The following is a 144,179-nucleotide window of genomic DNA, read 5'->3' as shown; positions in this document are numbered from 1 at the left end:
AATTCACAATTTTATGATTTAATGTCTAAACGTGTATGAAGTGCTTTTAAATTTGATCACTCGTTAGTTTTTTTATGTATATAATTTTTTTAAGATATTATATTTTAGTATTTTAAATGATGTTTGAATAATAAAAAAAGATTATTTGAATAAAACAAAATGGAAAAAATGACAAGCGAATGGGATGAAAATAAGGCAGTTGCAACTTATTTGATCTTAATTTATTAGGATTTTTTATTTGATATGGTTCCTTGGACCTTGCAGTTTCTTTCGATGCCAATTCGATCCAGTGGCGGGTGGGGAAATGACACAATTGGTATGCTATAACTTCCTAAAGTCAGAATCATTCTAATGGATAATTTACAGTGATTTTCATCGCTAGCTTTCAACTTTGGCTTAATAGAATCTGTATATAAATTAAAAGTATTGGCATGTACATCAGTTCCTCACTGGTACATTTCTGTATGTGAATACTAGAAGATAAGGCTACGTGTGTTTGCCATTCCACATGCTCGTCTCTCAAATATTAATACCTACTTATTGATCTGGTCGATTCTTTTTCAACTAAAAGTTTTTTGAAATTACCCAATGGATAGTTAATAAAATATCCTTAAGGTTTATAAAAAATCATTAGAAATCTATTTTGTTAAAGGTTATATTTCGATCATAATATGATTTTATATTTTCCAAAGATTTATATAATATATGTATATATATACTTTGAATATTTTTATGAAGGTATAATTACATCTACGCAAATAATTGAAGTTTTTATTATATTTTAAGCAAAATAAGATTGAGGTTAAGCTTCATTTTAAAATGGGTGGTGGGTTTAAATTCCAACCATGATTGAGCCACACCTTCAAAATTAATAACCATGATTGAGCCACACCTTCAAAATTAATGGGCGTGAAATTCAGCTCGTAGATTATCGATATATATATATATATATATAATCATGTTATAGTATTTTTTTTATTAAAATAAAATAAGATTGATGATTAAACTTTATTTTACTGAATGCTTAAGTAAATTTTGTATTATCTTATACGTACAAAACTTTTATAATATCCCATTAAGGTATTATATTCCCAAGACACCTTACTTCCAATTAAAATTAATATATTTTTAAAAATCTCTTTAGTATATTTATACTCTTGTAATTAAATTTGATAACGTAAATTGAGAATATTAAACTAAATTGAGTGCACATTTCTAAATTTTAACTCTATCAATCTAAAAATTTGCTACTCTAAATCTAAATTTGAAGGCGTAAATGTATTAAGGAGATTTTTAAGGAGTATATTAATTTTGGTTTGAAATATTTTAAAATTTTCTATGTCTATCAGTTAGGTATGATTGATGAATCTATATCATTTAAAAATTTAATATTTTTTTATAGGGAAATTATGAGAACTCATTAATAGTGTTGATTTGAGTATCATTGTCTTACCCCTTATAATATAAACTTATAATAAATTTTATTAAGTCTAAGTTTAAAAATTTATTATTTTTAATTTACACTATTCGAATCCGAATGTAAGATGTTTTCAGTATTGTATTGATTTTGATTCGAAGTGATCCGAATTTTTCGAGTCTATAGGTCAATTTTTGCCGGGTGGATCTTTTATAGAGAAAGAAGAGAAACATTTCAAAAATATGGTACATAATTTAAATATTATAAAAAATAGGGGTGGGATTTGGTTAATATCGAAATTTACTCACGTGGTGGTCGCGTAAAATGTCTTTAAAAAAAAAGTCTACCTACTTTTCCATATTTCTTGATTCCTCTCATCCAATTCTCCATAGCCGTAGACAAGACCTTACAGCTAATGTTCCTTTATATAAAGCCTAAAACTCCTGTTTTCTTCCACCCAAAAGGGCGTATAAATATCTTAGTCATGAGAAATGCCTTGATTGTCTGGAGACTCCTTTGCTGACCTTATCCACCAGGTCAATGGGGTACCAAATGTCCATTTCATTCATTGGCAGTTTGGCCCTGTTTCAATTAGAAAATCCACTGTGAAAATGACAAGTTTCATCCTGCCAGATTTTTTTCTAAGTTTGTGGTGGCCGTTAGAACCTCATGCGACCATTTCCTATTCATTTATTTAATTATTTAAATTCTTTCTAAGCTTAGATTCCATGATCAATAAGAATGAACATTTAGATAATTGCATCCAGAAGAATGGACATTAATTATAAAAGAAATAAATTATATCACATATTTTTTATGGATTAATTCAGTTGATATTTATTTTGAGGTCAATTTCAATTTTTAGTAAGTATAAAATATTTCAATGGATACCTGATCCCCACTATATAAAAGGTCCATGATTTATTTTTTTTTTCTAGAGAGTATGAGTCATCTTGAAAAAGTCGCTAAGGTAACGACTTCATATTTATTCTCCAATAAATTATGTGACACAAATATAAATATATATATATATATATATAGTCACCGTATGCACTTAGATATCTATGTTAGATGCCCAACATATCCAAAGTCTATATATATAGAATGGTGATATATTGGGCACCCAATATGGGTGACTGAGTGTATGCACAGTGTTCGGATATATATATATATATATATATATATATATATATATTAGAAGATATTTTGCATATCTTTAACCGAGTGACCATGGATGACATCTAACATGAGTGATCTAATGCAACTTTGTGACAAATCTTATCTTTTTTTTCTTTCATCTGTATGTAACCACTTTTCTTTTTTTCTTCTCAAATTAAAATAAAATTCTTTTTTCTCTCTCATTTGATTACATGTGAAAACCACTATAGTGTTGTTTAAAAAAAAATAGCACTACAAGCATGGCTGGTGTTTTCAAGTTGAGCCAAGGTGGTGCTATTTTAAAACAACACTTAGGTAGATCTCTTTTTATCAACAACATCTCTTGATGTTGATTTTTAAATACCAGCACTAAGGCAGTACTGTTTTTTGAAAAAAAAAATAATAACACTATAATGATAACTGATGTATTTAAGTTGTGATATTGATTTTTGGTTGTTGAATGCAATTTCTCCTTAAAACCAATAACGCCTTAATGTTGATATTTAAAACCAACACCATTTTGGTGTTGTTTTTTAAATACTAGCACCATAGCGATGACTAGTGAATTTAAGTTGTGGTATTAATTTTTAAAAATTAAAATCATAATGGTTTTTGTACGTAATCAAAGGAGAGAACAGAATTTTTTTTTATTTTATTACATGTAGTTGAGAGAGGAAAGAGATGAAATTTGTTACAACCTAGTGTCAGATTGTTCCACATCGGATGCATTCAGGTCGCTCATCTAAGAATGGACACATATATATATATGTATATATATATATATATAGAAAATTAACTTTTCCTCTTCTCGCAGAAGCCTCGCGATTCTCCTCGCCGCACCACAACAATCTCTCACCATGCCCTCCCTTGTTGCACCTTGCCCTCTCTCGCCGCACCCTCCCTCACCGTGACATCGACCCTCATCACGATGCTGCACCCTCCCTCAACTTTTCCTCTCGTTATTCTCCTTGCCTAAGCCCTTCCAGCCCTCTTTCGTCGTGCCCTTTGTCATTGCGTCCTCCCTTACTACGACGTCAGCTGTGGCCACGCCGAGCCTCCCCTCTCTCGTCGTGACGAAGTTAGTTTTTCTTGGCCACACCCTCACTTACTGCGACAAAGCTAGGTGTTCTTATCCTACACGTCTTTCACTTGCCGCAATAAAGTTAGGTTTTTCCTCGCTCATCGATCCATTGTTCCTACTGATAAATTGATTAGGAGAATAATTAAATTTCAAATATCTATTTTGATGGTAGGAAAAGATCCATAGATTAATAATTTTGTGTATATAATAAATAAATAAATAAATAAATAATAATACAGAACTAAAATAAACTTTGCATGTGAAGTATGGTGAGAATACTTTCTTAAAAAATAATTAATAAAATTTACATTAAAAAAACACACACAGAAAAATTCCTACTATAATTTCCTAATTTGTAAAGCCACTTTTCATTTCCAAACACGGTTATTTTTATTAAAGTATTTTGGGAAAATTAAATTAGTATGTAAATTTTCTTCCTTGAATTCTGTTTTTCCCCGATTGTTCCGACTAAATTCATTATTTTACCATTTTCCATATTCCTACCGAAATAAATATTTTACCATTCTTTATTCTCACACTAATTATTCTCCTGACCTGTATTATTATAGCATTAATAGAATTAAATAATTTATTGAATCTTCTAAAGATAAACATTCGGGGAGTTGATTAATTAGATGGCGGTGTTTAGATTAATAAGCTTCTCGGTTCTCGGTCCTCTTTCTCTTTCTCTCCGCTCTTTCTCTCTCCGGAGTGGAGCTTTGGGATCGGATCAGTGAAGGAGAGGGTTAGCGAGGGGCGGAGATGGTCGAGACGAGACGAAGCTCAGCCGCGGCTGCTGCCAAGCGATGCCCTTCACCATCGTCTTCCTCGTCGGCGGCGGCTCCCGCCAGCGCAAAGCGCCCGAAGGTGCAATCTCTTCCCCCTTTCGATGTCGATCTCCTTTCTGCACGGCCTTTTGCAAGGATTCTGATCTACCTCGGCTGGGGCTTTGTGGGAATATTTCAGGTGGAGGCGCTGCCGCCGAGGGAGAAGCAGCAGTTGAATCGCGAGGAGTTGTCGGCTCGTGGAGATGGGATAACCTTAGCGGATTCGCCTGGTGAGGCTCTAGCGGTGGACATGGAAGTGGATAACCATATTGAGTTACCCGTTCAAGGTATGATGTCGTATTTTTTTTTTTTTTTTTGCTCCTCCACCGTTTTTTATGGCTTGTTTTCTACAAAGATATAGATCCTTTATTTAGGGTTTGAGTTTGAACTGTTCAACTTTGATTGATTTTTCCTGCATGTAGAGCGTCCACCGCAGTTGGATCTGCTGACGAAAAATGCGGAAGGAGTAGCAGCAACAAGGGCCGTTGCATGGGGAAAGCTTGTATCTCAATTCTCTCAGGTGTGATGATTAATATGATTATTTTCTGATCGGTCTTGTTATAGTAGTCTATTTTGTGCTGTTCCTTAAGAGGGCTTCTATATAAGTTTTGGTCTGCCAAAAATGATGACTCTGCATGTTATGAGTTCTTATATTTTGCCTCATGATGCGGTATGTATTTCTCTTGCACTTAAAATAGTCCAGTTGTCAATTCATCATTTCTATTCATTGCACGAAAATATTGACATATTCATCTGGTTTGAGGGATGGCTATCCTTTTGATATACTTTTTAGTGAGCTTTGAGTACGCATTTATCTGTAATTTTTAGTGGAAATCTTAGGAGTTAGGACCAAGCCTTTGGATGAAAAGGTAACTTCCCTTCTTTACCATAACTTTCTAGATGCCAGTGAGATTAAAAGTTTTGAGCATTCATGATGGAGGTTAGTGGGTTCCTAAACAATGCAAAATACTTAATTCTAAGATATTTAAAACAATTGTAGCTAAATCTAATTCTGAAAGTAAAAAAAAAATCACTAAACATGATAATTGATATAATAAATGATAATTCCCTACCAGCCTTATGTAGGAGCACAGTTAGTAGCTAAAATCTCACCATTGTATATGATTCCGTGACTCTTTCGTGTTTATTGTTATTGTTGAAGTCCATTTGATGCCCATTGTATCTTAAATCAATTTTATATTATGTTCTAAGTTACTTTTTATTAGTGACTTGATAAATTCTTTGTTTTATGTTTGGGCCACAGTTTTCAAAATATTGAATTTGAAGTCTAAATGATGCACGATGCCAATATATAGATTAGTGGTTATAGATATTAACTTGTATTCACCGTAGACTATGGAAACAATGTACCAATACCGATATGCGTTGCTTGAGCTGGATTAGTATCAGCAAAGGCTGGTCTGATTATTCCCTAAAAAGTGGTTAGTCACCAAGATTGTCAGAGAAATAAAAAAAAGATTTGAAGAAATTACTATGAAATGAGTTAGATCTTATTAGAAATTAGATGAAAATGATTGAAATCTGCCAAATTGATAGCAAAAATGCACAATTTTGCTGATTTAGAAAACTCAAGGATTAACATACTTTTTGCCTATCCTAACTTTATTTCTAGTAAACATGCACATGAGAGGGTGAGAGGCTTTTTTTGCCTCTCTTGAATTCCAACTTAAATTTCTAAACTTGCCAATATTTGTGATTGTCATAAGATCTGTTATTTAACCTTGCTACTATCTGTAAACTACCACTAGCTGGATTGAGTGCCTCATCTCTCTCTAATAGCGTCAATTGAGTTAAATTTCTATTGATTAAGAGAAATCTTCTAATCCTTATTTAGATGTGATTTAGGTCCCAAATAAGCCTTGTAGTTTGCACTATTAATTAATGATTTAATTTTATCAAATGATGTTTGCAGATTTAATGTTATTTATGATTTCTACAGTAACATATATGATTTATACAATAACATATATGATTTCTAGCAGTTATATAACTCGATAATGAAAATAATATGCCATCGCTGATATTGTGTTAGTATAGTATGCACTGCTTATATAACTTCACTAGCTCTAATATCTTTACTTGTTTTATATATGATATTTGATGAAACATAAATGAGGTCCTTATTATGATTGAACACAATTTGTTAACATGCACCACCAACAACAATAACAACTAAGCCTTATCTAACTTGGTGGGGTCGGCTATATGTATCTTGTTATGCCATTGAGCTCTATCTTCTACTATATTATTAGGGATGTAAACGAGCCGAACCGAGCCGAACAGTATCAGGCTCGAGCTCGGCTCGTTTAAGTTATATTCGGGCTCGAGCTCGGCTCGAGCTCGAATCGAGCTTTTATCACAAGGCTCGAGCTCGGCTCGTTTTAGAATTATCAGGCTCGCGAACAGTTCGAGCTCGGCTCGTTATTAGCTCGATTATCAAAGTTAACGAGCCTAACTCGTTAAGCGAGCTCGGACTCGTTTTCGGGCTCGTTTAGAGCTCATTTTTGGCTCGTTTTAGAGCTCGTTTTTTGGCTCATTTTAAGGCTCGTTTTAGAGCTCGTTTTTTTGGCTCGTTTTAGAGCTCGTTTAAGGCTCGTTTTAAGGCTCGATTTAAGGCTCGTTTTTTTTTGGCTCGCGAGCCTATAAACGAACATGTTCGCGAACTCACGAGCCGAATATCCTTAAGCTCGAGCTCGGCTCGATAAAACTGTCGAGCTCGAAATCGAGCTCGAGCTCGGCTCGATAAGATAAACGAACGAACTCGAACGAGCTTTTTACCGAATTGAGCTCTGAATAGCTCGCGAACCGTTTGGCTCATTTACATCCCTATATATTATCATTTATACTTAAATAAATTTTATCATATTTTATTGTTGCTAATCAAACCTTTTTTGGTCTTTCTTCTCGTTTGATATGCGTGTGTCATAATTTTACATCACTTAACTTGAACATTTATTAGTTATCTAAGTACATGCCCGTACCATCTTAAACATGTCTCTTGGAGTTTTCTCTCAATAGATGCAACTTCGACTTTCTCTCAAATGCTTTCATTTCTTATTCTGTCTAATCTTGTATGCCTACACATTCATCTTAACATCCTCATTTCTGCAACTCTTATCTTCTGCCCATGTGCTCGAGTCATAGCCCAACATTCAACTTCATATAACATAACAAATTTTAAATTTAATTGCGATTTTATAGAATTTTTCTTCAAGTTTTAAGGGTACTTTATTGTCACATAAAACACTCGACGCTCTCCTCCATTTCAACCATCTTGCTTGTATTGTATGTAAGAAATCTTTCTTAATTCCTCTATCATTTTGTAAAGTTTCATTTAGCTATTCTATAAATGTCTCTTTCATCTTCTTTTATATATAATTTTTTATATAATCGTTCAAAAGTTTCATTTTTTGCTTCATTCACTCCTCTCTTAGCTTTTTTCTTGATTATTGTATATTTTTTTAAGTTTTTCTCATTCTTACAAATATATAATTCTTTATAAACTATTCGTTTTTTCTTTATTTTCTCTTGTACTTTCTCATTCCACCACCAAAATTCCTTAGTGGTGCTTGCCCCTTTGACTCACCGAATACACTCTTAGCTACTATTTTCAATTTTGATATCATCTTATCTCATGTCGTATTAGAATCACCGTATATTTCACCTAATGCTTGTACTCCTACCTTCTTATCTTTTAACTTCCACCACTTAATTCTAGGAGTCATATAATTTTCGTTCTATTGATACTATATTTGAGGCGTATATCCAACACTACTAACCAATGTTGGGTAGTTAAACTTTTTTCAGGGATGACCTTACAATCTTTACACATCTTTCTATCCTTCTTCCTAATCATAAGAAAGTTAATTTACGATTTATTATTCCCACTTTTGAACGTGACTAAGTGTTCTTTTTTTTTTTTAAAAAACGTATTAGTTAATATAAGGTCATATGCTATCGCAAAATCTAATATAGTTTTTCCTTCCTCATTTCTCGTTCCAAACTTATAACCCTCGTATACCCTCTCATATTTCTTATTTTTTACTCCGACATGCCCATTTAGATCACCTCCTATTAAAATCATTTCATTTGGCGGGATATTTTGTAATATTTCATCTAAATCATCCCAAAATCTTGATTTGGTAGCTTCATCTAATCTTACTTGTGGTGCATATATGCTAATTATATTCATAGTTTTTTTCGCCACTATTATCTTAAGGGCTATAATTTTATCTCCCTTTCTAACTAATCCAATAACTTCATTCTTTAACGAACTATCTACAACGATACTCACTTCATTTCTTACTTTATTCTTTCCTGTGTACCATAACTTAAAACTTGAGTTCTCTATCAGTTTTGCCTTTTCTCCTATCCATTTTGTCTCTTGTACACTCAAAAAATTAATTATTCTCCTAATTATCGTATCTATTACCTCCATTAATTTACCAATGAGGGTTTCATGTTCTAAATTTTAGATTGTTAGTTTTCCTATTATCTTTGTTCTTATCCAACTTATGGTGTGAAAATTCTTGCCATTTTAACACTATACCCAAGTTCTCATGGAGATGTAGTGGTCCTTGCAGATACGTTACAGTCGGACCCTGCAACGCGATTCTTGTATATTTAGCACTCTATCCGAGTTCTGGAGATGTAGCGGTCCTTGTCAAGTGTTACAGTCGATCCATGTAACGCGTTCCTTCTGGGAAACAGCCTAGCATTAGCACAATAGTTTAATGGATCCATTCATTGAATATTTGCCATAGTTTTAATGCTGATTGACAACTTAACGCAATCCTCCTTCTTTATCCAGACTTTGGACCGACCATGATTGGTTTGTCACGGCTTCTTACCTTCCAAGAATCCAATGGGTACCATGGTCTCTCATTGATCTCTTGCATAGAGAGTGTTGTAGTAGTTTGGCCAGCTTACAAACTTAAGCATGAATCCAATCCGAATTTTATGAATTGGAACTTTGTTGAAGCTGATTTGCTTTTGAAGTCTCATGGTTTACAGATTTTCTATGGCGTTTCATTATAAATTTTACTATGAAATGCTGAACCATAAATCAATTATTTAGCCTTTGAAAGATCAAGCTTTTTGGATAACATATCACCAATTATATCATAGCATCATAGTACATGTTGGGAGTTTAAATGACTTGTTCTGATGTTATCTGTAGTTATTTACATAGTTAATCATTCATTGTGATTCACTAGTCTGTTTATGCAAACTGAGCCTTTTTGGCGTTCACTCTTGCAGTTGGATCCATGATTCAAGTTTAGTCTCGTTTTTTTTTAACTGAAGGGGGTTTGTTAGCCTTAATCATAAGTTTGCTCTTCATAAGGGAGATGATTAATTCTTGATCTTATAAGATACATGTCTTAATGGGATCAACACCTGAATTTTTAGTTTATAGTTGGCTTAGGATATAGCTATGATAAGTTAAGAAAAACTATGTTTTGACTCTGTGCTTGATTTGGCTTTTTAATTGTGAACTTTATCATAAAAGTCTTGACTAGTGCTAACAGTATAGGTTTGATTCCAGATGCTTTATATATGATGTTACTTTAGGTTGTGAAGAATGCCAAGAGATGTGAAAATAATAGGACTAGTTCTCTCTGTCTTTCTTCTGCAAATGTACAAGAGAGATTCTATAAATACAATGTAAAGCAAGAGAAAAGTAAATGAAATACATATTTTCAACAAGACAATAAAGGAAGCTAGGGAAGCCCAAAGGACATCCTAGGGAAATGGAGAAGCATGCTTCATCTAGGAAATGGGGAAACATGCTTGCAATTAATATTTTATTTTTAACACTCCTCTCAAGTTAGGTTGTACATGCCCAACTTGCCACGTAGCTCTTCAAAGTTGTTGCGTGGGTGAGCCTTTGTGAGAATATCAGCTATTTGATGTCGAGATGAAATATATGAGAGTTCCATATTTCCGTTTGTCATATTCTCTTAAATGAAATGTCGGTCAATTTCAACGTGCCTTGTTTTATTGTGGTGAACTAGATTTTTGGTGATACTGATAGCTGCTTGATTATTGCATCGCAGTTTAACTGTCTTCATCGTGGAGATTCCGAGTTCATTCATAATTCTTCAAATCCATATTCCTTCACAGATTCTAAGAGCAAGAGCCCTATATTCAGCTTAGCACCGCTCCTAGCCACTACGGATTGCTTTTTGCTTCTCCAAGTCACCAAATTTCCCATTACATACATGCAATAGCTTGAGGTTGATCGTCTGTCATTAACGTTTCCGGCTAGTGTAAACGTGTATGCCTCTTCAGTTTTCCGGAATAGTAGTCCTTTACTCGGAGTACTTTTAAGATATTTGAGAATCCTATAAACAACTTTCATATGTTCTTATGTGGGATGATTTATTGACTTACCACATTTACAGAAAATTGATATCTGGTCCTTTTTAGAACCAATTTTATTTGATCCATCCATTGGGGTATCCACTGGTTTGCATCCAAGCATTCCAATTTCCTTTAGTAGATCCATAGTGTAGTTTCGTTGTGAAAGAAAAATACCTTGTTTTGATCTTGCCAGAATTTTGGATCTCCGAGATCTTTGGTTTCAAATTCTCTTGTAAGGAGCTCCTGCTATTTCTTTCTTGTTGCCCCTTGTGACAATGATGTTGTTGACATAAACAATAAGAATGGAGAGTTTGTTGTCAGTTAAGATTTTTACAAGTAGAGTGTAGTATGCTTAGCATTGTTTGTACCCATGTTTGGTTACAGACGTGGCAAATTTGTCAAACCACGCTCTAGGGGATTGTTTGAGGCCACACAAGGATTTGTGTAATCTGCATACTTTGTTAGGTTATGGTTTGATTCCCGATGGAACTTCCATATAGACTTCTTCATCCAAGTTTTTGTTTAGAAAGACATTTTTGATGTCTAATTAGTGGAGCTGTTAGTTCTTGTTAGCGACCAAGGAAAGGAGGATCCTAATTGTGTTAAGTTTAGTGTCTGGAGCGAAGGTCTCTTGTTAATCTATTCCATAAGATTTTGAGAAACCTTCTGTGACCAGTCGTGCCTTCAATCTTTAAACTGTTCCGTCCGCCTTGTGTTTGACTTTGAATATCCACTTGCACCCAATTGCCTTTTTTTTCCTTTTGGTAGTTCGCAGATGGATCAAGTGCTATGTTTTTGTTGCAGTGCTCTTATCTCCTCATCTATTGTCTGTTTCTATTCTGTCTGATTTAGAGCTTCATTAATGTTGGATGTGACTTGAATGTTGTCGAAGGAGGCTATACATGCTCGGGATTTTGAGAATAGCCTTTCATAAGAGATGAAATTGGAAATGGGGTGCATTGTGCATGATCTGACCCCTTAGAGCAATTGGTATCGCCAGATAAATTAGACTAATGATTTAAGATCATATCTATATGAGTGTAAGTAGGATCTGGATATGGTTCTAACTTTTGGACGGGTGGTGAGCGTGTTTTTCGTCTAGTATATACACAAACTTCTTCTATTAGTTTAGGTTCGGTAGGGGTGTGTTTATGTCATAAGTAGGCTCAAGCACAATGTTTGTGTTAGGAGTAGGCTTGCACAGTGTTTGTGTTAGGGATTATTTCAGGCTCTTTGGGATGATATTCTCTCAAGTTCTCCTTTGAATATCAGACTTGGGATAGTATGGTTGACTTTCAAATAATGTGACATCCATAGAGATGTAAACTCTTAGTGGTAGGTGAGTAGCATTTGTATCCCTTTTGAAGGGATGAATATCCATGAAAAATGCATTTGGTGGAGCGACGGTCAAGATTGCCTTGATGATGTTTGTGGATGTGGACAAAGGATGTGCACCCAAAGATTTTGGTGTGTGGGAGTGTTTGAAGAAGTTTGGTGTATGGTAAAGATTGGAGAAGATGTTGAACTGGGCTTTGGAAGTTGATCATGCGTGATGACATACAGTTAATGAGGTATGTGGTGGTAGAGACAATATCACCTAGAAGATTTTGGGTGCGTTGGAGAAAACATTAGAGAACAAGTTACTTTCAGGAGGTGTTTGTTTTTACGTTCGGCAACTTCGGCAACTCCATTTTGTTGTGGAGTATCGACGCAAAAACTGAGATGAATGATATCTTTGGAGTTAAGAAACGTTTCTAGGTTTGAGGTGAAGTACTTTTTTGCATTGTCAGTTTTGAGTACTTGGATGGATGTATGGAACTGTTTGGATCATGACAAAGAATTTTTCGAATATATGACCAACCTTTGATTTTTCTTTCATTAGACACAACTAGGTGAGTTGTGTATGATCATCAACAAAGGTTATGAATCAGCAATTTTTCGTGAGAGTTTTGATTTGGGATGGACTCCAAACATCGTTGTGAATGAGTGCAAAAGGTTTGGATGGTTTATAGTGAATTTTTGGGAAGGGGGCCGTGTATGTTTAGAAAGTTGGCAAGTCTCACGTTGAAGAGAACATATTTTCTCATTAAGGAATAGATTTGGAAACAACATGGCAAGATAAGAGAAATTTGGATGACCTAACCTTTGGTGTCATAACATGATTTCAACATGTTTAGTGAAAAGATGACAACTAGGTAGAGGTAGAATCTCGCGAATAATATAGAGTCCTGAACACATGTCAGCATCTCCGTATCCTGAACACAGTTCAACATCTCCGTATCCTGAAATTCACAATGATGAGGGAAGAATTTAGCATGACATTTTAAATCATGAGTCAATTTTCTGATGGATAATAAATTGCAATTTAGTGTGGGAGCATAAAGAATATTTTTTAAATATTTGTTTGGTGTTATTTTAGTTGAACTAACACCGATGATTTTAGCCATTGCTCTGTTAGCAACACGGATATTTGACTTGTCTTCTTGTGGCACAAAGTTATGGAGTAAAGATATATCACCCGTCATTTGCTCCGATGCTCCTGAATCGATAATCCTTGCCCAAACGTCCTAGTTTTATTTTCAAATATCGGGAAAATTCCTAAGTGGGCCAGAGGATTTAAGTGGGCAGAGGAATTAGTGGCCTCATCAAATTGGGCTTGAGGAGCACCATTTTGCCTTTGCTAGAAGTCACGACTCATTCTGTTGTTTGGTCCAGCGAAGGAGGCCCATTCTTCCCGTGGTGTAAGTTCTTCATCTCGGAGTTTTTCATAAGGGACTCAATCTGGTTTTGGAGGGTAGTGGTTGAGACAAGCGGTGTTCATGTATGTGGAGTAGCAGCGTGTGCATGGTGGGAACATTGCCCCTGGCTTCCAATCGACTGGCTTTCCATGAAGGACCTAACATTTCTCCCTCGTGTGACCCACCTTTCGACAGTGGTAGCACGACGGGCAAATTTGGCGAGGTTGTTGCTCGGTTTGATTTGCAGGACACTACTGGAATTGCTACGCGGAGAGAGCAGTGGACTCGATGGCTGTGGTTGGACCAAGCATTATCTTTTGCCGACTTTCCTCTCAGCGAATTTCATCAAACACCTTTTGCATGCTAGGCAGCAGCTTAAGGCTTAGAATTCATGCCTGCGAGTTGTCGAATGTGGCGTTTAATCCGAAGAGGAACTTTAAGGTTCTTTTTTCAGTGAGCTTTTGGTGAGTTTCAACATCATTTTTGTTTGTCCATTATGGTGATTCAAATGTGTCCACTTGGAGACAAGAAAGGTCTGCCTATTTGAGGTCGTGAATGCTTTGCTCGACTTCAAATAATTAAGAGGTATTTTTAACTTGGGAGTATGTTTCTTTTACCTCATCCTAGATGCCTTTTGCAGTTAGATGAAATAGGAAGTGTTCACCTACTTTGTTGGTCATGGAGTTCAATAGCTAAGACTTGAAATTTGGATCGTCGATTGGAGGTGGTTTGTAAGGAAATCTTCTTTCCCTTTTCTGCAAATGAAAATTCTAACGGAGTTGGACCATTGAAGGTAATTTTGGCTCTTAAATTTGAAACCAGAGATATATGAATTGTTGATGATGGGTACATTGGTTGATGACATGATGATATGAAGAAGAAAGGCAACCAATTACCCTTTGTTTGGGAGGAGGTGACTGAAAGGGAGGGAAGGGTAAACAAGGGAAGGAGAATTTTTACACTTTTTGGGAGGGAGTGAGTTATAGAGGGGAAGGGGAGAGAAGGGTAAAAGTTATCCCTGCATGCTGGGGAATCAGCGAAATTTCTTACACCTCAATTTGGGGTGTAAGGAAGGGGAAGGAAAAATTATTCCAATTTTACCCTTATTTTTTCCACATGCAAATTTGTTTTTCAAAAAAAGAATATTTTTGTAATTTTATATATTTAATCTTCATTCCCTTCTCTTTCCTCCTGAATGAACCTGTCCTGGCTCCCAAACAAGGGTAAGATAAATTCTTGCCTTACCCTCCCCCCTCCCCTTCCCCTTCCCCTTCCCCTTCCCCTTCCCCCTTCTATTAATGAACCTTCCGTCACCCCATCCAAACAGAGGGTTGGGGAGATTTCAACAAAGAGATAGTTCCTTGGTAGAGAATTGCTTTGATACATGAAGAATGCCAAGAGATGTGAAAATAATAGGTCTAGTTCTCTATTTCCTGCTTCTGCAAATGTACAAGAGAGATATAATACAATGTAAAGTGAGAGAAAGTAAATGAAATACATATTTCAAAGAAGACATTAAAGGAAGCTAGGGAAGCCCAAAGGACATCTGGGAAATGGGGAAGCATGCTTCATCTAGGAAATGGAGAAGGATGCTTGCAATTAATATTTTATTTTCAACAGGTTCTTTATAAAATTCGTTCTTCTCTTGAACCTCACTTCAAAGTTCATCCCAACCTGAAATTTGAAATTCTATTGAAAACTTATTAAATAAAACAATGGGAATATTATGAAGTGATTTTGAATTTTAAAAAGAACAGTGACCTATTACAGATATTAGAAGATCAGAAAAAGTTTTAGAATATCAATGTAAGAAGATAATAGATAGCAGAATGAGAATTAATGTTGCATTGACAATCAGTAGTATTGATGTTGAATTGGCTATTGGTAATTTGTTTTCAACCAGTGACGAAATGAAATGTTGAATATACATCACAACTTCTTACTTTGATTTTGTTTGGAATTTTAAATGTAAGTATAATCTTGTGATTTTTCTTCTCTTTTTGCCTGTAAATCATGGATATCATGGACGACTGTGTGAATATGCTTTGATGTAAACTGTTTTTGAAAATTTTGCTTCTGGAGTGAATATGACATAGCATTTTAATTAAAACAATTGCTGTAGTACAAGAAACATGTGGCATTTATGATTTCACATATGAGGGAAGTTGTAGCATCATTCATTTGGAAGTTTGGTTTCTTTTTGTTTCTTTGCCTTTGTAACATATGATTGCTGTATTTCATGTCCTCTTTTTTTTGGTTGTATGATGATAATACTGATTTATTATTTTCAGAATCCTTCGCATTCCATTTGCAGTAGTTTATTCACTGTTGGTAATAGCAAAAAATGTGATTTGCAATTGCTTGATCCTACTGTGGGAACTACTCTTTGTGTATTAAGGCAAATGAAGGTACCTTCTTGTTCATTTTCTCCACCATATAACTGATTAATTCTTCACTTGAGAAATCTATTGTTCCCTTTGTTAGCGCGGCGGTGCTTTTTTTACTCTACTTGAAACTGTCGGGGCAAAAGGTGTTGTACAAGTAAATGGGAAAACAGTGGAGCAAAAATCCATTATTCTTATTGGTGGAGACGAAGTTGTTTTTAGTAGACCAGAAAAACATATCTATGTATCCTTCCCTGCACATAGAGTTGTTTTTTGTATTTGTTTTAATTTTTTTTTTCTAAATGTTTATGCTTTCGTTTTGCTGTCAACTTTACTAGTGTCATATTGGTGAGTAAGATTTGAAATTTAGTCTGATGCAGAGGATATTTTATGAAAATGAGCCTACCTAAGCAGATTTAATTTCACCTGGTGGCTCCTTGATTTAATTTCACCTGGTGGCTCCAAAGAAGCAGGCTTGTTACCTTTTTCATAAAATTACAGGGACACTTGATTGAGATCTGCATTTCTTGCTGTTTCCTCTCCTTTTTGTTGAAAAAGAACCTTAACATAACAATAGATTTTTCAGCAACTATCCCAGGAGAAACCAAGTAAACCAAGCCTACATATTTTACGTAGTTCTTCAGAGACAAAGGATGCTTCCAAAAATGGTTTTAAGTTTCAAAACAGAACTGGAGATCATTCAACCGCTGCTGTTGTTTCAATGCTAGCATCATTGTCTACCCTAAAGAAAGATCTATCTGTTCTTCCTCCATCTGTGCCTATTAGTGAGTATTTTCATATTTTTATACCCAATTTTTGACGCACCTAATATGGAGAGATGGGCTATTTATCAGATGGTAATGCTTAAGATAGTTCTATGTATATCTGTGTGATACTTCTCTTTTTGATATAGTTCTCTATAATGTTTACTCCCTCAACTTGGTGTTATTTTAGGGGTAGTTGTCAAATTGTCAAACTTGGTGGATCCTAATATAGCTCAACCGAGTTATATCAAGATCGGCAAGAGTCAATTTGATTTAGGCCAAAATCTTGACATGCGTTCGAGGCTCATCAAAGAATAGAATGAGAATTGGATGAAATTAACCATATCTTTCTCAAAATTAATAATTAATTTAAATTGTTTTGGTAAGGCTAAATACTATTATATTAACTATTTTGTTGCATTAACAAACTCTGGTCATATTTGGTTAAATAATAGGCTAGTAAAATTTACTTATAACTAATAAGGCAATACATTAGGGTTATATTTGCATATCTAATTTACTATTATTAATTATAGTAGGTAATAAATAATGTGTATCAGCTACTATTAATGTTAATATTGTTTGTTTATTTAGGTTAATTTTCAATAAATAAATTAATGAGAATAATAGTAATAGCAACGGTGCTAATAAGCTCTATTATAATTACCATCATATTTTGGGACAGCTTTTGTTGTCTTATACAATAATCAAAATTTTTTTTTTTTATTTTTTTTTTTAATTTTTCATTTCTTTGATTACTGCCCTTTTTAAAAATTTTCATGTCAATTTCATTCCTATCCATCCAATATCATCAAGTAGCTAAGTTGTGAAATGTCTTGTATAATAGTGAGAATGATAATTTATCCTGTCTGAAAGCGGTAAAGATAGTTGGCTGGGGATGTGGTTCTACGATTGATCGTGTGAAGACTCCGCTCCGCTCTGCAAAACCAAGAATGCAATTGCCGGGCTAGGGAAGGGGTCTCCGACGTTGGCTCTTCGACGTTCAAGTCAGTTACCGGAATAGTAGAAAGACAACAAAGAACTGTAGCAGCAACAAGAGCGTGAATACAAATAACGCATATCTCCACCAGTGTATGAACCCCTTTTTATATAGTGCTCTAGTAGCGGACTGCACGCTTCTCAAGGTGCATGCATGTTTTCCCAACTGTCCTATGAAAAGACAAGTCAGAAAAGTGTCCTGACACCTTTCCTTAACAGGGCATGCAAATCCCCGACGTGATAGTTGGAAGCTTCCACTGTATGATTTGTTGGCTGACCATGACAACAATGACACTGCCTCTCAGAAGGATACGATGAGCTAGGGGTGTCAAAAATGAACCCGACCCGACGACCCAACCCGAGTCGACCCGAAAAAAATCAGGTTCGGGTTGGGCATTTTCGGGTTCGGGTCGGGTTCGGGTTGGAGGGTTGGAGAGTAACAAATATTCGGGTTGGGTCGGGTCGGGTTCGGGTTGACCCGGGTTGACTTAAATATAAGGTTTTGTGGGCTTTTTTGGGGTCAAATCAAATTTTATTTTAAAAATTTAGATGTTTTTATGTATATTAATATCATGTTTGTATGATAATGATGGAGTATTGAGATAAAAGTGAAGAATTATAGAGAAAATAATCCCAAAAAGTCGTTTTGAATCGGATTTTCGGGTTATATGGGGCGGGTTCGGGTTGGTCGGGTTCGGGTTGAGGTGTTTTGGGTTGAACACGGGTTCGGGTCGGGTTCGGGTTGGGTTAAAAAAAAAAAAAAAAACTTAACCCGACCCACCCGAATTGACACCCCTACGATGAGCTAAGCAAGGGGTCTCGCTGTTTGGCCGAGCGGGGGGAGTCACTCGATCGGATTCCCCGCCCGGTCGCCTGAGACTATTCTTCTCCATGGTCGCTCGGCTCAGTAGATTGTTCCTCGTTCGGCTGGACAGGAGGTCCGGTTGGACTGACTTTCAATTGGTCGTCATCATCACACATCTTTTCTCCTCTCTTTGGTCGTCCGGCTATTGGGGCGTTACCAACGCCCGGTCGGAAGCCTGATCTGGTCGGGCTGAGCGGGCCCTCCTTCTGCTCGACCAACTTTGATGACTCGACAATTCTATGCCTTTGACCGCCTTGGCCTTGACCTCCACATCGATCGCTTGACCTACCTTTGACTCGCCCTTGGTGGGCTCCGCATACTACTGCATCAACAACCATGGTTTTAAATTGTTTTAAGATAAGTTCCTAGGAGATTGAAGGTTAAATATGATTGGTGATCTCCCCTCTGCTCTTATGTTTGTATATTCATCTTATCTCAAATTTTTGTAGCCCTTGTTTGTATCCTTGTGTATGCAACATCTTAACAATGTCATTATGTAATTGTGAAGCTATACTTTCGCCATCCTTAATGCCTTGGATTTGTCTCCTTGTGTATACAACAGCTTAAACGATGCCATGATGTAATTGTGAAGCTTTACTCTCGCCATCCTTAATGACATAGATCTTCTCTTGTTGGCATGGGTACGCTCGACTGGGATTCACCGCCCGGTCGCTTGAGACTATTCTTCTATGTGGTCGCTCGGCTCAGTAGATCGTTCCTCGTCCGGTTGGGCAGGAGGTCCGGTCGGGCTGACTTTCAATTGGTCGTCATCATCGTACACATCTTTTCTCCTCTCTTTGGTCGTCCGGCTATCGGGGTGTTGCCAACGCCCGGTCGAAAGCCCGATCTGGTTGGGCCGAGCGGGCCCTCCTTCTGCTCGGCCAACTTTGGTGACCCGACAATTCTATGCCTTTGACCGCCTTGACCTTGACCTCCACATCGGTCGCTTGACCTACCTTTGACTAACCGTTGGTGGGCTCCGCATACTATCGCATCAACAACCATGATTTTAAATTGTTTTAAGATAAGTTCCTAGGAGATTGAAGGTCAAATATGATTGGTGATCTCCCCTTTGCTCTTATGTTTGTATATTCATCTTATCTCAAATTTTTGTAGCCCTTGTTTGTATCCTTGTGTATACAACAACTTAACGATGCCATTATGTAATTGTGAAGCTATACTTTCGCCATCCTTAATGCCTTGGATTTGTCTCCTTGTGTATACAACAGCGTAAACGATGCCATGATGTAATTGTGAAGCTTTACTCTCGCCATTCTTAATGACACAAATCTTCTCTTGTTGGCATGGGTACTTTGCCCTAGTCACCTCCCCTCACCTATCATCTCCTTGCAAATGCATCTTGGAATCACCTTTCTTCTCGACTTTAATTGTGGTAACCTTGCAAGCTACCTCCCATGAGGAGGAAGTTGAGAATAAATTTGTATTTTCCATATGATAAAGGAATTACAATTCTCATATGTATATACATCAATATCCATGTTCCTAACAATTAAGTAAACTAAAGACATGGTAATTTTAAACTATTTTTCCTAAATACTTGACAAAGCAAGGCCTATTATTTCTAATACTCCCCTCAAGCTGGAGCATAGATATCTATTATGCATAATTTGTTACATAAAGGCAAAAATCCAGTAGTAAAAGGATGTTTGGTAAATATGTCTATTGTTTCTTATTCAGAAGAAGGGTGTGGTTGCATCATGAAGAAGTGACAATCAACTTCGATGTCTTTCGGAAACTCATGGAATATTGCATTATTTGTGATGTAAATAACTACTTGATTGTCCCAATGCATATTCATTAGTCCAGTGATGCTTAAGCCAAATATTTTAAGAAATGATTTCTTCTACATCATATTAAAAGCTATAAGTGCTATTGCTTTGTACTTGCTTAGGCACTAGATCATTCTATCACATTTCTGCCTTTTACTTTTCCATGTTACAAGGTTGCAAACATATGTGCAGAATCATGAGGTTGATCTTCTAGCATATCCAGAATAACTGATATGTAACAAGGCATTAACCTTTAGGTGTTCACTCTTGCATAGTAAACCCTCTCATGGCAATCATTGGATATATCAAAGTATTCTTAAGGTATATTAAAGGATTCTTAAGATTGCCTCCTAATGATATTGATGCATGAACTGTCACCTCCTCCAATTACATAAATATGCCTAGTGTAGTTACTCTGGATAAATATGTTTACCTACTAGTCTTAGGGTTTTAAAGCCATTATATTTTGACCATAGATTGTGATTCCTGATGATTGAAGTTTGTGCTAGTGTACACAATGATGTTCCTTAAGTGGTATAAGTACTACAATCAAGTAGTGCTGTCCCAAATTTTTAATAACAAATTTTGTTTCAAGATATATAATTGTTCACTTTTATATATCTGCTACATTATGTATGTGTCTTCAACATAGAGTACCAAAAATTAGAACTCTATTGGTTTTTTGCTGAACAAAAATCGTATGGTCCACTCCCCTGAGCAAAATAATTTGCAGGTTGTTCCATACGTATATATTTATCTTTAGAAAGCTCTCCACATAGAAAGACTTTCTTGATATCCATCTTAAAGATTTGTCAACTCTGATGGTGTAGTGGGTTGAAACAAGCTACGTTTGAGAACATCACAAAGTAGTTTACTCCTTGTGTTTGTTTGCATCCCTTAGCAAATAGTCGTGCTTATAATGATCAATCTGACCATAAGGAAGATATTTGATTTTGAATATCCACCAACAAGATAAAGGGCGATTATAGAAGGGCGTACAATTTCCCATGCCCTTCATGACAAAAAAAAGAAAGAACATATCCTCATTCATCGTTGATTTCCAAAATGGACCTCACAGATACATTGATACTGCTTATTTAAAGGCGGAGTGATGTTGAATGGTTCTAATGTGAAGGTGGTGTAGAATTTAAGAAATATGTGGTACTTCTAAAAAAAATACATCAGTAGAAATATAAAAGTGATGGGATACTGCATCATAACATATAGCCCTTTTTGTACAAGAGTATTTAAGAAAGATTGAGTAACTTCGGGCTAAGTTTGTCGTGTCCATGTTCTAGAGATAAACGAAATATAAAGTTCCAATGGTAAAGATGCAACTTAGATTAAAGACATCTCATTGATGTTTTACTATTAAGTTCAAAAAGAATGTATTTATGAGATAACATGAGATGGATACTATATCTCCCTAATATTACTTGGACTCAAACATCATTGAATGTGCAATATTGAGTAGATAATAATTCTTACGTTTTGCAATTCTAGAAGTATAGTACAAGTGATTGATGAATTATGTCTTGTTAAGCACCGAAAAGTTTAAAGGACAATTGTGCATATTCAAAGGGATTAGTTTTATGGAAAATTTTGATGGAAGTAGAGAATTATGTTGTCATTTCATAATAATTTTTTTTTTAAATGTGTCAAGAGCCTTGGAATGAGTTTTAAGCAAGTGAACCCATGCTGTATTTTTGAAATTAGCAATAAAGGTTAAAAAATAATGTAATCCAGTAATGCTAATTTTAAGACTAACACCACATATGTTTGAATGAACAAGATTAAAGGGAGAAGAGGAACATTCATGAGTACTAAAAGGAAATGATGCACGGTGATGCTTACCCAACTCACATGCCACATTAGAACTAAGTTAAGGATGGTGGAATATTGATAAACGTTTTAAAATTTTGACATAGAGGGATGATCAAGTTGACGATGTCACTTATATGGGTTGATGCTTGTAATAGGAAGATCATTTATTTGTCCAAATAGTGAACTCTATAAATTCATGACCACCAATCATCTTGTCATAGATCTTGGAAAACAACCCCATGGGTTGGTGCAATTGGTTCATGCAAGGGTATTGTTGCCAATAGGCCCGGGGTCGATTCCTAGCATTTGCGGAATGCTCCACTAGTTGCCTAAACCTCTCCTTACATGCGCTGTTGTTGGGCGAAGGCTTCATGGTTTACCTCCCTTCCAGACAATGGGGGGCTACCGAGGTAACAATTTCACCTTTTGCCACCAATAGATCTTGGAAAACACAATAGGTAGGATAGAAAGCTACACAATAATTTTAGGATTGGGTAAAAGAACTAATGAAATGTAATTTCATGGGAGACTTAGAGATATAGAGAAACTTGGAAATATAAAGGACTTTATCTAATTCTAATGAAGAGATATTTAGGCAACCTTGTCATTTAAAGGGTACATGATACCTATCAACAGCAAAGATGTGTGGTAAATTAGAAAGTGTAGGGTAGAGAACAATTTGTGATTACCTGTTATATGTCATACCAGAATCAAGTAACGAGTTTTAGATTTCATCACTGAAGAGATCCAAAAGTTGAGGTAAATGTTGTAAAATTTAATGAATTGGAGGAGTTATGGAGGAAAGTTTGGAACTACTCATACTCAGTGTGGCTTTCCTAAATGATAAATAGAAAACTTTATTATCATATGTATATATTTTTAAAATTTTCTTCTCTCTCTTTAAAATTTCTCTTTTTTATAATCTTTTCAATCTCTCTCTCTCTCTCTCTCTCCTCTCCAATTTAATGTGGTTCTCTGATACCAAGAATAAATATAATTGTTTTTGTAGTTATAAAAAATAACCTTTTCTCCTTAAAAGACTAGGTAAAAAAGGACTTGATAATTTAAAGCTATTATTCCCAAATATTTAGCAGTTAAAGGGTATTGTTTCTTACATAGGTCCTCTTAAATAATTTGGGTCACCCCCTCCAGATTGCATCAGGTGCTACTCTTGCATTTCTGAAGATCTTTCCTTTGGTTGATACCTTGCAAACAATTCAGAATAAGAGATCTACTAATCCCCGTTAGCACATGTTGTCTTGCTCAGTCTGCAAATTTGTCCCTCAGTTGGGCTCCTTCCAATATCACTAGTTTGCAGGAGAGCAGAATGAGTGATGTTGCTTCTTCCTCTGCACCTTGTTGACCAGGTCCAACTAGGGCCCAAGTTCATAAAAAAGAAAATGACACTGTTTATCAAAAAAGAGCCCACCATTGGGAATCCACAATGATAAGAAATGGTTGCCAAGAAACTGGGTTTGAAACATCTTTTTTTTGATATGTGTGTGCGTGTGTGCACGCATTACATTATATAACTGGTGAGCAGGCCCATTGGCATTATCCTTGTCTAAACATATAAGGAACTGGTGTCAAACTTAAAAATGGAATATGCAACAAAGGAGGGACAAAATATAAAGAAGGAAACAAATTGTAACTAAATAATTAGGTTGCAATAAGCAGGAAAAAAGAGGGATTTGCATCTTCCTCTTCATCTCGATTCTTTTGTCCTCTTATAGCCACCAAGTTGATGTTCCTGTCAATTCCTTTTCTATTATTAATTCTCCTCTTCCATTCATCCTTTGAAATTTTGTGCATGATTTAAGAAGTAATTTGTAATTTTCTTTCGCTTTCAATGATCCTTCTTCTTTTAGATTTGATTTTAGACTTTTACTTTTTACTCTCATGATATCTTCTCATTTTGTGGGAGTAAGATGATTGAAAACTCAGTCCCATTTAGATCTCTCTCTTTATTTTTAATTCTGGGCTAATCATACTTTTGTGTGGAACACTCTTATCAGTGTCTTTCTGTCACTTGTAATCTCAAAAGGATACTTAGTCATTCTCCATCTTGGTCTCTCTGAAAATTTCTCCTTGTCTCAGGGTAATATAAACTTTGCTCAATCTTTGTCTGAGCATGAACTACTTGTCACATGAGTAGAAACCTAAATCCTAATCTATTTCAATTGATCTGCAACTCTTCACAATTTATCACTCCATTCTTCATAAACTATAAACTCTTACATTATCTATAGTTTGAGAGTGAGTTGAAGTTTACATCAACTCTCTTGAAAGAGCAGATCAACTTAGTTAAAGTCTCATTTGTAGATAGTTGCCAGCTTAGTCTAGATTCTTTGAAAGTTCAAAGATTCTCAATCACTTATCCAATATTACAATTTCTTTATTTTTGTCAGGTATATTATTATTTTTTTTCCTATTTGTGACACTCCTTATGGTATAACAAGCTGGATATTGATTAATATCTATGCTCTAGTTTGAAGAGGAGCATTAGAGTAACTGTATATACGACTAAAAATTTAGTCCCACATGAGATATATACTCGGATATGTAATTAGTTTTCTTCTGATATAATAAAAACGATTTTCTTTCCCTCAATTTGATGAAATATTTTGGCGTTCACATTTTCATAGTCAGCATTACTTTACTTCTATATGCTCGCAGAATCTTTAACTGATTTGGCCGCAAGTTCAAATGCCTGCAAGCTCCTTGAGGATCAAAAGGACTTTGAGTTTCCAGTGAATTCATCATCAACTAGATCCCAGGCAGTGAAGGATGGTTTGAAACAAGCAATTATAGAACTTAACGACCTTGATGTTTTCTTTGATAATTTCCCCTACTACCTCAGGTACTATTAGATTGTGCTATTTTGTGAAATGAAATGCTGGTATATTCTACAATTATGTTGTTGCTTGTCTGCAGTTTTTATCTGCTATCAAACTAATGAAAAACTTCATAAGTATCTACAATCTATCTGTTTCTTACACATTTTTTTTGGTGATTACACTTCTTTTCTTTTCCCTTTTTTTTAATATCCGAGTTACATGATGATTGACATTCTCTTGTCAATCATTGTTCTCCTAAATGTTTTAAGTGCAATTACATGGCTTTGCTAGTTAAATCTCTGAATTTTCTCTTTTTTGAGTACTGTTGCTTCATAAAAAGGACTGCAACAATTGATTTAGCTTACATATCATATTAAAGCAGTTTTTATTGATAACTTATTATACACATACATTATTATCATATTGGAAGAATTACGTAACTAGCGTGATTTTACATTGGCTCTCTCATTCTTGCCTAAATATCTTAAAGTTCTGTGGAAGATCTGACCATTCTTTTAACCTATATTCATTTATCCTTTTTTGTTAGATTTGGTTTTGAAGTGTGTTATACCACTCTGTTGGGGCTTTATTCTATATCATCAGTTATTTCACAGGGATGAAAGATGCTTTTTGATTGTTCTGTTTTGTGATTCTTGTATTGGTGAAAATTGCTGAATGAATCATTTATTCTGTTACTCTTGAACAGTGAGAGTACAAAGCAGCCTCTTCTCGCTTGTGCATCTGTTCACTTGAAACATAAGTTCTTGAAGTATACAAATGAGATCTCTTCTTTGAGTCAGCGTGTTCTTTTGTCTGGTCCACCAGGTTTGCATTTTTTCTCTCTGTTTTTTAGTGTTTATATTACATGTTTTGGATGTCCAATTAACACAAGTGCAATTCTGCCAACCTGTGGATAGGATCTGAAATATATCAGGAAACTCTGGTAAAGGCTCTTGCTAAGGAGTTTGATGCTAGAATGCTCATTGTGGATTGCCTCACACTATTCGGTGTAAACATTTTCCCTTGATTTTCTCGTTGTGATTCAGTCATTTCCTTAGTATGTTGTGTACTCTCATTATTTATGTGAATTTTCACTTTTGCTCCTATCCAGTGCTTGTTTAGAGGCTAAGGTTTAAGAGTAGGATTTTGCTGGAGTTTCTAATGAAATACTTGATGTTTCTGGCAATTTGTTTCAGGGGTCATCTTCAAAAGATGCAGAGTCCTTTAAGGAAGTTATGAAGATTGATAAGCCAAGTCTCCTTGATAAGCAACATGCTGGATTGTCTGCTTGTCTGCAACACAATAAATCAATTTCCAGTGTTGAGGCTGATATTATGGATTCATCTGCCTTTGGTCATGGATCTTTACCAAAGCAAGATGGTCCTGCTTCCTCATTGAGATTCTACCCTTACAAGAAAGGCAATTTTCTTTATTTTTTTAAGCTTAAATTTATGGTCACAACCTTGCAAGCTTTGGATAGTTCAAATTCAGTTGCTTCTATTGCCCATAATAATGAGTGTTTATGAAATGATTGTCTAGGTGATAGAGTGAAGTTTGTAGGTCCATCGCAGCCACCAGAAGTCCCTCAGGGTCCAAGGTTTGCCTTTTCCATAATAGTTGATTTTTGGTTTTAATGCAACTTTCTCTGTTATGTCTGCTTAGGTTGTCTTTTTACCTTGTTTTATTGTTATATTTAATTTCCTTATAGGATCACTATGTTTCTTGCCTCCATGCCTTCTTCTGAATGGATGTTGCTTTATTTTCTTCTCACATGTTTATGTTCAATAAACAATTTAAAGAACATGAAATGCAGTGTTAATTCACACATTTCTTTTCTCAAAATGAAATGGGTAAGCTGCTGTCTCTAAATTGTTGTATTCAACAGAGTGCTGTGTAAAGCTTATTTGTTCGTGATGAACTTGGGCATGTATCAGCAACTCAATCAACCTAATTATAGAAACAATTACTATACAAATTATTATTAAAAGTTCTTAGTTTAGTTGGTGTGCATGTGGGCATGCTAATTAACTAATTGGTTGGCTTCATATTTGTATCTTGGCAATGATAATTTTAAAGCACTAAGCTCTTTTTATTTTTTTCCTTCATTTTTTTTAGATGTAGAGGTCCGAATTATGGTTATCGTGGAAAAGTATTACTTGTTTTTGAAGAAAATTCATCTGCCAAGATTGGAGTTAGATTTGATAAGCATATAGCTGAAGGTAACGATCTTGGGGGCCTTTGTGAAGAACATCATGGTTTCTTTTGTGCTGGTATAGCTCTCACATTTGGCTAAATTTAGTTATATAGTTCTATCTGGCGCATACACTTTACCAAAAAAAGATATTAATGAATTTCCTGGTATCATCTCCTTTTTCTCTGGTTCAGCGGACTCACTTCGCTTAGATATTTCTTCACGGGAGGATTCAGGAAGATCAGCTCTAAACGAATTATTTGAGGTAGCCCCTATTTTCTGTAGTTAAAGCGGTAGTTTCTAGCTTATTCCTTGTACTGATTACGTTTTTTGAAAACATAGGTTATATCTGAAGAATGTCAGCATGGTCCTTTAATAGTCTTCTTCAAAGACATTGAAAAATCTGTTGCTGGAGGTGTGGATTCATACCTAACAATGAAGGTTAAGATGGATTCTGGTTCATCAGGTGTTCTTTTTATTTGCTCCAATACCCAGGTGGATAGCCGTAAAGAGAAGGTGGACTTTTTCATACTTGTCATTCTTTATTGCCTGAATAAAAGACAATGTTAACTGTGTATACACTGCAGTCACATCCAGGTGGTCTTCTTTTTACAAAATTTGGAGGCAACCAAACGACACTATTTGATTTTGCTCTGCCGGTATGATTTTTGTTTAACAAAATTTCTTACCTGTTGTTATTAGGCATCATGTGGTACCTAGTTGACGGCATTTTTTAATATTGCCAAAGTCTCATGTGTCCATGATAATTCCATTTGTACAAAATATGAAAATCTGATAACCACCAAGATGGTGATAATATCATGTTTCCTCTGCTTGGGATTGTTAGTTGGTTTTAACAGAATTGTCTTTTCTTTCTATTATGTATTATATCTGTCAGACCACCCACATATACACATAATATACAAACTGTTCTAGTTTGGTTTCTGCATATTTTTCAGAACTTTCCCTCTGAGGTTTCCTCATTTTCTTATCTTTTAATATTTAACTTTGGTGGAATTGCCAGGATTGCTTCAGTAGGCTGCAAGAGAGAAGCAAAGAAAGCTCAAAAACAGTGAAGCAACTCACAAAACTTTTCCCTAATAGGATCATTATCCATCCACCTCTGGTATATTAATTTTAAAGATTTACCATTCTAATTCTAAATAAATTCTTCCACTTTGGGCAGAAAGACAATGGCATTTAATAATTTTCAGGATGAAGGCAAAGTTCTAGAATGGAAGAAGAAATTGGACAATGATGTTGAAACACTCAAGGCCAAATCCAATATTCAGAGCATCTGTTCTGTAAGTTTTTATTTGGGCAAGATTCAATAACTTCTTAACAAACAATTTATATGCCCTATTTGTCCATAAGTTTTGTTTCATCTGTTCCATAAGTAGATATGACTTTTCCGCATCATGATGGAATAATAAGATGTATAGCCATCCCCAAATACTTGTGATTATTAATTGCTATTATGATCTTTGTAATTCGTAAGATTTGCATCCAACATCTATGCAGATTGCAGAACAAATCATCTCTCTCTTTATAACCTTAAACCATAAGGTACTTCAGAATCTGCTGAAGACTTGTACCAAACCACCAACTCTTAATGGGTGATCTATCATTTGCTAGACCTTATGTAGGTCCTTTCTTTTCTGCTTGTTGTCACCCTTTGCATTTTTCCCTTCCTTGCTGTACTCCCATTTGGATAGGAGTATTTTCCTTCCTTATTCCTTCGAATTTTATGGGGTTGAACTAGCCTAACTGAGAAAATCCAGAATCAATTTGGTTTCTCATCCTGTGACCTTAATCAAAGTTCATTGTGGATGGAATTCTATTGTTCTAAGATGTCCAAATGTTTACATAAAAAGCTTTATGACAATTCCTTTACCCTATATGTGCGAGTATTTTAATTATCTATACTTATTGGTTTCATCAATTTTGCATCTCCTAGAATTTACGTTTCACACAAATTATTATTGTTTTTAAGTATGTCAACTGTTTTGAGCCATATTTGCAAATTGGCTAATTGCATTTCCTAGAATTTACAATTCTCAACAGTCATTAGTGTTTGAAGTATGTCAGCTGTGATGAGACGTTCTCAAATTGGCATTTGCAAATATCTTTCATGGCGGGATATTTCTAAACTAAATTTAAAAATGCAAACTGTTTGTGAAAAGTTAGCTTACATTTCTGTAAGTGGCCTAGGCTTATGGCCATGAAGTCAACAAAATAGCCACTGCCCATACAGGAGGGTTCAGGGTTACAAACTCTCACCCTACATTAGTCTTGGAAGGAGCCTTTAGCCTAGCCTAACACTTGAAGCTACTCCATTTCACAGGAGTCCTTATGCTTTTGTCAAACAACTGAAGCTGTTTTTCCATTTAGATACTAAGAATTATTATTTCAGTTAATTATTTTACTCTCACACACCTAGGACATCTTTAGCCCTTGTGCTGATTTCGTTGTATTTTGCACTTATGTCAGACCATTGTGATTAGAGCCTATTGATTTTTCCTGTATCATATTGTATATGATTTACATGAAGACTGAAGTTCAAAAGGTGGATTGGAACTCTAATCAAGGGTAGGAATAAGATTGAAGAGATGTGTGCATTGAGTATGATTTTTGCGTGATAAGTTGGATTATTGCCATGAATATCTGGGAAACGTCCTATGAAAAATACAAAGGATCAGGATGATTTTATCTGAGATGTTTATCTAGACATAGCTAAATGGATCCCTCTCCAAAAAGATAAAAAATAGAAAGTTCTTGGTATATATTGTTTGTTTTAAGGGCTTCATTAGTTGCATCTTATACATTACTTGGCTTTCATACAGTATTTTGTATCTTATACATTGCTTGGCTTCATACAGGATTCATGTTATTAGTATCTGTTGTTGACTTTATGTTACTTGTGTCATTTGTTGGATCTTCTACATTCCTTTGAGTCTTGACATTTTCTACAAATTTCTAGTTCTTGAATCGCATTGGATTTGAGTGCAATGACCTTGACCGGATCTGCATAAAGGATCAAACACTTTCAAGTGAAAGTGAGTGTTTTGGCTCATTCCATGTTCTTTTGTCAGTTTTTGGTTCCTTCAGATGATCTTCAGCTCATATCTTTTTCAGATGTTGATAGAATAATTGGTTTTGCTCTTGGCCACCACCTTGATAACAACACATTTGAAGCATCTCTAAAGAAAACTAAGCTCGTTCTTTCAAGTGAAAGGTTGTCTTTACTCTTTAATGTTTTGCATTTCATTGGGTTCGAAGAATTAGTTGTCTGACTGTTGTTGATGTTACGAAACTTCAGCATCGAATATGGTCTGTGTGTATTGCAAAACCTTCAGAGTGATTCCAAGGGTACAAAGAAGTCACTTAAGGTGAGATGATTAGCTCCTTTTATGCTCTATTCAAATATACTGTTTGGACGATCTCTTCCTGCCCGTGCAATTTAACAAGCTAAATAATTTTAATCCTCTACTATGTTGATACACACTGGAAAAGTCTCTGATAAGGAGTACTTTTTGTCAGCATTTAACACTCATGTCTGTCTCCTGTGTGATGGCCAATAATTTGACGTCTTTCCTGAGTTCTTCTATTTCAGGATGTGGTTACTGAAAATGAATTTGAGAAACGACTTCTTGCTGATGTCATTCCTCCAAATGATATCGGAGTCACATTTGATGATATTGGAGCTTTAGAAAATGTCAAGGACACATTGAAGGAGTTGGTGATGCTTCCGTTGCAAAGGCCAGAGTTGTTTTGCAGAGGGCAGTTGACAAAGGTGTTATTCTACTATTATTAAAATTGGCAAATTAAGAATTCTCATTACTCCACTTCACTTTTTGTTTTGTTCTATAATCTCTATTTGCTCTTTTTCATTTAAATCATGTGTCCTTTCCTCAATTGTTACTTGATGGAGCTTGATGATGAATTATATATAGCAATCATGATAAAAATATACTTAGATGAAAATTCTTATTCATTAAATATCAAAATTTTTTGTGAATTTTACCTTCGTGAAAGGGCACCCTAGGGCTAGGTGTAGTGGAAGGGCGCCAAGTTGTCACCCAGACACCCGTGGTTCGATCCCCCGCTATGTTGCATTTGTAGGGATTTTTCTTCCAAATGGGGCATGCAATTACGGGATGTTAGGCTTCTGGCCGCTCACAGGGAGTGCTTCCCGATTTACCCCGATCGGTGGGAAACTTCCGAGGGGCTGGGTTGGGCCGGTCATCCTAGGTTCGGTATTACCTAGTTCATCATTTTTTTTTTTATATTGCAATCATGGATTTCAATTAAGATGAAAAATTAATAATTTGATGGGTTGACACTTTGTCTCAGACTAAAAGTTTAATCTGTTATGCTATGAATGAGCTCAATTAAGTTCTTTATATTTTTAACATCCCCTTCAAATCTTGGAGAGTGACTAGCTATAATGGCCCATCTCAAACATGTCAACAAACTGAATTTAACTGGAAGTTTTTATCCGAGGCAAGCAAGATCCCAATTCTGGACTTCTTCATTTTCCATCGATTCAAGAAACTTAAACTACTGGTTCTATACTTTTATATTCTCAACAATGGTGGTATGCATTTAGATAATCAACCGAAAGCATGATTTTAAACAAACTATTTTTTTTAAATTATTTTTGCATCTAGTCATGCTTATATATATATATATATATATATATATATATGATCATTTTTCATGCCACTTTTGTAGTATTTGTTAGTTTTAACTTTATTGATGAATATTTGTCATAGCCATGTAAGGGAATACTACTCTTTGGTCCTCCTGGGACTGGGAAAACAATGCTTGCTAAAGCTGTTGCAACTGAAGCTGGTGCCAACTTTATAAATGTATCGATGTCAAGCATAAGCTCAAAGGTTAACTTTCAAACATCAAATTCTAAATTATATATTATATATATTTTTAAGTTTTAGTCATTTCTAAATCTCCCATTGAAACAGTGGTTTGGAGAAGGAGAGAAATATGTAAAAGCTGTCTTTTCCCTAGCAAGTAAAATTGCTCCTAGTGTTGTTTTTGTGGATGAGGTTAGCCAAGTTTACTTTTGTGAATATAAGAATTCTTGAGGTTGCTTCAGTTGTTATGCTAACCTTATCTGCTGAAATCAGCCCTTCCCTTTCTATCCTTCAACTACTATTTTCTTCAACTACTATGAAATTTTCTCAATCTGACTGCTTCTAGGTTGATAGCATGCTGGCGAGGCGGGAAAATCCTGGAGAACATGAAGCCATGCGGAAGATGAAAAATGAGTTTATGGTCAATTGGGATGGTTTACGCACAAAAGATAAGGAACGTGTTTTGGTGTTAGCTGCAACAAATAGGCCATTTGACCTTGATGAGGCTGTCATAAGGCGACTTCCACGAAGGTAAAATTCACAAATTTTTCTGATATTTAATGAATAAGAATTTTTATCTAAGTATATTTTTATTTGTTTTACAGATTAATGGTAAACCTTCCAGATGCATACAATAGAGAAAAGATACTAAAGGTAATATTGGCGAAAGAAGATTTAGCTCCAGAAATCAATATGGAAGTTCTGGCAACTATGACCGATGGCTATTCAGGAAGTGATCTGAAGGTCTGTTTTTCCTAGTGCCTACTGTGGTGTTTTCATTTTATGGATAGAAGTAAATAACTTTGTAGAACTTGTTCATCTCAGAATCTCTGTGTTGCTGCGGCACATCACCCAATCAGAGAAATCCTTGAAAAGGAAAGAAAGGTGAGTTAACACTTGCAAGTACTTTGGTATGGATATTTTGCTTTTCTTGCTTAGTTACCTACGTTGCAGCCAGTGCTTCTTGATCTTGGCATTTTTTTTATAGTATGCTTTTGGTAGAGTTGTCATACGGCCGGCCATGGTGGGGCGGACTGGCCCACCAAAAATTCATCATTTGACAGGACGGGTCAGTCCGTCAGCTTGGTGGGTTGGGAAATTCCCAACTCAACCCAAGGTGGGTTGCGGGTTAGGCGGATCAGTCCAATAGCCTACCAAAAAATGAGAAAAATAAAAAAACATAAAAAAGGTAGGAATTTTCAAGTTTGGGTTGCAGATTAGGCGGGTCCATTGAGTTTTCCACTTTAGTTTTAAGTTTGGATTTTTTTTCTTCTCAATCCACAGGACAACCTGAGCCCGCCATGAGCTGGTCCATTTGGACTTGCAAACTGCGTGGGATGGCCCGTTTAGGCCTGTTTTTAAATGGGTTGATAAAAATTCAACTCAACCCTCTTAAATTGTTTGAATCGACAGATCTAGCTTTTGGTCTTTGAATCTTAGTGGTTGATAGTCCAAATAGTCTCTGTTTCTTTTAAACTAATTGGTTTAGATTGCTTCATAAATTGAGCTTGTATTAAAATTTAAGCTTTCATTTGAAAGTGGTTTCCTATATATTGTCTTGCATACATTGGACGTTTCTGTGCAGCAATGAGATTCAACTTGCTTGCCACTCCCAAAATGCATAAATTAAGATGAAGATAAAAAAGTTTATCCTGACAAGATGTTTGATGCAGATTTTTTCTATAAATTCTCAAGCATTTGATTTGGTGGATAGTAATCCAGAAATATATTCCTTCAGTGACTTGGATTTCAGTTCAGTGCAAGATAATTATCTATCTCCAATCATACTCTTTGACAAGGAATTTTTTGGCCGTCGTCGACCACTTCACGCTTTTCTAGCTATATATTTGGTTATATGGCTGCTTTTTTTTTTTCTTTCTTTTTCATCTCAAAATTTTGATCTATGTTGTATTAATTCTTCTGAAAACCATATAAATCTCATTAGCATACATGACTGCAGGAAAGAGATGCTGCTTTAGCAGAGGGTAAACCGTTACCTGTCTTGCACGACAGTAACGATGTACGTGCTCTAAGTGTGGATGACTTTAAACATGCACATGAACAGGTAGACTTTATTTCTGTTTCTTACTAAACTTCTCAAATTATTTTATCACATTCATGCACAAGCACCTCCAGGCTACAAACTGCACCTTCCCCTTCATTTATATCTTAATTCCTCTTTGCTGTCTCCCCTTGCGTGTTGCGTCCCTCTACTTATCCACCAATTTCGCTTTATGATACATGGTGTGCAATATTTCTTTTTCTTGCATTTCTTAACCTATTACGTATATACTTACTGGATTGTTAGGACTATTATTTCTGTGAACTATCAATTCTGTTAAACCATAAGTGGTATGCTACCCTTTTTGTTTTTGTTAAGTAGGACATCTTTCATCATTCCTTTTATGATTTGTGGGTGGCAGAGATTGGCGTGTGAGTGCCAAACTAATGTATCCTTGTTCCTTCTTTTGAAGAATTTCTTCTGATAGTATGTTTGCGCGATGCAGGTTTGCGCTAGCGTTTCATCTGAATCTTCAAATATGAATGAGCTTCTACAGTGGAATGAATTGTACGGTGAAGGTGGTTCGAGGAAGAAAAAGGCACTCAGCTATTTCATGTAAGCAAATTTAGTGGATTGTACAGCTCTTCCTTCGGAAAGCTCTTCCTCAACTAAATATGAGGGTTGGTGATTATTATAGCAAAGCACTTCCGTTAAAGTTCTTATGTAACATATGCGTTGATAGCTGCATTTTTATATATTTATTTCAATATCTAATTTTGGCTAATTTTAGTAAGAACCTTGATGGAATGCATGTCCATGTGTATACAACACAGTTTAACCGTGTTTTATCATTTGACATTATTTTGCAACTTCTTTTAGCTCTCGTATTCTTTCCATTTTCCTTGTTTATTATTTGTTTGAGGTGCCGTGGGCATCCAGATTATCTTTTAGAGAAACTGAGTCCATTGTGCTTATTGTACTAACATTTTTCGTGGGATTTTTGTAAATTATCCTTCTTTAGTTTACATTCCCATATTTAGTAAAAGTATTTTATTGTTCCAGAGAAAATTACCTCTTGTCAAGGGATGATTACAGAATATTTTGGGGATGATGCATTGTGCATACTCGTTTTAATGTTGCTACTTGTTTATTTGTTATTTTCTGTGTATACATATTTGACATGAACACAAAATCATACTTATCTACAAATATTGAGTTTGTTTATTGTGCAAGAATTTAAATATGAGAGCATCAGCTATTCGCCATCCCTCTAATGGGACTATTTTCATATTTTACACCTTTATCTTCTTGACTAATTATTAATTAAGTGGCAAAATGCTTGTCCCTAGCACCCTTTCCAGCTCGTTCCAGGATTAACACGCAGGAGGTAAATTACGGTGATTGAGGAGGCATATAGGGATGTAAGGATTTACCTGAGATTTGATCGTAAAATGATAAATCTTCGTTAGCTATGTTCGAGAGGCTCTTGACTAATTAATCAACTTACATGCCTAGTTGATTAGAAAATTTTTTTAGTTGATCGCGACTTGTGTGGGTTTTCTTCATTGGCTAACCCACTATTATGAGCCTATCTAAAGAGACCGGAGTGTAACAATTTGATCCAAACACAATCTTGATCTAACCCTTCAGCTGTCAAGTTCATTGAGTTTCTCCCTGGTTTAGAGTTCACTAACTTGATTCAATTCAAGCTCTGAGTATCACGTCTATAATTCGATCTAGTCGTTGGGTATACAATGCTTTTACATTTGATGCATGTATTAAAATATAAAACAATGTTTAAAGCATGTTTTAGTTCGACTAACCTCAAGACAAAAAGGACAAGTCGGGCTTGGCCATACATAACTAAAATTTTGTCATGTCAATATTACCATCTGATATTTAGCCGTGTGGTTACACAAGTGACTCAATTCATTAGCCACTTTTTAATGAAAATAATGTTTAATTTTTTAAAATCAAGAATCAAAAGTTGAATATTTTAATGAATTATTATATTTGGATACAATGTCTACAATCTCAACTATTTAAAAATTATCCTCTTTTGATTTACGCATATTATTATTTTATCTAAATTAAGTCAACTATGGGTAGTTTTAACAATTATATATATATATATATATATATATATATATATATATATATATATATATATATATATATAGAGAGAGAGAGAGAGAGAGAGAGAGAGAGAGATTTGATATGTTAAGCGACACTTTATGCACGACTGTGAGTGAAATCCGACGTGGGTTATCTAACGCGGCCAAAATCTAATTTTTTTAATCTCTCTCATCTGCCTGCAACAATTTTTCTCTCTCATCTGCATGCAACAACTATAAAATTTTTTAATCTATCTCATCTGCATGCAACAACTTTTTTCTTTTTCTTTTTAAATTAAAATGATATTTTATTTTCTCTTTCCTATTATTACATGCAAAAAAATTATTATATTAGTGATGATACAATGTTGTGCCGTAGCTGCTACAACTTGTAGCAATTACTATGTAGTAGCTACTACAACTTGTAGCAGTTACTATGTAATAGCTACTACAACGGTGCAGTAGCTGCTACAATGATGCAGAAGCTGTTACAACTAGAGCCGTCAATTTGGGTTGGGCACGTCGGGTTGGCCCACCCCGCCAAACTAACTAAGCGGGTTGGGTTGGAATTTTATCAATCCAAGTCCGTCGTGGGCCGACCCGTCTAGGCCCACGGGCCTAGACGGGTCGGCCCACGACGGGCTTGGGTTGGCCCGCGGGTTGAGAAACTTATGTTCAAAAATCAATTGATTATATTTTTAATAGGTGGTGAAATATTGAGCTGAGAAAGGGATATGGGGTTTTACAGTTTTCAAACACAAATTAAAGAAGCTTGAAGGACAGCCTCTTTTAACAACTAGCCAGGTTTCACAACTTTTCCCTTTAACTAACAATACAGTTGATTTTTTTATTTTTTTTTTGCTTCTATTGGGGATTAACATCTAGGTGAGATTAATTACATAGTTTGACTTCTTATGGTAATTGCCTCCACTTTTAAGTTTGGTAAATTTCTTTTGTAACTTGTTGCATGTATATATCTTAATTGCAACCTTTTCTATCTTTTCTTTAGAATACCTATCAAACAATCAAAACAATATATCCTTGATGATATAGTTCTAGGAGTGGAGTAGATTATCATGATATTAAGTTATTATATATATGCTACTTGCACCAATTAATATTCCCAAGGTTTAAAATATTGTTTAATGATGCAGTTTCAGACCATCGCTTGAATGCATGCTTTCTATTAGGTTGTATCATGCCCGAATCATCCTTTTGTGCTTCTTTTTCTTTCCTTTTCTTATTTACTCATGTTGGTAGATGCAATTTAAAGATGATACATGGGAAGAAAATCTTCCTATTCAAGGAAATTAGAGAAGATGATTTTTTTTTTTAAAATTTATGGGCCCGCGGGTTGGCCCGCCAAACCCGCGACCCGCTTTCGATTGGGTTGTGTTGAAGATTTTCCAACCCGTCAAGTTGATGGGTCGGCCCGCCCCACCCCGCCAAATGGTTGGCCCGCTACGGGTCGACCCGCCCCGCCACGGATTGACCCGTTTGACAGCTCTAGTTACAACTGTGCAGTAGTTACTACAACTATGTAGAATCTGCTACAATTGTGCAGAATCTGCTATAATGGTGCAGAAGCTGCTACAACTGTGCAGTAGCTGCTACAACTATGCAGAAATTGCTACAATGGTGCAAAAGCTGCTACAACTGTGCAGAAGCTGCTAGAACTGTGCAGGAGCTGCTACAATTATGCAGAAGCTGTTACAACTGTGCAACTATGCAGAAGCTGCTACAACTGTGCAGAATTTATTACAACTGTGCAGAATCTGTTACAACAGTGCAGAAGTTGCAATAATGGTGCAGAAGCTGTTACAACTGTGCAGTAGTTGCTACAATGTGCAAAAGCTGTTACAATGGCGCAGTAGTTGCTACAACGGCGCAGTAGCTGCTACAATGGTCTTCTGCTACAATGATGCAGTAGCTGCTATAACAGTGCAATAGCTGCTACAACGATGCAGAAGTTGCTACAACGATGCAGAAGCTGCTACAACGGTGCAGTAGCTGTTACAACGGTGCAGAAGCTGCTATAACGGTACAAAAACTGTTACAACGGTGCAGTAGCTGTTATAACGATGCAGAAGCTGCTACAACGGTGCAGTAGCTACTACAACGGTGCAGAAGCTGCTACAACGTATAGCAGCTATTGTATAGTAGCTGCTACAACGTTGTAGTAACTACATCACCTTTAAAAATTAGTAGTACAGTGATTGTTGCATGCAATCAGATGAGAGAAATTAAAAAAATTTATAGTTGTTACATGCAGATGAGAGAGAAAAGTTGTTGTATGCAGATGAGAGAGAGATTAAAAAAATTAGGTTTTGGTCGTGTCAGATAGCACACATCGGATTTCGCTCACGGTCGCGCATAAAGTGTCGCTTAGCATATCAAATCTCTCTCTCTATATATATATATTAAACCTCAAGTTGTTTTAGTTTAAATTGTTAGTTTGTTTAAAAACATTATTTTATTAATTATTATAAACTATAGAATAATTATCAAAACAACTTGAGGTTTAATAATTTTTCTTAAATATCTCTGAGATTTCTTTAATATTAAAATATACTAAGATTTTATTTTCTACTATAAAAAATACTTTCCTTCGAAGTAAAATAAATTTAAAATAAAATTACACTTAAAATTATGAAATTATCAAAAATTGCACTTAACTTTACACTTGTTTTTTATTTTCCCCACATATACTTGTTTTTTTATTATCCCCTGTTAATCATTGTGGTGTAAAATTTTTTTACAAAAGGTAAAATTTATCACTTTGGTGGTCTCCCATATCATTAGGAGGAAGTAAAACCAGAAATCAAAATAAATCATCACATGAGAAATTATTTTTGTGACTTTATTCGGAATCGACTTTAGCTTAATTCTTTAAATTTATGACTTAGCTATACCGAAGGGTGTGCTGAATTTCAAAGAATAATATCATCATGATATTACATTTTAAAAATCAATATCACTTTGACACTACATAAATTCTAAAATCAACACTAGTGCTGTAATTTGAAAATTAACACCATAATGATGTTAATTTTTGCAATGTCGTAAGACTATAGTGATGTTTTTTGAACGTAGTATTGCTGTGATTGACGGAAATGATAAAATAAAAAACAAATATGTTATTTGAGAAATCTAAAAGTTAATACCCATTTTAAAAATTTCATATTGATAATTTTAAATTAATTAACTTAGAGGCCGTCTGAAAATTACCCTCTATTTATATATTTATTTATTAAAATGTAATGCTGATTTTTGAAATATAGTAATACCATATTGATGTTTTTTTTAATACAGTACTACAGTAGCGACGAGAAAAATAAAATCAGAAATAAATCTGTCATTTGGAAAATTGGATGTGCATTTTGAAAATTTGATAACTTTAAATGTACCCTTTGTCAATTACTGATAATTTAAATTCATTTAAATTAATTTGGCAGTTCAAAAATTGTCCTCTATTTATCTATTTATTTATTTAAATAAGTGCCGCCCCAACGGTCGAACACCATCCCACTCCAAACCAATGCCATGCCAACGGTCGAATCCGGCACATGTAGAGGGGGGAAGAATATTCCTTTCCCCAGCAACATTCAACATAGCCTTCCCATCCCTCTCGGTTCCTAGGGCAAAGATGCCTCTGAGACCCCTCGACAACGCTCTTCCCTCCGCTGAGCAGACCAAGAAGGTGGCCAAGGTCGCTGCCTCCCCTTCCCTCTCTGCCAAGAAGGCGGCAGCTGCCCTTGCCACAGCCTCCAGCATGAACGATGAGAACATGCCAAATCCGTCGCCCCCAGAGCAGTCTGTGGAGTATGTCCCTTCCGAGGACCTTGCGGCCCTAATGGATCCAGAATCGAAGATGTCGGTTCACCCTGTAGCTGATCGAAATCTCAATTTTGATTTTTTTTCTTTCTGTACGCTTTCTGGATCTGATGTGCTGGGATGAGCAGGTGTTGCTGGAGGAGTTGAGCTCGAAAGACTGGATCAGAGGGTGCGAAGCGTTGAATGATTTGTGCCGGATGGCTCTCCATCACTCTTCTCTTTTGCTCCTGATCTTGTGAGTTCAAAATTCAATCCTTTAATTTCTTCTTTTTATTGCTACGAAATCCATGAAAAGTGAAGGCTCCCGTGCTTAAATCTTTTGTCAATCTGTTCCAATCGGTAAAGGATTGAATGCGCAGTTGGAAGTGTGGAAAAGGTGTTTGTTTGAATGCCAAAATGAAAATATGGTAGACGATTGAAAATCACATGTATATATTAATATGTTAATCTGTCTAATAACTGATCGCTAGTTCATTGTAAGATTGCTATCTGTTCCTTAAGGGGAAATTTATATGGATCATGCAGTGATTTTACAGATTTTGTCTTGGAATAATAATCTCTGATACTGTGTAGGTGTTGCTTCAAACATAGAAGAAAAAAAAACATAAAACATTAATGGAAGAAGATTGATTGAACTTCTATATTGCTTGAAGTGCCACCGGTTTCTAGGTAGAAATGGAATACCCCATTCTAAGAAAATTAATAGAAGCAACATCAGAGGATTCATCACAGCCAGCAAGTATGGTTACTTCACCATACAGGCCACCAGAAGATGCAGCTATGGGGCCACCTGGCTACCCCCTGCAAGAGCCCAGAATGGACCACTAAGGTTCTAGCCCATATATGAGCAACAACCTCCAAAAGTTAAATTCAAAGGTGGGCTTAATAATGAGTTATGGACACTCCCATCAGCACAACAACAGGGAGGGGCCTTATTCGTTATTCCAGAACAAATAGACCTTTTTGATGATGCATTCACCCGATGGGAATCAATTGCCAAAAATCATATATCCAATCAGATATTCACCGACACTAAAGATAAAATTGAGTACATTGAAAACCTACTAGGTGAAATAGAGAAGATTACATGGATACAATGGAGGATGAGTTATCCAGTTGAATATGAAGCTCTTATCCAAACCAGCAAAGGAAGGGAAGGTACACAAAACATTCTATCCCAAATAAGAAGGGTTTTTTTCTACAGAAGATCCAGCACAAGGATCAACTGTTATACAAGACACTGCATATAAAGATTTAGAAAAGCTCTCTTGTGATAACGTAAAGAACATCATTCGGCCCAATGAGCACCCGACATCCCCGCTATTAATAAGAGAGGATTCCAACCCTTGCAGAGCATTCAAGCAGAACTTGAACCCTACTTGGGAAAGCTTGTAAGCAAGATCCTTGAAAGTAATAATATTTGTGAGTTACTCTTTCTCCTTATTATTATTATTGTGCCTGTATCCACCGCACCACCACCTTATTGGTATCAGAGCTTGTAAAAGAGATGATTGGCTAAAACCACCTCAGCCCAGGGTGAGGACCTTACAACCAGGTACTTTGATCTTTGATTCTTTGAATTAATGACTACTTGGATCTTGTAAAAGAACAGGTCCTAACTTGGCTATAGGCAAGAGGAGCCGCAGTAAGTCCAAGGGCACACCTATGTGAGCAAATCTAGGAAGGAACTGCCCTATTCATCAAACTAAGAATAAAGGACCCCGGTTGTAAGTAGTTACCCTGGACTTTCTAAAATCCCAATCCATTTCTGTTTTATGAGTAATTACATCATCATTAGAAATACCTACTCCTACCGAGATGCCATTGCAGCAACCGACCAAATTGAAGCAACCGAGATGCCAAGGCACCATAGCAGGAATTTCAACAATTATTAAGCAAAATAATACGCAAATCCAACTCCTCATTCAGATAGCTGAAACACTAAGGGAAATACAAGAGGATTTGAAAGCTTTTTCAGAAAAAGGAAAGTCTTCAACACCCTCTTTTCCTGAAGATTTAATTGAAAAGCTTAAAAATCTATCTCTTGGGCCAATAATAAGGCCAAAAGAAAAGCAGGGCAAGCTAAGGGCCTTCACTGATCCATCTAAAATCTTAAAGGAAGAACAAGAAATGCTTAAGAAAGATGGGCGCCAGAACAAGGACTGATCAACAAGTTGCCACGATGCCTCTATTTGAAGATCAAATTCGAGATTATCAAAGAAATCAACGATGACTTTACAACACAAGGCAGACAACCAAGCGGCTAGGAAGGCGCCTTATGGGAAGAACAAATCAAAGTGATACACTGGAGCAACAAATCGACCCACAGGCACAGTTACAATTATCCATGCAGGAAAGAGCTGCCATAGTACCAGCAGAGGTACTCTATCATTCCAGAAGAGATGATGCCCATTATCGTGTATATGTGCATAGATTCGAAGAAGCCCTTCTAGTAACTGATGGTAATCAAGTAGACAGAAGCTTCATCCAAGAAGAGAGCTTTAATCAACTACAGCAAAACAGGATGCAATACATACACTTGGGTGTTCTTCAGGTATGTGTACAAATACTACATAGGTAAAGAGAAGGCACTATGACATTAGTAGTATTTTGGGATAATAGTGTCGACGCTCGAAATTTCGTTCTGTGTAAAACCCCTGCACAAAAATTTGTACAGACACAGAACTTTTCCTAGCAACCTACATGCTCGATCAGACATGTGTTTGATCAATCAAGCAAGTCCTTGATTGACCAAAACACACCTTAATCGAAGCACAAGATTGCTTGCCTTTTGTGTTGGTGTTCAGGATCCATACAAAGAAAACATAACTAGTCACGCTGCGGAATAAATAACTAGTTGTACCTTTCTTCGTAGGCAAAAACCTCTTGATCTTTTGCTGTATTCCTCTCCTCTTCTTGGACGTCGTGTGAGCGACGATCTACCAAGACAAACCACCCGAACCTTCTTTTGTTTCCAAGCTGCCTACCACTAAAAGATGCAAAGAAAAGGGGCGCCTCCTCCTTCTTTTTCTCCTCTAAACCGCCTACCACCTAGGGTGGTTCTTCTCTTCTTCTTCTTCTCCTCCAAGCTCCGACCACCAAAGGAGATATGCGCTGGCCCTAGAGGGAGGAAAGGGAGGAAGAGATGAGAAGATAGGAGGTGGGTGCCGACTCTAGGGGAAAAGAAAAGAGAGAAACGAAGAGATGAGGTGCCAACCACAAGAAGGGAAAACAACTCGAGAGAGATTAAATTATGGTGGCATGACCTCCTCCCTTTTTATAACCTTTGACACCAGATAAAAGAGGAGAAATATTAACAGAATTTTTGTTTAGAAAAAATCTCTAGAAAAGAATTAACATAGAAAAATTTCTTAGGAAATAATTAATATAATTCTTTTTAGAAAATTTCTAAGAAAGAAGTAACATAATTCTTTTTAGAAAAATCTCTAATTCTGTTGAGAAAAAATCTCCCTTTTACAACTCCCTTTTTTTCTTCCTTTTCTTTTCTTTTCCTTTTCTTTTCTCTTGGTTTGGCCGACCCCTTGCTTGGGCACCAAGCAAGGCTTGGCCGACCTCTTTCTTGGGTAGGAAACAAAATCAAACGAGTGAATGCGAGACTATGTAGAGGCTACAACAGGGACTGAGAGGAGGAATTGGTTTTGGCCTGGATGAACTTGAGCTTCATGTGTTCAACCCGAACACCCAACTCAAGTTCATCAATAATAACTCATACCACTAAAGAGTTATTATTGAACTACCGCACCAATCCCATATTATAATATGGGCTCCTGCTTATCATGAGTGCGTTAATCTCCCTATGTTTAAGATATCGTATGCCCATCTTTAAGCTTTTACTAGATATACATGGACTTTCTTTTTGAAAAATAAGAATCAAACCTAGCCGATATTTTCACTAAACCCCTTCCGGAAAATGAATTTAGTCATTTAAGGAGAGAATTGGGAATGTGTGTGGCTCAATAGGCCATTAGGACTTCATCATGATCAATAAGGACAATTAAAATGACAAGAGAAATTGGGAAATTAATTTGAACAACTTGGGGACATCTCACACAAACTATAAGGTTTAACAAATTATTTTTGTTTGCTAGAAATGGGGTGAGATGCTAGGATCAGCCACATTATTCAAAATGTATCATGCATCCCTTGAATAATTAGGTTGAAGAGACATAAATCGAGTATGGGGAAGACCATTACATAATTCATGTGTATCTGGTTCCTAGATCTTACTCATATATTCCAACCAAGGAAACTTGGTTGGACCTTTACCTAGAAATTATCTAAATTTGGTTGATGTGTTGATTGATACCTTTGATCGATACCTTTCATAATTTTGATTGAAAATAGGACAAGTTGTTGAAGTAATGATAGCAATTTGGAGACCATTACATAATTCATGTGTATCTGGTTCCTAGATCTTACTCATATATTCTAACCAAGGAAACTTGGTTGGACCTTTACCTAGAAATTATCTAACTTTGGTTGATGTGTTGATTGATACCTTTGATCGATACCTTTCATAATTTTGATTGAAAATAGGACAAGTTGTTGAAGTAATGATAGTAATTTGGATATATTTTAACAAACTCGAAACTGATCATAGCAAGGATGTGTTTTGAACCAGGTAATAAATAGCCTGAGTCTTGATTAATACCTTGGTTCACTATAGATCATAGTTTCAGAAGTTTTCTGGTTTTGAAACCTTAAGGTTCAAAACGTCTAAACTCTATACGTTTGGAGTTGGTCTGAGTGTTTAAATGTTTGGAACTTTCCGGTTCTAAACAATTTACCAAAGAGCTCATCTTCGAAATATTTATGTTTGTAGATTCTTTTTTAAATCAGTTTTGTCGGTTAATAATTTTCGATAGAAATTGAATTTCAGTTTAAGGGTTCTTGTTGTAACTTGCAGGCTGCTGCTAGGGGAGAGGAAGGTATGACGTTCGTCGTCTGATCCAACTCTGTTTTACTGATCGGTCCAGGGACCGATCAGTACGCAAGGAGGCTTCCTGATCGGTCCACCGACCGATCAGGGTATTCCTTGACCGATCAGGAGGTTCCCTGATCGGTCAGGATCTCTCCTGATTGGACAGCCGTCCGATCATATCAACACCTGGATCGATCAACCATCCCTCTTATCTGTTCCCGATCCCTTCTCTTCCCATTGCACGCCGAAGCCTTAGCCGACACCCTCCTACGCATCAACTCTTCTCTCCGTTCTCCGAAAGATACATAAATGACACCAAGGTAACTCCATTCTTCCCGAGCTCTACTCATTTTGGCACTTCATTTTCATTTCTCACCGTATCTTTGTAATTTGGCTTGGTTCTCGGTTGTTGGTGGCTTCCGTGCTCACCTGTTTGCCCCGTCCGTGTCACATTTTTAACCTTTAGGAAGAAACAAGTTAGTGAGGGAACTTCTAAGTCGTCAACTGAGAAATCTAAATCTAAGGCTCCCTCCCGACCTCAACCATCCATTTCTGGAAGATTTCCAAACCATCACTTTGAACAACCCTTTTAACAAAGAACCTTCAAACTGCTTCCTTGTAGGTCTGTGGATCAAAAATTCATGGATGAATTTTGTCCATCTGTGTTGGAAATACTTGCCTATTACAAATTTGATTCTCTAGTCTATTTAGAACGGGACATCAGTTACGACTTAGTATCTGAATTTTATAATAATCTTCATCAAACTAATGATGTTAATTATAAAACTAGAGTTGCTAAGCAGACTATTGATTTCCATTTCTCGGCCTTCTTTGATTATCTAGCTTGCCGGAGGTGTCCAGGAAATGTCTTTTCCATATATCCTGATTTACCAGACCCCTTACATTCTCCCTTTGATGTTTCATCTGACTCCATTTATGAGTATTTCTTCGGACATCCTAGACCGGGTGGACAAGATGAGTTAGATGTTGATTTTCCTACCTTTGCAGCCCTGAGACTATCTGCCTCATATTACATTCTCTTTAAGATTGTCAAAAATTATCTTTTGCCAATCACATCTAAACACTTGTCAGAGATCCGACCATATCACTGCCTGATGCTTTATGGATTGCGTCGGCGTCTTGATTTTGACATTATGTCGAGCATTTATTCGTCTATCATCTCCTATAGTGAGCCTAACAGCTTCACCGTTTATATGCCTTATGAGCATATAATTACGGATTGGCTCGAGACCCTACAAATTGATGTCTCCAAGGGAAGGATAGTCAAGATGGTGAGGCATGACTGCAGACTTGGAAAACATGCATTTTCCAAGTCTGGCATCATAGGACAGTATGGGGCGGTTCGTTGGAAGGACGGGAGAGCACTGGGTGAGTTACCACGGGCACCTCCACGACAGGTTGATGCTGCTCCTGTTGCTGCTCCTCCTCCTGCAGCTGCTGAGTATGGAGAGGCAGATCCTGATCTGCGCTGGCAGATCACTGAGCTGGAGAGCCGCATCGATCAGCACGATGAGCTGCTGGCTGCTGAGCTCCATGGGCTGCGCGTTCGGATTGACCAGCATTACGATGATCTACACAGTCAGCATTTAGCGACGCAGCAGGTGCTTCTGGGATGGATGGCCAGCTACCCACCTCCGCAGTATTTCTCGTGCTATCCACCTTCGAGCAGCAGCATGCCGCCTCAGGGACTCATTCCTCCAGCTAATGATGATGATGCTCCTCATATCGAGGATGTTGATTGATACACCTTGTTTTATGTTGGTCATTTTGATTGTCTATGCTTCGGATACTGTTTGATAGATACATGTGTCTGACCTGGATATTAGCTGTTTTCATATATTTATGCTACTCGTTTTTCTATTACTTGCTTCTCTTTATGTTTCAGTTCTTATTGGCTATTTATATACTTTTCATATGCCATATCTTGATTATTTTTTTTTTACTGTCCGATAATACACTTAGAAAGAATTCTATGTGGATTAAGAAAGAGACAGTATTGGTTGAGGGGGAGTCCTTTAAGTCTTATTACCTATTTCGCACCTTTTCGGTGTTTGACAAAGGGGGAGAAGATAACTAAGTTTAGAGATGAATGAAGTTTTGATTTTAGGGGAGAGGATAACCTTGAGGATTATTGACTTCCTTACATAGTATTGTATCCGTCTTAGGGGGAGGATCTTGATTCCCTTGAAATTATGAAAATATGAGCATTTCTGATCTAAACTTAAATCGTGTTATCAAACAACCAAAAGGGGGAGATTGTTGATACAGTCTGACCTGGCTGTTGTTTTGATGTTGACACTGATTTAAGTTTGCATCAGATATTAATTAAACTCAGATTGAGTACTGATCAAGGTTGATCAGGTGAAAGGGAAAAGTCTAAGTATGGAAACTTGGCACACGAAGTCGGAGAGGGCTCGGTAGCTCGTTCTCCGGACTAGGTCAGAGAGGGCTCGGTAGCTCGTTCTCTGGACCGGACGAAGTCGGAGAGGGCTCGGTAGCTCGTTCTCCGGACTAGGTCGGAGAGGGCTCGGTAGCTCGTTCTCTGGACCGGACGAAGTCGGAGAGGGCTCGGTAGCTCGTTCTCCGGACTAGGTCAGAGAGGGCTCGGTAGCTCGTTCGCTAGACCAGGAAGGCTTTAGGGTTTAGGGCTGGGAAGCTCTAAACCTACATAGGCATTGGATCGATCAGGCTATGGCATGATCGGTCCAAAAAGGCTGTGGATCTGTTTGCTGACCGATCCACAATAATGTCTGTAGTTTCTGATGTTTCTCTGCAACTTCTGATTCATCTGATTTATCCATCTGCGGTGAGCTTTTTAATTTGCAGGTTGTAGGTATCATGTCAATGCTTAAATTCAAATTAAGCTCCACCAGAAGAATAAAATAAAGTGTTCTTTCTACTGTGTTTCGCTGATTTAACCATCTACTGTGTTTACTGGCTGCAATCTGGCTGCGATCTAGTTGCGATCAGTTGGCAATTAGCTTGACTTCTGCTTATTGGATCGAGCTCAGAGACACCCGTGAAGACCATGGGTTATATTGGTGTGAGTTCAGAGAACCAGATGAGGAGGAAGAGTGATTGGCGACACCTTAGCTTGCAACAACGATTCGGTGCAGGTTGACAGCGATTCGATACAGGCTGAACGTAGTGGAAAAGCAGAGGCATAAGAAGAAGGATGAAGAGATTTTCGGATAAGGAACTGTGAAAAAAAAAACGAGTGTGCTAAGCTTTGAGCTCTGTGCTGAGAAGCTGCGTCCTTCTTGCGCTCTGCTTTCACTGTCGTCTTCGCGTGGCTGTGAGCATATTTTTCATTCTCTTTAGCCACTGATCATTGTAAGTCTTGTGCTTTATTTACATATCTTCGAAGACTTTGTGGAGAGGTTACTCCACCGAGAAGGAGGAAAACTTTAGCCGGAATCTATCCGGGGTGTGATCTACCGAAAGATCAAGGGATCGTCCACCTTACGGACACGCCGAGGAGTAGGGGCAAGTTATCCCCGAACCTCGTACATACTGGTGTTAGTGGTGTTTGTCTCTTTTTCTTGCATTATCTTTTCATTTGCATATTTCCGCTGCGCTAACGATTTATAGGAAGAAATTCTTTAAGCTTTTAGAGGAGGCTATTCACACCCCCCCTCTCTAGCCATCCGAAGATCCCCTCTCTAGCCATCACTTGTTGGGATATTCGGATGGCTAGAGAGGGGGGGTGTGAATAGCCTCCTCTAAAAGCTTAAAGAATTTCTTCCTACAAATCATTAGCGCAGCGGAAATATGCAAACGAAAAGATAATGCAAGAAAAAGAGACGATCCCTTGATCTTTTGGTAGATCACACCCCGGATAGATTCCGGCTAAAGTCTTCACGGGTGTCTATGAGCTCGAACCAATAAGCAGAAGTCAAGCTGATTGCCAACTGATCGCAGCCAGATCGCAGCCAGATTGCAGCCAGTAAACGTTGATGCTCCAATTGCACCATTTGCAGCGAAACACAGTAGAAAGAACACTTTGTCTTATTCTTCTGATGGAGCTTAATTTGAATTTAAGCATTGACAAACCTACAAATTAAAAAGCTCACCGCAGATGGTTAAATCAGATGAATCAGAAGTTGCAGAGAAACAGCAGAAACTACAGACATTATTGTGGATCGGTCAGCAAACCGATCCACAACCTTTTTGGACCAATCAGGCCATAGCCTGATCGGTCCAGGAAGGCTCTGATCGGTCTGTGGACTGATCAGGCTATAGGTGGATCGGTCAACAGACCGATCCAATGCCTATGTAGGTTTAGAGCTTCCCAGCCCTAAACCCTAAAGCCTTCCTGGTCTAGTGAACGAGCTACCGAGCCCTCTCCGACTTCGTCCGGTCCAGAGAACAAGCTACCGAGCCCTCTCTGACGTAGTCCGGAGAACGAGCTACCGAGCCCTCTCCGACTTCGTCCGGTCTAGAGAACGAGCTACCGAGCCCTCTCTGACCTAGTCCGGAGAACGAGCTACCGAGCCCTCTCCGACTTCGTCCTGTCCAGAGAACGAGCTACAGAGCCCTCTCTGACCTAGTCCGGAGAACGAGCTACCGAGCCCTCTCTGACCTAGTCCGGAGAACGAGCTACCGAGCCCTCTCCGACTTCGTCCGGTCCAGAGAACGAGCTACCGAACCCTCTCTGACCTAGTCCAGAGAACGAGCTACCGAACCCTCTCCGACTTCGTGTGCCAAGTTTCCATACTTGGACTTTTCCCTTTCACCTGATCAACCTTGATCAGTACTCAATCTGAGTTTAATTAATATCTGATACAAACTTAAATCAGTGTCAACATCAAAATAACAGCCAGGTCAGACTGTATCAACAATCTCCCCCTTTTGGTTGTTTGACAACACGATTTAAGTTTAGATCAGAAATGCTCATATTTCCATAATTTCAGGGGAATCAAGATCCTCCCCCTAAGACGGATACAATACTATGTAAGGAAGTCAATAATCCTCAAGGTTATCCTCTCCCCTAAAATCAAAACTTCATTCATCTCTAAACTTAGTTATCTTCTCCCCTTTTGTCAAACACCGAAAAGGTGCGAATTAGGTAATAAGACTTAAAGGACTCCTCCTCAACCAATACTGTCTCTTTCTTAATCCACATAGAATTCTTTCTAAGTGTATTATCGGACAGTAAAAAAAAAATAATCAAGATATGACATATGAAAAGTATATAAATAGCCAATAAGAACTGAAACATAAAGAGAAGCAAGTAATAGAAAAACGAGTAGCATAAATATATGAAAACAGCTAATATCCAGGTCAGACACATGTATCTATCAAACAGTATCCGAAGCATAAACAATCAAAATGACCAATATAAAACAAGGTGTATCAATCAACATCCTCGATATGAGGAGCATCATCATCATCAGCTTGAGGAATGAGTCCCTGAGGCGGCATGCTGCTGCTCGAGGGTGGATAGCACGAGAAATACTGCGGAGGTGGGTAGCTGGCTATCCATCCCAGAAGCACCTGCTGCGTCACCAAATGCTAACTGTGTAAATCATCGTAATGCTGATCAATCCGAACGCGCAGCCCATGGAGCTCAGCAGCCAGCAGCTCATCGTGCTGATCGATGCGGCTCTCCAGCTCAGCGATCTGCCAGCGCAGATCAGGATCTGCCTCATCAGCAACAGGAGGAGGAGTAGCAACCTGTCGTGGAGGTGCCCGTGGTAACTCACCCAAAGCTCTCCCTCCTTCCAACGAACCGCCCCATACTGTCCTATGATGCCAGACTTGGAAAATGCATGTTTTCCAAGTCTGCAGTCCTGCCTCACCATCTTGACTATCCTTCCCTTGGAGACATCAATTTGTAGGGTCTCGAGCCAATCCGTAATTATATGCCCATAAGGCATATAAACGGTGAAGCTGTTAGGCTCACTATAGGAGATGATAGACGAATAAATGCTCGACATGATGTCAAAATCAAGACGCCGACGCAATCCATAAAGCATCAGGCAGTGATATGGTCGGATCTCTGACAAGGGTTTAGATGTGATTGGCAGAAGATAATTTGTGACAATCTTAAAGAGAATGTAATCTGGGGCAGATAGTCTCAGGGCTGCAAAGGTAGGAAAATCAACATCTAACTCATCTTGTCCACCCGGTCTAGGATGTCCGAAGAAATACTCATAAATGGAGTCAGATGAGACATCAAAGGGAGAAGGTAAGGGGTCTGGTAAATCAGGATATATGGAAAAGACATTTCCTGAACACCTCCGGCAAGCTAGATAATCAAAGAAGGCCGAGAAATGGAAATCAATAGTCTGCTTAGCAACTCTAGTTTTATAATTAACATCATTAGTTTGATGAAGATTATTATAAAATTCAGATACTAAGTCGTAACTGATGTCCCGTTCTAAATAGACTAGAGAATCAAATTTGTAATAGGCAAGTATTTCCGACACAGATGGACAAAATTCATCCATGAATTTTTGATCCACAGACCTACAAGGAAGCAGTTTGAAGGTTCTTTGTTAAAAGGGTTGTTCAAAGTGATGGTTTGGAAATCTTCCAGAAATGGATGGTTGAGGTCGGGAGGGAGCCTTAGATTTAGATTTCTCAGTTGACGACTTAAAAGTTCCCTCACTAACTTGTTTCTTCCTAAAGGTTAAAATGTGACACGGACGGGGCAAACAGGTGAGCACGGAAGCCACCAACAACCGAGAATGAAGCCAAATTACAAAGATACGGTGAGAAATGAAAATGAAGTGCCAAAATGAGTAGAGCTCGAGGAGAATGGAGTTACCTTGGTGTCATTTATGTATCTTTCGGAGAACGGAGAGAAGAGTTGAGGCGTAGGAGGGTGTCGGCTAAGGCTTTGGCGTGCAATGGGAAGAGAAGGGATCGGGAAGAGATAAGAGGGATGGTTGATTGATCCAGGTGTTGATATGATCGGACGGCTGTCCAATCAGGAGAGATCCTGACCGATCAGGGAACCTCCTGATCGGTCGGTGGACCGATCAGGAAGCCTCCTTGCGTACTGATCGGTCCCTGGATCGATCAGTAAACAAACAGAGAGTTCTGGATCGGTCGACAGCCTCTCCTGATCGGGCTGTAGATCGATCAGTGTCTGACAAATTGAAGAGTCTCCAGGAATTTCAGTAACTGAAATTCGTAGAAGTTTTCTATCGAAAATTCTGAAGATTCAGAACTCAAGAATTCTATCGAAACTTCCAAATTCAGAACCTAGAACCTGAAGAATCTACAAACATAAATATTTCCGAAAGATGAGCTCTTACGGTCTGAAATTGTTCAGAATCGGAAAGTTCCAAACATTTAAACACTCAGACAAACTCCAAACGTATAGAGTTCAGACGTTTTGAACCTTAAGGTTTCAAAACCAGAAAACTTCTGAAACTATGATCTATAGTGAACCAAGGTATTAATCAAGACTCAGGCTATTTATTACCTGGTTCAAAACACATCCTTGCTATGATCAGTTTCGAGTTTGTTAAAATATATCCAAATTGCTATCATTACTTCAACAACTTGTCCTATTTTCAATCAAAATTATGAAAGGTATCGATCAAAGGTATCAATCAACACATCAACCAAAGTTAGATAATTTCTAGGTAAAGGTCCAACCAAGTTTCCTTGGTTGGAATATATGAGTAAGATCTAGGAACCAGATACACATGAATTATGTAATGGTCTTCCCCATACTCGATTTATGTCTCTTCAACCTAATTATTCAAGGGATGCATGATACATTTTGAATAATTTGGCTGATCCTAGCATCTCACCCCATTTCTAGCAAACAAAAATAATTTGTTAAACCTTATAGTTTGTGTGAGATGTCCCCAAATTGTCCAAATTAATTTTCCAATTTCTCTTGTCATTTTAATTGTCCTTATTGATCATGATGAAGTCCTAATGGCCTATTGAGCCAAACACATTCCCAATTCTCTCCTTAAATGACTAAATTCATTTTTCGGAAGGGGTTTGGTGAAAATATCGGCTAGGTTTGATTCTTATTTTTCAAAAAGAAAGTCCATGTATATCTAGTAAAATCATCAATGATCACTAAGCAGTATCTACTTCCATTCAATGAAATAACATTACTGCAATCAAATAAATCCATATGCAATAAATCTAAAGCAGTAGATGTACTTACAGCGCTTTTACCTTTATGAGACGCTTTTGTTTGCTTACCCTTTTGACATGCATCACATAATTTTATCTTTTGGTATTTGATGCTTGGTAGGCCTCGCACTAATCCTTTGTTGGCCAGCTTTCGAATATTCTTCATGTTCACATGGACCAACCTCCTATGCCAAAGCCATGATTCTTCTTCTTTTGACATGAAACACTTAGCAGAGGCATTAGTAGCACTTTTAAAAGATACTTGATAAATGTTATCTACCCTTGTGCCTACTAGTACCGTGTCAAGTGTGTCAATGTGTTTGACCAGACATTGACTTGAATGAAACTCAATTGTGTAACCCGTATCACATAATTGGCTGACACTTAGGAGATTAAAGGTCATCCCCTTGACTAGAAGGACATTCTTGATTTGGAGACATTCGGATATATGAATGTCTCCAACTCCTATAACCTTAAGGCTACCATTATTACCAAACGACATATTACCTCTATTTTTGATTTGAAGGGTAGTAAAGAGTGACTTGTCCTCGGTCATGTGCTTGGAGCATCCACTATCAACAAACCAAATTGATAGATGCTCCCCCTTGACCAATGCCTACAAGACACGAAAGATAGACGTTTTAGGTACCCAAATCTTGGGACCTAATGCATCTACAATGAAAGACCTAGGAACCTATGCCTTGGTCACAACCTCCCTAGTCTCATGAACCCTAGAAGCATGTGATCTATGAAATTGGGTTCTAGACACTAGCGAAATAAAACTAGACTCCTTAGGTTGATATCCTAACCCAGCCTTGTTGTAGACCGCCCTTTGGGCATTTAGAATCATATTTAAGGTCTTAGAGCTAGTTGAGAATTTTTCAAGTATTTTCTTGAGTTTCTCAACTTCACCCTTTAAGGCTTTGTTTTCATCCTCAAGGGCCTCTTGATGTAGGTCATCAACCTCATCTTCCCTAAGGGCCCTCAAGTGCTCTACTTCATCTTTTAATGATTTAATTTGAGTTTTTGATTTCTTAATCAAAGTAGATAAATGTGCAATGGTTTTATAACATTTTTCTAAATGAGGAGAAGTTACCTCTTCATCATCCGAAGATGATGAACCCGCGGCTGAGGTATCACTCGTGTCACCATCACTCCCGGAATCCGATTCCTCCCTTGCCATGAACTCTAATTGACGTGTGCTTTTCTCCTTCTTTTCTTCCTCCGATGAGCTTGAGGAGGATTCATCCCAAGTAGCTTTGAGAGCTTTCTTCTTCTTGGCCCTTTCCTCTTTCTTCTTGAGTTTTGGACACTCGCTCCGATAGTGTCCTTTCTTGCTACACTCAAAACAAGTGACATTAGTTTTATCAACATTTTAATCGATAGATTTACCTTTCCCTTTGTATCTCTGGCTCCTTCTCATGATTCTCCTTACAAAGTTGGCCATCTCGCTTGATGATGATCCACCTTCATCATCGGACTCGGAGGAGGATGAGGATGAAGGAATCTCTTTTTCCTTCTTCTTTTCTTTCTTCCTTCTTCCATCTTTGCTCTTTTCTCCTGCAACTAAGGCAATACCTTTCTCTTTTTGACACTTGTTAGCAAATTCATGGAGCTCCATTTCACAAAAAAATTCATCTAATTTAACAATTGAAAGGTCCTTGGAGACCTTGTAGGCATCTACCATAGATGACCACAAGACATTCCTCGGAAAGGCTTTGAGAACATACCTTACAAGATCGCGATTCTCTACGCGTTCATCTACGGAATGAAAACCATTGATAATTTCTTTGAACCTTCCGTGTAGTTCACTTACCGTCTCGTTCTCCTTCATGGTGAGGTTTTGTAATTGATTTAAGAATAAATCTCTTTTGGCGATCCAAGAGTCTCGAGTTCCTTCTTGGAGCTCGATGAGCTTGTTCCACAAGTCTTTTGCGCTCATGAGTGGACCTACCTTGACGAGTTGGTCCTTGGCTATCCTACATTGTAGAGTGACCACTGCCTTGGCATCGGCTTGTCCTTTGCGAGTTTGCTCGGTGGACCACCTTGATGAGTCTAGTTCCTTACCTTCTTCGTCCTTCGGAGGTGTAAACCCTTCTTTGACGGAGAACCACATTAAGATGTCGGTCTTGAGATAATATTCCATGCGGCTCTTCCAATATTAAAAGTCCGCTCTGTCGAAGAAGGGTGGTCGATTGGTGCTAAAACCTTCCTTCATAGCCATCTTCTTGCTCTTTAGGGTGTTAATCCGGATGAAGAGAAACTAGCTCTGATACCACTTGTTGGGATCTTCGGATGGCTAGAGAGGGGGGGTGTGAATAGCCTCCTCTAAAAGCTTAAAGAATTTCTTCCTTCAAATCGTTAGCGCAGCGGAAATATGCAAGAAAAAGAGACAAACACCACTAACACCAGTATGTACGAGGTTCGGGGATAACTTGCCCTTACTCCTCGGCGTGTCCGTAAGGTGGACGATCCCTTGATCTTTCGGTAGATCACACCCCGGATAGATTCCAGCTAAAGTTTTCCTCCTCAGTGGAGTAACCTCTCCACAAAGTCTTCGAAGATATGTAAATAAAGCAAAAGACTTACAATGATCAGTGGCTAAAGAGAATGAAAAATATGCTCACAGCCACGCGAAGACGACAGTGAAAGCAGAGCGCAAGAAGGACGCAGCTTCTCAGCACAGAGCTCAAAGCTTAGCACACTCGTTTTTTTTTTCACAGTTCTTTATCCAAAAATCTCTTCATCCTTCTTCTTATGCCTCTGCTTTTTCACTGCGTTTAGCCTGTATCGAATCGCTGTCAACCTGCACCGAATCGTTGCTGCAAACTAAGGCGTCGCCAATTACTCTTCCTCCTCATCTGGTTCTCTGAACTCACACCAATAAAACCCATGGTCTTCACGGGTGTCTCTGAGCTCGAACCAATAAGCAGAGGTCAAGCTAATTGCCAACTGATCGCAGCCAGATTGCAGCAAGTAAACGTTGATGCTCCAATTGCACTATTTGTAGCGAAACACAGTAGAAAGAACACTTTGTCTTATTCTTCTGATGGAGCTTAATTTGAATTTAAGCATTGACATGATACCTGCAACCTGCAAATTAAAAAGCTCACCGCAGATGGTTAAATCAGATAAATCAGAAGTTGCAGAGAAACAGCAGAAACTACAGACATTATTGTGGATCGGTCAGCAAACTGATCCACAGCCTTTTTGGACCGATCAGACCATAGCCTGATCGGTCTAGGAAGGCTCTGATCGGTCTGTGGACCGATTAGGCTATAGGTGGATCGGTCAACAGACCGATCCAATGCCTATGTAGGTTTAGAGCTTCCCAGCCCTAAACCCTAAAGCCTTCATAGTCCAGAGAACGAGCTACCGAGCCCTCTCTGACCTAGTCCGGAGAACGAGCTACCGAGCCCTCTCCGAATTCGTCCGGTCCAGAGAACGAGCTACCGAGCCCTCTCTGACCTAGTCCGGAGAACGAGCTACCGAGCCCTCTCCGACTTCGTCCGGTCCAGAGAACGAGCTACCGAGCCCTCTCTGACCTAGTCCGGAGAACGAGCTACCGAGCCCTCTCCGACTTCGTGTGCCAAGTTTCCATACTTGGACTTTTCCCTTTCACCTGATCAACCTTGATCAGTACTCAATCTGAGTTTAATTAATATCTGATACAAACTTAAATCAGTGTCAACATCAAAACAACAGCCAGGTCAGACTGTATCAACACCTTTTACAACTCCCTTTTTTTCTTCCTTTTCTTTTCTTTTCCTTTTCTTTTCTCTTGGTTTGGTCGACCCCTTGCTTGGGCACCAAGCAAGGCTTGGCCGGCCTCTTTCTTGGGTAGGAAACAAAATCAAACGAGTGAATGCGAGACTATGTAGAGGCTACAACAGGGACTGAGAGGAGGAATTGGTTTTGGCTTCCGGATGACTTGAGCTTCCTGTGTTCAACCCGAACACCCAACTCAAGTTCATCAATAATAACTCATACCACTAAAGAGTTATTATTGAACTACCGCACCAATCCCATATTATAATATGGGCTCCTGCTTATCATGAGTGCGTTAATCTCCCTATGTTTAAGATATCGTATGCCTATTAATTAAATGAGTTACTGACAACTCAATTAATTAACATCTAGCTCCAAGAGTAGTGCCACTTAACCTTATTATCATGTCGGACTAAGTCCACCTGCAAGGTTTACATGATAATCCTTATGAGCTCCTCAAGGGGACATCATCAACCTAAATAAATAAGACAGTTTCCTTTTATAATCAACAAAACGCCATATAAATGGTACTATCTCCCAACTTATCAGGTCTATTGATTTAACGAATAAATCTCATCCATTGATAAGTCAAAGAAATAAATACTAAATATATATGCTTGTTATTATATCGGGATTAAAAGTACGCATATCTATAATAACAGAGGTTCTGTTCTTTTATATAGTCAGTATAAATCGAACAACCTCAAATGGTCTTGCTTAATACACACATAGTGTACTAGTGTAATTTTTTCTGTCAAGACAGACTAATACCAAATTACACTACAACTGTTCTAATGGTTTGCCCCTATCCATCTCGGTCGTGAGCTACTATTTATAATTTATAAGGAACTGATAATATGATCTTCTGTGTGACATCACACACCATGTTATCTACAATATAAATTAAATGGATAACTGCATTAACATATAAAATACAACATTTGACCAAAGTGATTCTCATTTCAAAATATAAATGTTCATACAAAAAGCTAGACTTTTAGTATACATTCTAATAATCTCTCACTTATACTAAAAGACTATACTGCCATATATGCTGCCATACATCTGATTCCCATCCCCTCAACATGCCCATCAAAAGCTCTCGCCGGAAGAGCCTTAGTGAAAGGATCTGCCAGGTTATCTACTGATGCAATCTTGGCGATAACAACTTCTCCTCGCTTTACGATGTCTCGTATCAGGTGGTACTTACGCTTAATGTGTTTACTTGCCTTATGAGCTCGTGGTTCCTTCGAGTTTGTTACTGCACCACTATTATCACAATAAATTGTGATAATTTTGGGCAAACCAGGAATCACATCTAAGTCCATCAAGAAGTTTCTGAGTCATACAACTTCTTTGGTTGCCTCAGAGACTGCCACATACTCGGCTTCCATGGTGGAGTCTGAAACGCATTTCTACATGCTATGGCTCCACCTCCCAAAGTAAACACATACCCCGAGGTTAATTTATTATTGCCCCTATCTGATTGGAAGTCCGAATCCGTGTAACCTACAGGGAACAAATTATCTGCCTGGTAAACTAGCATATAATCTCTAGTTCTTCTCAGGTACTTCAATATATGCTTTACGACAGTCCAATGTCCCTATCCTGGATTACTTTGATATATGCTAACCATGCCTATGACAAAACAGATATCCGGTCTCGTACATAGCAATTGCATACATTAGGCTTCCTACAGCCGAAGCATAAGGAACTGCCTTCATGTCCTCTATCTCCTTTGATGTCTTAGGACACATCTCTTTAGATAAATGTACTCTATGCCGAAAAGGTAGAAAACCTTTCTTGGAGTTTTGCATGCTAAAACGAGCTAGGATAGTATTGATGTATGAAGCTTAAGATAAGCACATCCTTTTCTTGCGATCCCTTATTACTTTGATCTCAAGAATATGTCTATATTCTCCCAAGTCCTTCATATTAAACTGCTTGGACAAATACCCTTACGTCTGACAACACTTTGACATTATCGCCAATGAGCAAAATGTCATCTACGTATAGTACAAGAAATACCATCACGTTTCCATCACTTTTCTTGTATATACAAGACTCATCTGGACACTGAATGAATCCATAAGACTGGATTACTTCATCAAACCGGATGTTCCAAGATCTCGAAGCTTGCTTCAGTCCATAAATGGATTGATTGAGCTTGCATACAAGATGCTCTTTGCCCTTCGCAATGAATCCCTCTGGTTGCTTCATATAAATGTTTTCTTCAGGACTTCCGTTAAGGAAAGTTGTCTTGACATCCATTGCCAAACCTCATAATCCATATGAGCAACAATAGATAAAAGAATCCGGATAGATTTAATCATAACTACCGGCGAAATGGTTTCCTCATAATCGATTCCCTCTTTCTGAGTATACCCCTTCGCAACAAGCCTTGCTTTAAAGGTTTCCACCTTTCCGTCTGCTCCTCTTTTCCTTTTGTAGATCCATTTATATCGAATGACTTTTACACCATTGGGTGGTTCTACAAGCTCCCAGACTTGATTAGAATACATAGATTCTATTTCAGAGTTCATTGCACTTTGGCAAGATGCTGCATCTTTATCTTAGAGTGCTTCATCATATGTCCAGGGATCAAGTCCGAAGACTCTCCCAAAAACATGAATCTATCAGGTTGCCGAACAACCCTCCCACTACGACGAGGCACTACATGTAATTGTGCATCATTTGTGACACGTGTTGCAGTTTTTTGTGATATCTTATCTTGTACCGTTGGTACTAATTAGACGTGTCCTTTCTTATTTCCTCAAGAACAATTTTATTCATGAGTTTGTGGTTCATTACATAGTCCTCTTCTAAACATCGGACATTGGTACTAACAATGACTTTCTGATCTTTAGGATTATAAAACAAACCACCTTTCGTTCCTCTAGGATAACCCACAAACAAGCGAACTTCTGTACGTGTTTCCAATTTATCAGCGTCTCCCTTCAGCACATGTGTTGGACTACCCCAAATCCGAATGTGTTTTAGACTAGGCGTACGCCCATTCCACAATTCTGTGGGAGTAGAGGGTACTTAGAAGGTACCAAGTTCAGAATGTACGCCACCGTTTTCAGAGCATATCCCCAAAATGAATTTGGTAATTCTGAATAACTCATCATCGATCTAACCATTTCCATAAGAGTCATGTTCCTTCATTCCGGCACACCATTCTGTTGGGGTGTACCAGGTGCAAACAGTTGGGATTGAATCCCGGCCTCTGATAAGTAATTCCTAAACTCTCCTAAGAGGTACTCTCCACCACGATCAGACCGTAGTGTCTTGATATTTTTACCATGACGTTTTTCCACATCAGCCTTGTACTCTTTGAACTTATCAAAACACTCAGACTTACGGTGCATCAAGTAAATATACCATATCTCGAATAGTCGTCTATAAAAGAGACAAAATATTTGAGACCACTTCTCATCTGGATAGTCATAGGTCCACACAAATCAGAATGAACCAATTCCAACACTTCTTTGGCTCTATACCCCTGTGCCTTAAAAAGCCTCTTGGTCATTTTTCCTTCCAAGCAAGACTCGCAGGTTAGAAAGTTTTCCACCACTAATGAACCCAAAGGTCCATCGACTATTAATTTTTGAATCCTACTTAAGTTAATATGACCTAGCCTTAGATGCCCAAGATATGTTTGGTTCATTCTTATTAGAAGAATTATAAGATGTGGGAGTTATTGGATTAAGAGTGTACAAATTGCCAACCAACGTACCAGAACAGATAACCATCATATTTTTCTTGACAACTACTTTGTCATTAAAAGAAACAGAATATCCATCCATAAATAATTTAGAAACTGAAATCAAGTTCTTTCTAAAACATGGTACGTAAAGACAATTTCTCAAAATCAATGTTTTATTCATATCAAAAGATAAATAAACATCTCCCACTGCAACAGCCGCTACTTTCGTAGCATTGCCCATGTAGAAGGTGATCTCCCCTTCATGTAGTCGTCGAGTTTCCTGGAACCCTACAATGAATTGCAGACATGATCAGTGGCTCCCGTATCTTCACACCAGGTGTTGGTAGATAATACCGCTAAACATGTTTCAACAACTAATGAATGAGATGTACTTTTATTGTTCTGCATTCTGCGAGGACAGTCCACCTTCCAATGTCCAGACTGCTTGCATGTGAAGCACTTGCCCTTCGGCTTCTTCACACCTTCTTGCGGTCTAGTCCCTTGAGGTCGAATCATTTTCTTTGCTGAACCAACTTGTTTCTTCTTCTTCTTTCTGCCCTTCGGCTAGAAGCAGAAATATTTTCAGTAATGTGAATTTGAGAACTTTGACGAAATAACCCTTCTGCTGCTTGGAGTTCCGTCAGAAGTTCTGTCGACGAATATGTCCTTTTGTTCATATTATAGTTCATGCGGAACTGCTCAAAACTCTTAGATAGCGTTTGGAGAATGATATCGACCTAGGTTTCCCCATCGATTTCGGCTCCAAGGATTTATATTTCGTTCAAATGAGCCATCATCTTGAGGATATGATCCCTCACGGGTGTCCCCTCAGTCATGGTGGTTGTCATCAAGTTTCTCATAGTCTCCTGCCTAGCAGCCCGATTATGGTGTCCGAAGAGTTCTTTGAGCTTATACATCATGTCATAGGCAGTAGGCATGACCTGATGCTGATGTTGCAGCACATTTGACATAGAAGTCAAAATGTAACACCGCGCCATCTCATCTGCCTTGACCCATTTTCTATGCCTGTCAATCTCCTCTTCACTAGAATTGCTATCAGACACGTTAGGACAGACCTCAAAAAGTACGAACTTGTACCCTTCAGCAGTTAAGACAATGTCCAAGTTTTGTTTCCAATCAATATAATTGGGACCAGTAAGTTTGTTTTCTTTTAAAATAATAGCAAGAGAATTGAAAGCCATTTTGAAATCCTAAGAATCACAAAATAAGATATTTGATCAAAACTTTAGAATTTAAAATAATATTGCTCCCTCAAACAATATAATTTAAATTCACCAACACCTCAAACCACCGTGAATTTAGTATGCCACAATAGTGTGGGCGTATACTAATTCAAACATTTGTAAGAGGAGGTTTTACCCATTAATTTTATTATCTTGCCAACCTAACTTTATGACAAATAAAATTAATAGTTGGTTTGTCTTCGGTTACACAAAATAATAGCATTGACTCCGATGAGGAGGATACTATTAAATGCGCCTAAGTGTATACCATTACTTGATACTTAGTCCATTAATTAGGATTGTGCCCCTTTAGATGGAGAAGATCACACAAAACTAAATAATTCCCTATAATCATCCACAGAGGAAGTTTGATATAGTGATCTGCAAACAAACTCATCCGATGTGGAGGAAGGTACTTAAAGCCAACGCGCAAGTTTGAATGCATCACTTACAAACCAGTAATGGAGACCGTGAAATTTAAATAAATAAACCCTCTCTCACTTAGTTATTTAAACGAGGAATTTTAACATGCATACATATCACACATGCACACAAAAGCATACACATCACAACACATAAAGGCAATAAATATGAAATTTTTTTTTTCCAACTATTATGACCTCATCCATAGCTGCCCTCCATATGCCGCTAACCCTAGCCGCCGCCAACCCTAGTTGCCGGCCCTAGGGTTTATGTCATTGCGTCCTTCTTGCTTCCTCTTCCGCCGCACCTCCGGTTCTCAAGGTAGCAACACGCATAGCAAGGAGACGAGCCGCAACGAAATAAAATTTTACATTTATCGATCCTATATTCCATGAAGAAATATACATGTAATCTAGATCAAAACGTAAAATAAACTAATACAGCTCCTGCTGTATTTAATAATTACAATCATGCACACACAAAATGCCCTCGACATACTCGAGGGTCCAAATCACATACAAACACAATAGGCCATAATAGTTGGAACTAGGATGCCTACAACCACAGAGTTAATCTATTTTGCATATCCTACTATTATCCTACCTAAATTATATATGACTAGTGCATAATTTAACCGAAAACCAAACACACAGAGGCAGAAACCTTGCTCTGATACCAATTGTTGACGCTCGGAATTCCGTTCTGTGTAAAACCCCTGTACAAAAATTTGTACAGGTACAGAACTTTTCCTAGCAACCTACATGCTCGATCAAACATGTGTTTGATCAATCAAGCAAGTCCTTGATTGACCAAAACGCAAGCCCTAGGAAGAAGAGAGGAGGTGGGCGCCGACTCTAGGGGAAAAGAAAAGAGAGAAAAGAAGAGATGAGGTGACGACCACAAGCAAGGGAAAACAACTCAAGAGATTTAATTATGGTGGCATGGCCTCCTCCCTTTTTATAACCTTTGGCACCAGATAAAAGAGGAGAAATATTAACAGAGTTTTTGTTTAAAAAAAATCTCTAGAAAAGAATTAACATAATTTAACATAATTATTTTTAGAAAAATTTCTTAGGAAAAAATTAATATAATTCTTTTTAGAAAATTTCTAAAAAAGAATTAACATAATTCGTTTTAGAAAAATCTCTAATTCTGTTAAGAAAAAATCTCCCTATTACAACTCTTTTTTTTTTTTCTTCCTTTTCTTTTCTCTTGGTTTGGCCGACCCCTTGCTTGGGCACCAAGCAAGGCTTGGCTGGCCTCTTTCTTGGGTAGGAAACAAAATCAAACGAGTGAATGCGAGACTATGTAGAGGCTACAACAGGGACTGAGAGGAGGAATTGGTTTTGGCCTCCGGATGGACTTGAGCTTCCTGTGTTCGACCCGAACACCCAACTCAAGTTCATCAATAATAACTCATACCACTAAAGAGTTATTATTGAACTACCGCACCAATCCCATATTATAATATGGGCTCCTGCTTATCATGAGTGCGTTAATCTCCCTATGTTTAAGATATCGTATGCCTATTAATTAAATGAGTTACTGACAACTCAATTAATTAACATCTAGCTCCAAGAGTAGTGCCACTTAACCTTATTATCATGTCGGACTAAGTCCACCTGCAAGGTTTACATGATAATCCTTATGAGCTCCTCAAGGGGATATCATCAACCTAAATAAATAGGATACAGTTTTCTTTTATAATTAACAACACACCATATAAATGATACTATCTCCCAACTTATCGGACCTATTGATTTAATGAATAAATCTCACCCAGATAAGTCAAAGAAATAAATACTAAGTATATGTGCTTGTTATTATATGAGGATTACGAGTACACATATCCATAATAACAGAGGTTTTGTTCTTTTATATAGTCAGTATAAATCGAACAACCTCAAATGATCCTGCTTAATACACACATAGTGTACTAGTGTAATTTTATAGTCAAGACCGACTAATATCAAATTACACTACAACCGTTCTAATGGTTTGCCCCTATCCATCTCGGTCGTGAGCCACACATCATGTTATTGTTGGTGCAACCTTAGGTCAAGATTGACCTGGTTGACCTGACTCGAGTTGACCTGACTCGAGTTGTATTTTGATGTTTGACTTAGGAAGATTGTCGGTGCAACCTTAGGTCAAGGTTGACCTAGTTGAGTTGCATGTTGATGTTTGACACTCGTGGAAGAGTTGTATTCTTGATATGGGACAAGAATAGATGTTTGGGAGATTGTTGGTGCAACCTTAGGTCAAGGTTGACCTGATTCGGGAAAAAGTCCAAGTATGGAAACTTGGCAACGGAAAAGTCCAAGCAGGGAGCTTGGCACTAGAAAAGTCCAAGTATGGAGACTTGGCATCGGAAAAGTCCAAGCTTGGCACTGGAAGAGTCCAAGTATGGAGACTTGGCGGAAAAAGTCCTAACTGGATGTTAGGCGGTGTGGAAAGTCCCGTGAGTGAAGCCAAGGGAAAGTCCTAACTGGATGTTAGGCATTGAAAAGTCCTGGTGAGGAAGGCAAAAATCTAACTTGGTAAGTGAATCCAGGAAAATCCTAGTGAGTGAAGCTAGGTGAAGGTGAAAGTCCTGTGAGTGAAGCCAGCATTGAAAATCACGGTGAGTGAAGCTGTGAAAATCCTAGTGAGTGAAGCTAGGTGAATGAGAAAGTCCTAACTGGATGTTAGGCGTGTGAAAGTCCCGTGAGTGAAGCTGGGAAGTGGAAATCGTGAGGCAGTGTGAAACCCTAGTGAGTGAAGCTAGGTGAAAGTCCCGTGAGTGAAGCCGAAGGAAAATCCAGATGGATCAAGGGTGATCGGACATCCGGTGATGGAAGTCCAAGTAGGTCATAGGAGTGACCGGATACTTGGCACGGAGAGAAAAGTCTAAGTGGGTAAAAGGGATTGACCGGACACTTGGCGGGGAGTCCTAGCAGTCAAGGAGTGACCGGATGCTAGGCGCAATGTACCAACAGTCAAGATTGACCGGATGTTGGTTTGGACTTGGTTTGGAGCTCTGGATCGATCCGTGATCGATCCGGATATCGAAATATTCGATCGGTCGGTGACCGATCAAGAATACATCGAGCATATCAGTGTTAATCGATCGGTCCGGTGACCGATCGGGAGTCTGAGCGAATCAGGAGGGACAGAGCGACCGCTGATCGGTCCGGGACCGATCAAGGTGCCGATCGGTCCCCGACCGATCAGAGGTCCCTGATCGGTCCATGGACCAATCGTGACCAATGCGAAGGAGGAGGAATGGATCGGTCGTGGACCGATCCATAAGCCCGATCGGTCCACGCATCGATTCAGGCAACCGCCAGATTTCTTCGTGTTTCTTCGCTTTTCTCGCAGTTATAAAGGAGCGAGGAGCCTCGCTTCTTCCTTCTTCTTCCTTCTTCCCTTTGCGGTCTTTGATTTGCCGCTGGAGCTCTTTAATTATTTCACTGTGATTCGGGTGGGCGCTTAGAAGCGGCTGCTTCTTCCATCGAAGAGAAGGCAAGAAAGTTTACATTTGTATTGTACTTTATTTCTTGTTTTCCTTGTACTCTTTTCTTGTTGTTGCAAGAAGTTTGGTGAGGTTTCTCCACCCGAAGGAGAGTTTTTATTAGCCGGTTTTCCGGGACTCATCCACCGACGGATTGATTGGGTTCGTCCACCTTACGGACACGCCGAGGAGTAGGAGCATCATCTCCGAACCTCGTACATCGCCGTGTTAAGGTTTGATATTCTTCCTTCGCTTTCTAGTTTATTTTCCATTGCGCAAGAAATTGTAGGAAGAAACGAGTGATTTGGGGCGTCTATTCACACCCCCCCTCTCTAGCCGAGTACGTAGGATCCTAACAAGTGGTATCAGAGCAAGGTCGCTCTTCATCGGATCAACACCCGGGGGAGCACGGGCTAGAGATGGATATCTATGGAGAAGATGTCACGGTTCAACCCTTCTACGAGTCTCACGACAACTTCACATATTGGAAGGTAAGGATGATGTATTTTCTTAGGACTAATATGTTAAATTGGTTTTGTGTACAAGAAGGGTTTTCCCCTCCGATGGATGAGGAAGGAAAACCTATCAAGAAGAAGGAGTGGACGAAGGAGCAAATCCACCAATCAACCATCAATGATGAGGTAACGAAAATCATTGAATTCTCTTTACCTAATGATGTGTTGTGTAGGATAGGTGAATACAATAATGCCAAGGAGTTGTGGAACAACTTGGCCAAACTCCATGAGGAGAGCCCCACTTCAAGCCATGAAGAGGAGCCTAGTGAGCCAAGTAGCTCACATCGTGGAGGTGAGGAATTAGAAGTTGAGGGCTACTCAACATCTAAAGAAGAAGAGGAGGTGAGTTCTTCTTCAAGATCGGAGCACGAAGAAGAAGCTTCTACCTCCGGAAGGGATGAAGAAGAGAGCATCCATCCATCCTCAACCCTAGGTAACTCAAACACTTTAAGTTCAAGTAAATTGCATATAATGTGTTTTGAGTGTAGGGAATTTGGACATTACAAGAGTAAATGTCCAAAGAAGACTAAGAAGACTCCACCGGCGCCAAAGATCAAGGAAGTCGGAGTCCCAAAACGCAAGGGCAAGGAGCACGTGGTGTGCTTCCAATGCAAGCAACGGGGACACTATAGGAGTCAATGTCCAAGGGGGAGGCAATCTCACAAGGACAAAAGACCAAGCACGTGTAAAGGGGGAGCGAAGGCAAACCCTAAGGTATCCTTTAAGGCTCATTCGTGTAATTCTAGTAGGATACATGCTAGTAATTTTATTGCATTAGTCAATAATGATAAGCATGTTAACACTAGAAATCAATACATGTGCTTAGGTGCTAAACATGTCAACCTAGATAGGGATACTACTAGGAATGCTAACCCTAGGATTAACACTTCTAAGGTTAAGGAAAACCTAGGTAGAAACCCTAAATCAACTAGACACATGCCTAGGAACACCTCAAGAAAGAATGACAAATCAAAACTTGAGATATTAGAGAGGGAAAATCAAGTCTTGAGGTCAAGACTTGATAATTTAGAAAAGACTCTTAAAAACATGGAGAAGTCATCTCTAGGGTTTAAGGGTCAAAAACCAATGTCCAAGGACAAGAAAGGTTTGGGTCACAAACCTAAGTCCCAAATGGTCAAGCCCACCTATCATAATGTTCCATTCGATTATGGAACAAGACCTAGGGCTAGGGAGACCAACACCAAGGTCACAAGGGGAGTCACCCCTAGAGTTGATCTTGATGAGACCCAAATGACCAAGGCTTCAAAGCCTAAGAGGGTCATTAGGAGGGTTGCTAGGGAAGTCATCCCTAGTGAATATTTAGTGAACCCAATGAGCTCACATAGGTATTGGGTTCCTAGGAGCATCTTCTCTACCCCATAAATGGGTTAGAGAGTGTCTACTCCAATAAGAAGGGTAGTTAACCCAACTTTGAGGAATTGACACTCAAGGAGCATTTTCAAGGTTTTGTGAACCTTTGAAAATGAAATGGAATTATCATTTACTCCTTGGAAGAGTAAAATGTGCCATTATGGAAAAGAATGATTTTAATTGGCACAATTTGGGAAAATCTAGAGAACTCTCGAGGAAAAATGAAACATGCCAAGTTTTGAGGATAAATTTGATCTTTAAGTGGCATGAATTAATCTAGAGTTCAAGAAGTGTCAAAATTAGGATTTTGGCATTTTAGGGCAATCAAGGGTTAAATTCTAGGTTAGCAAAGTGGTTAAGGATACTTAGATAGGTAATCTAGGTATATTTATTTATGCTAAATCTTGTCATAATTGTTTGCCCTCACATGTCATGACATCATGTTTAGTTTTATTATCATTTGAAATGTCATGATAATGCTTAGGCTAGTTTATATGTCATGTTTATTTAAGTTTCAAACTTTATGCCATGATATCATGACATTGGCACATATTTTCATTTATGATACCATTTTATGCCATGTCATCATATCTTGCATTAATGATAAATGAAATTGATTTAAGGATGAAAAACACATTTTGATATTGAGATCAAATTTGTGTTTAGAAAATGCATGAGAACTTAGCCTAAGTTGACCTTAACCCATATCTCACATCAAATTGACTTGAATGTGGTTTGATACACCTTAGATGTGTGTGAGATATTAGGATCATGAGTTAGGATCAAGGTGCATTGTCCTTGTACCTAGATGACTCTAATTCAAGAAATTAAGGATCATAGGGAAAGCTTGTATACAAGTCATGTACATCTAGCCCTAAGATTATGGTCCCAAATTCAAATGGTTTTAAAAGCATTTTAAAATTGATTTGAAAAACCTTGATGAAGCTTTCCTAGTGATAGCATTCATCATTGAACATTGTGATACAAAGTTGAGTTAAACTTGAACTATTTCAAAGTTTTAGAACTTTGTATCAAGATTGAAAAATGGAAGTTATTTTCATAGAAAACTATTTTTCCATGATAGTATATGTTATGAGGAATGTATCCTCAAAATTTCACAATTTTTCGAATTTCCTGGAATTTTCTAGGAGTTTCGAATTTCGGAAGGAATTCTGAAATCGCCTATCAGAGTCCGGATCGGTGCGGGGACCGATCCAGAAATCTGATCGGTGCGTGGACCGATCCGGTGGCATGGATCGGTCTGCAGACCGATCCAAGAAGAACCGAGAGCTTGGTGCGATGCGGTGAAGGCTGATCGGTGCGGGGACCGATCCATGGGTTTCCGATCGGTCTGGGGACCGATCGGGCGTCAATTTCGATTTTTCACCGTTGTCTGAAATTTCAGTTATGGAAATGGTGTTTTTTTTGGATTTCTAAAGGTTTGGAACTCACAAAGACATTGTTGGTGCAATGGTCAAGGGGGAGTTAACCTTTAGGGGGAGTTTTACCTATTTGTCAAGGGGGAGTTGACTTTTAGGGGGAGTTTTTACTCCTTAAGACTTTTGAGGATTAGTGATATGGGATTATCACTAAGTTGATTGTTGAGTTTAGTATCAAGGGGGAAATTAAGAGTTTCAATGAAAGGTATGAGACTTTCATTAGGAAGAAACTCTTGACCTTGATACCCTCCTTTTTCTTTCTAATGTGTGTCAAAAAGGGGAGAGTGTTCATTGGAGAATTATTGGAGAAACCCAAGTTAGGTTATCGGATTAACCTAAGCTAGGGGAAGAATGTCAAGGAATGTTCAAGGAAGAACATTGGAATTCTTTTTGATGTGTGTCAAAAAGGGGGAGAATTATTGGAGAACCCAAGTTAGGTTATCGGGTTAACCTAAGGGGAGAATGTCCAGAGAATGTTCAAGGAAAGAACATTGGACATTGGAAGATGATTGGAAAACCTAAGTTAGGTTATCGGGTTAACCTAACTTGATTATGGGTTTTGTCAAACATCAAAAAGGGGGAGATTGTTGGTGCAACCTTAGGTCAAGGTTGACCTGGTTGACCTGACTCGAGTTGACCTGACTCGAGTTGTATTTTGATGTTTGACTTAGGAAGATTGTCGGTGCAACCTTAGGTCAAGGTTGACCTAGTTGAGTTGCATGTTGATGTTTGACACTCGTGGAAGAGTTGTATTCTTGATATGGGACAAGAATAGATGTTTGGGAGATTGTTGGTGCAACCTTAGGTCAAGGTTGACCTGGTTGACCTGATTCGGGAAAAAGTCCAAGTATGGAAACTTGGCAACGGAAAAGTCCAAGCAGGGAGCTTGGCACTAGAAAAGTCCAAGTATGGAGACTTGGCACTGGAAAAGTCCAAGGGCACGGGAAGAGTCCAAGTATGGAGACTTGGCACGGAAAAGTCCTAACCGGGATGTTAGGCGGTTGGAAAGTCCCGTGAGTGAAGCCACGGGGAAAGTCCTAACTGGGATGTTAGGCGGTTGAAAAGTCCTAAGTGAAGCCAGGCGGTGGAAATCTTGGTAAGTGAATCCGGTGAAAATCCTAGTGAGTGAAGCTAGGTGAAGGTGAAAGTCACGGTGAGTGAAGCCGGGCATTCGGGAAAATCCTGGAAGTAGGCGGTGAAAATCCTAGTGAGTGAAGCTAGGTGAATGAGAAAGTCCTAACCTGGGATGTTAGGCGGTTGGAAAGTCTGGTGAGTGAAGCCAGGTGGAAATCCTGGTGAGTAAAGCCGTGAAAACCCTAGTGAGTGAAGCTAGGTGAAAGTCACGGTGAGTGAAGCCGGGCAAGGAAAATCCAGATGGATCAGGGTGATCGGACATCCGGTGATGGGAAGTCCAAGTAGGTCATAGGAGTGACCGGATACTTGGCACGGAGAGAAAAGTCTAAGTGGGTAAAAGGGATTGACCGGACACTTAGCGGGAGTCCTAGCAGTCGAGGAGTGACCGGATGCTAGGCGCAATGTACCAACAGTCAAGATTGACCGGATGTTGGTTGGACTTGGTTTGGGCGAAAACCATGAGCCGGATCGATCCGGTGATCGATCCGGTGATCTGAAATATTCCGATCGGTGCGGTGATCGATCGAACACATCGATAGCATATCATGTGTTAATCGATCGGTGGCCGTGAGTCGATCGAACAGAGCGAGGCGCAGAGGGCGATCGGTCGGGGACCGATCAGGCCCGATCGGTCCCGGACCGATCGACGGGCGGCGAAGGAGGAGAATGGATCGGTCGTGGACCGATCCACATCGATCGGTCCACGCATCGATTCAGCACTAGCCGCGACGCAACGGCCAGATTTCTTCGTGTTTCTTCGTTTTCTTCGCAGTTATAAAGGAGAATGCTGCTGCGAGCCCGCTTCTTCCTTCTTCTTCCTTCTTCCATTCTTGCTCTTTTGAGCTTGCTTCTGCTTGAAGCTTCGCGTGAGCTTCCTTCGGCGCGTTTGGAAGCGGCTGCTTCTTCCAGTCGAAGAGAAGGCAAGAAAGTTTACATTTGTATTGTACTTTATTTCTTGTTTTCCTTGTACTCTTTTCTTGCTGTTGCAAGAAGTTTCTGTGGCGAGGTTTCTCCACCCAGAAGGAGAGTTTTTATTAGCCGGTTTTCCGGGGACTCATCCACCGACGGATTGATTGGGTTCATCCACCTTACGGACACGCCGAGGAGTAGGAGCATCATCTCCGAACCTCGTACATCGCTGTGTTAAGGTTTGATATTGTTCCTTTCGTTTCTAGTTTATTTTTCCGCTGCGCTAACGAATTGTAGGAAGAAACGAGTGATTTGGGGCGGCTATTCACACCCCCCCTCTCTAGCCGAGTACGTAGGATCCTAACAGTTATCTACAATATAAATTAAATGAACAACTGCATTAACATATAAATAAATATAAAATGCAACATTTGACCAAAATGATTCTCATTTCAAAATATAAATGTTCATACAAAAAGCTAGACTTTTATTATACATCCTAACAAATAGATGACAAGGAGACCAAGCTATTCTTGCCACTATGGAAGTGGATTTAACCCAAGGAAGCCAGATGATTTATGCTATTCCTGAACTTATGCTTACTATCGGGGACTTTTTCAGAAACATTCAAGTCTCAATACTTACCAGGGGTTATGAAGCCTGACACAATGGGGAAGCTAATCTCCTTATTACAAGGGGACTGGTAGGTAGACTTTCTAACACTCCTAATGTTGGCTTTTCCTATGAAATACAGGGAGTTGTAGACTACGTCACTACCCATGGGGTAAATGCCTTACCTGGATGAAGTTTATCAACAAGAAGCCATGGCTTAAATTGGGTTGTACAACTAACCCAGGTAGTCATCCCTATGCAACCGTCGGAAGTGAATAGCCAGAACCTGATGCACGGAAGGATTTCATTAAGTTTTTATAATTACATAGTGGCGAGGCCATCAATACCACTTGCATATAATCAGAAGGATGAAGAAGTTCAAAATGACGACGCCGCCCCCCATACAATAGCCGTTCTTATTGAAAGTGCTCCTGGTACTCTAGTCTATCAAGATAACGATGAATCATGGTATTATGATGAACCCGCGGAAGGAACATCTATTTCAAATGAATATCCATTCATCCTGGTACGAAAACTAAACCCTAATGCAGTCATCCCTATACAAAGAACTCTTGGTGCTGCAGGTTTTGACTTAGCAGCTAGTGAAGCTCGAACAATAGAACCCAGGGGACGTAATTGGTACCCACTGGACTAAGCCTAGAAATTCCCTGAGGATCCTATGGCCGTATTACAGCCAGGTCAAGCGCAGCCTGGAAATTTGGCATTGATATTGGTGCAGGAGTAATTGACAATGATTACAGAGGTGAAATACTTATAATGATCTTTAATCATTCTGACTTATCAAATTAACCAAGGTGATTGCCTGGCACAAATTATTTTTGAAAAAATCCTGATGCCAACAATTTGTGAAGTCAATAACCTTTCTCCAACCACATGGAGCAAATAGGGCTTTGGCCTACCAACTATTAATGAGCGTAGATTGTATACACTTGTTAGCATATTTTGACGCACATTCACATACTTTGTACATGCTTTGTCTACGTATTTTTGTACTTCCAGCTTTCCTTTTAGCATATTTACTCTTTTTATTCGGAGATCTACTTTTGTGCAATTTTTGTACACAGGAGTCGAATTTGGTAAAGATTTCATGTTCAAGGCCAAATTTGTAAGCAGAGCAAAGGAGGAAGGCATCATTCCTGAACCTCACACGACCCTGCCATGGGGGGTTGCCCTGGCCGTGTGAAGATTTCTAGCCATGTAGCTGAAACAGAGAAGGAAGTTGCCACGGCCGTGTGAACCTCACACGACCGTGTCAAGATATGGAGCCAGCAGGAGCAGGCCGTGTGTAGTACACGGTCATATTAGCATTACAGTGTTGAAGACTTACATGGCCGTGTAGATCTACATGACCGTGTAAGGTTTCCAAAGGAGAAAAATGACATGGCCGTGTGAACCACACGACCATGTAAGGTTTCCAGAAGAGAAGAATGGCATGACCGTGTAGATCTACACGGCCATGCGAAGATAGCAGATGTTGGGTGTGCCACGGTCGTGTCTCACACACGGCCGTGTGAGTTGTGCAGAGAGGGAAGTGAGGTAGGCCGTGTGAACCTCACATGGCCGTGCCTCGGGGTCGTGTGGCACCCAAACCTCACCTCTATATAATCTTTCCTCCTTGATTTAAAAGGGGATCTTCTCCCCTTTGGGAGAAAGGAAGATTTGGGTGATTCCTTCCATTCTTGGGTGGATTTCTGGGCGATCTAAGGGAAGATCTTCACCGATTCGACTCCAAAATCGAAGGATTGGATCCAAAGACTATTCTTCTCCGTAGATAAGTTTTCTTTCTCTCCTTTCTTGGATTTGAGGGTTTAGAAATGCTTGTAATCTTTGTTTCTTTCGGATTCTTTCTTCGATTTATGGAGTAGATATCTTGTTCTAGGATGGAGGGAGTATTTGTAAGGAAATCTTGATGTAAAACTCTTGTGGATATACCAATTTTCCATTTCTATGATTTTGTCCTGTTTTGTATCTATTTGATCTTGTGTGGAATGTTGTGATTATGCTTAATTACCATGTTTGATTGAATGTTTGGATATCTTGTGGATCTTGTAGAGGTAATTCTTCATTCGATTTTCCGAGGGATCTTCGTGACAGGAACATGCCCGTGTAATGACGTTTGAGGGATTATCTTGAAGGGGAAATTAGGTATTTCAAGAGGGTAGGATAGATTTATGCATTAATCTTTATATCTTGATGGGTTGATGAGTGATGGATTCTTATGTTGATTTTCCGAGGGATGCTCGTGACAGGCAAACCCGTGTAAGGACAACATAGATTCATTCCTAATTGATTAATCTAGGTATAGATTTCAGTCCTAGGTTGGTTCTCTATTGCAAGAGAGAACCGACAACCTTCTACAAATGATGGATAATTGAGAAAAAAGGATTTGGTATATCGTTTACATTGAAGAACCTTACAAAGAAACCAAAACTCCTAGAATAACCCTTATCATTGCCTTTATTCTTGTTGCCTATTCTTTCATTCTTTTGTTTACTTTTCATAGTTACACCTAGACTTTGTTAATCCATTGATTTGTTGTCTAGCTAATTCGTTTTGAGATATTCTTAGTGCTTATTCCAGTCCCTGTGGATACGATAATTTTTTATATTACTTGCGATATTTTCGTACACTTACGGAGAGACAACAGTATGCATTCTGAAACAGTATGCGTTAGAAGTATGCATTCTATACCAGATTCTTTAGAAGTATGCATTCAATAAAAAAAATGCACTAAATCAATCAAACATACAAATAAAGGAAATAGATGAATACTAACCATAGATAATTACAACATCCTAGCGCATGTTACTAGAACCTGTAACAATAAAGATAATTTATTAATCTCATTTTCTCAATAAACAATAAACCACTATAATTTAACAAATTAAAACTGCTATAGATCCCAAATCAAGTTCATATGTGTCGTCAATACTGATATGATTATTACCTTCAATCAATCTGATAATTGACACATTTCCATATAATAAATATAATAAAATAAATTTATTTTCAAGAAAACATATAATAAAAATGAAAAAATGAATCGACACAAACTCTTGGTGCAAATTGGGACAGTTACGCTTGTCATATGATACTTCTCGTTGTCCGCATCCACGACAAGATTTCTCCTTTGATGATTTTAATCTCTTCCCACATCTCTTTGTTCTTACTATAGAAGGATCAATAATACCAAGGCTCTCATCAATGGATTTTTTTCTTTGACTTCTATCACTGCATGTTGTACTAATGGACATCTCTTGAATTTTATTGTAGATACAATCGAATTGTTCATCCAAGAAGGTTATCCTTTTATTACTCAAAGATGCATCATCAACTAACATGGAAGCTTTATAGGATAACCTCGAATGCCTCGGCATCAAATACCTTTCTGAATCTGAATCATCAATGACAATTTGCTCCCCTAAAGCATATATTCTCCAACTTTTGCATCTCGTGTCCATTGTTTGAGTATATACGTATCAGGCAAATGAAACACTTGGTTGATACGAAAAAAGCTAACATATGTCTACATGGAATGCCCTCAAACTCAAATTTTGTGCAGCTACACGATATGTAATCCCTTTGTTTATCATACATGAGCACTCTTGATTTTGAGGAAGAACGAACTTTGAAATTTCATCACATGGTAAACCGCTGAGGCAACTTGACTGTTGCATTTAATAACTATGACTCTCAGTTATTTCACTTTGAAACTCCAGCCATTTCTTTTTTGTGTACAGCTTAACCATTTGAGTTTCCATTGGCCAGGTTGTATTAACCTGCTAATTCATATCAATATGGTCTGCAACTAACTCATTATGTTTTGATGTCTCAATGCTCTATTAAAACGTGTGATAAAATCCATTAATGAGTTCTTATTTGAGACATATTTCTTGAAAATACATGTGAGCCTTCAGATCTATGGCTACTTGACGTTCCTACAAAAAATACATGACTAAAATATGTCGGCACCCATCTGTGTCTCAATTTATACATCAAGGACAACCAATCATTTTTCTCTACGTTAGCATCCTTGATAGTCTCTTCCCATGACTTCTCAAAATCATCAGGTGTTGTAGATTTTACAATGACATTCTTTATGTTGTGATAGTGGGTTCAAAAAGTCAAAGGGTCTAATTTATCTGGGAATTTATTTAATATGTGCCACAAACAATATCGATGCATCGTTTGAGGGAAAACTTGTGCAATTGCTTTTGTCATAGCAGGATCCTGATCAGTGATGATAATGTTTGGTGCACCTTTAGGCATGACTTCTGAGAACTTTGTAAGCAACCAAATAAAAGACTCAGTTTTCTCATCAGTAAGAAACCCGCAACCAAAAAGAATTGTCTGATGATGATGATTAACCCCTACAAATGGTGCCAAAATCAAGCCATATTTGTTGGTGTTATATGTCGTATCAAATACAACTACATCACCAAATACACTGTATGCCCTCCTTGATACATGATCAACCCAAAAACACCTACTAAATCTATTATCTGAATCTGTCTCATAATCAAAGAAAAAAGCTGAATTTTTCTCTTGCTCAGATGTGAAAAACTCTATCAGTGTTTCGGCATCAATACCCTTGTTCATCTCTTAGATTTTTCTCCAAATTTCTAATATCTCTTTCTGTGCAACCGACTCCCTGAGGCCTTCCATACTCTATCTCCAATATTCGCATTTGTTGACAAGTTGGTATATTGGCCTATGAAAATTGTTTTGTCAAGGTTTTCTTTGTTGCTGAAATATTACGATGTGAGCGTAGCAAATGCACCTTTGATGGAGTCGAGAGTGGATGATTATGGGTTTCTATGAAGTTACTGACAACCTAATTAGGTCCGGTCTGTTTCTTTACAAATGCAATATTCGACTTAGAACCCGTTCTAACTACGCCACGTGCTCTTTCCCTTGATACATGATCAACTTTTGCATGTTTATTCTACCGCATTAGATCTGTATGACCCTCTTTAAAGCAAATAATTTGTTTCCACGTCACTTCATTTGTTATCTTATTTTTCTTGCTTGTGTTTATCCTTGAATTAAATCCAGCTTCTCGTGCATATTGGTTATAGAACGAATATGCCTCCTCTAATATTGAGAATTCTATTCCAATTTTTGGCTTTATATCATCTGCAACTTGGGGAATGAATTCTTGATCATCAACTCTATTTTCTTCTATTTCTGAGAGTCCTTGCATTATATTTGACAATAGATAAGTAGATAAATAAATAAAAACTATAACTTATTTTTTATAAAGTCAAAATTGCAAACAATTTGATAGAGAAAACCCCTAAATTGAATAAGAAGAAACAAATAACCTCTATCTCTGTTGCATTGAAAAACTAAATAAGTCCTTAAAGATGTCCTCTAAGTTAAACATAGCGAAGTATAAGTCATTAAAGATGTTACCCTTTGTTTCCCAAAGTTTAGTCCTCAATCTCCAAAAAGATGAAAAATAAGAAAGTAACTGGTTACTTGTAGGCCCATAAAACCATCAATCAGAACTTCAGAAGTATAAGACAACTTTAGGAACTTCACTAGTACAACCCTTTCCTCAAAGTTAATTCATAATTTACTGCTAAAATCAATACAGTGTAAGAGATGAAATATAAAGTCTTGTAACAATAGAGGGAAAGAGAAAAAAAAAGTGGCATCAAGCAGTTATATACACACACCAAGCAGTTTAGAATATCTTTAATGAATCCTATATCACTTAGGGCGCGTTTGGTTCAAGTTATGACACATAACCTTAGTTATGTGATTATCAAGTAATCGCATAACCAAGGTTATAGGGAATGAAGCTTAACCATTGATTGTTTGGTTCAATTTAAGTAATCCAGTAAAATTTTATTTGTTTAGAGGTTTTAGTATATAACTTAATGTGATATTTTATGATATTACCCTTGATTTAATAATGATAATATTATATTATTAATAGTGAATATGAGGGAAAAAAAAGGGGATGTTAAACTCTCGCTGTCCCAAATTGGATGTTAAACTCAAAATCGATATTAATTTCATAGTCGTACACGCACCGGGCACCCACAGATTTAACCCAAAATAGGAAATAGAAAGAAACTGGATGGGAACGTTAGTATAGTCGTCGTCCTCCTCCTCCTCCCACCGCACCAATTGGATATTTCGATCCTCTCTCTTTGCATGCGATCGAATGAGTTCGGAACTCAGGGAGTGGTGGCGGATTAGGGCTTCGTGCCATTACAATTCGAAGAGCATCGACCATGCCTTCAGTGCTTGGAGAAACCCTCGACCCATGAATGGCTTTCCCCTCGTCCTCCGCCTCACTCACCTCCTTCTATGGCAAATCCAGATTCAATCGTCTTCAACAGAAGCGTCACAAGTGGAATAGTCGTGGTAATCTTAGCTAACATTTGCTTTTCGTGGGGTGATATCTCGTCGCTTTATGTATTTGTTGCTGCTTGCTGCTGGTGATTAAAGAAATGTGACAGAAGTATTTCTTTGACTTCTTAATTTTTTTTATTCTATGGATCATTGTTTATTGAGTGTTGATTTTTTTAAGGGTTATTAGGAAAAATTGTGCTTCTATGCGATGTTCTTTTTGTGCTGTAAGACTGGGATTTTTTTCCCTTCTCGACGATGCGTGGCTATGTAATCGTTGTTAGCTGAAAACCAGATTTGTCATGCAGAACTCAGTAGGTGGTAAATATGCTCTGATGTCACGTATTTAATCAGGTTCTACAACTGAACAGTTGGCAAGTCTTGGATAGTCTAGATTAATGGTCAAGAAACTAGGACTGATAATCCCGTTGCAGTTTTTCATGGATGTAAATGATATTGCAACAGGGAGAACAAAATCGTATTGCAAGATGATCTTTATCGTTATTTTATTTGCTTAAGTAACCCTCTATCTTCTTTTTGCAGCTAATTCGGATTTATTTCCTTTGCCAGAATTATGTCAACTTAAACAGGAATGACATAGCTATGTAATTGTTGTGAATTGAAAACAAGATTAGTCAGTCGATACTTAGTAGTTAGTAATATGCTCAGATGGCATATATTAGGTTTTACATCTAGGCAGTTTGCAGATCTAGGGGATACCTATTTCCCATTTGCATCAAAAGTTTTTTATGTTTATTTTTCACCACTTTAAAATTTTCAATATCTTGCCAGATGCATTGTCTCAATCCCCTTTGTTGGAACATCATTTTTATAATTATGCTATAGAACTTAGCTATTGCAATATCCTCCTTTTACTTCTTCTGATAGCATATCATTGATACAACTGATTGTTTCAAGCAAAAACTTCTTTTGCAGAATCATAATTGATGGCCAGTTGTTAGTCTTGCAAAAAGATAGCTTCCAGAGATTTTGGGACTGATCCATCTTTCTACACTCCTAACTTTAGGGAATCATTGGTGAAGCATAAATGTAGTACTCCTGTCATCATTGAAAATATTGTGAAGAATATAGCCTTGGAGGATCTTGACATTTTATCTATTATAATTGGAGAACTTGGACGAGTTTTTAGTGGACCCTTGACGCACAAATCATTTAGCATTCTTAGTATCCTAACATGGATGGAACGTCTGATTTATTGTTGTCTTTATTATTTCAGGTTATTTGTACTCCGGAAAAGAAGTGTTGCCCAATCAAATGTGGAAATCCTGGGCCACTTAGATTTGAATGATACGAAAATGTGGAAATAGCAACGATGTTGAGTCTGCTGCTACGCTGCAAATCTCAGTCGCCAAGCCCAGCGCGGTACCATGAAAGGAGCAGCTATAAGTTCTTCCCAAGTAATATTTTTAGTGCAGTTTTGGTTTTGTACTGGATCCTTTCTTGAGTCTTGTATGTATTCCTCTAGTACATTCCATTGTTTTACCACCCTCGACTGTGTTTTTTTTATTACATTTTGTCTTTGTCTGATCGTGCGATGAGCTAAAGTGGTGAGTTTTGTTATGGATTGTTAATTTCGTGATCAATTAATGTTCGCAAAAAATCTTCGATTAACAAATTCATAGTTTTCCAAATTGGTGTTGAAACTCGGCCAGGTATGACTGATTGTGTCAGGAAACTCAGATCTGACTAGAGATTTTGTGCTGATAAGTAACCAATCTTCCAATCTAATTAGTTATGATATAAGACTAAATTACAACACAATACACAAGAACGACGACGCTAATTAATCTGCTTTGTACGCGTACACAATGCCCATACACACATAGATAGATTACACGTACACATTACAGTAGTAATAATTAGATTCTAACTAGGAAGAAGCTGAGCTCGGGCCCATATTCAACGTTAAAGAGATATTCAAACCCATGAATCCAAGAATGACGACACAACGTTAAGGAGATATTCAACATCATGAGTGCGCCACCTATTAAGCCTTTAGCTATCCAGATTTTGGCTGACTTGAAGTAGGATCAAAGGGCAAATGTGGTCGTGAACAAAATATGAACCATGTGTTTTCACACCAGCTTTCGACAACTAACTTTTGCAAACATACATATGAGGGTAGATGATTCAATCAAAAAGTTAACCTAGATATGCAAACTTTAACTGAAGCCATAGATTCTGCAGTTGGTCCCAAACTTTATGCAAATGGATTTTTGTCAACAGATGCACCGTGGCCTTGGGGAGTAAAACTTCTGCAGATATTAGTCCCCATTATCATAATGAAGAATATTCTGATCATAACTTGTATTACGAAATGATAACCACAACTTACGCGTAATGTGTGCTCCGTCCCTGCATAGGTACTCCTTGCACCTCCCCTGAACATTAATAAAATGAAATATGGATGATGGATACAACAAAAAATGGTACAGTAGAAACAATCATCATGTAAAATTTACCTTCAGGGAAGGAAGAAACAAATGTGGTAGAAACATACCATAAATGGTTCAACCATCGGAGAAAAAGTTAGCTCAGCAACATCACCCATTGTCTGACCAAAGCTAGGAGTTACAGCATTTAGGGCAAAATTTTGAAACCCATCATTATTGTTCTGCAAAACAATTTGAAAATCAAGAAATCTTAAAGATAGCAGAAACATCCCTTAGGAAAAAAACATGGTATCACCTTTGAAACAGTCTGTTTTACATGAAGATCATGCAGTGCAGGCTTAGATGCAAAAATCCATGGTCTACCATTCAGAGGTAGACCATGAGCAGATGTCTCAGCTAACTTCTCACTTGAAGTATCAAATGCATTCCACAACTGAAAAAGAAAAATGAAAATCTAAAACAAAAATGAAATCTAAAATCATGATTCTAGATCCATGGAACTGGTCATGCAAGTTCAATCCAAACAAAAAAAGATTCATCCAATAACATCCAAGTTCAATCCAAACAAAAAAATTCATCCAAGTTCAATCCAAACAAAAAGATACATCCAAGTTCAATCCAAAGTATATCAAAACATAAGTACCAAAAACCTAATTCAAATATTTAATTTATTTTAGATGGATCTCATTAAGCTGCTTTTTCACATAATTTCTCCTAAATGCCTTTGGCAGTGCAAAGAAGTTGTCAATCTTGTGTTCATCATTGAGAATATACTCTCCGACATCCATAATTTCTTACTTAGAGAATTCAGAAAGTTCTATTAGCTCATTATATATCTTCATTTTTCTATCACCACTCTCAGTTTGTTTCTTGAAGTAGGTGGAAATTCCCTTCATCTCCTCATTAGCCTCAGTAACAGCAATAACATACTTGTGAATCTCTCCCACCAAGTCATCTACAGCATCATCAGCCTTTCCTTTTCTCTTTCTAGTGGTTAACTTCTTGTTTGGTGGACAAATTGATGAATCTAGAGTCTCAGATTTCCTTATTATTTGGTTGACATGATCAGATTCTTCATCTTTTTGACATTCAGTATGTGCATCTTTTTCATGCTCAAACATGTCAGTCTCTTCATCGCATAAATTTATTTCTTCTACTGCATCAGATGGGGTTTCTGCATTAGCTCCTGTGGCACGATCTTTCCCCCACACAAACATCAAGTCATCAAGGTGGGGGAACTCTTTGTTCCTTAAACCAATAGCAGCTGGATGACTCTAAATTAAAAACATATCATTAGCAAAAAAACCCCATAATTATCAAAGAAATGAAAATACACAAAGTAGACAAAGTTACCTTAACCCACTCATCAAATACATCTTTTGTTGTAATGATACACTTCTCAACATCGTTCCATCCAAATCCACTGCTATGATTCAACATCTCGGTGATAGCTTGAAACTGTCTCTTCAGTAGCTTATACCTTGACTCAATATGAGGAGTAGCCTTCAAACTGCTTGATGGCAATTTAGCAGCCATGAGTTTCTCTAAATGTAGCAAGTATCCAGTTCGAAAACCATTCTCGCTCTTCCAAGCTGAATCTTTGCTTAACTCAACAAGGCAGTCAACTAATACAGCATCCTCTTGTTTTGTCCACAAGTGTTTGGTGTTTTGAGTTTTTCTTTTGAATTTCGGTGCCATTGAACTTTCTACTTGTTCAACTACTTTTGGCATCTTTCCTTCCATTGAAAGCTGAAATTAAACAATCCAAATAACACATTGTTTTGCATAAAACATAATCAAATTGTTCAAATGAATAATATACAAAATGCAGATATAATCAAATAGTTCAAACTTAATCAAATTGTTCAAATGATCTAAATGGATAAGAAACTCAAATACAACATAATCAAATAGTTCAGTACATGGGAATGAAACCTAAATTTCAAGAAAGAACATTAAATTTAATGAGTTGATGATTGCCAGCTCATGAACATATCATCTGCAAGCTTGTCTCTCCATTCAGTCCAAGCAGAACTAGTCTCACAATGCCTGATCAACTCATCATCATCATCATCATCATCATCAGCAGCAGCAGCAGCAGCAGCATCAACATCAACAGCATCATCAATTTCATTTGACTCAAGCTCAGTCTCTATCGGATCAATTGCCATTTCATACCTTATGAAATTACGGAGAATACAACAAGCAGAAATAATCCTACACTGAGTCTTAACAGAATAAAATGACTTATCTCTCAATATAGCCCATCTAGCTTTTAAAATGCCAAAACATCTCTCAATGCAATTTCTCGCTTGAGAGTGTTTCATATTAAAGTATTCTTTGGATGTCGCTGGTTGGTAACCTTGCCTCCATTCAGTCAAGTGGTACCTTTGACCTCTATATGGCGCCAAAAATCCTTCCCCATTTGTGTATCCAGCATCACACAAATAATAACAACCTATATATATTACAAGTCAACAAGTATTAATATATAAAAAAACCAAATATTTGTTAATGGTATTATAAGTGACTATTATTTTTACTATAATTATAACTTAATTACCTTGAGGAATCTTCAAGCCATTCCTCCTACTAATAGCATCCCTTAAGACTCTACCATCTGCCGCAGATCCTTCCCAACCCGGTAGGATATAGCTAAATTGCATGTTCGGTGTGCATACTCCCAAGACATTAGTTGCAATTTCACCATTTCTGGTTCGATACCTAGGTTTATCATCTATTGGGGCATTGACATTAATATAAGTCCCATCTAATGCTCCGAAACAACCCTACACTCAAAGAAGTATCATAAAATCAAATTATTTTTATTATGCACATTAAATTGATTAAAAAACTAAAATTATAGAAATTATGTACTTGTACCTTAAACCATTTCCACCTCTCATTCGTGCAATTTTCTGGGATTGGTTCTAGCTTTTTAAGCAAAATATTATGTAATCGTAGAACGGAGTTCAAAACTAAATGAAATTGCCTACTAACTGTCTCACCGGATCTAGCTGTTTGGCGTTTTAGGATCCTATTCTTCACATTATGTGCAATAATATGAAGAAAAGATATTACAAGTTCACTAATTGACATATTTCTATTTCCTTTCAATTTTCCATCAGTCATTAGCAAATAACAAAGTTTGGCTAAAGACCTTCTATCCATCCTACAGTTATCAACACATTGTCGATCACTATAAAAACTCATCTCATTTAAGTTTATAGACCTAATATTATATCTAGACAATGCCTGATAAGCATATGATATGCTCCTCCTCAATCTAGCACTCCTTCTTTTAATAGATAAGATCATTGCAAACGATAAAAGCATAAATAACTTGGTTTCCATCATCTTCATGCGCATAATGAGTACAGAAATCATCTTCATCTCTTGCCTTATTGCTAATCGAGCCATATCAGCCTATCATGTAAATAGGGAAATGAACCAAACAGTAAATTAGCAAGGTGAAAAATCCCATTGAAGTAGATAACCAATAAAACTGGAAAACTAATAATACTCTTGAATATAAAAAAGAACAAGAGAAAAATCTCATTGAAGTAGATAACCAATAAACCAGTAACAAGTTTTCTAGATACTATAGCTAGATACACAAAACATAGAAATGAGCTAATAAAACCACTAAAAAATGGAAAGGAGGTGTTGCCTACCATTTTAGTTGGAAGTACTAAGCATATATATATATATATATATATATATATATATATATAGATATATATATATATATATATATATATATATATATATATATATATATATATAGATACTATAGCTAGATACACAAAACATAGAAATGAGCTAATAAAACCACTAAAAAATGGAAAGGAGGTGTTGCCTACCATTTTAGTTGGAAGTACTAAGCATATATATATATATATATATATATATAACCTGTGTTTAGTCTGTGCTTCCTGGTTATATATTTCAGTCTTCAAATACTCCAAATGAACCCTCTGTTTGAATTCAATTTTCATTTCCTATATTCCTAAAGTCCTTCCCATTTTCACCAATTCAAACTGAACCATTCCTGCCCCCACTCGTCTGGGAACACTAAGACAAGGAACTACTTTAACCACTAATTGAACACTAGTCCATTTATATATTAACATGCCAATCAAGCCCTTATGATTAACTTGCTATGCAGGAAAACTGACCCTGATGAGACAAGGAGAGGATTATTGCTATTTTCCTTTTAATTGAGTCTGAAGGTTACACATTAGTTGTTGAAATATTTTGTTTTAGTTAAAGCCTTGGTTACAGGTTTCCTTTTCTATCCCTCAAATTGACATTTTTTGTCAAATCAAACCTTGTGAAATTGTGAATAATCTTTGTTCACCTATTGTTGATCAACTAAGGAAGCACAATGATATGAGTTTTCCATTTTCCTTGGATGAAGTACCATGAAGCTAGCAAACCTACTTTAAGATGTCTCTCCATGCAAACGGAGGTTGAAGATCATACCTTTTCAAGAAGAGGAGTGGGGAATGTTTGCAAGTGGGACGCCTTCCGAGGGGGAAGCCGCTAGGGCTCTTCACGAAGGGGGAAAGAGTTCGCGAGTGGGGATGCCTTCGCGACAGGGAAGAACGCTGCTAGATCGCCGCAAGGAGGATCGCCGCAAGGAGGTTCGCCGCAAGGAAGATCGTCGCCGCGCTAGGGTTTCTGTGACTCAGCGAACACGCGAACAGTGGGTTTTCGTTTGGGTTTTCTAGCGTCGGTGGAAAATTGATATTTGATAAACTTGTAGGGTTATTTTTGTCACAATCGGTAAAAATTAGAGGTTAATTTTGTCTAAAAAAAATCGTTAACCCCGGAATCAAGAAAAACCTTGCTTTTCTCAGGTTTTTCGATTCCGGGTTGGATGCCCAAATTGCTGACGTGTCAGGCATGCATTATGACTTGGGAATAGTTGATTACCTAAACCAAACAAAGGTTTTGTTGATAACCTTGGATAGATAACCAGGGTTATCAAGGATAACCCCGAACCAAACGCGCCCTTAGGGTTTAATCAATATCTCCCTGACAGATATTCACAAGCGATTTTTGAAAAGAAAACCAAGACTGTAGGTCAAAAATGATTGGAGAAAAGAGTCAGTAGCAAGCAATAGAGTGTATCGTCGAGGAGAACAAATGAAGGGGAGCAAGGTGTGGAAAAACCCTAGCTTCAGCTTGGCGCGATGAAGGAGGAAGGCACCTGTGGGTGTTCCTCTTCTGCGGCCACATCGCGATGAAGGAGGAAGGAGGAAGGAGGAAGGGGCCTGTGGAGTTTCCTCACGGCGGGTACCTGTGCGCCTGTGGGTGTTCCTCTTCTGCGGTCACGTTGTGACGAAGGAGGAAGGAGGAAGGGGTCTGTGGAGTTTCCTCGCGGAGGGTGCCTGTACGCCTGTGGGTGTTCCTCTTCTGTGGTCGCATCGCGACGAAGGAGGAAGGAGGAAGGAGGAAGGAGGAAGTGGGCTATGGAATTTCCTCGCGACGGGTGCCTATGAGAGTCGACAAAGGAGAAATTAGGGATGCAGTTTGAAAAACAGTGGAAAAAAATGACTCATTTTCTCAAAAAAAAAAAATGACGCGAACCTACCACGAGGGCAGGTCCGCAGCGGTATGAAAGAAACGTTCCGCAGTGGAACGTTTCTGTATATATATATATATATATATATAATTGCTAGATTATTTAATATTTCTTGAGACATTGTTGAATGTAAATAAGACTTTATTAATCTTAATTTTGAAAAACTTCTTTCGGCTAAAGTTACACTAACAGGTATAGTTAATAATATTCTATAAACTATCCATGCATTAAGAAAAGAATTAATTTTTTTCATAAGGTTCAATACCTCAAGTGCAATTTTTAATTTGGATTTATTATTTCTTTTAAAACTTTTAATCCTAAAAAAAATATCAAAACATCAATATAAGATAATATGTCATGTGTTAAAAAAAGTTTTCAAGACTTAAATATTTTATTTTTTTAAAAAATCATCATCAAGAAATTTTAACTTTTCCATGCTATATATAAAAGTAAAATTTTCTTCATATATTTTAAATTGTTTAAATTTACTTTCAAGTGAAGAAATAGCATGGCCAATAATATAATTAAAGTAATTAATTTTAAAATATTCTTTAGGTAAAAGTTTCACCTCATTAATTTTATTCTCACCGAATCATTTATTTCTTCTATTTACATGTTTTTTCACAAAATTTTGGTTCTATATTAATTTCATTTGCAATTTCTTTAGTAAATTCATAGCAGATATGAATCCATTTTCTCTATATTCATTAAAAAAAAAAGAAACAAGATCTTTTAACTTATCTAATGCAATATCAATGTTCGTATCTTTATATTGTAAAAATCTACTAGTAGTATTAACCGCGAATAATTATCATACCACATAATCATACCTAATAAAAATTTAAAATTTTCAGACTCATATGTTGCTAAAGAATTTGCTTTACTTTTTGTTTTAGGATCATCACTAGTTTCTGCAAGTTTTTATAAAGTTTCTCTTATTTGTGGAACTTGATATTTTATTGCTTTAATATTTTCAAAATGACTTTCTCAACGTATTTGTGATAATGGTTTAAGAGTTAAATTAGAAACATGGTCTTATAAAATTTTCCATCTTTTTGTAGAAGAAGAAAATAATGAGTAAATACATTGTATCACACGAAAAAATGTTATAGCACTAGGAGAAGAATTAGTCATATCACATAGTACTAAACTAAGACGATGATAATCACATGGTGTATAAAAAACTCTATAATTTATATCTAACTATCTCTTTTGTACACCTTGTTGTTTACCTTTCATATTAGCCTCATTATCATATCTTTGTCCTCTTATGTCATTTACGTCAAGTAATTTTCTTTATTACATTAATAAGCTTATAAAAAGACCTTTTTCTGATGTATCATCTATTTTTAAAATTTTTATAAAATATTCTTCTAATTTGATTGGACTTATTGAAATATCTACACATCTTAATATAAGAGGCATTGTTCTTAATGACTTATATCATGAGTACAATAAAGTATAACTGAAAAGTAATTTGCTTCTTTTGTTTTTTTAATTATAATATTATTATTTACTTCTTTTCCTAATATATTTATTAACTCATTTTGTATATTATGACCAAGATAATGATTATGTATTTTACCATTTTGAATATTGATCCTATCTAAAAGCTGAGAAGACGACTTGCTAGGAATGTGGCTCTAGCGTTGATTGGAAGAAGACTCCCCGTTGTCCTGCAAAACCAAGAGCGCTAGTTTCGGGCCAGGGAAGGGGTCCGACGCTCATGTAAGTGATCCGTGTATGAGCAGAAGAACAATAAGTAGATTGTAGCAATGAGTGTGTTCAACTATGAAGCATCTCATACCTGCCTGTGGATGGACACCTCCTTTTATAATACTACTATAGCATATGTGTACGTATCCCAAATTATATACATGTTTTCCAAAGTGTCATAGGAAAAGACAAGTTAAAAAGTGTCCTTGACACCTTTTCTTAAACGAGCACATAAATCTCTGATGTGATAGGCTAGAAGCTTCTAAAGTACTATTTGCTTGCTAGACATTCTCTGTTGTCAGCGTCACAAATTTCCAAAAGAGTATGGTGAAATATGTATATGAGTCCCGCTATAGGCCAACCGGGAGTCACTCGGCCGAGATGTCACTAGCTCGACTGTACTGAATGGAGCTATCAGCCAGTTCTTCACTCGACCTTACTGTTATCGGAGAGGCATATTACATCTGATCAGACGTAAGGTCTAATCGGCCAGGGCGGTGGACCGGATAAATTAATATTTGGCTATTAACTTCAGCTGCAAGTGCAAAGGAAGGCGGCTCGAACAGGCCGCTTGGACGATCTAGTTCGTCTTTCACGTCCGATCGGCTCTAGAGGCCCACTTGGCCATCCATAGTCCATAGTTCTGTCGTCCACCCGACCATAAGACTTTAATCGTTTGACTTTGAAATTCACTTCAGTCGATCTTCACTACTTTGACCCACTTTTTTTTGGGGAAGGGGGGGGGGCATTTTTATCACTGTATCAAATAAGTTTAAGGTGTTCTTGCATTATAGGATCAAATTTTACAATCATTTCAATTAAACCTAAAAAATTTCCATTGTTATTGACTTGTCCGAAAGTCGAAGAGATGGAAAGCCGGGGATGTGACGCTCCCACTGACCGCCTGTAGACTCCACTCTAACCTGCAACATAGATGACGTAAGTGCCGAGCCAGGGAAGGGGTCCCCGGCGTTGACCCTCCGACGCTTAAGTCAGTCACCGATGATGAAGTATAAGGCAGAGCAACGAGAAGACTGTAGCGCAAACAATGAATATCGCATGTATTGCGTACTTCCGTCGATGCTTGGACCCCCCTTTATATAGAGCTCCTGTAGTGCGCGTGTACGCTCCCCAAAGTGGGCACGCTTTCCCAAGTTTTCCTGAAAAGACTTGTCAGTAATGTGTTCTTGACACAGTACCTTAACAGGCCAAACATATTTCTGAAGTGATAGTGAAAACTTCCGTCATACGATCTTCTGGTTATCCATGCTCGGTGTCGGTGGCACTAAATCCCAAAAGGATGTCGCTGGATACCAAAGAGAGTATGCTTCTAGGCCGAGCGGGTTGGCCGCTCGGCCGGTCCCCTCGCTGTTCCTTATGTCTCGTCCGCTCGGTCGGAGATCTAATGTGACCGTGTAGAGTCCTGCCATAAGGTCGAATGGGGTAGCCGCTTGGCCGAAGTTCCACTACCCCAATGCCAAATCCTGCTTTGCTCGGACCGACTTCTGCACATCGTTTTCTCCTCCGTCCGGCGTCCCTTACTTTATTGAGCGTCAAGTGTTCGGGACATGCCAGAGTTAGAGGCGGGGTTGGATCGGGCATCCTTTCCTCCCCGGTCGGGACATCTCCACCCGACCGGGCAATGATAACTGAGAGTTGACTGCCTTGACTTTGACCTCTACCATGACAACTACCCTCTGTGGGGTAGGGCCCCTCCTAACCACTGCATCACATGCCTCCTCCTCAAGTCTAGTCGAAGAAAGTTGCAAGTCCAACTGACTGGACATTTGTATGTGAAGCGTGCCATCCGATCAGCTTGGTCACTCCTTGATTTTTGATTGGGCTAACACGGCGCAATGGTCAACTATGTGACCGCTCTCTGCCAATTATCTTGCTGAAGCTTATCATTCGGTCATTGGTATGCTCCCTTAAGCCGATCGGAATAATGAGCATTCATACTTGGAAATCTTTTCTGGGGGCTTCTTTGGGTAAGCGCAATCAGGCTTACATCACCCTGATTTCTGGAAAATCGTACAAATCTCTGCGCATTAAGGATGAGCGCACCCCCATGCCTTTTAATTGCCCTCATTAAATGTCGGCCCGTGGCGATGCGCCACATGTCACGCCCGTTGTCACCTGTTAGTATTAGCCCTAGTACCAATTATGAGATGATTGTAAAGGGCTCATTTTGTATCATATATCATTATTAATAAAAGGTAAAGTTGGTTATTATATTTATTTCAGTTCAGTGCCGATTGAATAAGTATAATAATGTCCTTGGGTAGTATGTTCTTATCTACAGCATATCAATTGGTTGAATTGATAGTGAGATATTGTAGATATACATAGAACACTACTCTTAACCATTCCTAGTCGAGCATTAATATACAAGGACAATATTAATGCGTTGAGACTAGCATATAGGTCAACGGATGACTTAATCTTACAAGTCATGAATATGAGATATCAGGTTGACACATGTGTATATATTAGAGAATATATACTGAATGACCCACCATGAAAATGTTTCATGGATCATTATATGAGTGTCATAAACATTCTCATGTGACTATTGGTATGAATAGTCCTTAGACTTGAAGTCGCTACGGTTCTCTACATAAGGGGTTGTGTACTTTGGTATCGGCAAACGTCACCTGTAACAAGGTGGACAATAAAGTCGATCACTGGGTATGCAACGAATTATGCGGAGGGATATGAGTGATGTATATGTGATCTATCCCTTCCATATGACGGAAGCGATATCTGTGGGCCCCTTGATTAGTAGGACACAAGAAAGCATGATCATGCGCAAATGAGTCAATATGAGATATTGAGCTTATTTGATTGAGTGTGTCTACTTAGAGATCAAGAAACACAAAGCTTGATAAGAAGATGGTACAGTCTATGTCTCATTGATCAATCTAGAGATTAAAGATAAAGGGACAAAGTCATACAAGATAATAGCCACGGGCAGGTTAGGTCAGATCTCGACTTTTTCGTCACTTGGGTAGCAATGATACCTTGCTAAATATCACTCATTGCTTATGTATCTAAATGTTGATTTGGGCACATTGTCAATGTTACAAGAACCTGTTAAGTCACACACAAAGAACAAATAGATTTGGAGATGGATTCATATGATGAATCATTGGATTAAGTCTTATCTGAATTGGACTTATTGAGTTAAACTCAATTGGATCTAATTGTTGGATTAAGTCCAATTCAAACTAGACTCAAGGAGTCAATTCAAATTAATGAAATGTGATTCATTGAATTTGAAATTGCATGAGATTAATTGAGTAAGACTCAATTGAATTAGACTTGAGTTAGACTCAAGTGAATTAGACTTGAGTTAGACTCAAGTGAGGAGACTTGAGTTAGACTCAAGTGAGGATTAATGGAGAAATTTATTGAATTTCAAAATTCAATGATTCATTTCATTCAATTTTTGAAATTGATTTGAAATGAGGAGTTTCAAGTGTGGTCCTTAATGGAGTGTAAATGCTCATTAAGGCTATTAATGCTAATTAAGTGTTTTCATTGGATGAAAATACTTAAGCAATTTTCTCTTTATTTGTTAGATAGTTTTTCATTCTCCTTTCTCTGCTCCTCTCTTTTCCGAAATCCATTCTCTAGGTTGCTAGCACAACCTATCTCCATTTTGTGAGTTTGTGAGACAAACGAATGCTTGTTCGTGTGGATATTGTAGAGGCATGAACGTGAGATTGTGGTGTGATCCGAGCTGTCGGGAGATCGTGTGCATGCACCAAAGGTAGGTTATAATCTTATAAAAACTTAGTATATTTTTCTTTCCCTTCGTATGGATCTCCTGGAAGGAACTAGATGGTTTCCGCTGCACATAAGCGTGTTTAGCGCTCTAGTTCCTTACAATAAACTCTCTAGTGTCTTTCCTCTCAACAATCGAGTGTTTGGCCAAAGGAACTTGCGTGGATACTGGCGAAGGTACTAGCGATGGTGAATGAGAAGGTGCTAGCGAAGGTGCATGGGAAAGTCTTGCGCTTGAAGGGGGTGTAGGTCCAGTGCTAGGTGATGAAGCAGACTGTCCCAGAGTACCCCATCTATCTATACCCACCACACTGAGACTATCAACCAAAATTATTAGGATAAAGTAAATAAAAATTTAATGCATAATGAAGAATATGAAAAAAAGTTACCATATTTACAAATAGATCAGAGAGTGTGTAAAAAAATATGAAGATGTCACCTCTAATGACCTATAAGAAAAAATACAGTGTATTAATAGATAGAATATATAAAATTAAGGATAAATAACTAGAGCTATAAATAATGTAAATTTGTAGATTAAAACTAAATTTACTCATAAATCAAACATTATCATATATGAAAATAGAATATTATATTTTTGTTATATTAAGATTACAAAACTTATCCAGCATGAAAATCAAAGTCCTCATTGTTATTGTCATTGTCATTCTTATCCTCGTCCTGCTCATCCCATCATCATCATCATGCTCATGAATTTCACTTGCATCCATGTTTATCATTAACTCTACTCATATCTCGTAATATTGGAATAATATATTCCTCAGTCTAAAATGTGTTTGCAACTTTCTCTTATTGATATGTAGTATCTTCCCAACATTCATCAATTTATTTTTTGTGCTTTTGTTTTACAAACAACCCAACAATCAATGTTGTCACGTTTTAAACTAGGATATGAAGAATAGAATACTTGAATCACTTGTAGTGCCAACACAAATGATTCATATCTCTTATACAATCTCTTGGTCTAAAGCAATTAAGGTTTGGATTAATCTATGATCTCAATTTGTAATATATATTCTATTAGTTATGTATATGAATTTTTGAAATATTATTATTATAATTTTATTTTAATTTTTTTCATGACAATATAGGAGAAATATGATGAACTATAGTTATTACAAAGGAGTTCACAAGCTAGTGATGATGTTGATAGATTTGAGCCCTTTATTGGTAATAATATGAGAACTCATAAAGTTGCTGGTACATCTTCCACCCTACTAGCAGTAAGGGCACAAATAATAGGTTAGCAATTTGAAGGAGATAATATTATTGCAAAGGGATGAGGAAAGGAGAGAAATGCACCGACAATAGACCTCATAATGCAACATCTTCAGTTAGGCTCCGTTCCAAGTCAGATTTCTTCCAGGTCTACTAATGATAGTGATAACAATGATGGTGGTGATGATTTTTCATGACTTTGTTATGTATGAATGTTATTCATCTTAGAATTAGTGTTTTTGAACATGTGTTAATTGATTGAGTTTGTGAACCCTTCATTTTTATATTTTTGATTAATACTGATAATTTATTTTGAATAAGTTTATTGAGGCAAAGGAAGGTGGTGAAAATTGAAAATCCACACCGGAGAACGTAAGTCTTTAAATATTAAGTTTTATGTTAGTTTATAGGATTTTATTTCTGGTTAAAAATAATACTTTTTGTTTGTTTATTTTTTGATGCATGAAAAGAAGAAGAATGGAAGGAGAAGGAAATCCGTGTCGAGGAAAACGTTGATTTATCTCTCCATTGTTTTTTAGATTGTTTGGTATGAGATATTTGCATTTGGAGATATGATGACTTGTTGAATTTTGAGAAGATTAGATTGAAATGTTGGATGTTTTTGGATATGATTACTTGTATGAATGACTTGTATGAATATTAATATGTTTGTTTTGACTTATTTTTGTATAGTTTCATTTTGAATATGTTGTTTTGACTTGTATGGATTGTAGATTTGGTTTAGAATGTTATGTTTGTTATAAACAAGTTTGGAATATCATATTTGTATACGTGATGAAATGCAGATTATCAATAATAAAAAAATGTGTCTTTTGCAATAAATTTGGTGACAAAAGACTTTCATTGTCAAATTATCGTAATCACTGTGTATCATAAATCTGCGATGAATTTTATTTTCGTCGCAAATTTACAAGGAAAATGGATTCGTCGTAGATTTGGCGACAAATACATTTTCATTTCAAATCTGCAATGAAAATGAGAATCATCACAAATTTACAACGAAAACAAGATTCACCATAGATTTGCAACGAAATTGGGTTCGTCGTAGATTTGGCAACAAATTTTCATTGTAAATCTATGAAAAAAATGGGATTCGTTATCAATTCTAGGACGAAAACCAAATTTGTCGCAGATTTGCGTTTGTGAAGAAATAAAATGTTTCTTTCCTTTATAAACCTTTCATGTAAGTAAACACTTATTTGTTTGTCTCTTCGGAGACAGTCGATAAAATTGGTACGATACATAAGTCCAAATTTTCTTTGATGATAATATTGTCCTTGGGTCATGGTACTGTGACAAGATATTCAGGTTATCATCTAGACATTCACGGTTCCAACTCCAGGTACAACGTATTTGTAGAAATTTTTTTTTCCAAATGGGGGGCATAATTAAAGGGTGCTGGGTTTCAGGACTGATCGCCACGTGCGCTTCCTAATTTACCCTGGTGATTGATGGGAATCAAGACAATACTCGGCTTGTTAACTCGTGAACATGTTCGTTAGTAAGCTCATGAATCAATTTTAAGTTAAAAAAATAATAATTTTAATATTAAATTTATAAATTTTATACTATGAAAAATATAGATAAATATATTAAATTTATTTATTATTATAAAATCATAAATTTTAATAAAAATATTATAATTTCTCTCTAAATATATAATTTAATTTTTAATAAATATTTAAATTTATAATTTATATAGTTTAGATTCAATAAAAATTCAACTTAAACTTATGAGTCATAAATATATTCATTAAATAAAATTTAAATTCGACTTTAAACTCAAACATTTTAGACCCTACCTCCATCAGTTCCAGTTTATGACCCATAAATTATTCATCAACTACAACTTACGGTGGCGGATTCCTTTTTTGTTTTTTTTTTCTCTCTCTGGCATTATGGCCAATAAATTATGTCCACGATCTTTTGCCTTCAAATCTATCCGATAACTTCTTCATGGCGACTGCGTCCGTTTCCTGTTCTTTCCTTGCGCCGCTGTCCAGCTCTATTCTCCGCCGCCACACCGCCTTCTCGGCCTCCTACAACGCTTCGCCACGGTGGAGAAGACGCCGCCACCTCCTCCCGCTCGCACAGGGCCCCGATCTGCTTGGCGACTTTGGCGCCAGAGACCCTTTCCCGGAGGAGGTGGAGAGCAACTTCTGCGAGAACGTCCTTGGAAACACCGATACACTTCACCGAATCCTGATCCCTAACATCTCCGCCCTCTCTCTCGCCCAGATAAGCTGCGAGCACATTTCACCCTCGCAACCGCCCATCTCTGCAGAGGATGCCGAGAGGCTTCTTAGAAAGGTAAACTGAAATCTTCCACCGATTCTGCAAATTGGACGGTATCGATTTCATCTTTGGATAATAAAAGGCGACATTTTTATGAGAAAATTTAACACTTGGACTTCACTAAGAAAATTGAAGTTTGCTTTCACAATTTTCTCCTTGCTTGTAACCCACGATATTATTTACTTTAATAGGTGGTTGGTTGGAGGTTAGTGGATGGTGAAGGAGGAATGAGAATCCAATGCCTATGGAAGGTGAGAGATTATAGATGTGGAGTTGAACTCATCACTAGGATTTATCATGTTGCAGAGGCTGCAGGGCATTGTTTTCCAAATCTTCATTTGGAACAACCCAACCAAGTTAGGGCAGAGCTGTGGACCGCATCAATAGGTGGGTTAATTTGGTTGATTTTTTTTATACATCATTGTACTTCTACCACGTTGATTGCTCAGTCTTTTTACTCCGAGGTGTGAATTAAAGAAGAAAATGAATCCTATGTGAAAGAAAAAAAAATCACTAGGGAAAAGGAAAGGAAAAACTAAGGAAAGGAGAGGGGAAGGAAGAACATGCCTCGTGGAACCTCGCTTCCACGTGACTGTGAGCGACGCTACCTGCCGCCATGAGTGAAGCCACCTACGACTGCAAACGAGGTTGCTTATAACCGTCAAGTCACTTGCTATCGTGAGCTGCCACTCTTGCGGCTATGACATTAGCACATGTTGGGAGAGATTCTACACAAGTTTTCAACAACAAAGGAAAGTTTGTTCCGCTAGGTTTCTGGTGAATGAAAAAATATCCAAAAAATGATATGTGGATACAACAATAATAACAACAACCACCAAGCTTTATTCTATAAAGTGGGCAACTATATGAAACCTTCTACGTCATTAGACTCTAGTCCCTAGTATATCATCACCTATATTGAAATAAATATTTTTTTTAATTGTGGCTAATCAAGTCTTTTTTTTGCCCTTCCTTGTTTGATGAACATCTTTGTGATAGTTTCACATCGCCTAACTAGAGTATTTATTAGTTATCTAAGTACATATTCATATTATCTTAAATATGTCTTTCGGAGTTTTTCCTTAATAGATGCAACTTTAACTTTCTCTTTAATATTCTCATTACTTATCCGGTCCATTCTCGTATGTCCACACATCTATCTTAACATCCTCATATCTGTAACTCTCATTTTCTACTGATGTGCTCGAGTCATAACCCAACATTCAACTTCATATAACGTAATAGGTCTAATCGTTGTTCTTAGAACTTTTCATTAAGTTTTGAAGGTATTTACGATCACATAAAACACTTGATGCTCTCCTTTATTTTCACTATCCTTTTTGTATTTTATGTAAGATATCTCTAATGCTTGTATCCTTTTGTAAAAATGATTCTAAATAGTTAAAACTCTAAGTTCCTGACAACTTATTATCTCCTATTTTAATAATTGTTTCACTACGTCTAATATTGATAAACTTAAATTTTATATATTATGTTTTTACTTTAGTAACTATAAAACCTTTAACATCAGTGTCCCACCAAGATTCGAGTTTAACATTTACTCATTCTTGTGTCTCATCTAACAAAATAATATTATCTGCAAACAACATGCATCACAGGACCTTGCCTTAGATGTGTAAGTGAGTTCATCCATGATTAGTGTAAAAAAATAGAGATATGAAGCTAATTCTTGATGTAACTATATCTTTTCGAGAAACGCTTTGATTGATCCACTTGAAGTATTTTCTTTTGTCGTTACATTCTCTTATGTATCCTTAATTAGTTCAATATATTCCACGCTAATTCCTATCTTTTCTAGAATTCTCAATATCTATCCTATCATAAATTTTCTAAGTTAATGAATACCATGTGTAGATCTTATTTTTGTTCATGATAATTTTTAATTAATTCCATAAGAAGATGTATAGCTTCAATTGTTGACCTTCCAAGCATGAATCCAAATTGATTTTCCGTCATGGTCTCCTTCCTTAATCTTTTTTTATTATTATTTCTCAAAGTTTCATGGTATGACTCATTAGTTTAATATCCCTATAATTTGCATAATTTTGTATATATCCTTTATTCTTATATAGTACTTTATCCTCCATTGATTAACTATTTTTTTTCATTTTCAATATCAGATTAAATAATTTTGTAAGTCATTCAATATCTTGACTTCTATGCACTTTCATACTTCTATCGGAATATCATCTGGTCCAACTACTTTTTCATTTTGTATTCTATTTAAAACTTGTTATATTTATAAAGCTTGAATTCTACGATAAATATTTAAATTTTTATACTCATTTGATCTACTTAAATTACTTAAGTTAAGTTGCTCACCTAAACCTTCATTCAATTGTTGATGAAAATACCTCTTCTATCACTCTTTTATTTCCTCGTTATTTACTAGTATCATATTGTATTAATCTTTAATATATCTTATTTGGGTAAAATTTTTGTCTTCTTCTCTCTTGCTTTAGCTATTCTAAAATGTTGTTTTCCCAATTTTTTTTTATCTAATTTCGATATAAGCATTCAAAAGTTTCATTTTTAGTTTCAGCATTGCTTTGTTAGCCTCTTTCTATTTATTTATTTTTTAAATTTTCCTCGTTCTATTACAGGTGGATTGACTACAAATGACTTCATTTTGGCTGCTAAAATAGATCTGATTGAGACATCTGATCTACTTCCTAAGAAGAGAATCTGGGCATGATCACAAGTATATATTGCTGTATACTGTGGAGAGTTGAAATCAATATTTCTGACTTCAGTAATCAGTTATGCAAGTGATTTCTTATTATTCTAATTCTTAGGTACTTCTATGATATTGCATTTATTACCTGAAATGCTTCAGTTTTGTGATTGTTTTTTCAAAGCAGACTACAGCAGTTATCTCGTTATTGTCCAGTAAGGTTACTGGTTTTGTGTAATTCATGATGGATGAACACTGAACATAATGGCAAGACTATTGGTTTAATTGCTTCCTCATTCAGGAAAAAATAGGTAGGGACGTTTGTTCAATGTTAATGGTGTTTGACAATTTTTTATGTAGTACTTTTTGTTTGGATAGATCTTCTCTGTGTGGCTTAATTAATCTGTTGGTACGATCAAGCGCTGTTGGGTACTCTGAGATTAAAGGTTGTGTTTTGATATCAAATATTATATTAATGTGAATTATATTGAGGGCAATATGATTGAAGTAAGATTAAGCATGGCAAGTAGGTCAAAACTAATTGAATGCTTGCCAAATCCAGATGAATTAGATATTTGACATTAGAGAACAATAACATGGAGTTAGTAGATAAGAAGCCTAACAAGTGGAAAACTCAATAGGTGTTAGCAAAGATAAAAGTCCAATAGGAAATTGAATGTGAAAGTTGAAAGAGGTCAAGGAGGTTGTCTTTCGTGCAGTTCGGATCCTCTGTCCTGAATTTTCTCTGTCCCCATGTCCCACTGTCGATCGGACGGTCCAGATTATATTTCAAGGATGCATTGCATATCACAAGAATATTACACACATCTTAAAGATGTCATGCATCCTTGAGATGCAATCTGAACCGTCCGATCGACAGTGGGACATGGGGACAGAGAAAGTTCGGGACAGAGGATCCGAACTATCTTTCATGCACGTTGATCTCTTTCGTGTGTGTTGAAACTTACCTGACAAGGAAGTTCACTATATTAGGACCATTATAATTTTGGTCGTTGTTCAAGGAGTCGATTGTTGGGTCTCTTGCCATCAAGTCATCAACTGCTTTATCTTGGTAGGTGTTAACCCCCATGGTCTTATGACTTTGCATAGAACTGTGTTTTTGGCAAGCAAGTCACTCGGCCCAAGTCACTACGACCCCTCTTTGTGAGGTGGCACCCTTCTCTCGAAGTTATGAGTTCGTTTAAGAGAGTTATCTTACACTCCTAGGTATTCTCTATTATTATGGCCACAGTAATGATTGTGAAGAAATCAAAAAATAAAAACAAGAGAAGAGAGAAAATAACGTAAAGATTTAATGTGCTTCAGCAATATGCTTACTTCACAGAAGCAACAACCAAAGTGTTCTCCATTACAATAATCAATTAGGATTACATCATATGTATTTATACAGCCCTAACTATATAGGAGTATTAAGATGCAAATACCCCTATACTATTTGCATCCCCAACTATAGCTCAGAATGTAAAATGGCTTGGACATGTCATATGACACGGTCGTGTTCTAACGACCATGGGCTTTCCAGCAGCTGACATGGCCTGGTCGTGTTTCCCACCATGGTCGTGCCAAAGGCTATTGCATGAGTCATATACTCCAACAATCTCTATCTTGACGAATATCTTTGCCCCTTAAGAGAAAAATGCACATATGAGAACTCCACCTGAGACACTAAGTTGGGATGCATCTCATCTAACAATTAAAGAAATTGATCAAGTTCAAGTAATTCTTGAACTTCTTTGCAGTAACTTTTTTTGTCAACATGTTTACAATATTGTCAAAAGTGTAGGTAGGATCGAAAGCGCTAGAGAGAGGAGGGTGAATAGCGCTTGTAGCTTTCATGTTCGTTTAAAACTCGGAGAAACAAACGCAACGGAGTAAAGATAGAGAAGAAAAACAATCAATGCTAATACGACCAAGTTTTACTTGGTTCGGAGTCTGTGGTGACTCCTATTCCAAGGCCTATGATCGTCGATCGCTTTCATTGACAATCACTATCAATTCGAATAAGTACAAGTAGAGATTTATAATATTGAAAGAACATTAATAATTAAAATGTATCGAGGACTACATATTTGAAGAATCGTGTCTTCGATCGTCGGAGTAGCATTTCAACATGTACAGTCATTTCTGGAGTAGTGCGCAAGAGAGAAAGTCGTTCTCAGATTGTTGTATTTGAGCTACTAGTCGAAGCCTCGTTTTATAACCCTTTCCAGGTGCCTTGATCCCCTCTCGGGCACCTGGATTGTGCTGACATGAGGAGCTCTTGTTGAAACTTCATCTTGGAAGTTTATCCACGTCTGAGCGCCCGGACCCCCTCCGCGCGCTTGGATCCCTGACGTGGGTCGGTTAGTCATTATGCTCAAACTCAGCGTGCCGATAAGATTTCACTTGTTCGGGCACTTGGAGCAACTCTGGGTGCCCAAACCGCTCAGGTGCCTAGCTACACACCCGCACAGGGTGCTCCCTCATCGAAGCTTACCCAAGAGCCTGGAGCAACTCTGGGCACTCGGAGCCCTTCCGTGTGCTCGGACCACCTTTTTCTAGCTTTTGTCTTTTTACATAAAAGAGTTAATCCAGGCAACAGTATATATATAAAGAATAATTTTGACAGCCTCCGGGCTGTCCGATCCTGACTTTGAGTTTCACTGAAACTTTAGGTTAGACTAACATCTACTATTCCCTCTTCGGGGAACACACCCTCACCTACTCCTCTCAGGAGAATTTATCTTTTGTCAAATAGGTCGTCCAAACTTTTTGGACTTTTGCTTAGCGTTCGAGACATCAGGACGTTCCACTAGACGTTCGATCCCTGACCTGTCCAGTTTTTTGCCTGATGTCTGCGACCTTGAGGACTTTCACTTAGAGTCTTCGACCCTTAGATTTCGCTTAATGTCCTCGAGCCGGCAAGACTTTGCCTAGTCCTTAATGTGAGCTCAGAAGTGCACGAGTATTGTTAAATAATAAAAAATTATCGATCCCACAAGGACTGGTTATAAGCATTAGTAATTACTCACGACTAATTAGCTAAACAATCGAGGGTTGAGAGTTATGCACTAAGAGAAGAGAAGTAAAGTGAGAAGAAGAAGAGAAAGAGAAAGGGTGTTGAGAAACTTGGCTTGGAAAACGTTCTAGGGGTTCGGTTTCATTGTGACGTAAATCGATGTAGCATGGATCACCTATCGCCTACCCTCTATTCCTATGCTCTTGAGGAAGTTAGATTCATATTCTATGCTACTGAAGGGAAGTGATTCCTATGAAGTCCGGTAACGGGATATCCCTGTCACTAGGGTCCCTCGATCATAAATCACAAGAACACACTAGCACTCATTAATATAGAAATAGAAATAATAATTATGTCTAATTCCCTACTTCCATGCAGAGAGTTACTTCTCTTTTCAAGGTAATGCTCTAAATGTTCGGTAACGGGATACCCTTATCAATAGGGCCCTTCGTGTTGGTGCAGATTGCACTAATAATATGATTTTGATGTATGACAAATATGTTAAAGTTAGATGTACTATTTGTCTAACCTTTTTACCAAGAGTGCAGGAGTTGATTGGTCTGAAGAACCTAGCACCAAGATGAAATCCAACTAGGTCTATGGGACCCGATAACTGGTGGGAAGTTCAAATAGGTCCGTGGGGCCTGATATCTGTGTTAGCATTTTGGGCCGCAAAAATTGCTTTTTGCGTTGCGGAAACCCGAAGCTAGCCACGGATCCGTGCGAAGATATATTTAAAATTAAATCATGTACATGTTTATACACTAGATCTACCTTAGATCTACATGAAAAGGGAGTATACATATGTAGCGAAGCCCTTCGCTTATCCCGCTCGTCCAAAAGTTGCCGGATCTCGTAGAGTGTCAAGTGAACACTCCTCTACAAGTATCCACACGGACAAAAGGTGGAGAAGAACCACTTAGAGTGTGCTAGCACTCTTGGATGGCTCGGCAATGGAGTAGAGGGAGAGAACAAGAGAATGAGAGGAGGAAGAAGAAGACTTCAATGAGCACACAATTGCTTCAATTCACCATAAAGTGGCCGACCACTATTCTAGAGGTTTTATACCTCCATGTAATACCAAGAGTCATGACTCTTGGTCTCCCTCATGAGGTGGCACACACTTGATGTAGCCTTGATGATGTGAACCATCATCATTGGCCAGCCCTATGCTAAGTCACAATGAGGTGGAAATTGGTCAAGTCAAACTTGACCCTTCATCTTCCCTCTCAAGTCAAGTCAAACTTGACTCATTTATCTCCCATGGTTGATCAAATCTAACCATTGATTCAAGTTAATTTGATTTAATGAATCTCTATTCATTGAATTAAATTGATTTAATGAGTCATAATCTAAATTAGACTCATTCAACACATGAATCAAATTGAGTCCAACTCAATTAGTCTAATTTGAATTACTCTTAATCCAATTTGGTTCATCATATGAACCTATTCTCCATCTAATTGCCCTTTGTGTGTGACCCTATATATTCTTGTAACGTTGGCAATGCTCCTAAACCCATTTAGAAGCATAAGTAATGAGCGGTATCTAGCAACACATCATTACTACCCAAGTTACAAGAATGTTGAGATCCAACATCACCTTTGTGACTATTAATTGTGACTCTCACAATATGTGACAATGTCCTTCTATCCTTGACATCTAAATTGATCAAATGAGGCATAGAACGTGTCATCCTCTAATTAATTTATATCTTGAACTCCAGGTAGACTCACTCTAAACAAATGAGCTCAATATCTCATATTGACTCATTTGGGCATGGTCATGCACTTAGTGGTCTCACTTTATCAAGAATCATGATGTCTCTCCCGTCATATAGAAGGGATAGATCCCATCTACATCACTCACATCCCTCCGCACTTGTTAGCATGTTTTGACGCACATTCAACAGAAAAAGAGGAATGTCTTTGTGATTATAGAGAGGAAGGTTTGTTTTCAGAAAATGAAGAGTATTTAGAAGAGAGATTGGTTAAAGAGGAGATTAAGTTGATAGAACAAGAGCCAGCTTTACCAAAAATAGTGCCACCTCAACTTGAACTTAAACCATTAACACCAAATCTCAAATATGAGTTTCTTGGGCCAAATTCTACTTATCCAGTTATAATTAATGCTCATCTAAATGAATCTGAAACAAAGAGACTGATAGAGGAATTAAAGCTGCATAGAAAGGCAATTGGGTATACGATTGATGATATAAAAGGGATTAATCCTTCTCTCTGTATGCACAGAATCTTACTTGAAGAGGGGTACAAGAATTCAATTGAGCATCAAAGGAGATTAAATCCAAACTTAAAAGAGGTGGTAAAGAAGGAAGTACTTAAACTTCTTGATGCAGGGATCATTTACCCAATTTCGGATAGTGAATGGGTAAGTCCAGTTAATGTGGTTCCAAAGAAAGAGGGAATGACTGTTATCAAGAATGAAGATGATAAACTAATTTCAACACGTACAGTGACAGGGTGGCGAATGTGTATTGATTATCGGAAGTTGAATAAAGAAACTAGGAATGATCATTTCCCTCTACCATTTATTGATGAAATGTCTGAAAGATTAGCTAAACACTCATACTTTTGTTACTTGGATGGATATTCAGGATTTTTCCAAATTCCAATTCATCCTCAAGACTAGGAGAAGACTACTTTTACTTGTCCATATGTCACTTTTGCTTATCGTCGGATGCCGTTTGGGATTTGTAATGCTTCAGCCACTTTTCAGAGATGTATGATGGCAATTTTTTCAGATTTAATAGAAAAAATTATGGAAGTATTCATGGATGATTTCTCAGTTTACGGAAATGACTTTGATTCTTGTTTGTCAAACCTTTCTACTGTTCTTCAAAGATGCGAAGATACAAATCTAGTATTAAACTTGGAAAAATGTCATTTCATGGTCAAAGAAGGAATAGTTTTGGGGCATAAAATTTTAGAGCGTGGTATTGAAGTAGATCAAGCAAAAGTGGAAGTGATAGAGAAGTTACCCCCACCCATTAATGTAAAAGGAGTTAGGAGTTTTTTAGGGCATGCTGGTTTTTATAGACGTTTTATTAAGGACTTCTCAAGGATCTCCAAGCCATTAACTAATCTATTGATTAAAGATGTTCAGTTTTGTTTTGATAGTGAATGCACTGAAGCTTTCAACAAAATAAAGAGTGCTCTTACAACAGCTCCAGTTATTCAAGCCCCAGATTGGGATCTTCCTTTTGAAATAATGTGTGATGCTAGTGACTTTGCTGTAGGAGCAGTCTTAGGACAAAGAAGGAATAAGGTTTTACATGCAATCCATTATGCAAGTAAAACACTTAATGCAGCCCAAGTAAACTATTCTACTACAGAGAAAGAACTCCTAGCGGTGGTATTCACTATTGATAAATTTAGATCTTATCTAGTGGGTTCAAAAGTAATTGTATATACTGATCATGCGGCTATCCGGTATTCACTGGGAAAGAAAGATGCTAAACCTAGGCTCATCAGATGAATTTTATTACTACAAGAATTCAACCTTGAGATTAGGGATAAGAAAGGAGCTGAAAATGTAGTAGCTGATCATTTATCCAGAATATCTCAAAGTTCAGAAAAAGAAGTAGATTTTGATTTACCTATTGATGACATTTTTCCGGATGAACACTTATTAGCTTTATCAAGTGTTAAAACACCTTGGTATGCAGATTTTGTAAATTTCCTTGCAAGTGGAGTGTTACCCCCGAATTTCTCTTATCAACAAAAGAAAAAGTTTTTTTCAGAAGTTAAGAATTATGTTTGGGATGAACCTCTCCTATACAAGAAGTGTAATGATGTGATTTATCGAAGATGTGTGCCTGAAGAAGAAGTTAGAGATATCTTGTTTCATTGTCATTCTTCATCTTATGGAGGACATTTGGGTAGTTCAAAAACGATTACAAAAATTCTTCAAGCAGGATTTTATTGGCCAACCTTATTCAAAGATGCTAAGATGTTTGTTCAGTCTTGTGATCAGTGTCAGAGAACTGGGAATATAACTAAGAGGAATGAAACGATATTGAATTACATTCTTTAGGTTGAGCTATTTGATGTATGGGGAATATATTTCATGGGACCTTTCCCTCTTTCATATGGGAATAGGTTTATTCTTGTGGCGGTGGATTATGTGTCCAAATGGGTAGAAGCTGTGGTATCTTCTACGAGCGATGCGAAAACAGTTATTAAATTATTTAGGAGTATAATCTTTCCAAGATTTGGGGTGCCTAAGGCGGTCATTAGTGATGGAGGATCGCACTTCATAGAAAAACAGTTTGAAAATTTACTCAGAAAATATGGAGTGAAGCATAAAGTAGCAACACCTTATCATCCTCAAACTAATGGTCAAGCAGAGATATCTAATCGGGAGATTAAATCCATATTAGAGAAGACCGTATCCACCTCCAGAAAGGATTGGGCACTAAAATTAGATGATGCTTTATGGGCATATCGTACTGCTTATAAAACTCCCATTGGAATGACTCCATTCCGGTTGGTTTATGGAAAGCCTTGCCATCTTCCAATTGAGCTAGAACATAAGGCTTATTGGGCAATTGCAAATTTGAACATGGATTTAAAGGAAACAGGAGAGAAAAGGAAGCTTCAGTTAAATGAGCTTGATGAATTAAGGATAGATGCATATGAGCATGCTAAATCTTACAAGGAAAGGACGAAGAAATGGCATGATCAGCACATCCTTCGTAAATATTTTAATGTAGGAGATTTAGTTTTATTGTTCAACTCAAAATTAAAGCTTTTTCCAGAAAAGCTTAAGTCAAGATGGACGGGTCCATTTGAGGTAAAGAAGGTTTATCCTTTTGGGGCTGTAAATATTTGGAAAAAAGAGCTTGGGATAATTAAGGTAAATGGTCAACGCTTGAAAAAATATATTCATGGTATGGAAGTAGAAGAGGTACAAAGGTTGTATTTTTCCGAACCTCGTCCTCCAGATTGATTCTTTTAGTTAGTATAAATTCGTTGTTATGTTTTAGTTTGTTTTCACTATGTTTTAGTTTTGTTTTCAGGTTGAAATCTACTTCCATGAGCTGTCCATAACTTCTTCATGGGCATGGAAGTATTGGAGAAGTGGATTAGGAGAGTAAACATCAAATGGAGTAAAACAAGGCATGGTCGTGTACTGCACACGACCAGGCAAAGGATGTAGAGAAGGGAAAGGATCTGGCCGTGTCTACCAGACACGGCTGTTTGAAGTCTGCAGGGAAGGAAAGGAGCATAGCTGTGTACCAGAAACGGCCGTGCAAAAAATCCAGATAAGGAGAGTTCTTTGGCCGTGTTCCAGACACGGCCGTGTGGAGAAATCAGAGCAAAAGCTTGCATCGGCCGTGTACTGAACACGGCCGTGCACCAAATCCAGAGAAGAGAACTCAGAAGGCCATGTCCCAGACACGGCCGTGTGAGTAAAGCCGAGGAGGAAAAGGGAGAGGCCGTGTAGATCTACACAACCCGTGTGGAGAAGCTCTTAAGAAGCCGTGTTCTCCTTACACGACCAGGTTTTGGCCGTGTCTTGCATACACCCACCTCTCTTAAAACATCTTCTTTTCTCTCAATCCCTTTAAAATCCCTCTTTACTTCAACCTTTTCCTCAAACTCTCTTAGATCCAGATTCTTTTCCTCTCCAACACTCAAGATCTTTGTTCTCCTAACCTCAGATCTTGTTCTTCAAAAATTTGTTTCTTTGAGATCTTACTTCTCTAACCCTAAATAGCCCCTTCCCTCATCTTAACTCAACAAGATGTCCAATCTTTTGAAGAAACTGCGTAAAGGAGGTAGTGGATCCAGTGGAGATAAAGAGAAGGAACCATCTAGGGATAAAGGAAAACAACCGATTAAGGGCAAAGGAAAGAGGACATTACGCAACGAAGGTAATGACAATGAATTCAATATTGTATTTAGAAATGATGATCAAATTACTAGATTTACAATTCTTGTCAATAGAAAGATTGTGTGTACTCGGTATATGGACCCAACTGTTCTTGATATGCTTGGAATCAGGGAAGATGTAGATTTGTTGATTGGGTTTTTAGAGTGGGGTGATATTATGTATACATATTTGCCTACATATCCGCGTCTTGTTTTGGAGTTCTTAAGTTCATTAGATATCCATTTTACTAACGAGGATGATTATATTGGAAAATTTTCATTTAGATTGATGAATCAAGAATTTCAATGGACATTTAGTGATTTTAATTCTTGTTTTGGATTGTCTACCGGTAGTGCTCGTAGGTTTGATTCAAGGTTTAATTGGAATCACTTTTGGAATGCATTAACTGGATTAGATCAACCTTATGAGCCTTCGAGAGCTAAGACTTCTCATATGCAAAACCCCATTTTTAGGTACCTACATAGAATTATGAGCAAAACTATTTTTGGTAGGGGAGAGAGTGATGGGGTAGTTAAAAAGATAGAGCTTTATGCTTTATGTGCCATGCTTAATAAGGTTGATTTCGATTCTGGTTTTCATTTTGTACAAACCTTGTTAAGAGCCGCAAGGGCATCATCGGGATCAATTGTCTTTGGTGGTTTGATTACCCGAATAGCTTACAATTTAGATCTTGATTTGGATGGGTTGGAAATAATTCATGTCAATGACATGATAGACATTGATGCATGTCTTGCCATGAAAATGATTGTTCGGGATGAGAATGAGTTTGCATTTCCTAGGAGGAATGGTTTTCCTCTACCTCTTTCTTGTCCTGGACGAACGTCTATTCGTAACCCTGCTAATTGGGTAATCACCGATATCGATCCCGAATATGTTCCCTCTATATCCGGAGACACAGAGACACACATTGAACCCTCGACATCTGGATACCCGTAGCCTTCCGGACATCCGGATCCTGCTAGGCATTCTTTTGCTTATGGTACGGGTTCCTCCAGATTTGATTTTTCTGATTTCCGCACTTCTCTAGAATCGCTCCACGAGAAGCATGATGCCCAATGAAGAATTTTGGAAGGTTGTTTCTCTTTATCAGATAATCAGTTTAGAGAAGTACAAGAGCACTTTCAGTTCAGAAGGAATTTTCAGGGTCAAGTGGCCGAATTTGTCCAAGATTATGATACTGATCAAGCTAGAATGAGAGACTTTATGCAGAGCATGAGTGTCACTAGCTAACAAGTTGATGCTTTGTTTAAGGTATAATGTAACCCTAAGCGAAACTCCTGGTTTTCCGAGTTTTCCCGTTGGTCAGCCACATCGTAGACACCCTTTTCCTCGTCCACCTCCTCCACCTCCACCATATTGATTTCATCGGGACGATGAAAAGTTTGAGTCCAGGGGGGTGTCAAACCTGATTTCTTTTTGTTTTCTGCATGTGTAGTTTTTTGTCTTGCTTGAGTTTTTGTTTTTATTTTTGAAATAATTTTGGCAAACATCTTGAGAGCATCAAAATTTCACTTATATGCTTTCTTGTCTTCAAGATAAAATGTTAGCACGTTCATTATCTAGGTTCATGATGTTGTAAATGATGCTAGTAGTAAGCTTTATGTACCTCTTTTCTCTATCTTGGATAGCATGAAATAAGCTAAGAATCATATGGAGATGAGCTTTAGTCTTGGCTTGACCTTAAGAATCTTATTTTCACTATACTTTGACTTGATGCTTGAATGGTTGATATCATTGAAATAGTCATGATTCATCTTGTTTGCTTAGTACTTGGTTTCCATGGTGATTTTTTAAACTTCATTTTGGTTATTGGATGAGACTCAACTCATGAAAGCTCATTTGGAAAAATCAAAATATCCCAACATTTGTGCTAAAAGTACACTTGTGAAATAAGATTTGCACAATGCAAATGCTTATGAAAAATAAAATTGAAAAAAGAAGTGAATATGGGATATTAAAAAATAGTTGTTGTGAGTGGAATCTAGCAAGTCACCCCTTTGAGACCGAATTAGGTTACTGGGGAAATGACTACTTAGTTTCTCTTGAGATTGAGCACACTTTTGAGACCTTGGGTTGATTGGGAAATATGAACCAAGTGAGTGGCAAGTAAGTGCCTATCACTGGTTACTTGTCTCTCACCGGAAACATTAGGAATTCAAATTTGATGACGACTTGACTAGGACATAGATTGAAACTTGAAGGGTTTTGAGTTACTTTTACACTGTGCACAGGATGCTTAAGCTTGAGCCATACTTGATTTGTTTCCATGATTAAGCTTGTTATTGAAACTCTTTGATAGAGTTAGGAAAGTACATTAGGGTTTATGAATGTGTTGTAGAACATATGAATTTAGATTGCAGCATTTTGCTTGAGGACAAGCAAAGGTTTAAGTCTGGGGGTGTCATGTGCGTAGATTTTATATACTTTTATGCATGTTTTGACGCACATTTATATATTTTGAGCATGCTTGATCTATGCATTTTTGTACTTCCAGTTTTCCTTTTAGCATATTTACTCTTTTTGTTCGAAGATCTGCTTTTGTGCATTTTCTGTACACAAGAGTCGAATTCGGTGAAGATTCTGCATTCTTGGATAAAACTTATGAGCTAAGCAAGCGAGAAAGCACCCGGCCGTGTACCATACACGACCCTGCATTGGTAGGAAGCTCTGGCCATGTGGAGTTCAGAGGCTGTGTGACAGCAACAGCAAAGGAAGAAGTCCAGGCCATGTGAACCTCACACGGCCGTGTCAAGTTTTGAAGCAAACCAGAGTTCAATCCTTACATGGCCGTGTGGATCTACATGGCCGTGTAAGGTTTCCAGAGACTAAGAAGGCCCTGGCCGTGTGCACCACATGGTCGTGCAGGGTTTCCAGAGCATAAAAGTGTTATGGCCGTGTGCACCACACGGCCGTGCCAAGTTTCCAGAAGCTGGGGCAGTCCAGGCCATGTGGATCTACACGGCCGTGCTTGGAGGTCTTGAAGAGAGTTGTCCACGGCCGTGTACCACACACAGTCGTGTATAGATGGCAGAGAGGGGAAAGGCTCTGGCCGTGTGAACCTCACATGGCCATGCCTCGGGGCCGTGTGGCGCCCAAAAGCTTCCCTCTATTTAAGGCTTCCTTGGAGATTTGAAAGGGGATCTTCTCCCTTTTGGGAGAAAGCAAGATTTGGTGGATTCCTCCCATTCTTGGGAGGCTTTTTGGCCGATCTAAAGGGAGATCTTGGTGAATTCGACTCCGGAAGCGAGGATTGGATCCGAAGATGGAGCTATATTGTAGATAAGTTTTATTTCTTTCCTCTTCTTGGATTGGGATTGAAGAATGCTTGTAATCTTCTTATCTTTGGTCTTCTTCCTTCGTTTTATGGAGTAGATCTTGTTGTTCTAGGATAGAGGGAGTATTTGTGAGATAAATTGATGTAAACTCTTGTGAATTTGCCATTTCTTGTTTTCTATGATGTTGCCTAGTTTGTATCGATTGGATCTTGAATGATTAATTGTGATTAGGGCTTAATTCTCATTCTTGATTGATCGTTTGGATATCTTATAGACTTTGTAGGGATAAACCCTCACTCGATTTTTCGAGGGATCCACGTGACAGGTGCAAGCCCGTGTAAGGACGTTTGAGGGATAATCTTGAAGGGGAAATGAGAATATTCAAGAGGGTAGGATATATTTTATGATTCAATCCTTGTATCTTTATGGGTTAAGAAGCTATGAACTTCTATGTTGATATCCGAGGGAAGCATAGTAATAGGTGCAATCCTGTGTAAGGACAACGTAGGTTCATATCTAATTGATTACATTTAGGTACAATTTCAGTCCTCAGCCGATGATCTATTGCAAGAGAGAACCGACAACCTTCTACAATTCTTAGACAATTGAGAAATAAGAATTGGTAAACCATATACATTCAAGAGATCTTACAAAGAAACCAAAACTCCTAGAACCTCCCTTTATCATAACTCAAACCCCCAAATTCTTGTTTGTTAGTCTTCCATTTTAGATTTGTTTTTCATCCTTAGCATTTGAAATCAATTGATTAGTTGTTTAGCTAATTCGCTTTGAGAAATTTCTAGTGCTTATTCACGCTCTGTAGGATTTGAACCCATGACATCGGGTTTTGGAGACCCGCGTTCTACCGAACTGAACTAAGAGCGCTTTCTTATGTTTATGACAGGGGATACAACTATACTGTAAAGAAATCTACCCCAATGCATCTTGCATACATATAGTATAAAAAATGGAAAATTATGTACAATTTGAATCGTTCTCAATTAATCCTCGTTAAAGAGCAAATATAAATATTGAAAAAGAATTATGCATGTTCAAATGTTCAGAATTTTAGAAAATTTGAAGGTATAAATTGATATTTTAGATTTCACAAAGGTCAATTTAGAAAAATTCCTAGAAATATTTCTATGAAAATTTCTGATGAATTTAGTCAGTAGGAACTTATTTTAAGTTCCTAAATCATGTTGAACTTGAATAAAATTAATTTTTATACATGCTTGAAATTTTAAATTAATTAGTTAATATACCTATTGTTCATATTTTCTATTGAATTTTTCTCCTACGATGCACAAATGAATTAACCATGAGAATAAAAAATTTTGAGATTTTTTGATGATTATATAATTTTTTTATAAATTTTTGATCAAAATATGTAATTTAAAGTTCAAAATGTTTTAGAGATGAATTTTGAAAAATCTGATTTTTTTTTTTACTAATAACCGTTGTATTTTGAATGTCTAGAAAAATTAGTTATATTTTTAGGATTTGAAAACTATGTTTATATATTTCTATGAAAATTTCTAATGAATTCAGACAATAGGAACTTATTTTAGGTTCCTAAATCATGTTGAACTTGAATAAAATTAATTTTTATTCATGCTTGAAATTTTAAATTAATTAGTTAATATACCTATTGTTCATATTTTCTATTGAATTTTTTTTCCTACAATGCACAAATGAATTAACCATGAGAATAAAAAATTTTGAGATTTTTTGATGATTATATAATTTTTTTATAAATTTTTGATCAAAATATGTAATTTAAAGTTTAAAATGTTTCAGAGATGAATTTTGAAAAATTTGATTTTTTTTACTAATAACCATTGTATTTTGAATGTCTAGAAAAATTAGTTATATTTTTAGGATTTGAAAACTATGTTTAAATATTTAATTTTTTAAAATAACTTTATCTATTTAAAATATTTGTTATGGATAGAGTAAAAATATTCTCTGTATGAAATTTTTATCATGAATTCAAATGCATATGATTGTAATTGAAAAAAAAATTCAAGATTTTTTGATAATTTAAAATAATTTTCAAGTTATTTTTCAAAAATCTTTGGGTTAATTAGATAAAAATATCTATTAAAAAATAATTTTGTTATAAAGATAAATACCTAAAAATTCTATTTTGTACCCCCTAGAAAAATTTCCAATTTTTTCTAACTATTTGTCATAATTTCTTTAACATTATTTTTGTTGTGATCAAAAAGGAGATATAAAAATTTTTATATTTCCTTGAATTTGTTAATTGTTATTTCTCTTGAATTTATTACAAATTTATTATATGTTATAAATGCAAATTTCTTGTTTAAATTATTTTATTTTGGCTTAACCCTAACTTAACTTTGTTGATGCACATTAAAAAAGGGAGATTGTTAGTACCTCAGGTTGGTTTTGATGTGATCAACTGAGTTAAGTTAGACTCTACGTATTTGATGCCTTGTGTGTAAATATGCAAGGACTTTGGAACATAAGAAGTAGAGTGAAAGACGCAGCTAGCGAGAATGATGACATGAGAAGCGAGTCGATAGGTTCGATTTATCTGAGGGACGAGGTGCCGCGGAAGAGTACACCGGCAGATGAGAATGACACGTGCGGTGCTTCCGAGGGATGAGAAGCTGGAGCGGAAGACTGCTCAAGGAGAAGGTCGGAGTTGAGTTCAGGTGAGCTCAACTCTGGATGGTCAAAGAATTACCCAAGCACAAGTCAACATGAAGTTGACTTGTATAGGCACTTGGATGAAGTCCAGGCACCCAAACTCTAGGCATCCAGACTAGTCTGGGCGCCTAGACTAGCCTGGTACACCGCAGGTGCCTCTTTGGACTATTGCAATAACTCTCAGAGTCCACGTCAGCACCAATCCAAGCACCCGAACCAATCTAGGCACCCAAGCAAGGGTAAAATATTATCCTCAGCCATTGAAGAGCCATTGTGAAACAGATAAGGTGCACCGCTAGGGGTGCTCGGACCTGCTCCAGGCGCCCGGAGCTGCCACGTCAGTCAACGAACAAATTCAACCAGTAACTTATAAATAGAGCCCTGGTCCTAGGAGTTTAGTACAACACGTTGTATTCAATTTCTATTCTTTGTTTCTATGCCTCTTTGGACTATTGCAATAACTCTCAGAGTCCACGTCAGCACCAATCCAAGCACCCGAACCAATCTAGGCACCCAAGCAAGGGTAAAATATTATCCTCAGCCATTGAAGAGCCATTGTGAAACAGATAAGGTGCACCGCTAGGGGTGCTCGGACCTGCTCCAGGCGCCCGGAGCTGCCACGTCAGTCAACGAACAAATTCAACCAGTAACTTATAAATAGAGCCCTGGTCCTAGGAGTTTAGTACAACACGTTGTATTCAATTTCTATTCTTTGTTTCTATGCTTTCAACGATTGTAAGAGGCTACTTCACCTTAGTTAAAGGATAATTTTTAGTGAGCTTCAACTGTCTTAGATTAACAACCATCCTAGTTATAACCAAGTAAATTTTTTTATCTCTTACTCTTTCTTTATGTTATTTATCTTGTTTAAACTACCAGTGTGTTCTTGCTAAGTAGAAAGCAAGATATTGGTTTTAAAATTATACTTGCAGGCTATTCACTCCCTGTAGCATGCCTCAATGGGACCAACAGTTGTTTCCTGTATGATCCCATGTTCATCACACAACTTAGAGAATGTTGATACATATTCACCGCTTTGGTTACTATAAACTACCTTAATTTTCCTATTAAGTTGGTTTTCAATGTCACTCTTATAGAGAATAAATTTCTCTATAGATTCATCCTTACTTTGGAGAAAACACATATAACCGTATTTTGTGTGATCATCTACAAAAGTAATGAAGTACTTATTCCTACCACTTATAGGTATACTTTTAAGGTCACACACGTTGGTGTGAAATAGGCCTAGTAGTTCAATGCTTTTTTCATTATGTTGAAAGGATGACCTTGTCATTTTACTTCAACAAAAATCTCACATTTGTGTTCTAAGTCAAAGTAGAATATAGGTATGTTTTCCATGCTACTTAATATACATAATATATTGTAGTTCACATATCCTAGTCTACTATCCCATAATCTGGAAGACTAAAGCATATACACAGAAGAGTTTTCAGTTTTATTTATCTTACGATGAATGGCCATTACATTAAGCTTAAAGAGTCATCATTTACATAACCTCTTCCTATAAATATTCCATGTTTGGATTGTCACGCCCCAGGTAGTCCCTGTCCGAAGAAATTTCGGCAGCATCTCCCCTGTACGGCGGACAATATGGATCTCAGTATACATATATCTATACCTCGGCCACACTCGGCCGGAACAATACACACAAATAGTAAACAATTCACGCAGTTATATTCAACATTTCTACACAGATATAATATGAACAATCCACGCAGTTATATAACGAAAAGATGATATAGAAATCAACGAAGATATACGTACACATCCTACTCCACTACAACGAAGAAATGAAATCCACGAAGTAATGAAATATTCGCAGCGGAAAACAAAGTAGCAAACCCGAATGTTCGATATAAAGTCCACAATACAAACCCACATCACAAGTATACGAATAAAAGCGAATACAGAAAACGATATCTAGAAATCTTCGCGACAAAGGGGCTAGCGACTGGAATCTCTCCTGACGGCCTCAACCTGAAAAATAGTAACACCGGGGTGAGTTCAAAGAACTCAGCAGGTAAACCAATAGACATGTACAGCAATATATATCCACCAGTAATAGCCTAAGGTCTCCTAAACCATGGGATCAAGAGTACAGTTCTCTAACCATACAACCTACGGTATAGTCTCCTAACAGAATAAGATATGCATAGCTGAAATAAGCTGTAGTAACCAAGGCATAAAGCACAATCTATAGCAAGAATAATAAGAAAATGCATAAGTGTAATAAACTGTACTCACTCGAGGCTTGTACAATGATAAACATACAGATAAAGATAGAGATAAAGCATATAACTCAGTATGCATGTCAATCATATGCAATCACCAAAATGCATCAATCATAATTAATGCAATACATGCATATGATGCAAATGACATGGTCACCCCGACGCCTCACACACAATGGTGAGACCGCGTGGGTAGGGGTGACACGTGCACTCTGCCGTCACTACCCTGAAGAGTGACCGAGTGGATGGGATGCACGAGTACACCTATCCTCCAACCTCACTATAGGAGGGCGCCATGCTCTCATCTCCCGGTACACAATGACGGGGAGGGACCCCGGTGTGCTACCACGCTGCCTATCACACTACCCATGAGTGGAGCCTCCAGCGGAGCACCACCGAGCAACCTACACACCCTGTGTGCTGTGCCACTACCCATGCAATGGTCACGTGGTGTGCAGGTCAATGTAGCCGGCCGACGAGCTCAACAATAATGGAGTCGTCAATCGCCCAGCATGCAATCATGCGATATGGTGCATGCGGCTACAGTATGTCATACCTGAACATATCCTCCTCCATATGTGTAGATGCCAAACAGATAAACACATATATAACAAGGATAATAAACAGCATAAATCCAAAGACATCACATATAACAATGATGTAAGTATCATGAATCCAAGAGCATGTATCACACATGTAAAGCAACTAATCCAGTAGAGTAGAGCACTATAGATATGCATCTCTATGAACACAGATAAGCATAGCAAGAAAGAAACATGCTAGACTAAGGTATAGATGCTAATCGTAGCAACATGTATCAAGTATCAAATAACTAAACCAGGGAATATGCTAACTACCAATCGCTAATAATCGCCTACGGGTATAGAATAAACTATAACTAGAGAAGTGAAAGATCTACCAATTACTAGTAAACGTATATAAACTGCACATATCACAAGACAATATCAACAAGATAAGTCAAAGGGTACCCGCCTCGAATAGAAGGTACGATCAAGCAATCCAACGTCGAGACGTCTGTCTCGAATCAGAGTCCTGTGTCAAACAAACAATATGTATATTTTATTTAGCTAAATCCAAACGAATAGCTAAATAAAATCCCTAAACCTAAATTAGGGCAAAACCCTAATCATACAACCTCAATCTACATAATTAAATCTAATGGTTAATTAGGATTAGTTACCTAATCCCTAATCACCAATTAGATTAGAAATCCAACGGTTGACTAGGGTTAATTACCTTAACCCTAATCATTCCATTAGATCCATATAACCAAATAAATCTAAACATAATCACTAACCATCTAGTAATCATGTAATCCAAATCATACCTAAATCTACACATAAACCTAATTCAATTCTACACATGATCAAGTAATACAACATAATCCACATGTATCACAATCTCTACACATACCTAAATTCCCAGCTACTGTTGATGCTGGAACAAGGAGAGCTGAACCAAGAACACCCACGTTACACAATTCTAAATCCACAGAAACAACACTTGCTGGAAAATCCACTCCTCTGTTCAGATCAAATATAAAGGAGATCACAGATTCAAGCACACATTCCAACAAGAACTACTTCAAGAATATAACCTAGTCGTCTTACCACAACCTGGATGGTTGCTGCCAAAACATAGAAAGCCACCCAACAACACCCCTCTACCGGATTCCACCATACTTGTCTCTGCCGACAGCTACAATTGATCCCATCATCTTTAACCTAAACCTAATCAACCACAAGAAGATGAGGATCAAGAATGTGGATCGGTGAAACAAGAAGAGGATTGAGGAATCGCAGAAAATGCTAGGGCACATATCGGAGAAACTCCAGAGAAGAGGAGAAATCCAAGCTAGCTTACCCTCGGAGCCCTAATTACCTCTCCACGCTGGCGATCGAGTGGATGTAGCCCGATCCAATAGCGTCGGTTCGTCCCTGTGAGAGAACCAGCGACGAGGAGAAGAGATCAGAGCTAGAAGGAGAAGGGCCTCGGCTGGATCTGGGCTTACTAGGCGTCGATGTCGGCAGAGGAAGATCGCCGGAGCTCTCGGCTTGCTTCAGCGCCGCTCGTCCGCGAGAGAACAGAGAGAGGAAGAGGGGAGATCAGGAAGCTCAGGTTCGGGATCGGCGTTTTAAGGGAAAAGAAATAAGAAAAGGAAAGTATTTATATTAAAACTTTTCCTCACTTAAACAGGTATCCCAAACAGACTTTATCCGAACCCGAAATTGATCCCCTTAAAACCCGTCTTACGAGCTCCGAAAAATTCTCAGAAAATTTCTAAAAATTCCGGAAAAATTCTATAAGGCTATTTTCCAAATAACCCTATTAATTAAATTTTCCGAGATCTCACATCCTCCCCTACAAATAAAAATTTGGTCCCCAAATTTCGCTTTAACTAACAGCAAACACTAAAATATAACCAAACAGTATAAATGCTGAAAGGAACTCTAACCCACATACCTCAAGTAAAAAGATGAGGGTATCGAGCTCGGATCGTATCCTCCAGCTCCCAAGTAGCCTCCTCGTCAGAATGATGCTACCATCCGACTTTAACCAGCCGGACAATCTTGTTCCGTAGCTGACGCTCTCTGTGGTCCAGAATCCGCACCGGAACCTCCTCGTAAGTAACATCAGGCTGAATAGGAACAGATATATCTGACAGAACATGTGCCGGATCGGATACGTATCTCCTCCGCATAGATACATGGAATACATCGTGAATGCCCGCTAGAGATGGTGGTAGCGCCAGACGGTAAGCTACTGCTCCAATCCTCTCCAAGATTTGGAATGGTCCAATATATCGGGGAGCTAGCTTACCTCGGAGACCAAATCTCTTCACCCCTTTCGTGGGTGAAACTCTAAGAAATACATGATCACCAATGGAGAACTCCAGGGGTCTCCGTCTCTGATCAGCATAACTCTTCTGACGGTCCTGAGCCTCTGACATCCTCCGTCTGATAGTGCGAACTAACTCTGCATCCTGCTGAGCTCTCTGAGGTCCTAACAGCTGGGCCTCCCCAACCTCCTCCCAGAGGGTGGGTGTCCGACACGGTCTACCATACAACGCCTCAAACGGTGCCATCTGGATAGCCGAATGATAGCTGTTGTTGTAGGCAAACTCCACCAAGGGCAGGTGGTCCTCCCAACTGCCTCCGAAGTCCATAACACAAGACCTCAGCAAGTCCTCCAAAGTCTGGATGGTCCGCTCTGACTGCCCATCTGTCTGCGGATGGAATGACGTACTGAAACGGAGCTGTGTGCCCAAGGCCTGCTGTAGACTCTGCCAGAACCGGGACGTGAACCGCGGGTCTCTATCCGATATAATACTCAACGGAACTCCATGCAATCTGATAACCTCTCGACAATATAACTCTGCTAATCGATCCAGAGAATCAGTCTTCCGGATCGCTAAAAAGTGTGCCGATTTGGTTAATCGATCAACGATTACCCAAATCGCATCATGGCCTCGTCGAGTCCTAGGCAGTCCTACCACAAAATCCATAGTAATATGCTCCCACTTCCACTCTGGAATAGGGATCCTCTGAAGTAATCCAGCAGGTCTCTGGTGCTCAGCCTTCACCTGCTGACAGACAAGACATCTGGCTACAAACTCCGCGATGTCTTTCTTCATACCGTTCCACCAATAAGAACGCCTCAAATCACGATACATACGGGTCCCACCTGGGTGGATAGCAAATCTAGAACGATGAGCCTCCTGAAGTAACTCCTCCATGACCGGGTGAGACTGAGGTACACATAATCTTCCTCGGAAATAAACAATCCCCTCATCGTCTCGTGTAAACTCAGTCTGCTGTCCGGAAGCTATCTGGCTGCTAATGAATTGTAAATGCTGATCTCCGGCCTGGGCCTCTCGAATCCTCATCCTGATCGACGACTGAGCAACCATGGTAACAAGAATACCCTGCTCTGTCCGTCCCTGCTCCTCAAGGCCCAACTCGGCGAATCCCTGAATCAAGTCCGTGACTGTAACTCGATGACAAGCTAAAGTCCCTCTGGACTTCCTGCTCAGTGCATCAGCAACCACATTAGCTTTACCCGGATGGTAGCTAATAGTACAATCATAATCCTTCAGGAACTCCATCCATCTCCTCTGTCGGAGATTGAGTTCCTTCTGGGTGAAAATATATTTGAGACTTTTATGATCAGTAAGAATCTCAAAAGTAATACCATAAAGATGATGTCGCCAAATCTTCAAAGCAAAGATAATAGCGGCTAACTCTAAATCATGTACTGGGTAGTTCTTCTCATGCTCCTTCAACTGACGAGAAGCATAAGAGACTACCCTACCATGCTGCATCAATACCGCGCCCAAGCCCTGAAGAGATGCGTCTGTGTAAAGTATGAATCCGTCATCACCAGAAGGTAAAACCAAGACTGGTGCTGATACTAATCTCCGCTTCAGCTCCTGGAAGCTGGTCTCGCAAGCCTCTGACCACGTGAACTTCACGCCTTTCCTAGTCAGACGTGTCAACGGCATAGCAATGCTGGAGAAACCCTCAACGAATCGTCTGTAATATCCAGCCAGCCCTAAGAAACTGCGGATCTCCTGGACTGACTTCGGCTGCTCCCAGCTAGTGATAGCCTCGATCTTCTGAGGATCCACAGAAATACCTCGGCTAGACACCACGTGTCCTAGAAAACCAACTGAGGGAAGCCAAAATGCACACTTGCTGAACTTCGCATACAGATGATGTCGTCGAAGAGTCTCCAAGACTATGCGAAGATGCTGCGCGTGCTCCTCCTCGGAACGCGAATAGATCAATATATCATCGATAAACACAATAACAAACTGATCTAGGTACTCCAGAAAGATACGGTTCATCAGATCCATAAATACTGCAGGAGCATTGGTAAGCCCAAATGACATTACCAAAAACTCATAATGTCCGTATCTGGTGCGGAATGCTGTCTTCTGAATATCAGAATCTCTGACTCTCAGCTGATGATATCCAGACCACAGATCAATCTTGGAATATACTGATGTATCTCCAAGCTGATCAAATAAATCCTCAATTCGTGGCAAGGGGTACTTATTTCTGATAGTCACTGCATTCAGCTGCCTGTAATCAATGCACAACCTCAGAGTACCATCCTTCTTCTTGACGAATAGTACAGGAGAGCCCCACGGAGATACACTAGGGCGAATAAATCCCCTATCTAATAACTCCTGGAGTTGAACCTTCAGTTCGTCCAACTCTTTCGGTGCCATACGATACGGAGCTTTCGATGCTGGTGCAGTCCCTGGAATCAGCTCAATAGCAAACTCCACTTGCCTTCGAGGAGGCAAACCTGGAAGCTCGTCTGGAAAAACGTCTGGATACTCTCGGACCACTGGAACGTCTGAGAGCTGAGGGCTACTGATGTCATCAGTATTAATCAAAGATAATAGAAATCCCTGACACCCATGTGATAGCAGTTTCTGCGCCTGTATCGCAGAAATGGTCGATATCCCATCGTCTCTGATGCCAGTGAAATCCCAAGAGGGTTGGTTCGGAGGTCGAAACGTAACCACCCTCTTCTGGCAATCAACTGTGGCATGATAAGCAGACAGCCAATCCATACCCAGGATAATATCGAACTCGACCATCTTCAGTACTAACAAATCTACCGTGAGTATAATGCTACCAAAATCTAACGGGCAACCTCTGACCTCCTGAGTGACATCCAAGGTATCACCAGATGGTAAGGAGACTGTCAGTCGTCGCGGTCTACAAGAAGGTAGTCTACCAATCTCTCTCATAAATGCACAAGATATAAAAGAATGTGAACTACCTGTATCAATTAGCATATCAGCAGAAAATGCATAAAGTAAAATCGTACCGCGGAAAACAGATCCGTCGGCCCGCTGTGCATCCTCTCGGGTGACCGCGTGAACTCGTCCAGTATCTGACGGTGGTAGAGGCGATAGCACTGCCAAAGGCTGCTGTGTCGGAGTCGGAGCCTGCCACTGGGTCGGTACTGGATACTGAGTCAGAGCTGGGGCTATGGGCTACAGTATGTACTGAACTGGTGGCGATACTACGCCGAAGGCTGAGTCAGATACTGAGGTCCAGAAATAGAACCCTGGGACTCCATCAGAACACCGGAATGCTCCTGACCGTACATGCCATATGCAGCTGCCGCAGGGGGAGCTGTCCTCTGCTGGCGATGCGAAGATTGGCCTTTCGGCCCCCCTCGCTGAGTAGCGGACTGATCAACCTGTCCTCCCGAAACAGAAATCTCGGATGCTACCTGTTGAGACTTCAGCGTACAGTCTCGTCTTATGTGTCCGGGCAGTTTGCAATGATAGCAAACTGACTGTCCCAAGGAGCACGCAGAGGTGATGTGATCTCGGGATCCGCATCTGGTGCAAAAAGAGTCACTAGTGGACTGTTTCCGGTTCTGCTGAGCAGACCGGGAACGTCCTGATCGTCCTGACTTCTGGTGTCGGCCAGATGACCCAGAAGTACCCTGACCCGTCTGAGTGCGACTGCTCTGCTGCTGTCCCGTAGACTGTGGCTGCTGGCTCTGTCCGGAAGTCCGATCAGTCTGCTTCCTCTTCTTATCTGCATTCACTCTCCGATGAGTAGACTCAATCATGAGAGCTCTATCCAGTGTCTCAGTATATGATGAAGTACTAAAACCAGAAATCTTCAGCTGAAGATGCCCGTCCAGTCCCTGGACAAACTGAAGCATACGAGATCTGTCATCGGCAACTAACTCAGGACAGAATCTGGCCAACCGATTAAATTCAGCATTATACTCCATCACTGAGCGGTTATTCTGCCGAAAACTCAGAAAATCCTACCGACGTGTCACCTGATATGCTCGGGGAAAATACTGACTCTCGAATGCCTCCCTAAATCTCGTCCAGGTAATATGCTGATCGCCTATGATGGAGCGCTGTGTGTCCCACCAGATCTCTGCCCCATCTCGCAGGTGGTAAGCAGCTAGCTCAGCCTTCTCCCACTCAGAGCAGGTCATGTAAAAGAATGTCCGCTCCATAGTCTCAATCCAGGACTGAGCTATGCTCGGATCGGTCTCCCCGCGGAATAATGTGAATCGACTCTTCATCGACTCGGCTAAGGCTGGGATCCGTGCTCGTGCCGCAACTATACCAGTAGGGATCGCTGCGGAAATAGGTAGAGCCACTGGAGCTGATCCAATGGGTGGTACTGAGGGATAGGCCGGAAGAGGTACCACAGGTGCTGCCGTATAAACTGGGGTGGGTACTGCTGGTGGAACTGCTGAGTAGGCATAAGTAGGGGCAACTGGAGGTACGGTAGGCGGTACCGGATAAGGAGCAACCGGTACTGCTGGTGCGGGTGTCGAGTATGTAACAACCGGCACAGCTATCGGTGGTGGTACCGAGTACGCAGTAGGCACGGCTAGAGAGGCTGCCGGGTATACTGCGGGTACTACTGCTGGGGGAGGTGCTGAATATGCTGACGGTGGTACCACTGGTGGTACAGTCGAGGTAGGTACCTCTGAAGTCGGAGCTATCGGGGTCTGATAAGCACCCGTACCCACAATGACCTGAGGAGTCTGCCCCTGACGGACAGGCTCAACCCTAACAGACCTCTCTGAAGACTCTGTCTCAGGAGAATCTAACGGCCTCTTACGTGGCCGCCCACGTCTCGGTGCCGGTACACGTGTAAGTGGCATATCTGTAAGAAAAAATGTTACCCAGATATCACTACAGGTATAAGAACTGAAAATTTTCCTAAATTACCTATTTGCCGTCTGAAGATATCCTGTCGCTGCTTAGCCCCATAAAGAACCAATAAAACCTCGTCAAAATACCTCAGAATTCCGAATCGAAAAATCGACAGAAATCCGCAAAATCCGAACACATCCAGATAAGCACGCAAAACTCGTAAGAACCAGTATCAGAACTGCTCTGATACCAAATAAATTGTCACGCCCCAGGTAGTCCTTGTCCGAAGAAATTTCGGCAGCATCTCCCCTGTACGGCCGACAATATGGATCTCAGTATACATATATCTATACCTCGGCCACACTCGGCCGGAACAATACACACAAATAGTAAACAATTCACGCAGTTATATTCAACATTTCTACACAGATATAATATGAACAATCCACGCAGTTATATAACGAAAAGATGATATAGAAATCAACGAAGATATACGTACACATCCTACTCCACTACAACGAAGAAATGAAATCCACGAAGTAATGAAATATTCGCAGCGGAAAACAAAGTAGCAAACCCGAATGTTCGATATAAAGTCCACAATACAAACCCACATCACAAGTATACGAATAAAAGCGAATACAGAAAACGATATCTAGAAATCTTCGCGACAAAGGGGCTAGCGACTGGAATCTCTCCTGACGGCCTCAACCTGAAAAATAGTAACACCGGGGTGAGTTTAAAGAACTCAGCAGGTAAACCAATAGACATGTACAGCAATATATATCCACCAGTAATAGCCTAAGGTACAGTCTCCTAAACCATGGGATCAAGAGTACAGTTCTCTAACCATACAACCTACGGTATAGTCTCCTAACAGAATAACAGATATGCATAGCTGAAATAAACTGTAGTAACCAGCAATAGGCATAAAGTACAGTCTATAGCAAGAATAATAAGAAAATGCATAACTGTAATAATCAATTAGACCAAATGTGAGGCTTTAATCATAATAAATGTTTACAAAGATTAGGCTTTCAGTATACATTCCAACAGTATGCATGTCAATCATATGCAATCACCAAAATGCATCAATCATAATTAATGCAATCTGTGCATATGATGCAAATGACATGGTCACCCCTGACGCCAGTCAGAATCTCACACACAATGGTGAGACCGCGTGGGTAGGGCTGTGACACCGTGCACTCTGCCGTCACTACCCCTGAAGAGTGACCGAGTGGACGGGATGCACCGGAGTACACCTATCCTCCAACCTCACTATAGGAGGGAGCGCCATGCTCTCATCTCCCGGTACACAATGACGGGGAGGGACCCCGGTGTGCTACCACGCTGCCTATCACACTACCCATGAGTGGAGCCTCCAGCGGAGCACCACCGAGCAACCTACACACCCTGTGTGCTGTGCCACTACCCATGCAATGGTCACGTGGTGTGCAGGTCAATGTAGCTGGCCGACGAGCTCAACAATAATGGAGTCGTCAATCGCCCAGCATGCAATCATGCGATATGGTGCATGCGGCTACAGTATGTCATACCTGAACATATCCTCCTCCATATGTGTAGATGCCAAACAGATAAACACATATATAACAAGGATAATAAACAGCATAAATCCAAAGACATCACATATAACAATGATGTAAGTATCATGAATCCAAGAGCATGTATCACACATGTAAAGCAACTAATCCAGTAGAGTAGAGCACTATAGATATGCATCTCTATGAACACAGATAAGCATAGCAAGAAAGAAACATGCTAGACTAAGGTATAGATGCTAATCGTAGCAACATGTATCAAGTATCAAATAACTAAACCAGGGAATATGCTAACTACCAATCGCTAATAATCGCCTACGGGTATAGAATAAACTATAACTAGAGAAGTGAAAGATCTACCAATTACTAGTAAACGTATATAAACTGCACATATCACAAGACAATATCAACAAGATAAGTCAAAGGGTACCCGCCTCGAATAGAAGGTACGATCAAGCAATCCAACGTCGAGACGTCTGTCTCGAATCAGAGTCCTGTGTCAAACAAACAATATGTATATTTTATTTAGCTAAATCCAAACGAATAGCTAAATAAAATCCCTAAACCTAAATTAGGGCAAAACCCTAATCATACAACCTCAATCTACATAATTAAATCTAATGGTTAATTAGGATTAGTTACCTAATCCCTAATCACCAATTAGATTAGAAATCTAACGGTTGACTAGGGTTAATTACCTTAACCCTAATCATTCCATTAGATCCATATAACCAAATAAATCTAAACATAATCACTAACCATCTAGTAATCATGTAATCCAAATCATACCTAAATCTACACATAAACCTAATTCAATTCTACACATGATCAAGTAATACAACATAATCCACATGTATCACAATCTCTACACATACCTAAATTCCCAGCTACTGTTGATGCTGGAACAAGGAGAGCTGAACCAAGAACACCCACGTTACACAATTCTAAATCCACAGAAACAACACTTGCTGGAAAATCCACTCCTCTGTTCAGATCAAATATAAAGGAGATCACAGATTCAAGCACACATTCCAACAAGAACTACTTCAAGAATATAACCTAGTCGTCTTACCACAACCTGGATGGTTGCTGCCAAAACATAGAAAGCCACCCAACAACACCCCTCTACCGGATTCCACCATACTTGTCTCTGCCGACAGCTACAATTGATCCCATCATCTTTAACCTAAACCTAATCAACCACAAGAAGATGAGGATCAAGAATGTGGATCGGTGAAACAAGAAGAGGATTGAGGAATCGCAGAAAATGCTAGGGCACATATCGGAGAAACTCCAGAGAAGAGGAGAAATCCAAGCTAGCTTACCCTCGGAGCCCTAATTACCTCTCCACGCCGGCGATCGAGTGGATCTGGCCCGATCCAATAGCGTCGGTTCGTCCCTGTGAGAGAACCAGTGACGAGGAGAAGAGATCAGAGCTAGAAGGAGAAGGGCCTCGGCTGGATCTGGGCTTACTAGGCGTCGATGCCGGCAGAGGAAGATCGCCGGAGCTCTCGGCTTGCTTCAGCGCCGCTCGTCCGCGAGAGAACAGAGAGAGGAAGAGGGGAGATCAGGAAGCTCGGGTTCGGGATCGGCGTTTTAAGGGAAAAGAAATAAGAAAAGGAAAGTACCCAAACAGACTTTATCCGAATCCGAAATTGATCCCCTTAAAACCCGTCTTACGAGCTCCGAAAAATTCTCAGAAAATTTCTAAAAATTCCGGAAAAATTCTACAAGGCTATTTTCCAAATAACCCTATTAATTAAATTTTCCGAGATCTCACATGGATAGCACAACCCTATACAACTCAAACACAATCCAGAACCCATGCTTGCAATGAAGTGATCCAGGTACTAGATGTTGGATTGAGACACATGTGATAGAGGGGGGGATGAATCAAGTGATTTTTAAAAACTTTTCTTTTCTTTATAAAATCAAAGTGTAGCAGAAATAAAATAGAAACAAAAAGGACAAGAACACAAGCAATTTTACTTGGTTCAAAGCCTTTGACAACTCCTACTCCAAGACCCAAGTCCCGCGGACCTACCGACTGGTAATCCACTAAATACCTCCTTCGGAATTGCCAAAACAGGAGATCAAGTACAAGGAAAATTAGAACAAGTGTAACACGCTACACTTTTCCTTTTACAGAAAGTAAATATAGAATTTAATTTTGTTACCCAACACTTTTGAAGATGAATAGGCTTAGGCTCAGTATTGGATGATTCCTCAGTAGTAGTGAGACATAGCAATGTCATAGCGGAGCAACAACAGGAAGTTGGAGTAGTCAGAACTTCAAATGAACGTGTATAAGCTCGTATAAGAATTGGTAAAGAATGCTTCGTCAAGCGGCACTTTTATCAGGTTTGGAAGGTGCCTTTCATAGCCTTGAAAGAGCCTCTAATGTGTAAAATCTGAACCTGTATAGCTTGCTCCTTATCATTGATGAAGTCTATTTTTATCCGTTAAAAGGCGCCTTCCATAGCATTGAAGGCGCCTTCTATAAATAGTACTGAAGGAACCATCCATCACATAGAAGGCCCCTCGAGTACTATTCACTCGAAGCAATTTTTGCTCCTTTTTCTCTTCAAAATGTGTTAGTCTAACACAATAAATAATAACCTGCAAGACAAAGTTAGCACAATAATAAGATTAATTTATGACTTAGACTTTGTCCTCTAGACCAGGATCTAATCAGGTTCTCAATTTAGATTTTTGAAATGGACCTAAATTGGATCGATGCCTACTGTCCACTCAATCGGGACGCGCCCTCACTTAGTCACTCTCCTCCAGTGACTTACTTTCACTTATCAAGTGTCAAGTTACCTCCTCGACTTCCAATCTGACCCGCCAGGTTTTCTTATAGGAATCACACATCCAAACCTTCTCCCGTCGGGAATCGAACATCCCGACCTCCTGCTAAAATCCCACATCTAGACTTCACCAATTGAGAATCACACATCCCAACTCGACTTCTTGCCTAATGTTAGGTCTTCTTAACCCGTCAATTTAGTTAACCTTGCACACTCAGTAAATTCGTTATATTACGATAATACTTAACTTAACTCACTCATCATTCATCAAAATCTGAGTTAGACCGTTAGTATAAATTACATCAATAATCTATTGGTGCAGGGAACACTAGATGATCAAACTTGAGTTTTGATTATGGAAAAAGATTCAAAAGTTAAGATGTTTTATGATCTAACAAGCTAAGTGTGACTGAGCTTGTAAGAAAGTCCTAAGTGTTCTTAGGCAAAAGTTCTAATGGATTCTAGGCAGGTGGAAAATCCTATGGTGTCAAGCCCCAAGTAGTATCTGCCAGAAGAAATTTTGACAACATCTCGACTATACGGGTAACAATCTGAAGCATTACTACATACAAAATATACATCAACCACACACGGCTGGAATATATACATAACCACACAGTTTATATCATCAGCGCACTCGGTTGGAACAAAATAAACACAACCACGCAATTATATATATATATATATATATATATATATATATATATATATATATATATATATATTTAATAGCCCACTCAGCTGTACTAAAAACGAACACAGCGAAAAAACGATAAAGAAAAATCATACAAACTAAAACAACAACTGCTAGCCGGCTAGGCTTTACACAACAACCACAACAACACAAAACACAATAACAACACTAAATACCAAATACATGAAAAGCGTAAACGAAACTCAAAGCGGTCTTCGGATGTGACGTGGGAACCGACAGACAGGATACTCCAAGCGACTCCAAAAATCTACCTGCTACCTGAAATAGAAATAGCTCAACAGTGTGAGTTCCAAGAACTTAGTGTTGGATTGTGATGATTCGATAGAGGGGGGGTGAATATCGATTACGAAAAATTCGTCGTAGAGAGTTAGCCGCAGCGAAAAAATTAAGCAATGCTAACAGAGACCAATTTTACTTGGTTCCGAGCCTGTGTCGACTCCTACTCCAAGACCCGCACTCGTTGAGTGCTTTTGGTGGACAATCACTAGCAATTCGAAATTTATTACAAACTAAGTACAGAAATTGCTAATGAAAAAAATAATACCGACAAAGGAATAACTTGAAAAGAAAACGTGCGTTGTCGGCGCTTCGTTAGCGTCGCAGGAGCGCAGGGTAGCAGAGCAAGCAGTAGAAGATCTTCTTGTCAATTGTTCATTTGAGCTCCACCCCTGACCCTCCTTTTATATGAGGCTCGGGGCGCCCCGAATCCCTTCCGGGCGCCCTGGTGAGACGTGGCAGGTCCAACCAGCGAGCTCCACGTGGTGATGATGCGATAGGATAAAAGTTGCCTCCCGGGCACCCGGATCCCCTCCGGGCGCCCGTACCACCTTTTTCCAGGGAACCTCTTTCCTGCAAAACAAGGTTAGTCCGAGGTAAATAGATAATGTATATCCTACAAAACAAAGTATTAGCACAGTTTATAAGTTTAATATAAAAGGTATGACTTTGATTTCTTCTTTCCGAGACTGAAATCTAGTCATGATCTCGACTTAGATATCTGAAATGGATCTAAGCCAGATCGACACCTAATGTGTAGGACCGTTAGATTCGATAGAGGGGGGGGGTGAATATCGATTCGAAAAAGACGAGTATAAACGCAGCGGAAAAATAAAGTAGACACAGATATTTTTACTTCGTTCGGAGCCTGTGACGACTCCTACTCGAAGGCCCGTGGTCCTTGACCACTTTCGTTGGGCAATCACTAACAAGTCGAAATATGGCTACAGAATAAGTACAGGAAATGCTAGTAATAATAAAACAATACCGACAAAGAAAAATTAAATAAACACCGGAGGAGCACTTTTGTCGGAGCGTTGTTGACGTCGCACTTGAACGTCGAGCAGCAAGACCAGCAGTAGAAGAGTTCTCAGTAAAAATTGATTTCTGAAGCTCCTGCCTGGGGCTTCTTTTATATGCTGTTCCGGGCGCCTGGATTCCTTCCGGGCGCCTGGAGTGTGACGTAACTGCTCAAACCAAGATGCTCCACGTGGCGACGACTTGGCTGGATAGAATTTGCCTTCCGGGCGCCCGGATCCCCTCCGGGCGCCCGGACCACCTTGTTCCAGAAAACTCCCTTTTCCTGCAAAACAAAGTTAGTCCGAGGCAAATATACATCCTGTAAAACAGATTGTTAGCACAGTTAAAGTTCAACAGATGGATAAAAAGAGTATGACTTAGATTCCGTCTTTCCGAGACCGGAATCTAGTCACGATCTCGACTTAGATATCCGAAATGGATCTAAGTCGGATCGACGCCTAATGTTCCCTTCCCGGGAACGCGTCCTCACAGTCACTCCCTTCCAGTGACTTACCTTGCTTACCTGCCAGACGTCCGGTCAGCCCGTCGACCCGTCGACCCGTCCGGTCGGCCCGGCGACCCGCTTGGACTTCTCGCCTGCTATCCGGTCAGCCTGTCGACCTAGCTGGACTTCTCGCCAAGCGTCCGGTCAGCCCGTCGACCCGCTTGGACTTCTTGCCAGCTATCCGGTCAGCCCGTCGACCTAGCTGGACTTCGTGCCAGACATCCGGTCAGCCCGTCGACCTGTCTGGACTTCTCCTGCACACTCGATCAAAGTGTCAGACAACAACAAAACTAACTTAACCTATTTGTCATTCATCAAAACCTGGGTTAAATCATTAGTGCTAACCGCACCAACAATCTCCCCCTTTTTGATGGAATGACAACCTGGTTAAGTTAGTGAAAACATATGCAAGAAACAACATGAATTTATGTGGTTTTAAAGTTAGTTTGTATTTTCAAATTGGTTTAGCTAACTTAACCACCTAACCCTCCTCCCCCTTTGGCATTCATCAAAAATAAGCAAAGGTAAACAATCATGGTGAAGAGTTACTGTAACAATTTTCAAAACATTTTTAAGGCTAATTTGATAAAAGCTAAGTTTGGAAAGTTGAATTTTCAAGCATATGTTACAAAACTGAATAAGTTTAAATTTGCAATATTCAACTTTTAAAATCAGGTTTAAATTAGGTGGGATTAAACTTAGTTAAATTTAACTTTTTGAAAACTGGTGTTTTAAAAATAAGTTAGTTTTAACATAGATGTAAAAAAAACATTTTTCAAACATACATTAATTTCTCCCCCTGAACTTGATACTTAAAATTTTGAAAATATTTGCTAAAAATATTCAAAGTAATTTTTTTTTTTTTAAATGAGGTAGAATTTTCTAGAGAGATTTAAAAGAGAAGATTAAAAAAATAACGCTTAAGGAGATAATTAAAAAATAAACCTCCCACTGAATTTGATATTCCTTTATTAATCCTCCTTATTTATTAATTTTTCTAGGGGATTTAAAAGAAATTGAACCTCCCCCTGAATTGGTTACTCCCCTTAATTTAATATCTTCCCTTTAATACTAAGGTTTGGTTGTGTTAAATTTCAAAGCCCTAACACATTTGTCTAATTTAGTAATACATATATTATTATCTCTGTATCCTTGGTATAACTGCTTATTTGAATTTGATTAATCAATTATTAATTAATTTTAGATTCAGGTGCTTAACTTTAGTTTAAGGTTAAATAAGATAAGATTTTATTAATTCAATAACAGTTAAGCATTATCAATAATTTATTGATTAGTTTTTACTTGATTTAATAATTTAATATTTAGTGAAATAATTTAAATTTCATATTACTTGATTGAGTTGGTCAATGAAAGTGTTAGTTATAATTATTATTATTATTAAAAAAAATTTAAAGGGATTTCTAAAACAGCATTTAAAAGGAATTTAAAATGATTTTTATAATATGTTTTATGTCAATTAACATATGTTTGATTCAGTTTTGATTTTAGATTTAAATTAATATTAGTGGTTAATTTAAGTTTAAGTTTAATTTTAAGTTTAAGTTAAAAATTTTAATTTTAATGGTAATTTCAATATTAAGTTTTAATTTAAGATTTAATTTTTAGTTAAGAAAAATTAATTTTAAGGTTAAAATGGTGTTTAAGATTAAAAATGAGTTTAAAGTCAAAATAATAATTTTTAAAGTGAAAATAATCTATAGAAATAATTTATTATTACTATTTTTAAGTTAACAAAATTTCATTATAGTGAAAAAATAAGAAGAATTTTTCAAAATGATACAAAATTTTTAGATAGTTTTAAAATGATTTTTAAATTATTTTTTAAATGATTTATAAAAGTTTTTTTTTTAAAAAAATAATTTTTGAAATAATTTTTAAGTTAAAATAATTTTAAAACTATAATTATTATATTAAAATAATTTTAAGTTAAAATAATTTTTAAGTTAAAATAATTTTTAAAATAACAATAATTTTTAAAAGGTTTTAAAAGAATTTTTTAAAAGAATTTTTAATGTTTTTAAAATTATTTTTAAAAGAGTTTTTAAAATAAATTTTAAAATGTTTTAAAATAATTTTTAAAAGAATTTTTTTAAAGTTTTTAAAAGAGTTTTTAAAATATTTTTTAAAATGTTTTAAAATAATTTTTAAAAGAATTTTTTAAAGTTTTTAAAATGATTTTTAAAAGAGTTTTTAAAATAATTTTTAAAATGTTTTAAAAGACTTTATAAAAGAATTTTTTTAAGTTTTTAAAATGATTTTTAAAAGAGTTTTTAAAATAATTTTTAAAATGTTTTAAAATAATTTTTAAAAGACTTTTTTAAAGTTTTTAAAATGATTTTTAAAAGAGTTTTTAAAATAATTTTTAAAATGTTTTAAAATAATTTTTAAAAGAATTTTTTATTAAAGTTTTTAAAATGATTTTTAAAAGAGTTTTTAAAATAATTTTTAAAATGTTTTAAAATAATTTTTAAAAGAATTTTTTTAAAGTTTTTAAAATGATTTTTAAAAGAGTTTTTAAAATAATTTTTAAAATGTTTTAAAATAATTTTTTAAAGTTTTTAAAATGATTTTTAAAAGAGTTTTTTAAAATAATTTTTAAAATGTTTTAAAAGAATTTTTTAAAGTTTTTAAAATGATTTTTAAAAGAGTTTTTAAAATAATTTTTAAAATGTTTTAAAAGACTTTTTAAAAGAATTTTTTAAAGTTTTTAAAATGATTTTTAAAAGAGTTTTTAAAATAATTTTTAAAAAGTTTTAAAATAATTTTTAAAAAGTTTTAAAATAATTTTTAAAAAGTTTTAAAATAATTTTTAAAAAGTTTTAAAATAATTTTTAAAAGAATTTTTTAAAGTTTTTAAAATGATTTTTAAAAGAAGTTTTTAAAATGATTTTTAAAAGAATTTTAAAATAATTTTTAAAAGAAGTTTTTAAAATGATTTTTAAAAGAATTTTTAAAATAATTTTTTAAAATATTTTTTTTTTTAAAGAATTTTTAAAATAGTTTTTTTTTTTAAAAGAATTTTTAAAATAGTTTTCGAAGAATTTTTAAAGTAGTTTTTTAAAAATGATTTTGTAAAAGGTTTTTTTTTTTTTTTTTTAATTTTTAATTTAAAATAAATTTTAGGTTAAAATAAATTTTTAAGTTAAAAAAGAGTTTAATTTTTAAAATAAATTTTTAAGTTAAAAAAAAGTTTAATTTTTAAAATAAATTTTTAAGTTAAAAAAAATTAAGTTTACTTTAAAATAAATTTTTAAGTTAAAAAAAATTAATTTTAATTTAATTTTAAATTTGAAATTTAATTTGAAATTCGAAATTTAATTTTAATTAATTTTAATTTTGTTTGAAAATTAATTTAATCCTTATTCATCTCACCCGATCTAGATTATCAATCTGGGAATCCTATGATTTTGTGAGATGAATTAGATTTTATTACAGAGTTTGGTTTAACTTGTGTTAGATTCAGGTTTAGCTTTGGTCTCAACAAATAGACATTATTCGGATAACTTCTAAGCTTGGTGAGTCACATGGACGTCATTAGAAGTAACCAACCTTTCGAGATTTTCCGAATAGTCCTATCCACGGAGCTTAGTACTAAACCTTGGTCTAACTAGTTAGGATCCATTTAAAGGTAGCTTCGGTCGGTCCCACTTGGCCAAATGCACCAGATTGAAGCCATATCTTTCTAGACATGCGATGCTCAAGCTTCCCCAACGTACTATCATCAAAAAACTTCACCAGTACCATGATTCAAGTCAAACTTGAACCCTCTTTAACTAGTCCTAATTACTCTAACGGGTAGGTTGGTTGGGGTTACCCTTTTCGGGTAGGTTGGTTAGGGTTACCCTGTCGGGTAGGTTAGTTTTGGAGGTGCCAGCTATTCTAGAACCTCCCCCTGAATTATTGGCCATTAATTTAGTTTTTAGTTCTGAGTTTATTATAGTTAAGTTTTGGTTAAAATCTAATGTTTAATTTGTAATTTAGATTCAAGTTTTTAATTTTGAATTAATTAAATTAGTCAAATTATCTTTCTTTAAGAGAATGTATTTAGTATTTAAATTTTCTTTCAATTTCACTTTTATTAGGTTAATTGAATTATCTTTCTTTAATAGCTTATTTTTAAAGTTTAAGTTTTTATTCATTTTTAACTTTGAATTAATTAAATTGTTTGAATTATGTTTCCTTAAAGGTTTATCTTTTAACCTTTTATTAATTGTTAATTTTGAATTTTTCAGATTATCTTTATTTAATATGTTGTTTTTAACATTTAATTTTAATTTTGTTAAATTTAGTTTTGATTTTATCAAAGTGTTTGATTTTATTCTTATATTTTCTTTATTTTTTAAGTTGATATAATTAGTGGAATTTATTAGATTATTCTTATCGTTAAAACTTAATTTTTTATTAATTAAATTATCTTGGGTTTGGATAGGATTTTCTAGATTAATATTGTCTAGATTATTAAATAATTTATTAATTTTATCTAGATCAATATTGACCTTGTCATCTCTATCATTTGAGTTTTTAGATTTGTTTAGGTTTAAGTTTGAATTTTTTAAATTAATTGGATTTGTTTTATTAGATAGTATCCTAGGGGTCTTTTTGTAATTATTGTCAACTACACTATTTTCACATATATTTTCTGAAATAATCAGATCAATGCTCATATTTTCTAAACTATTATTAGCAGGGGTATTTTGGTAAATATCACTAACCTTGAGCGCAACCCCTAATTCAGTAGGCTTTTCGATTGGATCTAACCCGAGTTCAGATTCGATTTTTTCTTGATCCTCGAGCTCCATCGGCTCCTCGTGAAGTTTGATCAATTGGGTCCAAAGCTCATGTGCATCTTTGTACTTTTTTACTCTTCATAAAATATTGTTAGGTAAAACATTACAAATGATTTTACTTACATTTGTGTTTAGTTCTGAGTTCTGAGAAGGTTTTCTCAATATCAGCCAATAATCAATGTCTACGCTTCCTAAGAAGCATTCCATTAAGCGCTTCCAGTAGTTGAAGTCTTCATGATCGTATGGTGGTGGTTCGCAGGGGTTCCGTCATTCTTGAAGAGTCATTATTCTTGCACACAGAGAAACAGAAAAAAATCCCAAGACTTGGTCTTGGATTAGCAGTGCAAAAAAAAATAATATTTCACTATTTTCGGAAAAATAATAAAATATTATTAAAATATTAATAAAATATTTGAAAAAAATATTATTTCAAAATTTTGAAAATGTAATATTTTTTAAATACTAAATAATGGTGAAAAGATGGCGATGTATTTTTCAAAAACCGTTTTGGAGGGAAAAAACGAAAGGCGTAAGGTTTTATTTTAAAGACAAACGATATCTAATTTTTTCTTTCAAAAAGTCTCCCCTTTGCCTGATTGGTGGTTGCACCAAATCAGAGCGGTACCTGCTCTGATACCACTTGTAGGACCGTTAGATTCGATAGAGGGGGGGTGAATATCGATTCGAAAAAGACGAGTATAAACGCAGCGGAAAAATAAAGTAGACACAGATATTTTTACTTCGTTCGGAGCCTGTGACGACTCCTACTCGAAGGCCCGTGGTCCTTGACCACTTTCGTTGGGCAATCACTAACAAGTCGAAATATGACTACAGAATAAGTACAGGAAATGCTAGTAATAATAAAGCAATACCGACAAAGAAAAATTAAATAAACACCGGAGGAGCACTTTTGTCGGAGCGTTGTTGACGTCGCACTTGAACGTCGAGCAGCAAGACCAGCAGTAGAAGAGTTCTCAGTAAAAATTGATTTCTGAAGCTCCTGCCTGGGGCTTCTTTTATATGCTGTTCCGGGCGCCTGGAGTGTGACGTAACTGCTCAAACCAAGATGCTCCACGTGGCGACGACTTGGCTGGATAGAATTTGCCTTCCGGGCGCCCGGACCACCTTGTTCCAGAAAACTCCCTTTTCCTGCAAAACAAAGTTAGTCCGAGGCAAATATACATCCTGTAAAACAGATTGTTAGCACAGTTAAAGTTCAACAGATGGATAAAAAGAGTATGACTTAGATTCCGTCTTTCCGAGACCGGAATCTAGTCACGATCTCGACTTAGATATCCGAAATGGATCTAAGTCGGATCGACGCCTAATGTTCCCTTCCCGGGAACGCGTCCTCACAGTCACTCCCTTCCAGTGACTTACCTTGCTTACCTGCCAGACGTCCGGTCAGACCGTCGACCCGTCTGGACTTCTCGCCAAGCGTCCGGTCAGCCCGTCGACCCGCTTGGACTTCTCGCCAGCTATCCGGTCAGCCCGTCGACCTAGCTGGACTTCTCTCCAAGCGTCCGGTCAGCCCGTCGACCAGCTTGGACTTCTTGCCAGCTATCCGGTCAGCCCGTCGACCTAGCTGGACTTCGTGCTAGACATCCGGTCAGCCCGGCGACCTGTCTGGACTTCTCCTGCACACTCGATCAAAGTGTCAGACAACAACAAAACTAACTTAACCTATTTGTCATTCATCAAAACCTGGGTTAAATCGTTAGTGCTAACCGCACCAACATAATGTTCCCTTCCTGGGAACGCGTCCTCACAGTCACTTCCTTCCAGTGACTTACCTTTACTCACCTGCCAGACGTCCGGTCATCCCTTCGACCCATCTGGACTTCTCGCCAGGTATCCGGTCAGCCCGTCGACCTAGCTGGACTTCGTGCCAAGCGTCCGGTCAACCCGTCGACCCGCTTGGACTTCTCGACAGCTATCCGGTCAGCCCGTCGACCTAGCTGGACTTCTCACCAAGCGTTCGGTCAGCCCGTCGACCCGCTTGGACTTCGTGCCAGACATCCGGTCAGCCCGTCGACCTGTCTGGACTTTGCCTGCACACTCGGTCAGAGTGTTAGATCACGACAAACCTAACTTAACCTGATTTATCATTCATCAAAACCTGAGTTAGACCGTTAGTGCTAACCGCACCTGTAACGACCCGCCTTCTATTGTCTAGGCTGTAAGGCCAGACCGTCACATTATGCTGTGCTAAGCTATACCCATGACCATTACTAGGTCTAGGTGCGGAAAGATGTACCAATTTAAAATCTTGCTAAGCTAATACAAGTTCTTGGTACTACATGTACTAAGGGATGCAATCTAAGGTATACATGGCATATCCTACATCCCCCTATGGTCAAGAAGCTGAATTACAAGGTCTCTTGGTCGAAACCCAACTTCCTAATCGATCCAGATTGAACTTGATCGATTGCAAGCTGTTGGATCGATCCATGGATCGATTCAGATCGCTACTGTGCTCGGGGTGATAATCTGGATCGATCGGCTGATCGATCCAGGCTGGCCAATCGATCCAGTGATATATTCCAGAGCTCTCTGTTCTCGGGGGCGATTTCCCGATCGATCGAACGATCGATCCATAAACTCTCTGTTCGCAACAGAATGCGTATGGATCGATCGGCTGATCGATCCAGAAGCTTACTGTTCGCGACAGAATGTGACTGGATTGATCGGCTGATCGATCCAGAAGCTTACTGTTCGCGGAACCAGCCTCCCCAATCGATCCGCTGATCGATTGAGGGCCCCAATCGATCCGCTAATCGATTGGGGTTTCTGATTTCGCAGTAAAACTCTGATTTCAGCACTGTTTCATGCCCAAATCACATGTACAAGTTCTAAAATAGCTGGGAAACATTCTAACAACAAATATTTAGTATTCTAAGCATAGCCTAATGCATAGCTCACTAGTTCATGACATTTAAACATACTAAAGTGCGGAACGAATAAAAACTACAGAGTTCTAATGCTTAAAACAAAACTTTCCAGATCCCTAAGATCTTTATTCCAAACTCCTTTTTCCACACACATCTTCGTTGCATTGCCCTCCAGCCTCCGCTAGTCCATCTTTCCTTTACCTTTATCTGCAGTACAAGGAAAAGAGTATCTGTAAGCTTGAGAGCTTAGTAAGAAACCATCTACCTCACTAAAACATGCATACGATGTAATTTATGTTTTTAAAGCATGCTATTTGAAATATATGCTGAACAGGTAAAAGCATGGCATGACATACAAACAAACTAGTCATGACAACAAGTGCTAACATAAGCTATCATACGATCTCAATAGAAAACTGAACTAATACAAACAAACTGAACTGAGCTAATTCTAAGCTAATGCTAAAGCTGTACTGAATTCACATAACTATTGTGAAGTTTTGAAAACTATTTCCATAAATAGATTAAAATAATAATCATGCTGCTGTTTGGGCCCGGTAACTGTACTTGCTATGCGCGCATCCCTAACTAGACCCAGGTTTGCAAGTCCCGAGTTTAGTAGGGTTTACTAGTTTATCTAAACCTAGGGATGACTGTGGGAGCCCAACCCAATGGATATCTAATCCAGTACAGTGCCACCGCTAAAATAAAATACAGGTTATAGCTAAATTCTTCTTATTTTGCTATTTCTAGGTTATCTGAACCTAGAGCTAGGTTGTCTGAACCTAGAGGCGACTGTGGGAGCCCACCCATTGGACCGTAGTCCCATATGACTATAGTAAAACTGTACATACTGAATAAATGCTTCTATTGCATTTACTAAGCTAGTAAAATGCCTAAGTTGCATTCTTTTCCTGTGCTGCACATATTATCGAACACCTAGTGTGCACTATTGCACAACCTATGTGTCAAAATTCGTATGCTACTAAACAAAGCAGAAATTCACATGAGAGCTACTTATACTGCAGGTGAGGGGTTTCTTACCTTCTGCTCTAATTTTCTTACGATTCTAATCGCTAGATTTCTGGAGAAGGTGATCCTTTCGACGATCTTCTCGCGTCTATGCGTTCCTCTCGCGGAGGGGAACGTCATCGGGTCAGAGTTGTTGCAGGAAAGTGACCTTACAACCCTAGGAATGGAACCCTAGGTTTGTTCTTGGTTTTGGCGTGAAGAAAGGGTGAGGAAGGGAGGGTTCGGCGGTGAGGGTTTGAGGGAGAGAAGAGTTAGCGTTTAGAAAAATAATAATCCCCTCTCTTAATTCCCTATTTATACTAAGTGGGTAATTCGGCCCAACTCAAATATAAATATAACTGATTCCCTTTTCTTTCAGCATGGCCCTGCTGGGTTCACTTGGTTACTAGAGTTCATCTTAAGTCATAGAACCCAATAGGTCTCGGGTTCAATTCCCGCGTAGGCTATTCTACGATTCTATTTATTTTTGCTACTCTAAAAATTCTGTAAAAATATCCTAAAATTTCAGAAAAATCATAGAATATTTCTAAAATAATTTTGAGAATTTTCGGGTGTTACAGCACCAACAATCCCCCACTTTTTGATGGAATGACAACCTGGTTAAGTTAGTAAAAAATATGCGAGTAAAAACCAGCATGATTTTTAAGGTTTAAGTTAGTTTTTAAATTTGGCTCTTTGTTTGCTCTAACTTAACCACCTATTCCTCCCCCTTTGGCATTCATCAAACAAGGACATAAGGCAAGTAACCAATACAGGATTCACGCATGAGTCAGATTAACTTGGGGGAGTTTGAATGATTAAAGGTTTTTTTTTTTAAAAAAAAAAATCTCTGAACCTTTTCAAAATGGCTAAGTTATGAAAAAAATAGCTAATTTTGTAAAATAGCTAAGTTTTGAGACATAACAAATTTAGCATCATAACTTAGTATATTTTGAGTAATTTTTTAAAGATAGTTTTTGTAAAATTAAATGAATTTGCAAACTCAAAGAGAAAGTTTTTTAAAAGCTAATATTCAAACATGAGTTTTTAAGTTCCAAATTTCAAGAAATTAAGTTTTCAAAATAAGTTTCAACTTGGAGTTTTCAAAACCAAAATTTCAAAATTAAGTTTGAAAAATCTACTTTTCAAAATTAATTAAGACTAAGTTTGCAAAAGATTCAGTTTTTAAAAACTTAGTTTACAAAATCTAATTTAAAAGCTTAGTTTTATAAAAGCTAGTTTTCAAAAATGGATATATTAGGTATTCAAAGAGAAAATAATTTTGGTGCTAAGTGTGAAAATAAGTTGATTTAATCCTCCCCCTAAACCTGACACAATTTAAAATAAAATTTTTAAAAATATTTACAGAAAAGTATTTAAAGTGAGATTTTTTTTAATTGAGGTAGGATTTTCTAAAGAGATTTAAATAGAAATTTGACAAAAAGAAAAATTGAACCTCCCCCTGAATTTGTTACTCCCCTTAATTTAATATCTCCCCCTTAAGTTAATACTACGGTTTGGTTATATTAAATTTTATACCTCAATACATTTTTGTACCTAAGTGTTTTGGTGGATGCAGTGTTAGTAACATTTATGTTTATCGAGTATATTATTTATATAAGTATTTTTATATACTTGGTATAGTTTTTTGATAAGAACAAGATTATTGAAATTAATGAATAATCAGTTATTCTTAATAATTACAAACTTAATAATAGTTAATCATTATCAATAGTTTATTGATTGATTTTTACTTGATTTAATAATTTAATACTTAGTTAAATAATTTAAATTTCGTATTAATTGATTGAGTTGGTCAATGATAGTGTTAGTTATTATGTATATATTTTTATTTGCTTCCTTTTAAGTAGGATTAATTTAGTTTGAAGTTAGCATGAAGTTAAAGTTATTAAACATAGTTAAGTAAGGTTTAATTCAAGTTAATTTTAGTTCTCAACTAGAGTTAGACTTAAACAATTAAGTTATACCTAATTAAGTTTAAAGTTTGAGTTAATGGAATTTAAGTTTTTAAGATAGGTGTCTAAGTTTTAAATGAATTTAAAAGATTTATTATTATTATTATTATTATTATTTATTTATTTTTTTAAAGGGATTTCTAACGGGATTTCTAAAACAGTGTTTACAAGGAATTTTAAAATGATAGTTACAGTATATTTTATGGCAACTAACATACGTTTGATTCAATTTTGATTTTAGATTTAAATTAATATTAGTGTTTGATTTAAGTTTAAGTTTAATTTTAAGTTTAAGTTAACATTTTTAAATTTTAATTGTAATTTCAATATTAAGTTTTAATTTTCAGTTAAGTTAAATTAAGTTTAAAAAGAATTTTAAGGTTAAAATAATGTTTAAGATTAAAAATAAGTTTAAAGTCTAAATAATAATTTTTTAAATGAAAATAATCTATAAAAATAATTTATTATTATTATTATTTTAAGTTAACAAAGTTTTATTAAAGTGAAAAATAATATTTAAAAGAGTTTTTCAAAATGATTTAAAGTTTCCCTTTTTTTTTTTACATAATTTTTAAATTAGTTTTTAAAACGATTTTTAAAATAGTTTTTTTAAGGATTTTAAAAGGATTTTTGAAAGTGTTTTAAAATAATTTTTAAAAGAATTTTTTTAAAGGAATTTTTAAAATGAGTTTTAAAAGCATTTTTTTAAAATAATTTTTAAAGTAATTTTTAAAATAGTTTTTAAAGAATTTTTAAAATAGTTTTTAAAGAATTTTTAAAATAGTTTTGTAAAGAATTTTTAAAAGAATTTTTAAGTAATTTTTTTTAAATAGTATTTTTAAAAGAATTTTTAAAGTAATTTTCAAAATAGTTTTTAAAGAATTTTTAAAATAGTTTTTAAAGATTTTTTAAAGAATTTTGAAAGTAATTTTTAAAATAGTTTTTTTAAAAGAATTTTTAAATTAATTTTTAAAATATTTTTTTTAAAAGAATTTTTAAAGTAATTTTAAAAATAGTTTTAAAACAATTTTAAAATAGTTTTTAAAGAATTTTTAAAGTAATTTTTAAAATAGTTTTTAAACAATTTTTAAAATAGTTTTTTTACGGATTAAAATAATTTTTAAAGAATTTGTATATTAATTTTTAAAATAGTTTTTTATGGATTAAAATAATTTTTAAAGAATTTTTTAAAATAATTTTTAAAATAGTTTTTTAAGGATTAAAATAATTTTTAAAGAATTAAAATAATGTTTAAAAATATTTTTTAAGGAAATTTTTAAAATAGTTTTTAAAGATTTTTTTTAAAGAATTTTTTAACTCATTTTTAAAGAATTTTTAAAATAATTTTTAAAGGTTTTAAAATAATTTTTAAATTAGTTTTAAAATGATTTTTAATAATTTTTAAAATAGTTTTTAAAATGATTTTTAAAATAGTTTTTAAAAGGGTTTTTTTTTTAAAATAGTTTTTTTAAAAAGGATTTTTAAAATAATTTTTCAAAGAATTTTTAAAATAATTTTTTAAGAGTTTTTAAAAGGATTTTCAAAATAATTTTTAAAATAATTTTAAAAATGATTTTTAAAAGTTTTTAAAATAATTTTAAAAATGATTTTTAAAAGTTTTTAAAATAATTTTTATTTAAAATGATTTTTAAAAGATTTTTTTAATTTTAAAGAATTTTTAAAATGATTTTTTAAAGTTTTTAAAATAATTTTTAAAATGATTTTTAAAAGTTTTTTTTAATTTTAAAGAATTTTTAAAATGATTTTTTAAAGGTTTTAAAATAATTTTTAAAATGATTTTTAAAGGTTTTAAAATAATTTTTAAAATAGTTTTTAAAATGATATTTAATAATTTTTAAAATAGTTTTTAGAATGATTTTTAAAATAGTTTTTAAAAGAGTTTTTTAAAACAATTTTTAAAATTCTTTTTTTAAAACGGATTTTTAAAATAATTTTTAAAATATTTTTTAAAAGGATATTCAAAATAATTTTAAAATAATTTGAAAAATGATTTTTAAAAGTTTTTAAAATATTTTTTTTAAAAAAAATGATTTTTAAAAGTTTTTTTAAAATAACTTTTAAAGAATTTTTAAAAGTTTTTAAAATAATTTTAAAAATGATTTAAAAAGTTTTTTTTTTAAAAAAATAATTTCTAAAAGAATTTTTAAAATGATTTTTTAAAAGTTTTTAAAAGAACTAGAAGTCATGCATTGTATAGTGGTTCAAAAGATCTTAGGGCTCTGCTACCAAATTTTTTGGGGTTTTGGTTTTAAGGGTTTTTGGTTTGAGAAGGATTGTTATAGGGTTTTGAAATTTTTAAAAGAGCTAGGCTAGAGTGAAAGGATGTCTAGTTCTTGCCCTTGTGTTTAGTTTCTTTCGGTGAGCCTCACCTGTAAAGGAACTAACATTTGAACCGTATCCTTGGCTAATTTGGTTACTTATCTTTCTTCCTTCATATCTTATATGGTCCATAGTACTGTTCTTCCTTATACAGTTAGTGTTCACAACAGGGTTGCTTGGATACAGACTAAAGGTACGCTGCTATACATATTATGCATTCAAACTGCTTAGGATACAAAAGGAAGGAAATTATAGAAGGAAAGACTTAAAGTAGAAAAAAATTACACAAAGAACTCTCGCACACAAACTTGCACACAAACACTCACTTGTACTCACTTGCACACACTTGCTTCTTTCTTTTTATATCCCATTCTTGCTAGTTTAGGGTTGCATTTATAGGGGAAACTTGCTAGCTTTTGACGAGTGAAGGAGGAAGGGGGAGTGATAAGAAAAGTTGATGGAGAAGAGTAGGTTGAGTGTTTTTTCTTTTTATGGCTTACGTAATTAAGTTGCTTATGATGTCAACGCTTACCATCCTACCTAGCTCTCATGCTTTGGAATCAGAGACTTTTGCCATTTGTACATTTTAAAGCTATGATGGATCAACCTGAGCCAACATGACATTTAATTCGAGTAGATATTCATGAAGTTAATGACCAACATTTAGAACTTGAAGACTATCCTACTGATCTCGATTTAAATTGGGCGGTAAGGAAGCTGGTGCCAAGGAAGCAACTGGTTATGGAAGCAACATCATGACCTTGAGGACTACTATGAAAGACTTATATGTCACAAGCAAACTTCATTACGTAAGCCATGAGAAAGAAAAGCACTCAACCTACTCTTCTCCACTTACTTTCCTCCACCTACTTCCTCCTCCACTCATCAAAAGCTAGCAAGTTTCCCCTATAAATACAACCCCAAACTAGCAAGAAGGGGGACATATATATAGAAAAGAACGAATCAAGTGTGTGCAAGTGAGTGTAAGTGTGTACAAGTAGTCAGGGCTGCGGTTCAACTGTTAGTTCCTTCACACAGATGAGGCTCACTTGAAAAAACTAAGCACTAGCTAGGATAAGAATTAGACATCCTTTCACTTTGGCCTAGCTCCTTTAATTCAAAACCCTATAACTCTCAAACCAAAAACTCCAAAACCACCCTCAAACCAAAACCCTAAAAATTTGGTATCACAGCCCTAAGATCCTCCAGAGTACTATACAATGCATGACTTCTAGTTCTGACGAATTTCAGGACTTTCAAAATCTAGACTTTTTAGATTTAGCTTTACAATCCTTAACTAGAAAAATTATTACTTTAGATCAACATAAGCGTAGTTGTTATGTTAGATTTAGGACTTATAATCACTATTTACATAATGAAAATCCACACTTAAATACCATCACAATTATACTCATTAATTTAGGAACTTCCCTAGAATCCCAACAAAGACAAACTAAGCACATATTGGAACGAGTGTCAAATACCTTATTACAACAAACTCAGACTTATAATTACTGTTTACATTATGAAA

General features: G+C 37.3%; 5 protein-coding genes and 1 non-coding gene across 8 annotated transcripts in view; 4 read left to right on the top strand and 2 right to left on the bottom strand.

Moving 5' to 3' along the window:
• The window catches only part of LOC122015711 (autophagy-related protein 18a-like), an 8,417-nt gene extending 7,910 nt beyond the window's left edge, over positions 1-507 (top strand). The window contains exon 4 of the mRNA XM_042572730.1: positions 265-507. Coding sequence (XP_042428664.1) covers positions 265-352 — 88 coding nt within the window. The 3' untranslated portion in view covers positions 353-507. The remainder of the gene's footprint in view (positions 1-264) is intronic.
• Positions 508-4,279: 3,772 nt separating this feature from the next.
• LOC122015710 lies at positions 4,280-35,004 on the top strand. The gene is made up of 28 exons (XM_042572729.1): positions 4,280-4,523; positions 4,623-4,770; positions 4,906-5,003; positions 15,897-16,013; positions 16,090-16,233; positions 16,567-16,774; positions 24,908-25,091; positions 25,775-25,893; positions 25,986-26,077; positions 26,265-26,487; positions 26,608-26,665; positions 27,184-27,338; positions 27,454-27,524; positions 27,602-27,775; positions 27,847-27,918; positions 28,284-28,385; positions 28,474-28,563; positions 30,240-30,315; positions 30,395-30,494; positions 30,579-30,648; positions 30,873-31,052; positions 32,035-32,157; positions 32,242-32,325; positions 32,480-32,664; positions 32,739-32,877; positions 32,959-33,018; positions 34,094-34,198; positions 34,641-35,004. The coding sequence occupies exons 1-28, from the start codon at positions 4,419-4,421 to the stop codon at positions 34,752-34,754; spliced, it is 3,396 nt and encodes a 1,131-aa protein (XP_042428663.1). The 5' UTR covers positions 4,280-4,418; the 3' UTR covers positions 34,755-35,004.
• A 4,773-nt stretch (positions 35,005-39,777) lies between these two features.
• Positions 39,778-79,792, top strand: LOC122014325. Of its 3 annotated transcripts, XR_006120646.1 has the most exons (3): positions 39,778-40,122; positions 40,212-40,318; positions 79,093-79,792. XR_006120646.1 is itself a non-coding variant. In XM_042570523.1 (2 exons), the coding sequence occupies exons 1-2, from the start codon at positions 39,788-39,790 to the stop codon at positions 40,228-40,230; spliced, it is 354 nt and encodes a 117-aa protein (XP_042426457.1). In that variant the 5' UTR covers positions 39,778-39,787; the 3' UTR covers positions 40,231-40,618. The 3 variants fall into 3 exon arrangements, 1 of the variants encoding a protein (XP_042426457.1); XM_042570523.1 differs by lacking the exon at positions 79,093-79,792 and having other exon boundaries at positions 40,212-40,618; XR_006120647.1 differs by lacking the exons at positions 39,778-40,122; positions 40,212-40,318 and adding an exon at positions 77,801-78,171.
• Positions 79,793-80,810: 1,018 nt separating this feature from the next.
• Positions 80,811-86,003, bottom strand: LOC122014061. Its single transcript, XM_042570252.1, has 9 exons — positions 85,876-86,003; positions 83,454-83,742; positions 83,134-83,359; positions 82,682-83,028; positions 81,924-82,319; positions 81,369-81,844; positions 81,214-81,220; positions 80,866-81,003; positions 80,811-80,819 (listed from the first exon to the last, which is right to left on the bottom strand). The coding sequence occupies exons 1-9, from the start codon at positions 86,001-86,003 to the stop codon at positions 80,811-80,813; spliced, it is 2,016 nt and encodes a 671-aa protein (XP_042426186.1).
• An 8,847-nt stretch (positions 86,004-94,850) lies between these two features.
• Positions 94,851-98,331, top strand: LOC122014339 (probable pterin-4-alpha-carbinolamine dehydratase, chloroplastic). The gene is made up of 3 exons (XM_042570551.1): positions 94,851-95,232; positions 95,409-95,604; positions 97,842-98,331. Exons 1-3 carry the CDS (start codon positions 94,879-94,881, stop codon positions 97,931-97,933), a joined length of 642 nt encoding a protein of 213 aa, XP_042426485.1. The 5' UTR covers positions 94,851-94,878; the 3' UTR covers positions 97,934-98,331.
• Positions 98,332-110,933: 12,602 nt separating this feature from the next.
• TRNAW-CCA lies at positions 110,934-111,007 on the bottom strand. The gene has a single exon. It is a non-coding gene; the product is annotated as a tRNA-Trp (tRNA).
• Positions 111,008-144,179: the final 33,172 nt, after the last annotated feature.

Source organism: Zingiber officinale, chromosome 8B, assembly GCF_018446385.1.
Source record: "Zingiber officinale cultivar Zhangliang chromosome 8B, Zo_v1.1, whole genome shotgun sequence".
In the NCBI taxonomy this organism is placed as follows: domain Eukaryota; kingdom Viridiplantae; phylum Streptophyta; class Magnoliopsida; order Zingiberales; family Zingiberaceae; genus Zingiber; species Zingiber officinale.
This window is presented reverse-complemented; position numbering and strand designations above follow the sequence as displayed.

Bases quoted from the DNA above. Each gene is read 5' to 3' on its own strand.
- LOC122015710 (XM_042572729.1), top strand. From the start codon at position 4,419: ATGGTCGAGACGAGACGAAGCTCAGCCGCGGCTGCTGCCAAGCGATGC. The intron at 5,004-15,896 runs GTGTGATGATTA...TATTATTTTCAG, and splicing joins TTGTATCTCAATTCTCTCAG to AATCCTTCGCATTCCATTTG. The intron at 30,316-30,394 runs GTGAGTGTTTTG...TATCTTTTTCAG, and splicing joins TCAAACACTTTCAAGTGAAA to ATGTTGATAGAATAATTGGT.
- LOC122014325 (XM_042570523.1), top strand. From the start codon at position 39,788: ATGCCATGCCAACGGTCGAATCCGGCACATGTAGAGGGGGGAAGAATA.
- LOC122014061 (XM_042570252.1), bottom strand. From the start codon at position 86,003: ATGCGACCACAGAAGAGGAACACCCACAGGCGTACAGGCACCCTCCGC. The intron at 83,360-83,453 runs GTACAAGTACAT...CTTTGAGTGTAG, and splicing joins AGAGGTGGAAATGGTTTAAG to GGTTGTTTCGGAGCATTAGA. The intron at 81,845-81,923 runs GTAACTTTGTCT...TTTTTAATTTAG, and splicing joins TATTTGATGAGTGGGTTAAG to AGTCATCCAGCTGCTATTGG.
- LOC122014339 (XM_042570551.1), top strand. From the start codon at position 94,879: ATGGCGACTGCGTCCGTTTCCTGTTCTTTCCTTGCGCCGCTGTCCAGC. The intron at 95,233-95,408 runs GTAAACTGAAAT...TTACTTTAATAG, and splicing joins CCGAGAGGCTTCTTAGAAAG to GTGGTTGGTTGGAGGTTAGT. The intron at 95,605-97,841 runs GTGGGTTAATTT...GTTCTATTACAG, and splicing joins GCTGTGGACCGCATCAATAG to GTGGATTGACTACAAATGAC.